The 144,179-nt window shown below is 45.1% G+C and overlaps 1 pseudogene; it reads left to right on the forward strand.

Annotated features, from left to right (window-relative positions):
- The first annotated feature begins 6,912 nt into the window (after positions 1-6,912).
- On the forward strand, positions 6,913-56,543 carry LOC132569040 (proline-rich protein 18-like; annotated as a pseudogene).
- The last annotated feature ends 87,636 nt before the right edge of the window (positions 56,544-144,179 follow it).

The raw sequence follows: 144,179 nt of genomic DNA on the forward strand, positions 1-144,179 counted from the left end.
AAAAACCACCAAATTTCTCTTAACTCTCCATTGCTTTTCAATATAGTCCTGAAACTTCTTCCAATCATCTTTAAATTTTCCTGCATCACTGTCTTTCAAGATTCTAGTAAGTCTATCCATTTCACTCCAATGTAAAGTTTTTAAAATCCAGTGCCATTTATCTGGTATTTCAGCTTGTTTCCACCTTTGTGAAAACAATGTTCTTGCAGCTGACAACATATACCACACCAAAGTCCTGTCTTGCTTTGGAAAACTTTCCATTTGTAATCCTACCAGAAAGTATCTGATGCCCTTTTAACTGCATATCCCAAAATCTTCAACATCTCTTGTTGAATCATTTGCCAAAATTGTCTCGCTTTTTCACATGTCCACCACATATGGCAAAAAGAGCCTATATGCTTTTTACATTTCCAACACCGATCAGATGCCTGCTTGTTCATTTTTGCTAACTTCTTAGGTGTCATATACCACCTGTATTGCATTTTTAAACAGTTTTCTTTTATATTATTACATGTCAATATTTTCATAGAGTTCTTCCATAGGTATTCCCATGTCTCCATTGAAATTTCTTTATTCATATTTATTGCCCATTTAATCATTTGAGATTTTACTACTTCGTCTTCTGTAGACCATTTCAATAACAATTTATACATCTTTGCAGTCAACTTTTCATCTTCCCCTAATAGCACTCTTTCCATTTCTGTCTGATCTTGCCTTATACCTGTAGTCCTGATGTCTTTATCCACTAAACTTTTAATTTGCAGCATCTGGAACCAATTAAATTTGTCTTGCAGTTCTTCCTCTGCTTTTAATTCTACTTTGCCACCCTTAATTTTTAGCAATTGTTTGTATGTAATCCATTTGTCTTCCTGTGAGTCAGAAATCCATTTTATAACTTCTATTGGTACAATCTACAGTGGTTTCCTCTCATCACCATATTTAAAATATCTTTTCCAAGTATTCAACAAACTTCTTCTTATAAAATGATGCCAGAAGAAACCATCCATCTTCTCCTTCCCATAATACAAATATGCATGCCAACCAAATAGATTTCCATGACCTTCTAACGCCAATAACTTCTGGTTGGATAAGGTTATCCAGTCCTTGAGCCATACTAAACATACTGCTTCATGATATAATTTAAGATTCAGCAGTTGAAAACCTCCTCGTTCTTTCGCATCAATTAGTATTTTCCTTTTGATTCTTGGTTTTTTTCCCACCCATACAAATTCAGAAATCTTTTTTTGCCATCTATTGAATTGTTTAACATCTTTCACAACTGGAATTGTTTGGAAGAGGAACAACATTCTTGGTAAGACATTCATTTTCACGGCAGCTATCCTTCCCAAAAGAGACAAGTTCAGTTTATTCCATTTCAATATATCGGCTTCAATTTTATGCCAAAGTTTTATCATAGTTATTTCTAAACAGATCTATATTTTTCATCGTGATCTCTACACCCAAATATCTTACTTTCGAGGTGACTTCACACCCAGTTGTATTTTGAAGTTCTTTCTTTTTGCACAATAATAAATGTTTACTTAAAATTTGCAGTTTTTCTTTATTTATGTAAAACCCAGCAAGGTCACCATATTCTCTGATTTTTTCCAATAACAATGGTGAAGCTTGTATTGGATTTCCAGTAATAAACATCACATCTTCTGCAAAGGCTCTATATTTATAAGTCCCTCCTTTCAATTTTAGCCCCTCTATTTCCTTATTTTCTGTTATTTGCAACAACAAAAGTTCTAGAGTCATTATAAATAGCAATGGGGATAGAGGGCAACCTTGTCTTGTACCTTTGCTGATAACCATATGCTCCGTTAAATCTAAATTAACACATAGCTTAGCTCGCTGTTCAGTATATATCGCCTTCACCATTCTTATAAAGTCTTTTCCCAACTCTACTTTTTCCATCACAGCAAACAGAAACTCCCAATTAAGATTGTCAAAGGCTTTCTCCGCATCAGCAAAAAAGAGTGCCACTTCTTTTTCCGGATGTTTTTCATAATACTCTGCAATGTCCACCACTATTCTGATATTGTCTCTAATTTGCCTTTTCGGGAGAAAGCCTGCTTGCTCCTCACAGATAAACCTATGCAGGTATTGTTTTAGCCTTTCCACCAAAATTTTTGCAAAGATTTTGTAGTCATTGTTAAGCAATGAAATCGGTCCATAATTTTTCACATTTGTAGCATCTCTGTCTTCTTTTGGTAACAATGAAATAACTGCTTCTTTCCAAGTATTTGGCACTTGTCCACCCAAATGGATATTATTCATTAATTTTTGGAGCATTAGAACTAATATATTTATAAGAACTTTGTAAAATTTTATTGAAAAGCCATCCGGTCCCGGTGCTTTCCCTATTTTCATTGAACTGATTGCAGCTTTTATTTCACCTTTTTCAATTGGATCATTCAATGTTTCTTTCATCATTTCTGTTGTTGGATTTACCTTCACATTTTTTAAATAAGCTTCTATTCTTTCTTTATCAACTTGCTGGCCTTTAAATAAGTTAGCATAGTACTTGTAGAATTTCCTTTTGATGCCCTCCTGGTCAACAATGTCTTTGCCACCGGTTTTAATCTTGTTTATGTATTTATTTTCCCTTCTTTTCTTCATTTGCCATGCCAAATACTTTCCAGGTTTGTTTGCCCCTTCAAAATGTTTTTGTTGGAGTCTTTTCAAATTCCATTCCACCTCTTTATTCAGTAAATGACTTAACTGACTCTGTAAAATTGTAATTTCTCACAAAAAAATTGTTTCCCCTGGTCTCTTTCTTAATTCAATTTCTTTTTTACTTATTTCCTTTTGTAATTCCAACAATTGCTTTTTATTTGCCCTTCTGTCATTATTCAATGTAAATAACGTTCCTCTCATCACAGCCTTATAGGCATCCCAAACCGTTTGAAATTGTACCTCTTGGTTATCATTTATTTGGAAAAAAGATTTAGGTTCTTTTTCTAGAGATGCCACTACCTCCATTTTTTGTAATAAGTCATCATTTATCCTCCACCTCTTCTCTTTTTTCCTCCCTTTAGCCAACCACATTATCGGGTTATGATCTGCACCTATTTTCGGAAGAATCTCTACTTTTTTTGTGATCAGCCCCAGCTCTTTTGTAGCCCATAACATATTATTCCTAGAAAAGGTATTATGTCTGGCTGAAAAAAAAGTATAGTCTCATACCCTGAGGTTGAATTTTCTCCACACATCTTCTAAGCTCTCTTGTTTAATTAGTTCAAAAAATGCTTTAGGTACTTTCCCATCTACATTCCCCCCCCCCCCCCAGATCTATCTAAGGAGTTCTGGATAGTTCCATTAAAGTCACCCATAAGCATTTTCTGATCGTATGTTACTTGATCCAGTTGTTTCATAATATCATTAAAAAAGTCACTCTTAGCACCATTAAGAGCATAAAGTCCCAACAACAGAATCTTTTTGCCATACATCTGGGTCAGTAGTTACCCAGATCATCGTTTTTTCCCCCCTTCTTGAAGATGGGGACAACATTCGCCTGCCTCCAATCTTCCAGCATCTCTCCTGTTCTCCAAGAATTCTCAAAAATAATAGCCAGAGGCTCCGAAATTACATCCGCAAATTCTTTTAGAACCCTTGGATACAATTCATCTGGCTCTGAGGACTTAGTTTCCTTTAAAGAAACTAGGTGTTTATGTACTACCCCTATGCTGATCCTAGGTTGGAACTTCATACCCTCCTTATATGTTGTTTTTTGCCATGTTGAGCACCGTTTCCCTCAGAAGAGAAGACTGAGGAAAAGTAGGAATTGAGCAGTTCCGCCCTCTCTGTCAAGTCGGCTGAATTCAATAACGAGTCTTTGGTTGAAACAAAGTTACTAGTTTATTGGAGACAGTACTATAGACCATGATAGAGATTGAAGGACTGGGGTACATAGACATTAACCAAGCATTTAAGGTATAGATCAAAAGGATTACTGAGGGAGGGGCATTCTATGCAGTGTATATTCACATCAGGATGTTACTACTTCGTTCCCAAGCTGAGGCCTTGGCGCCTTCACACTCCCACAGACACCCGGCCTGAGAAGGCTCTACTATCTTGTTCCCATATCACCATTTCAAAGCAGGCTACACAACAAAGGGACGGTGAGGGGGTGAGGGAAGTTAGCTAGCAGCATTCGGTGTTCAGTGTGGTTTACCCAGAACCCTTTACTTCCGAACCAATGTTAGGATGATGCAGCTTGACCAAAATACAGCAGACTTGACACTCTTCATTACCTGTTACAATTTCATTTTCTTGTCCTCGCAATGGGCCTACCATGTCCTTGCTCTTTTTTCTTACTCTGAATATAGGAAAAGAACCCTTTTTTTGTTGTTTTTAGCATCTTTGGCCAGCTTAAGCTCATACTGAGCTTTAGCTTTCCCAACTTTTTCTCTACAAGCACTGGTGATTTGTTTATATTCCTCCTTGGTTATAAGGCCCTCCTTCCAATTCCTAAAGGAATCTTTTTTTTATTTCACAAGTCTTTAGAGAGCTGTTTATTGAGCCACTTCGGCTTCTTTAGGCTTTTTTTTTTGTCCACTGAATAGTAGGTGCAGCTGCATAACAATCCCTGGATGAGCTCCACCACCTATTTCTCTACATTCTACCCATTCAGATAGTTCAGTGGAGGTCCCAGATGCACCAAATATCTACCGATGTAAATGACAAAATTGTGGTCTCGGCATGGTCCGGCCCCTTCCCAGCCGAGCCAGCTCGCTGGCAATAGGCTGGGGGCCGCCTTTGCATCCCCGGAAGGAGGGAGTGGCAGCAAGATCACCCGACATACGGGTGTTTTTTGCTAGGCGCGGAGTTGGGGCTATATAAGCCCCGGCTCCCGCCTTCCCACGCAGTTTGTTTTTGGCTCTCTGGGAGAGAGCCACGTCCGTTGTGGCAGGTTCCAGGCCTGGGCGGCTTGGGTCGGAGCTTCCCGTTGAACAGCTGATCGGCGCGCTTGCGGCGGCTGTATTGGGCAGCGCGGCGGGCCTTTGAAGATCAGCTGTTTGGCGCGGCGAGGCGCGCTTGCGAGGCGGTTTTCGGCGGCAGAGCTCAGGAGGACCAGCTGTTCGGCGGCGGGAAGGCTTCGCGCCGCGAGACGCGCTTGCGGTGGCTGATCAGCGCTGCGAACGGCTCTATTAGTATCTGGGGCTTGAGGGGAGGCCGGGACGGGCCGGGTTGGCACGGGCTTCTCCCCTTTAGGCTCCTCGCCCCTAGTGTCGGGAGCGTGGGTTGCTGGCCAATATTGGGCGGGCCCTTCTCCTGTAGTTTGCTCACTTGGAAGCTGAGCCGGGTTCCCTTGCTGTTGGGGTGGTGAACGATTCCTCCCCGGCTTTCTTTTCCCGAGTGGAGAGCTCGGGGTTCTGGTACTTCAGCTTGTGCATTCAGTAACCCTCCCCTCCCTCCCCCCCCTCCTAATCATACCTTCATTAACCGTTGGGTTGGCAAGTCCCAGGGTGGTAAACGGGGCTCGTGCCTGTAGCAACCCCCTCCCCCCCTTACATCATCATTACCTCTTGCCAGTTTGGGGTTGCCCCATTAACAAAGGAGTATACATCTCCTCTTAGCTTCCTTACCCGTGGGCTACTGGTTACCTGGTTCACCCCCCTGACAAGGGAGTATACTCTTCCTAAGTTTGGGTGGGTAGGACGAGACGGGGCCTTGGGGTCATTTGTAAGTACTTAGCCTATTTTGTTACTGGTAAGGATGGCACCATCAAAGGGGCAAGGCAAGTCTAAGGGCAAGCAGCCCGCTCGCCCACCCCGGGGGCGGGGTCAGCAAGGAGCCCCTGCTGCGGAACAGGGCCAGAGTGAGCGGGTTCGTCTCGCCATTATTAGTCAATTAGATGCCCTGGAACAGGAACGGGTGGCCAGGGGTGCACCCATTTGGGAGGGCCGCCGCCGTGCCACCGGTCGGTCGGCGCGGCTGACTTTCGAATCCGAATTGCTTGCCAGGCTGTCTGCTTTACAGGGTGGGCAGCCGGAGCCCGAAGCGCCGCTGGAACCTGACCAAGACGAAGATCCAGGTGAAGGCCCATCGGGCACGCCATCGGGCGGGGCGTCTGGAAGCGGGGGGATGCAGCCCCCTGGAGGTTTGGGCGTCTTTCCGGGTGACGGCGGTAAGCCCCTTACTCTGTCTGTTCAAGGTTGGCCTTGGGGTCCTGCTCAGCCAACCCCCCATATGCTGGGGGCAAGCGGGGTAGGATGGGGGCCCGGGTGGTTTGGTGCCGGGGAACAGGTGGGCCCAGCTCAACCATGGGCTTGGGGTGCTTATGCACCCAGTTGGCCGTCCAGTGTAGTTTCTTCCCCTCTTGGTCAGCAGGTGGGCGCTGGGGCCCCCCCTGCAGCCCCTTCCCCACTGCCCATGCCGAGCATTTGGCCAGGGGGCGGGCAACAGGGGGCGCAGTTACAGGGGGCACGGTTTGCATCTCAAGGGGGCGGGTGGTTCTATCCACCAAACCCCTATGCAAGTATCCCCTTTCATGCTCTCCCTTATGGCGATACTTCCTTGCCTTTGGGGGAGCATCTGACGGCGGCCACGCGTGAAAAAATCCTCCGTGGGGAGTACGTCGATGTTTTTGGTCTCTTGTTTCGGGAGCTCGAGAAGAAAAGTAAGGATGAGCTCGACGACAGGGACAAGGAAAAGATAAAGCGCAGGAAGGTCGACAGGTCCTGGTCAAATTGGTTGCCCGGCTTCCTGATCTATGCCGGGGTCATCGCAAGGGCACAGCCGGCTAGGGCGGCCGCCCTGTTTCAATATATAGATATAGTCTATAGGGCTTACACGGACTTCGTCGGGGCAGCATGGCTGCAATATGACGAAGCCTTCCGGATGCGGGCCGCCGTCAATCCTGGAATGCCATGGGACCAGATAAATCAGCAGCTGTGGCTGCAGCTGATGGCCCCGGCAAAACCGAATTCCGGGGATAGGTCCGATAGTGGCCACCTGGTGCAGAGGGCACAGCAACAGGAGACTACCCTAGGCGCCCGCGTTTCTGCGGGCCAGCCGGATCATTCACGGTTGTTGTGCTGGGAGTTTGCCTCCAAGGGGGTCTGCCCCAGGGAGCCTTGCAAATTCCGTCACGAATGCCCGCTGTGTAGCGGGCCCCACGCGCTTTCGGCCTGTAGTAGATCAAAGTCTGGAGCGGCCGGTAAGCGCCCCGGAGGTGGCGGCGGCGGTTCGCAGCCACCGGGAAAAGGGGCCCAGCCCCATCCGCCTGCCGGCTCTCAGTAGGTTAATGGCGACATGTCCGCCAGGGCCGACGCTAGCCATTTATGGATCCATAGCTGCTGATAGGGGCTACATGCCCTCTGTCATCCAGCATATTCCCCCTGGTCCCTTTGCAGGCTGTTGGGTGGTTGGTTAATTTGTACTGTTGCTGACTGTGGTTTGTTTTTTCAGGTGCTGTGCTCGGGGTGAGAGAAGGCGGGTTCTCATCTGCGGGCACGGCACGGTTTCTTGGGCTGCCCATTACGCTAGACGGTCTCCTGTGGGTACCCAGCTCTGGCTCAGTGCATGGGCTGCGGTGGAATGGCTGGGTCGTCGGAGGCTGTGCTGGCCTGGGATCATGCCATTTTTGTTCAGGGAGCGAAGGGCGTTGCCTCCTCGCATTCTTGTCGTTCACTTGGGAGGGAACGACTTGGGGTTGCTGCGTGGAAGGCCCTTTCCCAGCAGGCGTTGGCCGACCTCCGCGAAATTCGTCGCAGGTGGCCTGGGGTTACATGGGTGTGCTCGGCAATGTACCAAGCTGGGTGTGGAGGCACGCCATTTCCTGGGTGGAATTGAACGGGCCAGCTGTAAGGCCAATAGGGCCATTCAGAAGGCCATAGAGGGTGGACTTGGAATTTTTCTCCCTCATCCGGCCATACAGGTCAACCAAGTGGACCTGTATCGGCCGGATGGCGCTCATTTATCCAATTTGGGCAGCCGGGCCTTTTTAGATGAAATTCGGCAGGGGGTGCGGCTGGCTCTGGGCCACCCGTTGGGGCGCTAATGCCTAAGCAGAGGCTTGGCATTGGCGGTGGCTGGATGAGGTTTGGCCACGGGTTTTCCAGGGGAGCACCTATGGCCTTGCACCGGTGGTGCGGTGGTCTGCAGGAACCGTAGATGGGCTAAACGGCTCAGTACGGTGATGCAGATCACAAGAAGCCTCACCTGGGTGGATCTTTCCATGGGGATTGATGCCAGCCCGGTTGGTGATGGCTGGAGGCCTGGCCGCTCAGTTACAACCCGATGACGGCGGGTTTGTGCTGGGGGCAGGGTGGCTCGCCCTTTGGACAAGGCGGGGTCCAGGTGTTGACCCCAGGGCTTGTCTGGTCTGGTTTCCCCCCCCTGCCAGTTATATTTGTTAATCCTAATAAAGCGGCCCGGTTTAAAACCCAACAATTGTATCTGCCTCTTCATTCCGACTGGGGGGGCAAAGGGAAGAGGTAAGCTCAGAAAGTGAGGGAGAAGCACACTCCCTTTTCAACTGCAACAAGAAGGAGTTCTCAGTTAATTGAATGGTACTTGCCGATGCCTTGTGGTAAGAGTACAAATATTTATGAAGCTTCTACAATTATACACTGTTCTGCTCCAGAATAGACATGACTAATATTTTCATATTTGACAATAGTTACATTGCTCATGAAACTATGCTTTTAGGATGGATTCTGGAGTCTAAGGAAATATGTCAAGGTCTAGCTGGCTAATCCTAGTTCAGCTGCTGCATTTAAGCAAGAGAGCAGGAGCACTGTTAAATGGCAGCATTAAATGCTATAGAAATGGTGCATTTTCTTCCGTCTCTATTTGCAGCCAGGGAGAGGGAGAAATTAGAGAGCAGAGCAGCAATGAAAACATATTTCCCTCTTAAGAACTGAGTCTTGGAAATGGGATTGGTGATTCCAAGCTCTGGTATTCCAAGGAGGTCTCCCATCCAAGTACTTGCCAGAATCGACTCGGCTTAGTTTCTGAGATCTGATGGGATCAGGTCTGCCTGGGCTATCCAGGCCAAGACTAGCAAAGGTCTTTCTTGACAGGAGAAATGTCTCTAGTAAAGGAGTCCCCAACCTTTTTCAGCCTGAAGACACTTCTTGATTTCAGACACAGGATTGTAGGTGTGTGCAACAACTAAATGGCTTCCACAGGAGGATGTAACTAAGCAGAAAATGGCTGTTTTGAGAGGTAGAACCAATCATAAAATGTTAGGGAGCAAGGTTGTTATGCATAACTCTTAGTAGTAACTCTTCAACGTTTCCAGCAGAAGCTGTGTTTAACAGGATGCCCTTTAATGTCCACAGTCAATCAGATCTAGAGCAGCCAATCGAAAGCCCTTTTGTGCAAAAGCCCTGTCTGGCTTTGCCCACTTAAAAAAAAAAAAAAGAAAATCAACTACACTTGGTCAGCACCAGGAAAGGTGTCAATGGATTCCATGGTGCTCATGGACATCATGTTGGGGATGTCTGCTGTAGTATAGCCATATATGAACACATGTATTTCGAAGACTGCTATCTCATGCTTCTTCTACTCAAACCCCACTCAAGACAGCATACGGCAACATTAAAAACTATACAGAGATTGAAAATATGCTAATATCCAACCATGATGAAACAGCCTAAAAAGTATACACTTCGGGGGGAGGCGGGGGGATCAGTAATTTATCTTCATGAGTGGCATGCATTTAACCTGATGGGCTTTTGCTTAATTTGAGATAAACCTTAAGGTAGCCAGGTAGCATTTCCTCCTCTACAGTTTTCTCTATGGTTGACTGGTAAAGCTCAGGAAGGCTTTTCCCTGAATCATAACGAAGATGTTCTAGCAAGGATCGGCCATTGCGCTTCCATCCAATAAGGCTTTGCTCCCTGGGAAAAGCTCTGCTCACAAATTCTGGTATCCAAATCAGTGTGATTGCAAAGACTATTTAAAGCTCCCCCCTCCTCCCCATTCTCCATTGGGAAAATGTTAAGATGGTGAAGATCATGGCAAAAGTTAACATTTGCCATCACAGATTAAATTCTCTGTGGTATCTTTACAGTAAAATGGCTTTAATTTCTTTTTTCCCTCCAGCTTTGGCGTCTGGATAGCTTAATCCTCATTTCCAAAGCACCTGATGCCACTGAGTAAGAACACTGACTAGAATGACAACAGTTGCTGAAGCAGATAATATAGTAGGGGGAAAAAACTGTATTTGCAGGGATTTGCGGCAATGTTTTTCAGTCACCGGACTGTGAGAGTAATTTGAGTCTTCGCTGAAATGCTGCAAAATGCAAAGCTTAATGCTGAGAAGTACATAAATTTGACACTGCCAGTAAAATGTACACGTATCATGAGATGCACAGAGAGAACAGTGTGGAGATAATGCAAATGAATTTTACACCCAGAATTAAAAGAAATGTTTGCAAAGAGAGTTGCGGTCTTCTTGTTCATGTCTCAGATATGGAGATAACAAAGTATGCAAACATATTTATATCCACATCATCTAAGAAGCACACTAGATGAGCTAGAGATGGGGATTTTTCATAACTAAATGCTGGAGGAGGCAAGTCAACTGAAACTGTGGTTGTATATTTGACCTCTGCCCCTTGCTGTTTTCCCTATTTAAATAATCTCTTGAAGCTGTTATTTCATTCATGTGTATATAGCATGTCAAGCTGGCTGAAAGGGCGGTGGGGGCTTCAAGAGCCACACAATATGTGTAAAAAAATTGCATGTGGCTCCTGAGCCACAGTTTGGCCACCCCTAGTCATATTAGAAGAGAATATATATACCTCGCTCACTGTTGAGTTAATTTCTCTAATGAAGACTGAGGTCAAAACGTTTCATCCCGCAGGTATTCTGCAAAACTAATTCAGTTTGGGGAGCTATTTCATTCACACTTCACCAATGTTTAGAGATTACTTACCGTGGCCTTCCCAGTTCACACAAAGGCTGTTAAAAACTGTTTCCTCAAGAGCAGCCTAGAACTTTGACTCACCCTGACTGGAAGAATTGCAATTGGTTTTCTTCTTGCAATCTTTCAGCCACACCAAAAAGCCTAGCAGAGCTGTAAGAAGGAGTCAAAGGAGGTGGGGGGATTTTATTGGACTTGAATTATTAAAACAAACAGCTCCTGTGGCAACTAGACTTCCCAACCCCCCGCCCTGGCGGGGGACCCCTGAATTTGCAGCCTCCTCCCCCGCTCTCAAAAATCTGGAAGCGGGGGCAGGGGGGGCAGGGGGGGAGAGAGAACATACCTGTAGGCATCATGTTGTTGTAGAGCTTAAAATGTGTCCCTTTAAGGCTGCACAGGAAACAGGAAGGGCTTCATGGGAAAGGGTCAGTAACAGTTTCCATGGAGAACGGCCCCTCCCTTTCTTTTCCTGTGCAGCCTTGCTTTCGTTTTCACAGCAAGCAAAGTTCTGCTGGAAGAAGACCATGTAAGTATTTGTGTGTGTGAGAGAGGGAGGGGGCAGGGAGGGGGGATTCCCTGGTATGGAGGCCCTCCCCCCCTTTAGAAAGCGTGGGGGGGAGGGAAATATCTACTAGGCACTCTATTATTCCCTATGGAGAACGAATCCCATAGGGAATCATAGGGAATTGATCCGTGGGTATTGGGGGCTCTGGGGGGGTATTTTTGAGGTAGAGGCACCAGATTTTTAGTATAGCATCTGGGTGCCTCTCCCCAAAATACCCCCCAAGTTTCAAAACGATTGGACCAGAGCATCGAATTCTATGAGCCCCAAAGATGGTGCTCCTATCCTTAATTATTTCCTATGGAAGAAAGGCATTTAAAAAGGTGTGCTGTCCCTTTAAAAGTGATGGCCAGAACTCCCTTGGAGTTCAATTATGCTTGTCACATCCTTGTTCCTGGCTCCACCCCCAATGTCTCCTGGCTCCACCCCCAAAGTCTCCTGGCTCCGCCCCCAAAGTCCCCAGATTTTTTTTTTTCATTGGACTTGGCAACCCTAGTGGCAACTGTGCTCTCAAAGCATTTCTGGGTCTTAAGAAATGCCCATGTTCTGGATTTCCATGTTCTGGGTTTCCAAGCACCTGTGAGAGGCAAAGGATTTCAGGCCCTTTTGCCTGCTGGAAGTGGTGGCAGGAGAAAAATTTAAAAAGAAAAATAAGTTCTCATCTAGAATTCCAACCACAAAGTTCAGTTTTAATCACAAAATTTGTCACTTCCAGGGTAGCTCAAGGAATTAGGATAAAAAGAAGTACTTCTTCACCCAAAGGGTGATTAACATGTGGAATTCACTGCCACAGGAGGTGGTGGCGGCCACAAGCATAGCCACCTTCAAGAGGGGTTTAGATAAAAATTTGGAGCAGAGGTCCATCAGCCACAGTGTGTATATAAATATATATATTTTTGTCACACAGTGACAAATATATTTTTTTTGTCACACATATATTGCCACTGTGTGACACAGAGTGTTGGACTGGATGGGCCATTGGCCTGATCTAACATGGCTTCTCTTAAGTTCTTATGTTCTTAATTGCCAGGAACGTTACAGTAAGAACTTCCTGTAAATTTTTCTCTTTTTTAAATTTTATCTTCATCTTTAGGTTTTCTTCTGGGACTCCGTCTCTCCCCTCAACCTTCCTGCAACCCTAGTCCATGTTGAACTATGACAGACTTATTAAGCTTGATTCAGCTTGGTGAACCGTGTCCACCTTTTTGAGAATTGACCCCCCCCCCAGTAGAAGCGAGGGTCCCCTGCCTCCAGGCCCTACCCCCAGCCACCAATAGGGTTGCCAGGTCCAACTCAGGAAATACCTGGGGTCTTTGGGATGGAGCCTGGAGACTCTTCCCATTTCCTTATCCCCCAGCAGCTGTATTTCCACTAAATGAAAGTAATTTCCTTCCCAGGCTTTGGTAGTATTTTCAAGCATGACTTTATTAGGGGATGGACACACACACAAAGCAGCCATACAAACAATGAATCCTTTCCCAAACATGAACAGTTTGCAAGCTCACACTTTTGTAATTTCACTGGGGCAATGGTATAAATCACTTTACTCACAGGAATTACTGAAAGTAATGATCTGCTTTATTTCAACCAACTTCTGCAGACTAACACGGGAAAATGTAAGTAAGAGGAGGTGGAGTATTCCTCCATCCCATAATCAGGTTCTAGTTAACTTTTTGCTATCATTTTTTACTATACACATGACTTCTGAAACAAATGCAAAACAAACAGAGTCTGCGTTCTCTTTCTCTCTCAAACACTTCACACATTCATCAGGAAGCACCATGTGGCTCATGCCTGTTCACCTCACCCACCCCTCTGCAGCTTTCATCCTGCTGAGATTTAAAGGCACAAACACATTCCCAAACACAAAGACTTTGACAAGCTTCTTCTAAAATGTCCTGCTAATATTTAAAGGCACATCATGGCTGTTTGGGCGGGGCTCCCCTTGGTTGGACAGCTGGCTAGTGGGTGGGAGGAGCCTGCAAACTCAGAGGATCCCCTGCCCAGACCTGCAGGCTGGCAAACTTAGCCACTGATCATCTCGTGGGGGGGACTTACCACGAGAAAGAAGAAGGCCTAGACCTTATCATTGGTGTAGCATAGAAAGTGACATCATCATGCCAGCAATATCCAGATGATGGTCTGAAATTTGGGCAAAAACTCTGTGGTAGAAGCCAGTTTTACCTTACACGTTTTGCCCAAAGCCCATGGTCCAGATTGTTAAAGCTGCAGTACCGCAGTCCTAAGCTCTGCTCACGATCCTCGGCCAGTTTTCACAATGTTGAGTCCAGACTCAGAACTAAGCAAACTTCCTTTAAGAACATAAGAGAAGCCATGTTGGATCAGGCCAACGGCCCATCCAGTCCAACACTCTGTGTCACACAGTGGCCGAACAAATTATATATATATACACACACTGTGGCTAATAGCCACTGATGGACCTCTGCTCCATATTTTTATCTAACCCCCTCTTGAAGCTGGCTATGCTTGTAGCTGCCACCACCTCCTGTGGCAGTGAATTCCACATGTTAATCACCCTTTGGGTGAAGAAGTACTTCCTTTTATCCGTTTTAACCTGACTGCTCAGCAATTTCATCGAATGCCCACGAGTTCTTGTATTGTGAGAAAGGGAGAAAAGGACTTCTTTCTCTACTTTCTTCATCCGATGTATAATCTTGTAAAACTCTATCATGTCACCCCGCAGTCGACATTTCTCCAAGCTAAAGAGCCCCAAGCGTTTAAACCTTTCTTCATAGGGAAAGTATTCCACCCCTTTAATCATTCTAGTTGCCCTTTTCTGCACTTTTTCCAATGCTATAATATCCTTTTTGAGGTGCGGAATGCTGGAGACTGCATGGAGCTGGCGGGATTGGGGCTCAGCAATGTTCACATTGAAGTATGCCTTCTGAAGGCTGGTACCTCCACATGGGAGGGGAGGGGGGATTGCCTGAGTATTGGGATGTAATTGTAGGTTTCCAGCCTTCAGGCAGTAGCTGGAGGTCTCCTGGGATTACAGCTGAGATCTGGGCAACAGAGATCAGTTCCCCTGAAGAAAATGGCCACCTTGGAAGGTAGACTTTATGGCACTATACTTCATTGAAGTCCCTCCCCTCCCTAAACCCCACCCTCATCAGGTTCCACCCCCAAATCCTTAAGTATTTCCCAACCCAGAGCTGGTATCCCCCACTTTTAACCTCTTCCCACAATATGACCTGCATTTGGCTGCATTAGACTCCCGTGGCGCAGAGTGGTAAAGCTGCAGTCCTGCAGTCCTAAGCTTTGACCACGACCTGAGTTTATTCCCCAGCGGAAGCTGGGTTTTCAAATAGCTGGCTCCAGGTTGACTCAGCCTTCCATCCTTCCAAGGTCGGTAAAATGAGCACCCAGCTTGCTGGGGGAGAGTGTAAAAGACTGGGGAAAGCAATGGCAAACCACCTCGTAAAAAGTCTACCATGAAAACGTTGTGAAATCAACATCACCCCAGACTCGGAAATGACTAGTGCTTGGAAAGGGGACCTTTCCTTTCCTTTCACCCAAATATCAAACCATACATCACCCAGACATTGCAGGCATGATGACATCACTTCCTGTGAAATGCTGGCAATGAGGCCTAGGCCTTTCTCTTTCTCCTCATAAGTCCCCCCATCCCCCACTAGTTGCCAAAAAGGGACCTGGCAACCCTAGTTTGAAGTCAGGATGCCCACTCAAGAGATAACCTTGTTCTGGTGAAATTGTTGATACAAAAGTCTGCCTTGTTGCCAGTCTAATTGTGAACGGAATGTTTTGAGAATATTCACTGACTTTGGCATTCAAAAATGATGGACTGGAGGCTGAGAAAGCCAAGAGCCTAAAATGATGCCAGAGAGACTAGATTGCTTTAGTTAGGATTGAGTCTAGTAGCACCTTCAAGACCGACAGGGGTTTCAGGGGATCAGCTTTCAAGAGTCAAAGCTCCCTTTGCCAGATTCAAATGGGAGCAAAGATTCCTCCTGCAGCATCAACACGAGAAGTACGTCAAGCATCGTGAGATCTCTTTACCAGTGAAAACGAGATTTGGTGGCAAATAAAGCAGGAAGTAGTGGATGAAAAGCCTACTCTAGGACTATAATACCATTGAGAAACATCGGCGGCCATTGCTTGGAGGTCAAAATTAAAATAATGTTTTTAAAGTGTTCGGGACATTACAAATTGTTGGAATGAATTGAGATGATGACAAGAAGATAATTACTATTGGACATATTGTTTGTAATGGACTTTAGAAGCCTTTAAAAGAAAAAGGGAAAAAAGTTGCAGAGAGAAGCAAAAAGTCGCGACCGCCATTTTGAAGGATTTAAAAAAATTAAAAATTAATATCTCGGCCTGGGAAGCTCTGAGGATGGCGGAATTAGGCTTGTTATAAAAACAAGCTCTAATCTTTTGAATCTGATAGTTAAATTTGAAGTTGGCGAGATCAAAATTTTCGGTGTTTTTAAATGTCAGAACACAAGCAAACCCTTACAAGGGCTACTTTATTGGAGAAAATGCAGGATCAATTAGAGGCAATAGAGGCCAGAATGATGAAAGGCATGAGAGAGATGATAGCTGCATCAAAAAAAGAAATTATTGAAGAGATTAAAAAAGATATGGAAGATCTCAGAAAGGAAACAGAGGAAACATCTAAGAAAGTGCAGGAGGTAGAAGGGAGAATGAAAGTACATGATTCCACCTTGTTGAAAATGCAAGAAAAAGTGACAATCCATGACTGCAAATTGATGGAGACTCAGATACGTCTGAGAGGAGTACCTGAAAAGGAAGATGGTGACTTGAAAGAATATATAATAAAAAGAATTGCAGAATTTTTAGAGGAAGATCCTGAAGAGACTAAAAATATATATTACGATATGTATAGAGTGAACTCACTATGCCAAGAAAAATAATTTACCAAGAGATGTTGTCGTAAGATACATGACAAAAGAAATGGTGGGAAAGATCATGAATAAAAACTTTGAAAAGACATTGATAGTGGGAGGCAGCAGAGTAAGAATTATGAAGGAGTTGCCAAGGCAAGTGATAAATGATAGAAGAACATATAAAAAACTGACAGAAAAATTATAGGACAATGAAATGAAGTTTAGGTGGATAATACCTGAAGGTTTGAGCTTTGAACTTCAGGGGAAAAGAATCACAATTACAAATGCACAGGAACTGTGTAGATTTTATGAAGAACATAAAGAATTTGCACCATGATGGATTACAAATTATTGTCTTGGAATGTAAATGGACTAAATTCACCACAAAAAAGAAGGACAACATTTCATTGGATTAAAAAGCAAAATTGTAATATAGTTTGTTTACAAGAAGTGCATATCAAACAAAAGGATTACAAATTTTTATGGAATAAACAATTGGGGTTCGAATTTTTTTCATTGGCTGAACAGAAGAAAAGGGGAGTGATTTTTTATATTAAACAAGAATTGGAGCCAAAATTAGTGTTTAAAGATAAAGATGGAAAATTTGTAGCAGTAGAAATAATATTAAATGCAAAAAAAAAAATAAACACGTTGTTATTGGGACTGTGTGCATCTAATGGTGCAAAGGATGCTTTTTTAAAAAGACATTATACAACAATTTGATGAACTGACTTATGACCAAGTTTTGATAATGGGAGATTTTAATGGAACAATTAAGAACTCTCTGGATAGGTCTGGGGGAAAAAATAATAACAAAGAAGGACAATTGCCAAAGTCTTTTTTTTTAATTGGTCAAACAAGAAAATTTGGAGGACATATGGAGGAGTGTGGGGGACTATACCTTTTTTTCAGCAAGACATAAAACTTTTTCTAGAATTGACATGTTGTGGGGCACTAAAGATTTAGGTCTTATAACAAGGAAAATATAGATTTTACCTAAAATTGGGGCTGACCATAACCCAATAATGTGGATTACAAAATTGTCTAAGAAGTTGAGAAGATGGAGGTTGAATTAAGATTTACTACAGAATAAAGAAATAGCGACATACCTAGAAAATGAAACTAAAACTTTCTTTCAAATAAATGATAAAGAGGATATAGAATTTCAGACAGTCTGGGATGCCTATAAAGCAGTAATGAGAGGAATACTGATTACCTTGAATAATAAAGATAAGAGAGCAAAAGAAAAACAGTTGTTGGACATTCAAAATGAAATAAAGAAAAAAGAAGGGGAGTTGAGAAAAAGGCTAGGGAAAAAGAAAATCATAAGGGAAATTAGAATATTACAAATGCAAATGAGACATTTGTTAAATAAAGAATTGGAATGGAATTTGAAAAGACTGTAGCAGAAATCTTTTGAGGGAGCAAATAAACCTGGAAAGTATTTGGCTTGGCAACTGAAGAAAAAGTGAGAAAATAAAATTATTAATAAAATTGTGGTAGATGGAAAAGAGGTGATTAGTCAAGAGGGAATAAAAAGAGAATTTTTAAGTATTATGCCAAGTTGTTTAAAGGTGTCAAAATAAAGAAAAGATGGATGAGTATCTACAAAAGATAAAAACAGAACCCTTAACAGAAAATATGCGAAAAGTTTTGAATGATCCAATTGAAAAAAATAGACATTGAAGCTGCAATTAATGCAATGAAAAATGGAAAGGCACCTGGGCCAGATGGATATACAGCTAAATATTTTAAAACCTTTAAAGATGAGCTAACACCGAAATTGCAGAAGTTGATGAACATGATAAGAATAAAAGGTAAAATACCAAACACATGGAAGGAAGCTGCTATTTCGTTGATACCAAAGGAAGGTAGAGATGTCACGAATGTAAAAAATTATAGACCAATTTCGCTATTAAATAATGACTATAAAATATATACAAGAATCTTGGCTGAACAGCTTAAACAACATTTGATAAATTTTATAAAGGAAGATCAAGCGGGGTTTCTTCCCAAAAGGCAAATAAGAGACAATATCAGAACTGTTGTAAATATTGTAGAATATTATGAAAGACATCCAGAAAAGAAAGTAGCATTATTCTTTGCGGATGCAGAGAAAGCATTTGACAATTTAAACTGGGACTTTATGTTTGCAATAATGGAGAAAATGTAGTTGGAAGAAAGCTATATAAGAATGATAAAAGCAATATACACTGAACAACGTGCAATGCTATGTATAAACACAGACCTTACAGAAGATAAGATAATTAGCAAAGGTACAAGACAAGGTTGTCCGCTTTCCCCATTGTTGTTTATAATGACTCTTGAAATATTACTGATGCAGATCCAAGAAGATAAAGAAATAGAAGGATTAAAAATAAAAGGATTTACTTACAAATATAGAGCATTTGCAGATGATATAATGTTTATAAATGAAAACCCCATGCAAGTCACACCTTTGTTGTTAGCCAAAATACAAGAATATGGGGAGTTGGTGGGACTTTGTATTAATAGAGAAAAATCAAAAATTCTATGTAAAAATATGCAAATAAATAAGCAACAAGAATTGCAGAGACTAACGGGCTGTGAAGTCACCTCCAATGTAAAATATTTGGATGAGATAACAATGAAGAATATTGATCTATTTAAAAAATAATTATGAGAAGCTATGGCATAAAATGGATGAAGATATGTTAAAATGGAACAAACTTAATTTGTCATTGCTGGGTAGAATAGCTGCAATTAAAATGAATATTCTACCAAAAATAATGTATTTGTTTCAAACTATTCCCATTGTGAAAGAAAGTAAACAATTTGATAAATGGCGAAGAAAAATTTCAGAATTTGTGTGGGCTGGGAAGAAACCAAGGATCAAAATGAAAATTTTGACAGATGCAAAAGAGAGAGGTGGATTTCAACTACCGAATTTAAAATTATATCAGGAAGCAGTTTGATTAGTGTGGATAAAAGAATGGATAACGCTGTTAAACAAAAAACTCTTAGTGCTGGAAGGTCACGGAAATAAATTTGGCTGGCACGCGTATTTGTATTATGGAAAAAAGAAGATGGACGGTTTTTTCTCTCACAAAGAAACAATTTGCTAAATACATGGATGAAATACAAGAAATATGGGGATGAGAGAAAACCGTTATGGATAGTGCCAGCTGAAGTAATAAAAATAACGGCTGAGATAGGTGAAGAAAAGTGGTTGTCATATAATCAATTATTAAAAATACAAAGTGGCAAAATGAAATGAAAACTGCTGAAGAGTTGAATAATAAATATAATTAGTTCCAAATGCAACAAATAAAGAGTTTGGTGGATAATGATATCAAAACTGAAGGAATAAGAAAAGAACAAACAGAAATGGAAAAAGTTCTGCTTGGAGATAATGAAAAATTAATTTCAAAAATATATAAATTACTGTTAAAATGGTCTATGGAGGATGAAGTAGTGAAATCTCAAATGATTAAATAGGCAATTAATGTAAATAAAGAAATACAGATGGAAACTTGGGAACACTTGTGGAAGAATTTTATGAAGCTTTCGACGTGTCATAGTATTAAAGAGAACTGTTTCAAAATGACGTATAGATGGTATATGACTCCTAAAAAATTGGCAAAGATGAACAAGATGCCAGATAGATGTTGGAAATGTAAAAAACATGAAGGTTCTTTCTACCATATGTGGTGGACTTGTGAAAGGGCAAAAAAGTATTGGCAGATGATTCAACAAGAAATTTCTAAGATCTTGGGATATGAATTTAAGAAAGTTGCAGAGACTTTTCTGTTGGGATTACAAATGGAAAAATTTCCAAAAGAAGATAGAACTGTAATTTGGTACTTCATTTCAGCTGCTAGGACATTATATGTGCAGTTGTGGAAGCAAGAAAAAATACCAGAGAAATGGGATTGGATTATAAAAGTTATGACATGGAGTGAAATGGACAAATTAACAAGAATATTAAGAGACTATGATTTAGAAGTTTTTAAGATGGAGTGGAAAAAGTTTAGAAGATATGTAGAAAAAGTGTGGAAAATAAAAAGACATTGGACAATTTTTGATAATGATTAAGTTTTAGAAAGAAGAAGAATATAAGTTTTTGTTTTAATAGTTAAGGGTACCTTTAAATATTAGTAGTTTAAGTAAATAACACTGGCGGGGGGTCAAGTAACGGGGGGAAGGGTGGGTAGAAAGTAATATATGGGGTAGATAAAAGAAGTTATTAAGATGAAAAGAAATAGAAAGAAATATTAAAAGAAATAGATTTGTTACCATATGTTACCAATAAAATTGTTTTAACCAAATGGGAACAAAGATTCCTGAGTTCTCTATCTCAGTCAGAAGGTGGGAGGGATGAAGAAGGAACTCAGGAAACAAAGGTACAATGCACAGTGTTTAATTGCTTAATTAGAGCAGAGGAGACATTCATGGAGGCAATAAATTAGCATTGCTTGTGAGATAAGAGTCCTGTTCCCAGCAAGGGAGGAGGGTGGGTCCTTTGTCCTGAACTTGTGAATGAACTCAGGTTCAGCAATCTCATGTTGTGATCTCCCCTTGAAGTTTCTTTGTTTGAGGACTGCCACCCCGGAAGATTAAAACGCTCTCCCACTTTTTTTTAGGTTTGCAGTTTTTATATGTCCATTGACTCTTTTACACAGGGATTGCCCTGTTTGTTATATTTTTGAATGAGCTCAAGTTTGCTTGCTACCCATTTTTTATATCAAATGTAGACAAAAAATAGAAAAAAAGGATGCCTTTTTTCAAGACCATTCTTATTTTCCATTGGAAAGCCAATTTGTAGCAGAAATCTCCCTCTTTGCAGGTGGGAAAAGACTGGCTTGTTTAAGGGAACTGGGCAATTGCCGTTAGTTGGAAGACCTTCCCTGAATTGCCATGTCTACGAGCAATGTTCAGAGTAAATTGAAAAGGTATTCAAGGAAGCTGGCTTTAAAAAGCAAAAGAAATGTTTCAGAACAGTGAAAAAAGATCTAAAAAAATCAGTCCTTTCTGGAAATATTTGTCTGGTGGCAAAGCTTAAATGCTCCATTGTTTCTGGGAGTGGTAGAACAAGGCTGGAAAGAAGAATTCCTGTTTAAAGTCTGGTGACCTGGGCCAGCTGTGGAAATGCCTTGGCTCCTTGGGAGAATGGAAGTGCCTTAGGGTTGCCAACATCCAGTTAGGTTATTCCTGGAGATTTGGGGGTGGACCTTGGGGGCGGTTGGGAGAGGGGATGGAATGCAGTTCTGGCTGGTTAGGTGTCAGGAAGTGTGGTCTAATATGCAAATGAGTTCCTGTTGGGCTTTTTCTACAAAAAAACACGAGAAGCCATGGTGAGGTCAGGGGTGTGGCCTAATATGCAAATGAGTTCCTGCTGGGCTTTCTTTACAAAAAGCCACGGTGATGTCAGGGGTGTGGCCAAATATGCAAATACGTTCCTGCTGGGCCTTTTCTACTAAGAAGCCATGGTGATGTCATGGGGTGTGGCCTAATATGCAAATGAGTTCCTGCTGGGCTTTTTTTTACAAAAGAGCCATGGTGATGTCAGGGGTGTGGCCTAATATGCAAATACGTTCCTGCTGGGCTTTTTCTACAAGAAAGCTATGAGAAGCCATAGTGATGTCAAGGGTGTGGCCTAATATGCAAATGAGTCCTTGCTGGTCTTTCCCTACAAAAAAAGCCCGGCAGCAGGGTATAATGCCATAGAGTCCATTCTCTAAAGCAGTCATTTCTTCCAGTTTAACTGATATCTGTCATCAGGAGATTAGTTTTAATTCCAGGAAGCTTCCAAGCCCCAGCTGGAGGTCAGCAACCTTATTGGGCCATTCTCCCAGAAAGCTCTGGGGATTATTTAATAACGACTGCATTTCTATCAGCTCCATCTTGTATCTCTTTTGTTACTGGGCTTCTGCCCCTTTTCCCTGTAGAATATGAGCAACCAAAAGCAGTTAAGAACTTAGCATAGCGCAGCAGATTCATTTCTGCCTTGCACTGAGGGAGATCATTTTCTCTCTACACACCAATTGTCTCCCCGCAAACATAAGCACTTTTCAGTATTATTCATGCGTCAGTAAACTAGCATTATGTGCATAAATGACGAATCTCACATGCATAAATTGTGTATAAACTCCCTGCAACATGATTAGTATCCTGCAGGGTATTGTGGGCTGGTCTGAGATTGCTTTTCTTGCTTCCAATAGACCCACTGGTCCTAGTCTGTTGTTAACCCACGGGGGATCCTGATCTCTTCAGCAGCAGGGCAGTTAATGTTTTCCAACTGAGTGAAAATATTAACAAGTGAAGACCAGTTAAGAGAGTTGCCAGGTTGGTTTGCAGTAGAACAGCTCTAGCTGAGACCACTAGCACCAGAGACCACCAAGATTGGGGGTGTGGGGGGGAGGAGGTAGGTGGTATGAGCTTTCAAGAGTTAAAGCTCCCTTCATGTGAAGATAGTGTTATAGGATAGATTATAGTTTTAAATATGTTTTTTTTTTCAATATCCATGTTGTTATCTGCAAACAGTGGGCTTTTAAAAACAAATAAAACATTTTAATTAAAATCATGAATCATTAATTTTAATTTTAATTAATTAACATTTTATTTAATTTTAATTTAAAACAGAGGGGGGGGGGAATGAAGTAGGCTTCCCAATCCCCAGGTCCCAGCGGGGGATCCCCTGTTTTGACAAGCTTCTCCCCGCCCCCAGCCAGCTGGCCGGCGGGGGAAGCCCCACCCCCAGAGTCATTCTGTAGTTTTAGAGCTCCTGCAGGTTTAGAAACCTGCAAACAGTTTTTAAAATGTGTGCCTTTAAGGCTGAGCAGGAAGCAGGAAACAGGAAGGGCTTCATGGGAAAGGATCAGTCACAGTTTCCTCAGAGAACGGCCCCTCCCTTTCTTTTGCTTTCGTTTTCAGAGCAAGCAGGAATATTCTGCAGGAACAAGACCCAGTAAGTATTTGTGTGTGAGAGAGAGGGAGGGACCAGGGGATTCCCTGGTTTGGAGGCCCTCCCCCCCCTTTAGAAAGCGTGTGGGGGGGAGGGAAATGTCTACTGGGCACTCTATTATTCCCTATGGAGAACGATTCCCACAGGGAATAATGAGGAATTGATCCGCGGGTATTGGGGGCTTTGGGGGGGGCTATTTTTTGAGGCAGAGGCACCAAATTTTAGTATAGCATCTAGTTCCTCTCCCCAAAATACCCCCCAAGTTTCAAAATGATTGGACCAGGGGGTCCAATTCTATGAGCCCCAAAATATGGTGCCCCTATCCTTCATTATTTCCTGTGGAAGAAAGGCATTTGAAAAGGTGTGCTGCCCCTTTAAATGTGGTGGCCAGAACTCCCTTGGAGTGCAATTATGCTTGTCACACCCTTGTTCCTGGCTCCACCCCTGAAGTCTCCTGGCTCTGCCCCCAAAGTCCCCAGATATTTCTTGAATTGGACTTGGCAACCCTAGAATGAAGGGAGGTCTGACTCTTGGAAGCTTCTGCCCTGAAAATCTTGTTGGGCTCTGGGGCGCTAAAGGACTCTCTCGAGAAGCGAAAATGACTCGAGGCTATTATAATTTGGTCACATTATGAGAAGACAAGATCCAGGTAGGCAGCCGTGTGGGTCTGAAGCAGCAAAACAAAGCAGGGGTCCAGTAGCACCTTTAAGACCAACAAAGTTTTATTCAGAATGTCAGCTTTCGCATGCTAAAAGCACGCTTCATCAGGCAATAGGATGGAAGGCAAGCAGTCCTTAATATAGAGAAAGTGGGCAGTGCATTAGTATGCAAAATCATGGAAATGTTTATTAGCAAATTAAAAGAATCACAAGTTGGGGTCTGGTGATTGCTAGTTTGGGTTGACCGGGCTAAAACAACAAAAACAAGGCAATACATGTCAGAATAGCAGATTGGTGTCTATGTCATTAGGTATCCTGTGACCTGAAATAAATAAGCGTCTGTTGTAATGTTAGCTCTTAGCCGAAGTGTCCACTGACCCTTCAGAGGGCCGTTTTGTGGACCGACCTCGCTCAACCGGCATATCGGCCTGAATTTGTGATGTATCGTCCGATGTGACCGTCTGGGCCGCGGATTCCCCCATCGGTACCGATGAGCTCGATGCCATCTTTGAAGGACGAAGTGCCGATTCCACCAGAGTGGCCGAAAGTCTCGCTGCACGATTCTTACGAGTCTGCTTTGAAAAGTTCAGGCAGTGCAGACAGGATTAAATGCAGGAGAAAGAGGGAGTGGCCCAAACACAGGAGACAGAGGGAGTGGCCGTCGGGAGGTGCAATCTTTTTTCCACAGGAACGGCACCTCTTTAAAAAAACCCAACGCTTTTCCATAGACGCCAGAAAAAAAACCACACAGAAATAACTCTGAGGGGGAAAAACAGGGAGAAAACGGGGCCCCAAAGGGCAAAGTCCAACAATTTTTTTTTCAAACAACACTAACTATCTTAACAACTAACTATCTAACTACATGAAGAAAACAACAAACAGGCAATATACAATTAGGAGAAATAATCCAAAGATTACTTTACCGACTGGGGACATGAAAGGGGATCCTCTCAGCGCAGCGGTCAGAAAGGAACTGTTGAGATCCTCGCGCTGGCTCCGGCAAGCATACATATTGGGACGCCTGCGCATGCCCGCTGGTGCCGAGCGTGAAAAAAATCCCGGGCTTTTTAGGTACCGATTTGGGGATAGGCATAGGCCCTCTATCCCATGAGTGTGAAGCACAGAGACCACAAAGAAGAACTGCAGCAAAAACCAGAGAACAGAAAGTGTTGACAAAATATGAACAAACAATCAAAAATGGGGAAATATTCACTGTTCCCTTCTGGCATTTTAAAGAGGCCTTAGAAGTAGCTAAAAATTAAGCCACAAATAGTGATTCACAGCCTCATACTGACGACACGTGACAGCACATTTCCCAGAGTGATTGCCACAGCTTCCAAGCTTCAGATGCAACTTGCAATCAATGTTAATTGCTGATACTAATTTGCTTTTTAGAGGTATTGATGGCTGCCATATGCTTTGACCTGTTATCTGCTCCAAGGAGGTGATTAAAATTACCAGGGGATACAGCGAGAATCTTACTACGGCTTCTCCCCTCCATTTTTTAAAAAATATTATAAATTAAATTACATCAGTAGATTGAGGGGAGGGGGGCTGAGTTGCTAGTTTGACCCAAGATTGTGAGGGCAATATATAACTTGGTGTTTAATTCACCTTCTCTTGATCTAAGGAGGAGGAGGAGAAACGATGACAACGGCAACAACTGCAGGAAGGAAATTCTGGAATCAAATCTAAAATAAAGAGAGGCAGTTAAGTGGATATTAGTTGTCAGTGGATATAGAGGCAGCATTGATGAACCCATGGCTTCATTTTAATGACTTCCTGTAGATTTAAATAACACACTTCAATATATACTGTTCAAATATTCTGCTAGGCAAACTAGCTGGGAGACTTTGCTTACCTCTGCATTATAGCCTTTTATTTTGTCGGGTTGGTTAGAGGAAAGTCATTAAAATTCAAGGGATCTTCATGAGGGAAGTCTTGTTTTAAAGTTGTATTACATAGCTCAGGAGTGGCCAAGGGTAGCTCTGCAGATGTTTTTTTGCCTACAACTTCCATCAGCCCCAGCCATTGGCCATGCTGCCTGGGGCTGATGGGAGTTGTAGGCAAAAAACATCTGCAGAGCTACCCTTGGCCACCTCTGACATAGCTGATCCCCCTTTGCCTTTCTCCAGCTCCTCATTGTGTGCTATGGAGTTCCTCCTTGAGATGCTGGCACCAGGGGTGCAGGGGGATTCCACCTAACGATATAATCTGATTTTGACCTAGTCCCTCAGACAAACACTGAAGTGTTCTCCAACGGCCCTCATTGGCTAATATGATTTTACTCATCTAGTATGAACATCAAGAGGAGGTGTCGGGTGGTGGTGATGGAAAGTGCCATCATCACAGATGATTTATGGTGACCTTGTAGGGGTTTCAAGGCAAGCGATGTACAGAGATTGTTTGCCATTGCCTGGCTCTGTGTAGCAACCCTGGACTTCTTGGTTGGGTTGCCAGGTCCTCCCTGGCTACCAGAGGGTGATGGGAGTAGGGTTGCCAGATCCAGGTTGGAAAACTCCTGGATGTTTGGGGACAAAGCCTGGAGAGGACAGTGGGGTACAATTCCATAGAGTCCACCCTCCAAAACATCCATTTTCTCCAGGGGAACTGATCTCTGTAGACTGGAGATGAACTGCAATTCTAGGGATCCCCAGGTCCCACCTGAAGACTGGCATCCGACTTCTTGGTGGTCTCCCATCCAAATACTAATTTGAGTCAACGTTGAAAATCCAGGATCAGTAGGGACAAGGCAGGCAATGGCAATCTCCGTTTGTCCCTTGCCTGGAAACCACATAAGGGGTCACCATAAGTTGGCTGTGACTTGATGGCTCACTTTACCCATAGCTCTTATTGAGATGGCCCAGGCTAGCCCAATTTCACCTGATCTTGGAAGTAAAGCAGGGTCAGCCCTGGTTTGTAGTTGGATGGGAGACCACTAAGGAAATCCAGGGTTGTGACATAGAAGCAGGCAATGGCAAACCACCTCCGAACAACTTTTGTCTATAAAACCCTCTGAAAGATCTGCTGTGAGTTTTTGTCACTCTTGAACCAGCAGAAGTGCCATCCCATTGAAAAGCATTGCGTTGAGTGAAGTCTAATGTGGACCAAACTTTGTGGGTACATTGAGGAGAGTGCATGGTTATAGGATGCGGGAGACCTGTCTTAGTAGTAGTATGTGCAAAAAAGACCTAGGGGTCTTAGTGGATCATACGCTGAGCATGAGTCAACAGTGTGATGTGGTGGCTAAAAAGGCAAATGCAATTTTGGACTATATCAACAGAAGTATAGTGTCCAGATCATGTGAAGTGATGGTATCACTTTACTCTGCTCTGGTAAGACCTCAACTGGAGTATTATGTTCAGTTTTGGGCACCACATTTTAAGAAGGATATAGACAAGCTGGAACGGGTCCAGAGGAGGGCGACGAAGATGGTGAGGAGTCTGGAGACCAAGTCCTATGAAGAAAGGTTGAAGGAGCTGGGGATGTTTAGCCTGGAGAGGAGGCGGCTGAGAAGTGATATGATCACCATCTTCAAGTACTTGAAGGGCTGTCATCTAGAGGATGGTGTGGAATTGTTTTCTGTGACCCCAGAAGGTAGGACTAAAACCAATGGATTGAAATTAAATCAAAAGAGTTTCCGGCTCAACATTAGGAAGAACTTTCTGACCGTTAGAGCAGTTCCTCAGTGGAGCAGGCTTCCTTGGGAGGTGGTGGGCTCTCCTTCCTTGGAGATTTTTAAACAGAGGCTAGATGGCCATCCGATAGCAATGAAGATCCTGTGAATTTAGGAGAAAGTATTTGTGAGTTTCCTGCATTGTGCAGGAGATTGGACTAGATGACCCTTCAGGTCCCTTCCAACTCTATGATTCTATGATCTGGAGACACCCTGCCATTTTGGAGCCTCGAGGCCCAGTGGTGGGCTTTTTAATGAACCGGACCACTTTGCGAACTGGTTCGTGAATCAGGCTGTGGTTTTGTTTGTGAACTGGTCCGGAGACCGGTCTGGTTAGGTTCGCGAACTGAACCGGCATTTTCTGGTCTGTGCCCGTCCCTAATGAGTAATGGCCATGGGATATTCTGCATGCAAGACATTATTCTTGTTTCTAATATTTATTAAACCACAATTTGATATGCCTGTCTGGTCTGTCTGTCCAGTCTGTCTGATCTCTCTCTCTCTCTCTCTCTCTCTCTCAGGGATGGCCAACGGTAGCTCTCCAGATGTTTTTGCCTACAACTCCCAAATGATGGCAGTTGTAGGCAAAAACACCTGGTGAGCTACCGTTGGCCACCCCTGGTCTGTCTGTCTATCTATCTATGGAGTGAGTTAAAAACAGAAGGGTGCCAGCTGCTTAGAACTACAGACTGGGTTTCTGACAGCTTCCCGGGTTGCCAGTCCCCACTTTCCAGAGTCTGGAATCTCCACAGGGCTTGTAATCCTTGGCCCGTCTGCTGTCGAAACATTATCCCATGACATGAATTGTGATCTACCTCTCTTTAGAGCTCACAGATGCTTGGCAGGCAGAGTATATCTATTCTTTCCAACTGAATGGCAGTGTGGGCATTTTAAAACATTTAATACAAATCCAGCCACATTTGTATTTAGATTCCTTATGTTAATGTGGCCAATGTTTCAGCGAGCAGTGCTGGAGCTTAAATGCGTCGTCTTTCCAAGCATCTAAATTCAAATGGCTCGGATTATAAACCAAAAAGGATTTGTCCATCACCACAAATTACATATTTAATAGGATAGACAAAAAAGAATTTTATTCCAATGTATTGATTTTCAAAAGCTGTTTGACCTTTTTTTTTCAGTCTGACATTTTTTTCCCCTCCCTCTGTTTTTGAAATGACGGTAATATGGGATAACAGATGAAGTATTACAATCCTTTCATTCTTGTTAGAATAGGATAGCAAGCTGTAATTGCTTCATGCACATCAGTGCCTTAAGAATTCTACGTTCCGAAAGAGATTTTTCTTTTCTTTTCCAGGAACAAACTACAAACCACCAGATAGGCTTGTCGTGTCTCTTGAGATGCATGCCCCTCTAGACTCAGAGGGTGAAATCTGGAGCTTTAAAAGGAGGGGTCTGCTAGAGCAGGGGTGGCCAATGGTAGCTCGCCAGATGTTTTCTGCCTACAACTCCCATCAGCCCCAGCCAGCAAGGCCAATGGCTGGAGCTGATGGGAGTTGTAGGCAAAAAACATCTGGAGAGCTACCGTTGGCCACCCCTGTGCTAGAGATACAGGGAGGGGCCTTTAGAAATAAGCCAATATCAAGCTGTTTTGTCTAATGTCTCAATTTAGGGTTACTAGTTCCACATCAGGAATTGCCTGGAGATGTTGAGGGTGGGGCCTGAGGAGAGCAGAGTTTGGGGAGGGGCTTCAATGGGGTATAATGCCATAGAGTCTACCTTCCAAAGCGGCCATTTTCTGTGGATGAACTGATCTGTTGTCTGGAGAAGAGCTGTACTCTGAGGAGATCTTCAGCCATCACCTGGAGGTTGGCCACTGTAACCTTCAGCTAGGGCTCTTCAAGAGAGCAATCATGTCCCCCCTTGACCTCTTCTTCTCTGGACTGAACAGTCCCAAGCCTTTCCTCGTAGGGCTTCATCTCCAAGCCCCCAATCGTCCTCATCACTCTCCCCTGAACCCACCCCATTCCAGTCCACATCCTTTTCTGTCCACACCTCCTGGAATTACAACTGCTCAACAGATATCCTTTTCCCTGGAGATAATGTCTGCTTTGGAGGGTGGACTTTGTGTCATTATACCCTGCTGAGCCCCCTCTTCAAACCCAGCTTTCCTCAGCCTTCACCCCTCAAACTCCAGAAACTTCCCAAGACAGAGTTGGCAACCATATGATGCCAGTGCAGGATTATTGACCTATAGAACAGTAAATAGTTAAGTCATCACTTTCACTGTCCAACAGGACTGGATTAGCAGGATTCAAGTTTTGGATCATAGATTCAGGCGACAAGTTGAAACCTCTTGGCCTTGTCCACTTAATCTCATCCACCCACTTAAAGGCTACTTTTCAGACTTCTATTGCATATAGATGTGTAAATTTGGGGCTGGTAAGCAATATTCTGGCAGACAGTTGTCAATTCCAGGTTGAGAAATCAATGGAGATCTGGGGTGGAGGAGTTCTGGGAAGGCAGAAGCTGGGGAGAGACGGGACCTCAGAGGGTATAATGTCAAACTGCCCACCCTCCAAGGCATCCATTGTCTCCAGAAAAAAAATCTCGGTAGTCTGGAGTTCCATTGTAATTCTGAGAGTTCCCCAGGCCCCAGCTGGAGGTTGACAATTCTGGTACCAACAGCTCAACTGCATTATACATTTAGTGCAGTCTCAGTTTTCAAGTTATTTTTATGTGCACATGTGCGTATCTGGTGTATAACTGAATCTATGCAAAGCCACCTAATTGTCATTCACAGGTATCTTGTAGTGCAGTTCCTAGTGATGTGTGGACGTGCCACCATGAAGTCCTGTTGTGCAACATTGCATCACCTGGATCCTGTCCGAGAGTCTTGGGTAGAGTTACCAGTTTCCAGGTGTGACCTGGAGATCTCGTAGAATTACAACAAATCACCAGAAATCAGTTCCCAAGAGAAAATGGCTGCATGTGCTCCCTCCCCTCCCCCAATCTCACCGTCCTAGAGATGCCACCCTCCAGTTGAGACCAGGGGACCCCCCTAAGAATTCCAGCTGATCTCCAGACTACAATTCCCCTGGAGAAAAATGGATGCTTTGGAGGGTACTATGGCACTGTACTCCACTGAGGTCCCTGTCCAGTGCAGGCTCCATCTCCAAATTTCCAGGAGTTTCCCAGTCTGGAGATGGCAACCCTCCAACCCCGGCTGGCCACCCTTCACCCTTGGCAAGCTGTACCCCCAAACCTCCAGGAATCTCCAAGTCAGAGGTGGCCACCCTAGGCACTGAGAACCTGGAGATATAGAAAAAGAAGAAGAATTGCAGATTTATACCCCGCCCATCTCCCTGAATCAGAGACTCAGAGCGGCTTACAATCTCCTATATCTTCTCCCCCCACAACAGACACCCTGTGAGGTGGGTGGGACTGAGAGGGCTCTCACAGCAGCTGCCCTTTCAAGGACACCTCTGCCAGAGCTACGGCTGACCCAATGCCATTTCAGCAGGTGCAAGTGGAGGAGTGGGGAATCAAACCCGGTTCTCCCAGATAAGAGCTACAGCTGACCCAAGGTCATTCCAGCGGGTGCAAGTAGAGGGGTGGGGAATCAAACCCGGTTCTCCCAGATAAGAGAGCTATGGCTGACCCAAGGCCATTCCAACGGGTGCAAGTGGAGGAGTGGGAAATCCAACCTGGTTCTCCCAGATAAGGGAGCTACAGCTGACCCAAGGCCATTCCAACAGCTGCAAGTGGAGGAGGGGGGGATCCAATCCAGTTCTCCCAGATAAGAGAGCTATGGCTGACCCAAGGCCATTTCAGCAGCTGCAAGTGGAGGAGTGGGGAATCTAACCCGGTTCTCCCAGATAAGAGAGCTACGGCTGACCCAATGTCATTCCAGCAGCTGCAAGTGGAGGAGTGGGGAATCCAACCCGGTTCTCCCAGATAAAAGAGCTACGGCTGACCCAAGGTCATTTCAGCAGCTGCAAGTGGAGGAGTGGGGAATCCAACCCGGTTTTCCCAGATAAGAGAGCTACGGCTGACCCAAGGTCATTCCAGCAGCTGCAAGTGGAGGAGTGCAGAATCCAACCCGGTTCTCCCAGATAAGAGAGCTACGGCTGACCCAAGGCCATTCCAACAGCTGCAAGTGGAGGAGTGGGGAATCCAACCCGGTTCTCCCAGATAAGAGAGCTATGGCTGACCCAATGTCATTCCAGCAGCTGCAAGTGGTGGAGTGGGGAATCCAACCCGGTTCTCCCAGATAAGAGTCCGCACACTTAACCACTACACCAAACTGGCTCTCATATAGGAACTCTGAGTTTAGTCCTCCCCTTACCCCAAGTTGTGATTTCATATTGGGGGAGGGGGGTTAATTTTTTTTTCTGCAGCAGCCCTGGGAATTTCCTGCCACTTGCATACAAACAAGCAAGTCCCTTCAATGAGTCTAAAAATAAGAAGAGAAAACTGCTGAGGCCCGCCGTCATCGTTTGTTCTGCTAGTCTTGGTTTTATTTATTTATTTATTTATTTATTTATTTTTGGCTCTCAAAAGCTTGGACATAAAAAAAGAAAGAAAGAGAAAAACTTTCCCAAGGGCATGACCTTCTGTGGTGGGCTCAGTGAACCGATAAAACAAAAAGAAAGCCTGAGGCCTTGTAAACAGTCGCTGGGGAAGATCAGGCGGCCTGCCACAGGGAAAGGAAGATGGAGGGTAATGGAACAGACAGGGGGAACGGAAGCTTTAACGGGATAAAAACTGATAGCTGCCTTGCCTTCTTTGTCAGAGACACCAACTCTGGCAAATCAAGGCCCTCTAGGATTACATCCCCGAAAGCTGGTGAACTCGGCTCTCTTCACACTACTTGTCATGCCGCTGCTGCATGGGAAACAAGCACAAAGCCCAGCGATATTATTTGGAAGTGTTCAGAGGGGATGCTGATTGTTTGCATATTCAGGAGGAGATCTGGTCAGGGAGGGAAGCATAGATAAATACACAATGGGTGATGACAGGCGGGCTTTGGGGGGGCAGATCGGAGGTGTCCCAAATCAGGCCGGCTCAAAAACAATCGAACCTTCATATGCTTCCCAGCAAGGTGACCCCGTCCTGTCTGCGAGGTGACTTGGCATGATCAGACAGGGGGTGTCCCAGAGGCCAGACTGCTCTTTTTCTCCCCCAACGAGTCATGCACTCGAGCACTCTGGGTAGTTTTTTACCTCCCCCCCAAAAAAGGCAGAAGCAGCTTGGGGCGGCTGGGCAGTTTCACACTGTCAAGGCACTTTGCCTGCAGCCTTCTGCTTCCAGACACCGAGGAGGTGACTGGCATGCAGCTAAAAAATTTGCTATCATTTTGGAAGTGGTAGTTTTTTGAGCTGCACTGTGGAGGATGGAGGATAGGGTGAGAACATGACAAGGACAGGAGGCAGATGTTCGTGTGTGGAAGGATTTTTGGGGTCAATTTCTGAGGTGTCTCTGAGTCAGCCCAAAGTGCTGGTCTGTAATCTGTGAGTTCAGCCAGCTCGGAATCATCCAAGAATACTTTACTGCAGGGGGGCATGGGCTCTACCTCAATAGAGGCAGATGCATGATCACTAAGCTCTCCTCCTGATCCCCCCCGTTTAAAGCGATTGGAACCCAGAATTTCATCTTTTATTAGGCACGATATGAGCAAATGCACCGATGCAAGAGCGAAAGCCACAAAACCAGCTTCTTCAACCTTGCTTAATTTTATTCATTCGAAAGGACAATCTAGGCCTACGTCGCCGATCGTGCACCAAGATTCCAACATGGCTGCCAGCACATCTTCTTCACAACAGCTGAAGCCCCTCTTACAGTCAGCAAATTCCGTTCTTCTTTCCGCTCCTTGAAGAAGGACATTTTTGAGCACATTGATGAAGTGTTCCAACCACTAGCTGCTCAACTAGACTCTATTCAATCCACCCCGAAGGATGTCGTTTCAACAGCTACGTCAGCATGGGAGGCAAGTGAAATCAATATTAATGATATTAAAAAACTTCATGCTCACGAGAAATGGGCAAAAGACTGCATACTAATCTTAGATAATAAATCTCGGGAGCGGAATATAAAATGTCGCGGATTTCGTGATCGCGAGGAAGGCACAACACCTCTCCTTTCCTTCCTGTTCACCTGGCTTACCTCCCTACTAAATTTAGAAGGACCGATGGATCCTTTTTTCGCATGAGCATTTAGATCCAATTACCGCCCTTCTACATCACTAAACGTAACTAGAGACATCATTCTGGAACTATCCGATGTTAAACTAAAGAGAAAAATCATGGACTTGGCAAGAGAGAAGGGGGGGTCTCCCCTACAAAGACAAAGTTATTTTAATTTTCCCAGACTTATCAATCGAGACTCCAGTTGCAACCAACTGAAACCGGTCGCTAGGCAACTGGCTGAAGCAAACATGAAGTATAAGTGGTCTCCTACAGGCTCCCTCCTGGTTAGGCACAATAGCAGATCCTAGACTATAGACGATGCTGACACCGGTCTACACCTCCTTCAAGTTCTGGATCCCGATATCGCAATGGAATTGGGCAAAGCTTCTCACAAAATGAAGAGAGACCTGCAATCTCCTCACGAGAACTCAAAATCCAGCCATTCGCAAACGGAAGAAGCAACCTGAAAACTAAATGTATTGTTGTAATCCTTCCTTTTTTTCATAGTTTACTTCTAATTTTAATCCTTTTCTCTCAAATTGTGGTGCTTACGAGTATGTGTGCATCAGGCACAGCAAGCTATTTCTGGGTTCTTAACTACCTTTATTGTTTAGCACATTATTATTTCCCCTCGCTGTTTCTATGCACAGCAGGGGAAAGGGGGTAGGGGTAAAAAAGGAGGGTTTTTTGGCCTTCAAGTCTCCAAGTTAGGTGGGAGGGTATAATGTCTGAGCTGTATAGGCTCTCATCTAGTTAACCTAATGTTTCAGTTGTGGGTTTATCTGTTCTTCATCGTTGTTAAGCTGGGTGTCACTGAAACACACAGGGAGGATTTTTCTTTTCTTTTTCTTGATTTGCCATCTTCCTGGATGGGTATTGGGTGGGACAAGGTGGGGGGGATCCTATGGGTTACATGGTTTTGTTGTTGCTTTTGGTTCAAGCAATATTTGTATCCGAACCATTTTCACCATATATGTATAAGAATGCATAAGGTTCTTGCTATAATGGTACTCAAGGTGGGGGGTGGGTTAGGGTTGTTCTGGGTGTTTAGCAGCATTTCTACAGATATAATCTTGTAGTTTCTTGTTTTTTTTAATGTTGCAAATTTAGCAAAGGCCTGGTTAATTGACCTTGACCCTGTTCAGAAAAACAACTCAAATAAGCCACTTAGATTAGCTAACCTTTTATGGCACAATGTAATTTATTTAAAACTTGCATGGCTCAAAAAGCTACTAAGGTGGCTGTGCTTAACTATTTTAAAGCTGACTCAAAGCTTGTTTATGATTCAGTTGATTTTATTATTTTTTCTCTCAACAAGTGAGATATTCCTTATTCTTTTAATTGCTAAGGAGCTCTCTCTGGTCATCACCATTCTCTTTTTCCTCTTTCTCTCCCCTTCTTTTCACATTTCCGCTTATCGTCCTGGGCATTCACACTTCCTAAGCTATACCTCTTTTCCAAATCTTCGACTCTCTATGAGGCATCGAGACTCAATCCTTGGTTTCGCACCTAGTCCTGTTAAATTGTTCTCAAATCTCCAGGTTACTATCTGCAATGGCTGACCTTCGCTTTTTATCTCTAAATTGTAATGGGGTTAATAGCCCGATCAAAGCAAAAAGGATTTGCGCATACTTAAAAAAACAAAATTCAATTCCCCGTGTACTTCCCATGCTAGAGGGGTAGCTATTTTATTTTCCAAACTCACCCAATTTACGTACCCAATTTAGATGACTAAAAGTGATGTCCACAGTAGGTACCTCTTTCTTAAAGGCTCACTAAATGGATTGAAGGTTACCTTAGCAAATGTATATGCCCCGAATTCAGGGCAACTGAACTTCATTCAGAACTTGCTTCATGACTTAAAGAACTTCCAAGAGGGATCCCTCATTATAGATGCTGACCTTAATTATATTGTTGATTTAAATCTTGACAAAAACCACACTCACTCTAATAGGAGGTGTACAATCAAATCCTCTAACAAATATTCAAGTCTCTATAAGATCTTAACAGACCACGATCTACTTGATGCTTGGAGACTCCAACATCCCAATGAATTAGATTATACTTTTTTTCATATCAATTCCAGACATATTCTAGAGTTCCTTCCAACTCTATGAATTGATTATATTCTCATTTCAAAAAACCTTGCCAACAACTTGCGGTCTACGGAAATCGAACCCATGCAGATCTCAAACCATGCGGCCATTTCTTGCTCACTTCAAGAGACAGTCCCAGTAGAAAAAAGTTTCAACAGAAGTATAGTGTCCAGATCACGTGATGTGATGGTATCACTTTACTCTGCTCTGGTAAGACCTCATCTGGAGTATTGTGTTCAGTTTTGGGCACCACATTTTAAGAAGGATATAGACAAGCTGGAATGGGTCCAGAGGACGGTGATGAAGATGGTAAGGGGTCTGGAGACCAAGTCCTATGAGGAAAGGTTGAAGGAGCTGGGGATGTTTAGCCTGGAGAGGAGGCGACTGAGAGGTGATATGAGCACCATCTTCAAGTACTTGAAGGGTTGTCATCTAGAGGATGGTGTGGAATTGTTTTCTGTGACCCCAGAAAGTAGGACCAGAACCAATGGATTGAAATTAAATCAAAAGAGTTTCCGGCTCAGCATTAGGAAGAACTTCCTGACTGTTAGAGTGATTCCTCAGTGGAACAGGCTTTCTCGGGAGGTGGTGGGCTCTCCTTCCTTGGAGGTTTTTAAACAGAGGCTAGATGGCCATCTGACAGCAATGCAGATCCTGTGAATTTAGGGGGAGGTGTTTATGAGTTTCCTGCATTGTGCAGGGCTTTGGACTAGATGACCCTAAGGTTCCTTCCAACTCTATGATTCTATGATTCATGGCATCTTGACCTCTTGCTCCTCAATGACAATAATTTGTTTAAAAAATTATCTGAGCTCACTCATTAATTTTTCAATCACAACTTGAATAATGAAATCCAACCACACATAGTGTAGGATGCATACAAAGCTTTCATTCATGGTCACATTATTTCCCTTGCCACAGCACGTAAAAAGAAATTAAACATACTGCGGAAGGAAACTGAAGATCAAATTGTTGGAGTCAGAGCATAAGAGGACTTGCAATAAAAAGACTTATAGGAAATTGCTTGCTGAAAGGGATAAACTTGAAGCGTTGGATGTTTCTAAAAAAAGGGAAAACTTACTGTTTACAAAACAATCTTACTGGTACCGGAGTCCACGATCCCTGAGGTTACTTGCTTGGAAAGTAAAAAAAAGGTGCTACAACCTCTAACATTACCCACATTCGAGATGCAACTGGCACTTTATTTATTTCTAAATTAATTACCCAAGCCTTCCATTCTTTTTACTCTACTCTTTACAAATCATCAAATCCGTCAGCGGATTCAATTAAATATTTTCTCCAATCCTCCCCACTAATGAAATCTCTCTCTGATTCACACAGAACCTTTCTTGATCAACCAACTGATGAGCTAGAATTAGATGCAGCTATTAAATCTGCCAAGTGCAATAAGTCTCCAAGGCTAGATGGTCTCCCTGCAGAGTATTACAAATCAATGAATTCCACTATCTCTCCATATTTAATTGAAATTTTTAACTATGCCTGAGAATCAGGCTCTCACCTCATTTTGTGGTCCTTAGCTAAGATAATCTTGCTCCCTAAACCAGATCGGGATCCTTCAGATCCTTAAATCCTATCGTCCCATTTCACTAATAAACCAAGATTATTTATTGTTCCCTAACATATTAACCCAACGTCTTAACAACATCATAGGGGAATATATCTCAATTCAGCAAACTAGACATACCGAGGAGGGATATGACAGATAGCGTCAGAAAGCTTATTAGCACACTATTTTATTGTAAGCATCATCAAATCTCAAATGCATGTCTTCTAGCCATAGACATTGAAAAGGCTTTCGATATGGTCGAGCCAGCCTTTCTACAAACACTCTTGGAAATGATGAATTTTGGGACCAAATTCCAGCGCACTATAGCTGCACTTTACGCTAAACCACAAGCTCTGTTGAGAATTAATGCTATGCAGTCTCTAATATTTTCTTTATCCAGTGGCACCCGTCAAGGGTGTCCTCTATCGTCCTTATTATTTGCTCTTGTAATTGAGCCTTTGGCTGCTAAATTACATTGTGATCCTTCCATTACGGGCATTTATTCGCTGATGACATGATTTTATTTATTTCGAACCCCAAGATCTCCTTACATCATATTCATCAACGAATCAGCTCTTTTAGCAAGGTAGTGGACCTTAAGAATAACACAGTAACTAACCTGTTACATTTCTTTGAGGGGGTGAACAAACATGTGGACAAAGGAGACTCGATAGATGTTGTTTACCTTGACTTCCAGAAAGCTTTTGATAAAGTTCCTCATCAAAGGCTCCTTAGAAAGCTTGAGAGTCATGGAGTAAAGGGACAGGTCCTCTTGTGGATCAAAAACTGGCTGAGTAATAGGAAGCAGAGAGTGAGTATAAATGGGCAGTCTTCGCAGTGGAGGACGGTAAGCAGTGGGGTGCCGCAGGGCTCGGTACTGGGTCTCATGCTCTTTAACTTGTTCATAAATGATTTAGAGTTGGGAGTGAGCAGTGAAGTGGCCAAGTTTGCGGATGACACTAAATTGTTCAGGGTGGTGAGAACCAGAGAGGATTGTGAGGAACTCCAAAGGGATCTGTTGAGGCTGGGTGAGTGGGCGTCAACGTGGCAGATGCGGTTCAATGTGGCCAAGTGCAAAGTAATGCACATTGGGGCCAAGAATCCCAGCTACAAATACAAGTTGATGGGGTGTGAACTGGCAGAGACTGACCAAGAGAGAGATCTTGGGGTCGTGGTAGATAACTCACTGAAAATGTCAAGACAGTGTGCGTTTTCAATAAAAAAGGCCAACGCCATGCTGGGAATTATTAGGAAGGGAATTGAAAACAAATCAGCCAGTATCATAATGCCCCTGTATAAATCGATGGTGCGGTCTCATTTGGAGTACTGTGTGCAGTTCTGGTCGCCGCACCTCAAAAAGGATATTATAGCATTTGAGAAAGTACAGAGAAGGGCAACTAGAATGATTAAAGGGCTGGAGCACTTTCCCTATGAAGAAAGGTTGAAACGCTTGGGACTCTTTAGCTTGGAGAAACGTCGACTGCAGGGTGACATGATAGAGGTTTACAAGATAATGCATGGGATGGAGAAAGTAGAGAAAGAAGTACTTTTCTCCCTTTCTCACAATACAAGAACTCGTGGGCATTCTATGAAATTGCTGAGCAGACAGGTTAAAACGGATAAAAGGAAGTACTTCTTCACCCAAAGGGTAATTAACATGTGGAATTCACTGCCACAGGAGGTGGTGGCAGCCACAAGTATAGCCACCTTCAAGAAGGGTTTAGATAAACATATGGAGCACAGGTCCATCAGTGGCTATTAGCCACAGTGTATGTGTGTATATAAAATTTTTTGCCACTGTGTGACACAGAGTGTTGGACTTGATGGGCCGTTGGCCTGATCCAACATGGCTTCTCTTATCTTCACAGACAAAACGTGCCTTCATCCTATTGGGCTATCTCTAGAAACACAGTTTATTAAAGCTGCATATTCCTACAAATGGGTTTCCTCTAAAAGGAGATATCTAGGAGTACATGTCCCCTTAAATTTGGTTAATCTCATGAATTTGGTTAATCTCATGAATTTGGTTAATCTCATGAAGCTCAATCACCTAGAATGTAACAAAGTTATTAAGGAACTATTTTTTCATTGGTCCTCCAAAATGCTCTCTTTCATAGAAGGAATAAATCTAGTAAAAATGATTTTACTTCCTAATATCATCTTTTTAATTAGAGCACTCCCAATTGATATTCCACATTCACTTCTATACAAGTGGCAGAGAGAGATCCTTAACTTCATCTGGTCAAATAAAAAGCCTAGAGTGAGCTTCCTTACACTCCGTCTCTCCATTAAAAAGGGTGGTTTGGCAGTGCCCGAAGTTCGCCTTTATTATGAGGCAAATATTTTAACAAATCTAACTAAGCATTATAGAAACTCATACTTTGCAGAATGGAAACAAATTGAAGACACAAGCCTCCCTTTGTTCAATTTTAGAAAATATATCTGGCACAGCTGTAAAAAAAAAATTCAAACATCACTTCAATCTCTTTTTACGTATGGAGTATAAAGTTTGACACAAATGGGAGTCAGTCCTGTCCCCCAAAACCTCCCCTCTTACTGACTTTATGGGCTACTCCCCTTTCCTACCGGGCTTCAACAAGCATTCATTTAAGTCCTGGAAACTTGCTTCAGCAACGTGTTTTTACGACATCTTAACTCAAGGCCACTTACAAAATAAGCTTGATTTGGAACAAACTCTCCAAGTTCCCATTCCTTGGTACGAGTACCTTCAGGTACAGCACTTCCTATTGACCCACACTTTCCAACCACCCCTCAGAGTTAAATTTTCATTCATGGAAAGATTATTAGACTCCATTCCAATTAAAGGCCTAATCTCAGTTCTTTATAAGCTCTTGTGTGAGGCATGCTCACCTGATCTCTCCTTATACCAAACGGCTTGGCACTTGGACGTTTATACTTTCAGCTAATCAGTGGCACAAGATCTGGCAATCTCTTTCTCTTCAATCCAGATCTATGAATATTCAGCTCCAGGAATTCAAATCCCTAACTCGCTGACATATTCCACCAACATGCCTTACGCACATTCTTCCATCAGTTTCTCCATTGTGCCTCAAAAATTGTGGTACTCGTGCCACATATTTTCACAATTGGTGGTCGTGTCCGTCAATCAACACTTTTTGGAATACTATATCTTTAAAAATCTTTCACATTCTAGGCCTTCATATATCCCCTTCTCCTCAACAGTTTTTACTGGGTATTTGGGAAGACGAGAACATGCTCAAACCTCATAAAATACTTCTATCTCTCATCCTTACAGCTGCAAAATACGCAATAGCCTCTAAATGTTAGTCTTCAGAGTCTCCTTCTATCCAAAAGTGGTCTCATAAACTTTGGGAGTATTTTCTCCTATAAAAAATTACTTTCTTCAAAAAACAACAGTCAGACCCAGAATTTTCTTCTTCGCTATTCACATGTATCTGGACGCCACACTTAAATTTGGAAATTTAGTACCTCAATCGATCCCTCCTTCACCTCAGTCAAAGACTGTCTTTCTATGCTTGCCCTTCATTAATTCCTTCCCCTTCTTTCCCCTTCCCACCCCTCTTTTTTCTTTCCCACACTTCATTTCTTTCTCTCCTCTTGCTTCTTCTTCTACACTACTTATCTCTTTCTTTCCTCCCTCTCATCTCTCCTTTTTCTCTCCTTTCCCTTTCTCTTTTAACAAATCTTATTTACAAACCTCCTCAATTATATCTCACTCACCTTTCTGATATTTAAAAAAGGAAAAATGAACAAATAATGATTCATAGAGTATATATATATATATATATATATATATATATATATATATATATATATATATATATATATATATATATATATATATATATATATATATATATATATATATATATATATATATTTATTTATTTATTTATTTATTATAAGTGGCTATATGTATCAGTTTCAATCTTGTTTACATCACCTGCAACCTTACATTGTATTATTTTTATTGCCATTTTTATGTAACAAAATATTGTACCTTTATTCTATTTACAATAAAAGTTTTTTTCTTTAAATAAAAAAGAATACTTTATTGTAAGAAGAAACAGTGACAAACAACCCAGGCAGCTCAATATATACACTGTGATTGCGTTAAACACACACCTTTAGTCGGCTGCAATCTCTCCCATTGGTCTCTCCAGGATCCTTCATTTGCATCTCTTTGTTAAAAGTTGTTTCATGGCTAGTATCCTGATTGGCAAGTTCTTACAGGCTTCAGGATCCTGGTTTGCAAGAAGTGCCTGTCTTAAGCTCAGTCAACAAGAACCCCATGGGAAGCAATACGTAACAACCCAGATGATGCTCTAGTATTTGGGCAAAACCTCTATGGTAGAAGCCAAATTTACCATAGAATTTTTTGCCAAATACCCAGAGTGTTGTCCCAATGTTGCTGTAATGGGAAGGGATGGTGGCTCAGTGGTTGCACATCTACTTGGTAAGCAGAAGGTCCCAGGTTCAATCCCTGGCATCTCCAGCTAAAAAGGGTCCAGTCAAATAGGCATGAAAAACCTCAGTTTGAGACCCTGGAGAGCCGCTGCCAGTCTGAGTAGACAATACTGACTTTGATGGACCCAGGGTCTGATTCAGCATAAGGCAGCTTCATATGTGAGATGATGTCACTTTCAGGTCACATCAGAAGAGATGTAGACACTTTGCTGCAGTGTTGGCTGGACCTTCCTCCCCCTCCCAATAAGCCCCACCCCATCCCCCATTGTTGCCAGGAGGGACTTGGCAACCCTAGGTTCCAACCAACCCCATCCCAATCTCTGGATATTTTTCAACTGGAGCTGATGACCCCATTTTTCAAGAATGGTTTCATTAAACACTTTAGATGCAATATAACACATAATGACCTGATTGTGGATGACCCAGGCGAGCCTGATCTCATCAGATCTCCAAAGTTAAGCAGGGTTGGTGACCCTGGTCAGTTGTTGGGACACTGCCAAGGAAGTCCAGAGTTGTGCCACAGAGGCAGGCAATGGCCAACCACCTCTCAAACTTTCTCTTGCCTTGAAAACCCTACAGGTGTCATTCGGTTCTCACCTGTGTTTTTATTATTTCTTTGTTTATGTGGTGCATTTTTTTTATCCTCCCCTTCCTCCAAGGAACTCAAGACAGTGTACTTCTTTGCCCTCCTCTCTATGTTAATAATAATAATAATAATAATAATAATAATAATAATAATAATAATAATAATAATAATAATAATAATAATAATAATAATAATAATATTTTTTTATTTATACCCCATCCTCCCCGCCTAGGCAGGCTCAGAGTGGCTTACAGTATAAACCATGTTATAACAATAGAAACAAGATAATACAATTACAATACAATTCATAAATTAAATGTTAATGGGACTACCTCGGTGGGAACATGTACGGCCTGGGCTGCGGGAGCTACACTGGCTGCCAGTTGTGTATCGAGTTCGTTATAAGGTGCTGGTTATTACCTTTAAAGCCCTTTATAGCCGAGGACCTACCTACCTTAGGGACCGCCTCCCTCCATATGTTCCTCAGAGAGCACTGAGATCCAGTTCCCAAAATCTTTTAAAAATCCCTGGACCAAGGGAGGCTAGATTGAAAACAATGAGGGAGCAAGCCTTCTAAACAATGGCCCCCCGATGGTGGAATCAACTTCCAGAGGAGGTGCGAGCCCTGCGGGACCTGAATCAGTTTCGCAGGGCTTGCAAAACCGCCCTCTTTCAGCTCGCTTTTAAGATGGAACCCGGCTAACTGACATCTAGCCATCCTATACATGTTTCTGAATTGTAGCACCTTAATTAATAATTTATAATGGTTTAACTGTTTTATCTAATTTTTAACTTAATTTATAAATGTAATTCAACTGTATTTTAATCTGTTTTATAGTAATGATTGTATTTTACTGTAATCATGGTTACACCATGCCCTGTGAGCTGCCCTGAGCCTGCCTTTGGCAGGGGAGGGCGGGATATAAAATAATTTTATTATTATTATTATTAAATAAATAATCTAAAACCAGTATAACTTAATTGTGCCACAATCTCAATATGTACAAAGATGGCTTGATGTTACTACCAGGTTCTATTTTAGAAAGCTAGTTGGAAGAGGGCAGTTTTACAAGCCCTATGGAACTGATTGAGATCCCGCAGGGCCCGTACCTCCTCCGATAGCTGGTTCCACCATTGGGGTGCCATTATCGAGAAGGCCTGCTCCCTTGTTGTTTTTAATTTAGCCTCCTTTGGCCCAGGGATTTCCAGAAGATTTTGTGAACTAGATCGCAGTGCTCCCTGGGGAACATATGGGGAGAGGCGGTCCCTAAGGTAGGCAGGTCCTCGGCCATATATGTTATCATCACAGAAAACTTGTGTGGTAGGTGAGGCTAAGAATGAGAATGAGGGACTGGGCCAAAGTCCCCAAGCAAGTGTCATACATAGCAGCAGGGTAGGGATTTGAACTGTGGGGTTTCTGAGCTCCTACTCCAGCACTCTAACCACTTCACTGTGCTGGCTGTCTTTTAATATTCATTGTCTTGGGACCATTATTGCTGCTTGTACTGTAAAAAGGTCAAGGTAAGTCCCCTGTGAAAGCCCAACTGATGAGGTGACATCACATCAGGACATCAGACTTGGCAGACTTTTTACGGGGTGGTTTGCCATTGCCTTCCCCAATCATCTACACTTTCCCCCCAGCAAGCTGGGTACTCATTTGACCGACCTCGGAAGGATGAAAGGCTGAGTCAACCTTTAGCCGGCTGTCTGAACCCAGCTTCAGCCGGGATCGAACTCAGGTCGTACTTCTACGGTTTTCTGCTTCTGTACCATTCTGATTTAAATTTGACATTTAGTGCTTTTATTATTTTTGCAAGCCACCTTCATCAGTAAAATGTACAGAAGAAAAATGCAATAATAGTTATTATTAGTGTATACCAGCCCCAAGGAAATTGCAAATGTTTCAGTGACAAGCGGGAGGGGGACCACAGGATGAGGGATGAGAGTGAGAAAAATAGGAGAGAGGAAAAGGAGATGAGACAGATTCAGTTGCAAGCATAAGAATATAAGAGAAGCCATGTTGGATCAGGCCAATGGCCCATCCAGTCCAACGCTCTGTGTTACATAAGAACATAAGAGAAGCCAGGCTAGATCAGGCCAATGGCCCATCCAGTCCAACACTCTGTGTCATATAAGAACATAAGAGAAGCCATGTTGGATCAGGCCCATGGCCCATCCAGTCCAACACTCTGTGTCACATAAGAACATAAGAGGAGCCATGTTGGATCAGGCCAATGGCCCATCCAGTCCAACACTCTGTGTCATATAAGAACATAAGAGAAGCCATGTTGGATCAGGCCAATGGCCCATCCAGTCCAACACTCTGTGTCACACAAGAACATAAGAGGAGCCATGTTGGATCAGGCCAATGGCCCATCCAGTCCAACACTCTGTGTCATATAAGAACATAAGAGAAGCCATGTTGGATCAGGCCCATGGCCCATCCAGTTCAACACTCTGTGTCACACAGTGGCCAATATATATTTATGTGTGTGCGTATATATACACACGCACATTCATTCATTCATTCAAACATTTATATCTCACTTCCCCTCTTGGTTCAAAATGGCTTACAACAATAGTTAAAACATCCTCAGCTAAATAGAAAAATAACAAGCACCAATTGCCGCCCTTTCCCTCTTTAAAAGATACACATATTCATTGATTGATTTCATTTTTAGCCCATGTTCCTTGCTGAGATTCAAGATTGATTACAATAATTTTTATTAGTCAGACAATGCAGTAGGAATAAGACTAGGACTAGTTTTGGTCAGGAAAAGGTTCTATCAAACTTGGAATAATTACGGGATGGCAGCATACCTATAAAAGCGCTGCTTTTTTCTGATAATCTCTGCAGCCTTTTAAATTTTCCAGATCCTTTTCTGACAGCTTGGGAGAACTCCCATTATATCCCTGAGGTCCGACAGTCACAATCTGTATTAATTTGTTTACTATCGCTTGTCTCCGAGATCCCAGATTTATTTTTGCTAATAGGTACACTGAGACTGTCAGCAGGTTCTCTCTGAATGTTCTCAAAGGAGATGTGCTCAGAAATGCATGGCTGTTTGTGGACTGTCAAGAATCCCTGACAGAACCTGCTATTTAAGAATTATCCAGTCCCCTAAATCTCAGCAAATCAGATCAGATACCCAGAACTGAAACTGATGGAGAATATCTGATTCAAAGTAGGTTTCCTTCGAAGTTTTAACTGCCATGTCTAGTTACATCACTTTATGCCATGTCACATCAGTGCGCACGATGTCACACGAGCTACATAAACTGTGATGGGAAAAATGCAAAGGTAACAGGTGACCTCACGGGAAGATTTATCAACGACTTTAATTCTGATACCTTCCCAGAAAGATACTTTCTTGGACTTCCTAAAAGACATCTGCTTCAGGCTAAAATTAATAGGCTTGTGGAGGAAGACACGTTAGAGTTTCTCTATAACTCTCACGATAGGAGTGTGGATTATTTCATTGAGTGACCCAATGAAATGAAAAACTGGAAGATAGTATGCAAGAATGTACTAAATCTCTACTGCAATACACCAAGGGATTTAGTAGTGGTGAAACGTCTCACGGTGATTGGCTGAGCTACTCTAATGTCAAAGATGCAGTTTAATTAGAAGAGTCTCTGATTACTGTTATGTTTCCTTACTTGGGATCCTACTCATACAGTAAAGGCAGCTAGATTTGAGCCCAGTAACACATTAGAGACCAATGTAATTGTGTCATGAAGGGGGCAAATAAAGTTATGTCCATAAATCAGTTTTGAGTATGTATTCTCTCTCTCACTTTTGGGAGGGTTAGGAAAAATGATGAAATATCCGCCTCTTATATTTCCACAGTTCAGTCAGCTGATTTTATTTCATTGCCCCCTTTTTAGGAGCTGTCTGAAACAGAAATGCGCTCATTGCTTATGCCATCAAAAGGTTTTATTAAGGCAATCTCTTTAGCATTTGCAATATGGATAGTTTGATTGCCATTTTGGATAGAATTCATTAAACATAGATGAAACTCTATTTGTTGCATTTACTGGCTGAGCAATGGAAGGCAGAGCACATAGAGTTGGAAGGGACCTCCAGGGTCATCTAGTCCAACCCCTTGCACAATGCAGGAAACTCACAAATTGGGTTCCTAGCCATATGTTTGCTGAGATTATGGGAGTGGTAGTGACTCACTTGGGTTTAGGATCAGTGGGTGTTTTAAAATGGATAAAAGGAAGTACTTCTTCACCCAAAGGGTGATTAACATGTGGAATTCACTGCCACCGGAGGTGGTGGCGGCCACAAGCATAGCCAACTTCAAGAGGGGGTTAGATAAAAATATGGAGCAGAGGTCCATCAGTGGCTATTAGCCACAGTGTGTGTGTGTGTATATATATATATTTGGCCGCTGTGTGACACAGAATGTTGAACTGGATGGGCCTTTGGCCTGATCTAACATGGCTTCTCTTATGTGTGCTAGAGGGGTTTTTAATCCCACCTGTGCCTGCCATTTAATACCACCGAAGACTGTGTTGCATGACTTGCCCAGGCCCAGCTGCTACTAACCAGTGTGGTGTGGTGGTCAGAGCATCAGGCAAGGATCTAGGAGGCCCAGGTGCAAATCTCTACTTACACTATGGCAGCTCAATGGGTGACCTTGGGCCAGTTGCACATTCATGCTCAATTTGCCTACTAGGGTTATTGTAGGATAAGATGGAGGAGAGGAGACTGTTGTATGCTGCTCTGGGGAAATATAGCTGAAGAGGGGGGCAAAATAAAAGGTGGCTGGGGATTGGGAGAAGGAAGCAGTTCCCTGGATCCCATGGGAGAAATATAAAGAACTCGGAAACTGCAGCTAGTGCAGAATGCGGCAGCCAGGCTCTTAGTGGGACTACCTCGGTGGGAACATGTACGGCCTAGGCTGCGGGAACTGCACTGGCTGCCAATTGTGTACCGAGTTCATTACAAGGTGCTGGTTATTACCTTTAAAGCCCTATATGGCTGAGGACCTGCCTACCTTAGGGACCGCCTCTCTCCATATGTTCCCCTGAGAGCACTGAGATCTAGTTCTCAAAATCTTCTAAAAATCCCTGGACCAAGGGAGGCCGAACTAAAAACAACGAGGGAGCAGGCCTGCTCGATAATGGCTCCCCAATGGTGGAATCAGCTGCTAGAGGAGGTGCGAGCCCTGCGGGACCTCAATCAGTTCCTCAGGGCTTGTAAAACTGTCCTCTTCCAACTTGCTTTTAAAGTGGAATCCTGGTAATGACATCTAGCCATCTTTATATATATATATGTATTGAACTGTAGCACCTTCAATTTATACTGGTTTTTAATTTATTTACTTAATTAAATTTATGAACTTGTAATTTAACTGTATTTTAATTGTATTAACTGTATTTTATCGTAATCATGGTATGCGCCATGTCCTGTGAGCCGCCCTGAGCCTGCCTCAGCGGGGAGGGTGGGATATAAATAAAAAGTTGTTGTTGTTGTTGTTGTTGTTATTATTATTATTATTATTATTATAGAAAGCACCTTTAAAACCAATGAGTGCTAATGTCTTAAGCATGTTTTAAGTTTTTTTTTAAAAGATAGTTGTGTTTTTGTCCTTTATAAAGTTTATATCTGTGCTATCTAATCTTAAATAGGTACACACATGGCCCGGCCCAACATGGCCCAGTCCAACCCAACATGGCTCGGCCCAACCAGGTCTCATTTATGTCAGATCCATAGGGTTGCCAAGTCCAATTCAAGAAATATCTGGGGACTTTGGGGGTGGAGCCAGGAGACAATAGGGGTGGAGCCAAGATCAAGGCTGTGACAAGCATCATTGAACTCCAAAGGGAGTTCTGGCCATCACATTGAAAGGGACGGCACACCTTTTCAATGCCTTCCTTCCATAGGAAATAATGAAGGATAAGGGCACCTTCTTTTGGGGCTCATAGAATTGGACCCCCGGGTCCAATCGTTTTGAAACTTGGGGGGGCATTTTGGGGAGAGGCACTAGATGCTGTATTGAAAATTTGGTGCATCTACCCCAAAAAACAGGCCCCCCCCCAGAGCCCCAGATAACCACGGATCAATTCTCCATGATTTTCTATGGGAATAAATCGTCATAGGGAATAACAGAGTTCCCAGCAGACATTCCCCTCCCCTCCCCCCGCTTTCTGACGACCCTGAAGCGGGGGGAGGGTCTCCAAACCGGGGGATCGCCTGCCCTCACCTGGGGATTGGCAACCCTACAGATCCGGCCCTTATAACAAATGAGTTTGACACCCCTGCACTAGATGGTCTGTATGGCCCCTTCCAACTCTATGATTCTATAAAGATAGGTTCGCTGGTAGGTGGGAAGCGGGAAAATAAGGAGATGTTGCTGGGACTTTAAGGGAAGAGGAAATAGTGGGGGAGGGGAAAATGAGGTACCCCTGCAGCTCCTTGCTGGTTCTCTCCCCGATTCTCTCCCTGTAATTGATTCACTGAAGCACGGATAATGTTGAAAAAATGCATACATTTCAGGGGAACATTTGAAGCAAAGGGAGAGAAAATAGAACACAAACAGAGACACAATGAATTCCATGTACACAAGGGAGAAATCATCCCTAGTGACAAGAAATTACTTTCTACACACCTATTTCATTTACACTTATCAGGTCTCTTCTAATACTGGGGTTCTTCATTTCATTGCCTGTCTGTTTCTCTCTCTCAGCTTTGAAATATTGAGTCAAATGTGTAAAACAAAAGTAGTATGCATTGGAGGGAGAGAGCAAAAAAGCTATTGATTTTTCAAGATTAAAAGGGTGCATTTGCTAACATACATTTGAGATACAAAAAGTTACAATTAGCCCAAGTACACTGAAAAGGCTGAGCGATGGTAGTACATATATATTTTAAAACTCCTCTTCTGCTTCCCTTGGCTATTCTGTTTATGGAGACTCTCTGCATTACCATATCAGGGAGACATGGACCCGCGACCTGTGTCTAAGTGAACTGACCACCCAAATCAATAGAAGAACAACAATACTTTTGACTAAAATGTACCTTCCCAATTAATGGGGCAACAGACTGAACATGGCAAATGTCAGTTTAACAAAAAAATACCAGTATGCCTCTTTCTTTCAGACAGGAATGCCACTTCTAAGATGCATGCGAAGAAACATGTATGTATCCAACAATAACCAACTTTAACGGCATTATACACTAAGATGTATGTATCCTTTATTGCCATTATATGAAAATGTAAGCAGATTAAGAGACTAAAATGCATTCAGCTAAAATGAATAAACTATGCCTTCTTTGATCATGTTGTAGTGAAAAGGAGAGACAACCACGCAAGGGAATGAAGAACAAATTGTACTTTATATACCGGAATTTACAGGCAGGGACATAACTCTGTGCATGCCAGTGGCCAGAATCCCATGCAACAAACTGGACACGATCCCATTCTGTGACCTTGCAGATGTTACCAGGCAAACAGAATGAAGCTGGATGAATCAATGGACTCAGCAGATGGCATCCTCAGAGATAACAGAGGGCATTTTGTCATTCTAGAGAAACAGCGGAGGGGAAAGGAACAGCCTCATCACCCAATCTGCATACGGCAACCTCTCTTGGCCGCTGGTCTATAGTGGGGGGATAAAGGGCCATGGGCAGGGATATGTGGGGCTGCAACATGTGGTGTGGCATCCCGCCACTTCCATGAAGCATTGGCATTGCAGGTTTCTTTTTTATCTTTCTCCTACCACTGCTTGGCACCCCTTGCCTGTGGCTTGGCAACTCTGCATAAGTTTGTACTGCAAGTCTATGTCGGATCGTAGCCCAAACGTGCAGAGTCACTTGAAAGCAGTCATGCAGGAGAAAATGCAGGAAAGGCTTAAAGGGAATCTGGGGGATGTATTCTGTCCTTAGAAAATGTGCCCCAATGAAAGATCCCTTCCCTCTTGCTCCGTCTTACCTTGGCCCCTTATTAGTACATACGCTGCTGAGCTCTGTTCTAGATGATGTTGGTTAAATGTCTGATAATTTTGCTAAACAGAATTTAGATTTTCAAAAATATGAACGGAGGAAACCTGAGTTTGTCTGTCACCGAGCATCGCCATCACTTCTCTGCTGTGCCTTGCTCTAGGCAGTGGGCAAGCTGTTAGCTTGTTACTAATTTTAGTTTGCTTTATTTGGCTCTGTTTGTTTTCTTGGGTCACTTGACTTGAAGGTCTTGCTCTCCGTCTCTGTCTCTTTGTCATAATACCAAACCATGTTGTACTTGGAAACCAGTCTGTTCCCTCTAGTGGGGGGGGGGGCAGTTACTTGGAAAGAAACAATGGAAAGGAATGGTGGTTATTTACACTTTTTTGCAGATGTCTAGAGCTGACTGAGTATTTATTATGAACATGTTATTAAATCCACAGTTCACAAAATTTTCTTAGAACCAAAAGCTTTCAACAGACTTGGTAAATTTACCTTAAGAATTAGGGAGGATGTTCAAATGTTCCCTCCCTCCTGTACTGAACTCCCACCATGTGGGTAGAGGAGTCAGAATTTGTCAGTTGTCACTTCCAGTGTGGGCCTGATTCAACAGCAAATTGTTATCCTTCCTCTTTTCCTGTTATCCTCCTGTTATCCTCAGAGAGCCAGTTTGGTGTAGTGGTTAAGTGTGTGGACTCTTATCTGGGAGAATCAGGTTTGATTCCCCACTCCTCCACTTGCACCCGCTGGCATGGCCTTGGGTCAGCCATTGCTCTGGCAGAGCTTGTCCTTGAAAGGGCAGCTGCTGTAAGAGTCCTCTCAGACCCACTCACCTCACAGGGTGTCTGTTGTGGGGGAGGGAGATAAAGGAGCTTGTGAGCCGCTCTGAGACTCTTGAGTGGAGGGCAGAATATAAATCCAATGTCTTCTTCTTCTTCTCCTCCTTTTTCTTCTCCTCCTCCTCCTTCTTCTCCTCCTCCTCCTCCTTCTCCTCCTCCTCCTCCTTCTTCTCCTCCTCCTCCTCCTTCTCCTCCTTCTTCTTCTTCTCCTTCTTCTTCTCCTCCTTCTCCTCCTCCTCCTCTTTCTCCTCCTCCTCCTTCTCCTCCTCCTCCTTCTTCTCCTCCTCCTCCTCCTTCTTCTTCTCCTTCTCCTCCTCCTCCTTCTCCTTCTCCTCCTCCTCCTCCTTCTCCTCCTCCTCCTCCTTCTTCTTCTCCTTCTCCTCCTCCTCCTCCTCCTTCTTCTTCTCCTTCTCCTCCTCCTCCTTCTCCTCCTCTTCCTTCTCCTCCTCCTCCTTCTTCTTCTCCTTCTCCTCCTCCTTCTTCTTCTCCTTCTCCTCCTCCTCCTCCTTCTTCAATTCGTGGACTTTGTTCCTAGTACTGAGCATGGCATTTCCCCACAGCTTTCTGATTGTGTTGTTCCCCCCCCCACTCCACAGGTACGAGCATGTATGTGTGTGTACACAGGTGTTTTTTTTCTTGTGCTTGTAATGTTTTTCTTGTGCTTGTAATTTTTTTTTCTTGTGCTTGCATTTCCTGCATTGTGCAGGGGGTTGGACTAGATGACCTTGGAGGTCCCTTCCAACTCTATGTTTCTATGATTTCTATAATACAATGCACCAATTAAATCATGCCGCAGAAGCAATTCTGATGTGATATCATTGTTCTTCTTTGTGTGACTTTTTTAGTCAGTGCACAGATGCTGTCCTGCACATTGGTAAGAAAGACAAAAGCCATACATACAGAAATGCAACAAAACGGGAATGCACTCGTTTCAAACTGACTTTCAGAAAAATCCCCGAATAAATCCAGAAGACTGACATGAACAGAATGAAGCACAGTTCCAATCCAAAGGACAATTTAAAAACAACAAACAGAGAAACCTTCCCATCTTTCTTATTTATTTTTGGTTGGATATTGGGGGAAAAGACATTATTTGACCTTTATAAAATGCACTTTTTTAAAAAATAAAAGAACCGAAACATTTGTACAGTATAAAAACCAGCATCCATGCTGAATAATCAAATGTGCCCCTTGACAGTTGGGTCATAGAACTGAAGAAATTAGACATGTCAACTCAGGGCTGGGGAATTCCTAGAGATTTGGGGAGAGGACCTTGAGGAGAATGGAATTTGGGGAGGGACCTAATGCTGTAGACCCCACCCCTCTGAAGCAGCCATTTTCTCCAGGGGTATACAGAAACAAACAGCAACCAGTGTACAAATAGTGCTCTAAATACAAAATAACCACCAGAATAAGACAACACTTGTCACGACTCAGGGGGGTCTTACTACTTGCTGCCACCACTCTGGGTTAAGGGTCTCCCTCAAGAAGGCCCAGAGTCCCCTCCCAAGCCCTTCAGCCCTCCCTTAGCTTAGGCCAAATAAAAGGCATGAGGACCAGGCAGAGTGAACAACAGGGTGGAAAAAGGTTTATTTAAAAGGTCAGTGCAATATAACAAACAAGGTGCATAAAGCAGAAAAAGGGGTGAAGGGAGAAATAAACAAATGCCCTAACGCGTCTAGGCTTCCCAATCCCCAGGTCCCAGAGGGGGATCCCCCGGTTTTACAGGCTTCCCCCCTCCCCCAGCCAGCTGGCCGGCGGAAGAAGCCCCACCCCCACAGCCATCATGCACCTCCATGAACGATTCCCATAGGGAATGATGGGGAATTGAGCCGCGGGTATCGGGGGCTCTGGGGGGACTGTTTTTTGAGATAGAGGCACCAAATTTTCAGTATAGCATCTAGTGCCTCTCCCCAAAATACCTCCAAAGTTTCAAAAGGATTGGACCAGGGGGTCCAATTCTATGAGCCCCAAAAGAAGGTGCCCCTATCCTTCATTATTTTCTATGGAAGGAAGGCATTTTAAAAGGTGTGCTGTCCCTTTAAATGTGATGGCCAGAACTCCCTTGGAGTTCAATTATGCTTGTCACACCCTTGCTCCTGGCTCCGCCTCCATGTCTCCTGGCCCCACCCCCAAAGTCCCCAGATATTTCTTGAATTGGACTTGGCAACCCTAAACGCGTCTGAACGTACTGTCCCTACTGTCTCAGTCAGACTTAGCCTACTCACCCTTACTCTAAGAGCAAGGATCTCTTCCTGGCATCAGCAGCTCCTTCTCAGCTCTGCATCCTAGGAAAAGAACACCCCCCTTCCTGGGCTTGGCCCTTTTATCTTCTCCTCCCAGGCCCCACCCATCTCTGGGCCAGTTTCCCTCCAAAACCCTTGCCACCCAATCAGAGGGACAGAGGGGATCCTGGGAAATGTAGGCTCTTCCCAGTACTCCTAAGCAGGCTTCCCTGGGGCCTGCAGGCCTCGCTAGGCCCAGGATCATGACAACACTTTAGAAAGATAACAAAGTATCTATATTATAAGCAGTCAAAGTCAAACAAATCATATACAAGTAATATACACACAGCTACAAAGAGTCCGTCCACAAACAATAGCTTCCCTTGTTGCACGAGTTTCTGTCTCTTAAAGGGCCAACGGCCCATTTTTAATTCCAAGCTGTGGCTTCTGTAGATAGGAATGTTCATCTTGTTTTGAGTTGTAAGGACGTCAATAAAAATTAATAAATTAATTTTAAATGTAAATTCTAAAAAAGCTTTTGGATAGACATTAGAAAGAATGTCTTGACAGAATGGTTCCCCAGTGGAACAGGCTAAGAATCATAGAGTTGGAAGGAATCTCCAGGGTTGTTACGACTCAAAACTTTTATTGAAGTCCTTACAACTCTCTCTCTCTCTCTAAGTATGCAGCATTTCCCCGGAGCCACAACATAAACATCAATTGAACGAACAAAGCATCATATCCTTCCTTCACTGCCTCTTTTCTCTTAAATTAGGGATTTCTCTCCCTAAGGAAATCAATGCCTCCTTTTGTAACTTCAGTCATAGAATTGGAAGGGACCTTCAGAGTCATCTAGTCTAACCCCCAGCACAATGCAGGAAACTCACAAATACCTCCCCCTAAGCTCACAGAATCAGCATTGCTGTTGAATGTCCATCTAGCCTCTTAGGGGAGGGACGGTGGCTCAGTGGTAGAGCATCTGCTTGGGAAGCAGAAGGTCCCAGGTTCAATCCCTGGCATCTCCAACTAAAAAGGGTGCAGGCAAATAGGTGTGAAAAACCTCAGCTTGAGACCCTGGAGAGCTGCTGCCAGTCTGAGAAGACAATATTGACTTTGATGGACCAAGGGTCTGATTCAGTGTAAGGCAGCTTCATATGTTCATATGTTTCAAAACCTCCAATGGAGAGTCCACCACCTCCCGAGGAAGCCTGTGAATTTAGGGGGGGGGGGGGTATTTGTGAGTTTCCTGCATTGTGCAAGGGGTTGGACTAAATGCCCGTGGAGGTCCCTTCCAACTCTATAATTCTAAGCCTGTTCCACTGGGGAACCATTCTGTCAAGAAATTCTTTCTAATGTCTATCCAAAACCTTTTTAAAATTTAAATTTAAAATTTAAAATTAATTTCAACACATTGGTTCTGGTCTGACATTCTGTGGCCATAGAAAACAATTCTGCACCATTCTCTATACGACAGCCCTTCAAGTACATAAAGATAGTTCTCATATCACCTCTCTGTTGTCTCCTCTCTGGGCTAAACATACCCAGCTCCTTCAGCCTTTCTTTGTAGGACTTGATGTCCTGATCCGTCACCATCTTTGTTGTCCCCCTCTGGACATGTTCCAACTTTACTATAGCCTTCTTAGGTTGTGGTGCCCAAAACTGAACACAGTCCTTGCAGTTGTTTTATGTTACATACCACAGGATAGCATTCTAGCAGGTGGATAGGAAAGCTTAGGGAGACAAGTCTTGGACCATCTGCAGAGTTAATTTTTGAAATTTAGCAGAACCTCCCCCCTCTCCTCTCTTTGAAGGTCTCTTTGAATGAAACGGAATTGATTCGAAACAGACTCTAATTTTTTAAGGAAATGAAAATAAATGGATTGTTGGACTTCTAGGAGAAACTGGGAAGAGAGGAATTAAGAGAATTTATTTTCGTATTCTTGTATTGACTATGGAAATTGTTCCTTCCTTAAAAAAAGGGGGGGCGTCTTTTCTTATATTCAAAGAAAGAATAAGAGCAAGGACATGGTAGGCCCATTGCGAGCTGGGTATGTTGAGCCTGGAGAGGAGAAGACTGAAAGGTGATCTATTTTTCAAGTACATGAAGGGCTGTCATATGGAGTATGTTGCAGAATAGTGTACTGTTTCCTCAAACGTTTGGACCAGAATCATCCGGTTGAAATTAAATTAAAATAGTGTTTAACTAAACATTAGGAGGAACTTCCTGACAGAGTGGTTCCTCAGTGAAATAGTTTTTTCTTGGGAGGTGGTTAGGGTTGCCAAGTCCAATTCAAGAAATATCTGGGGACTTTGGGGGTGGAGCCAGGAGACTTTGGGGGTGGAGCCAGGAGACATTAGGGGTGGGGCCAAGATGAAGGCTGTGACAAGCATAATTGAACTCCAAAGGTCAAATCCTGCGCGACCCTGCACTCGTGACGGGAGTGGGGGGTGGGGGTGGGATGCGGCTTGGCCTCCGCTGGCACCTTCCTGCAAATGGGGCAGGGGCCTCCACTTGCCTCTCTGAGATGGCTCTGCTGGATGTGAACGCCGGCCGACAGCAGCACCGCTCTTGGGACTCCCTCCTCCATCTCCCGCCCGGGGCCGCTCGGGCTTGGCGCTGCCGAGCACACGCTCCTGCGAGAGTCTTGGCGCGGCACAAGGAGGGCGCGGAGAGGCGGCGCTGCGCTTCTCGTTTAGCCTTCCCCCGGAGGCAGTGCGGGTGCTGCAGCGCCGAAGTCTGGAGAAGCAGCAGCGGCAACGAGTGCGGACCCCCAGGCACGCCTCGCCCAACGCGGCAAAGCCTCTCCTGGCGCCAGGCTCCAAACCTGGCGGGGACTTGCGCACCCTGCTCCAGGTCCCCCTCTTGAATGAGCGCCACCGCTACGACGACGTGGAGTACGAGGAAGAGGCGCCCGGCGCCACCGGGGCCTGTAAGCCGCTGGACGAATGGCTGGTGCGGAAGTGCACCAAGTGGCTGTGAGGCGTCGAGAGCGCTGCGGCCCATGACCAAGGCAACAAGCTGGACACCCTGCCCCACTTGAGTACCCTGTGAAGGTCCTGCCGGTTCTTCCCCAGGCAGCAGTGCAGACCCCCAGGCACGCCTCGCCCGATGCGGCAAAGCCTCTCCTGGTGCCAGGCTCCAATATCGGCTTGGGAGCCTCGCAGTGCAGCCATTTCCCCCCTCCCCCTGCTTCCATTTTTGGGGGGAGCGGGGGAAGAGGCTGGAAAACCTGGGGTCCCCCGCCAGGGCGGGAGGGTTGGGAAGCCTAGAGGTGGTGGGCTCTTCATCTTTGGAGTTTTTAAACAGAAGCCAGATGAACACCTGACAGCAATGCTGATTTCGTGAATTAGGCAGATGATAAGAAGGAGACCAAGAAGGGTGTATACTGGCGGGGGGGGGGGGGAGGTATTTGTGCACTTCCTGAATCATGCAAAGGGTTAGACTAGATAACCCTGGAGGCCACTTCCAACTGTATGATTCCTACAATGTCTGTCAAAAACTAGTTTGGCTAACAAACAAACACAAAGTGTGTTTCATAGCTCGTTTTAGCATAGTTTTTCTGGTGTACCATACCTGCGAGACTGGGTGTTGCCTTACTAGGAAAGGCATTTGAACTGTCATGACGACCCATGCATGTTCTTGAGCTGTCTAATGAGAGCTGGAGTTGTCCTCTGGGAAAGAACCTAAGCCATCATCTGACAGTTGTCTTGACACAAAGTGGCACACTGAGGGGGTGGCCTGCAAGTCATTCTGAGCTTCGCAAGGAAGTCACTTTAATGACCCAGACATGAGCCTGGGGATAGACACCACCTTTTCCAGTGGAAATCATTCCCCCCCCCCCCCAAAACTGCTATTAGCCATGGCAAGGACAAAAGACAGACTCAATCATGATACCTGTCTTTCTGCCCCTACTAATAGTTTATCACTCCAGGGGATAATCTGTACTGGTCCACACACAAACACACACCTGAACAGATGTTTTTAAATGTTTCTTTTAAAAAAACCCAAAACCTTGGGAGATGCTATCTCAGACCTCCCACACTATGTGTAGTCCGTGAGCCTGGAAACCGTCAGTCAATGCAACGTGAAGTAATTATCTGTATGAGAGAGAACTTTCCTGTCCTCAACTCTCGTTGCAAAATCAGAGATTTAAACCAGGGTGCATTTACTCAAGGATGCACAAATATGACCCCCTTTTTCATAGGGTGAATGTTTGCGTTCCAATCATATTCAGAGATCTTGCATAGTGTAGCGATTAATTGATTTGAATGTCAGAGTAGGATCCAGGAGACCAAAGTTTGAACCCCCAGTCTTCCATGGAAGCTTACTGGGTGATGTGGCTGCTTTGGGGTAACTGGGGGAAGTCTCTGAGGCTTAAAATCACCAGGATTGGTTCAGAACCCTGGAAGAGAGGTGGGAATTTTAAGACTGATTACTGCACTGACCTTGGGTCAGTCACACACATTTAGCCTAACCTACCTCACAGGGGTGTCCTGAAGATAAAATGGAGGAAAGGAGAGATAGGTAAGGCACTTTGGGTCCCCATCTAGGGAGAAAAGTGGGGTATAAATGGAGCAAATAAAAATAAATTGCTGACATTCCAAATTTATTTCCCACAATTTCTTTATGATAGATGTTGAGAAGGAACAGGGGACGTTGTTGTCATGGACCAGAAAGAGGGAATGGCACAAGTCACACCAGGGAAAAGTAAAACCGAGTTTTAAGTCCAAATGGCTGAAATGAGAAATTTGAGAACAACTATAAGAAGATTGTGCAAAACTCCCCTGAGGATTCTGTTTTGTTTTATCTTCTCTTATCAGCACTCTTGATTTAATGGGAGAGTTCCTTAGAAGAAGGGTGGAGCCCAATGTGGATTGATGGGTGTGGGAGACAACTAGGGTTAGAATATGCAGGCATAAATAACTCCTGCAGAAATGACAAGAACATGCCGCAAAGAAGACAACTACCAATAAAGTGAGATCTATTTTCAAAAGATCTCCTTCCTGAGTCCTGATTGGCTTGATTAGGATTCTTTCCTGTTCCTGCTGAGAAGAGAAAAAAAAAGGTTGTTTACCTGTAGCTGAACCTAGACCCAACTGTTTAAAAGAGTGTAGATCTAGTTTGGCCCTTAAACGTTCTCACCCTGTCCAACTCAACCAGCTGCCAAAGAGCTTTGCACTTAACACAGTATAGGGTTGCCAATCCCCAGGTGGGGGCAGGGGATCCCCCGGTTTGGAGGCCCTCCCCCCGCTTTAAGGTTGTCAGAAAGCGGGAGGAGGGGAGGGAAATGTCTGCTGGGAACTCTGTTATTCCTTATGGAGATTTATTCCCATAGAAAATCATGGAGAATTGATCCGTGGGTGTCTGTGGCTCTGGGGGGGGGTGTTTTTTGGGGTAGAGGCACAGAATTTTCAGTATAGCATCTGGTGCCTCGCCCCAAAATACCCCCCAAGTTTCAAAACGATCGGACCAGGGGGTCCAATTCTATGAGCCCCCAAAGAAGGTGCCCCTATCCTTCATTATTTCCTATGGAAGGAAAGCATTTAAAAGATGTGCGGTCCCTTGAAATGTGATGGCCAGAACTCCCTTTGGAGTTCAATGATGCTTGTCACGCCCTTGATCTTGGCTCCACCCCTAATGTCCCCTGGCTCCACCCCCAAAGTCTCCTGGCTCCACCCCCAAAGTCCCCAGATATTGCTTAAATTGGACTTGGCAACCCTAACACAGTAGCTGTGATGGTTCAGTTTCATCTCCTTGTGGCTGCTTTTCCACCTGTGTGGTTGCTGACATAAATTCTGTCCCAAGGTCAGGACACTTAAGGCAATTAAAAAAACATGCATGCACAAAAACACGCATGTGATAACCTAGATAACATGGCCTTAGGCAGGCACCCACTGGCAAGGCAGTGGGGTGCAGCGGTCAAAGTGTTGGACTAGGGTCTGGGAGACTTGAGTCCCTTTCCTGCCATGGAAAAGGTGACCTGGAGTCAGCCACGTGCGTGCTCTCAGCCTAACCTATCAGTGGGTTGTTGTAAGGATAAAACTGAGGAGCAGAGAGGAGCTTAGTGGTCCCCACTGGTGATAAAAAGATAGGGTTGCCAATCCCCAGGTGGGGGCAGGGGATCCCCCAGTTTGGAGACCCTCCCCCCACTTCAGGGTTGTCAGAAAGCGGGAGGAGGGGAGGGAAATGTCTGCTGGGAAATCTATTATTCCCTATGGAGATTTATTCCCATAGAAAATCATGGAGAATTGATCTGGAGCTCGGGGGGGGGGGCGTGTTTTTGGGGTAGAGGCACCAATTTTTCAGTATAACATCTAGTGCCTCTCCCCAAAATACCCCCCAAGTTTCAATAATATTGAACCAGGGGGTCCAATTCCATGAGCCCCAAAAGAAGGTGCCCCTATCCTTCATTATTTCCTATGGAAGGAAGGCATTGGAAAGGTGTGCCGTCCCTTTAAATGTGATGGCCAGAACTCCCTTTGGAGTTCAATTATGCTTGTCACAGCCTTGATCTTGGCTCCACCCCTAATGCCTCCTGGCTCCACCCCCAAAGTCTCCTGGCTCCACCCACAAAGTCCCCAGATATTTCTTGAATTGGACTTGGCAACCCTATAAAAAGAGGATACAACTAATAAAGAACACAGTGTTTGTTTACTGTGACAGGCTGACTGCTTTGATCCCTATGCATTTATTTTTTAAAAAAATTATACTTCACTCTTTCCATAGTCCAAGGCAGCTTGCAAAAGTGATGGATAATGATGGATGTAAGAACAATACGCCCCATAATAACCCTTCCCTCTGGAGGTACTTGTAGCTTTTTAAAAGTCATAGCAAATAAGGTGGAGATGGAGACCTTCCTGAAATCTTCGAGAGGTGGCACTCCTCCTCTCCTCAAGGACCCAATTCCATAGGCTGGGCAGACTGCATTTGATACGAACTATACTCCCTTGTGGCTGAGTGGGGCAGCAAATAGGTAGAGACCCTAGGATCGTAGCTGACACAGAGAAACCTGTGGGGAGAGATGGTGCTTAGATATGCAGATCCCAGGCCATGATGGGCTTGAAAGGTCTCAGAACCAGCTTCTTGAGCTGAATGTTAAGGATTGGCTAACACCTCTCTCTGCATGTGGCAGGAGAAATAAAACTCCCATCAGTAGGGTTGACAACTCTGGCTTGTGTAATTCATGGAGATTTGAAGAAGATATTGGATTTATATCCCGCCCTCCACTCCAAAGAGTCTCAGAGCGGCTCACAATCTCCTTTACCTTCCTCCCCCACAACAGACACCCTGTGAGGTAGATGAAGATATTGGATTTATATCCCGCCCTCCACTCCGGAGAGTCTCAAAGCGGCTCACAATCTCCTTCCCCTTCCTCCCCCACAACAGACACTCTGTGAGGTAGAAGAAGATATTGGATTTATATCCTGCCCTCCACTCTGAAGAGTCTCAGAGCGGCCCACAATCTCCTTAACTTTCCCCCCCCCCACAACAGACACCCCGTGAGGTGGGTGGGGCTTAGACGGCTCTCACAGCAGCTGCCTTTTCAAGGACAACCTCTGCCAGAGCTATGGCTGACTCAAAGCCATGCTAGCAGGTGCAAGTGGAGGAGTGGGGAATCAAACCTGGTTCTCCCAGATAAGAGTTGGCACACTTAACCACTACACCAAACTGGCTCTCCGTTTGGGGATGGAGTAGATGTCAGGGTTTGGGGAAGAAGGGATTTCAGCAAGGTATTATACCATGCAGTTCACCCTCCAAAGCAGCTGTTCTTTCCTGACAAACTGACCTTGGTTGCCTGGTGATCAGTTGAAATTCCAGGAGACTTCCAGGCCCTACCTGCAGTCTGGCAACCCTATCCCTCAGCGTGAAATGCTGTGGATTGCATTGCCTTGTACTGCACTGAATAGGCAGGCCCAAGTTATTCACAGTCAGCTGAAACGCCTGCCAGAAAAAACCAGCTCATGACCAGCCAGCAAGATGTGTACTGAACTGGTGGGTATTTGAAAGGATGAAAGGAATTAGGACTGGGCATGAACTGAACCGCAAACCACGGCTTGAGCATGAACTGTGCGCAATCGTTGCTTTCTGAACCAGGGGACAATATGCCTCCCATGAAACCTCCCTGAACCTCCATAGAGGTTTGTGAGGTTCAGGGAGGAGTCATACGGGTGGCTCTAAAGACCTTTAAAGGCCTTCAGACCTCACTCTTGGTCTGACTCAACTCAGCTCTCAGCGTGAACTCTGAAGGCTTTTATAGGCCTTCAGAGCCCACCTCCAGGTGGAGTAGGCTTGCCAATCCCCAAGTCCCAGCAGGGGTTCTCCTGCTTTCCCAGGCTCCTTCCCGCCACCAGTCAGCTGGCTGGCAGGGGGAAGCCCCGCCCCCACAGCCCCCATTTGCCTTTCTACCTCCGAAGGCTTCATACTCCACTGGAAAGGCTTCCTCTTGGGATGGTGCATCTGTGTCTTTAAGGCTGAAGGCGGGCAGGGGAGCAGGCAGAATAACATGGCTGTGAAAGCAGCCCAGATTCTCCCTTGGTTGCACAGTCTTTGCAGAGATCATGTGCAGCCCAGACCCATCGTTGATCGCATAATCTTTTCAGAGGTCGGTTGCTCTGTGTTACTTTGAAGAAGTTGGAAGCTCAGCAACTCGCGAGTAGAGGTGCCAATCCCCAGCTGGGAGCAGGCCATCCTCTGCTTCAGAGTCATCACAAACGGGGGGGGGGGGGGAATGTCTGCTTGGCACTTCACTATTCCCTCTGGAAATCGTAATAATGGAGAATTGAGCTGGGGGTATCTGGGGCTCTGGAGGGGCTGTTTTTTTGAAGTAGAGGCACCAAATTTTCAGCATAGAATCTAACGACGCTCCTCAAAGTGCGTACCACGTTTCAAATAGATTAGACCAGGGAGTCCAATTCTCTGAGCCCCCCAAAAAGGTGCCCCTATCCTTCATTATTTCTAATGTAGGGAAGGCATTTAAAAGGTGTGCGGTTCCTTTAAATGTGATGGCCAGAACTCCCTTTGGAGTTCAGTTGTGCTTGTCACAACTTTGCTTATGGCTCCACCCCCAAAGTATCCTGGCTCCACCCCCAAAGTCCCCAGATATTTCTTGAATTAGACTTGGCAACCCTAAGGTGGAACCTTCCCGTATAAGAGCCTATAAGGCCTTTAAATGCCTTTGGAGCTTGCTGTCAGATCTCAGTCAGACTGATTCGACCTGGAGGTGAGCTCCAAAGGCATTTAAATGCGTTCAGACCTCACTCCCAATAGGGCCAAAGTCTGAATCAAATGAACCATAAACTGGTTCATCCAATGGAGGAGTTTGTTGTAGGTTCATGGTTTGGAGTTCATAAAAGCCTGAATCACAAACCTCCAATGAACCTCCATTTTCCCAGTTCATGCCCATGCTTAAAAGGAATTGCTCAGCGACTGCACTCATTGTTGGATTTTACTCTATGATTGTGCTATAGCCAGGGCCTTTTTTTTCCTGGGGGAACATGGCAGAACGGGGTTCCAGAACCTCTTTGTGAGAACAAAATTATCAAAATATGTTTAAAAGTTCATGAGGGGCACCCATGTGTTTCTCCTTCATTTTCCTCTTGAGAGTTCTGGCACCTCTTTTTCTATGGAAAAAAAAAAAGGCCCTGGCTACAGCAATCTTTCACAACCAAAGAAAATCCAATTGTAAATTATTAGTAAAAGGCATCGTTAACACAGTATCTAATAATGGGTATATGCAACCACAGATGCCAAAGCTATTGGGCAGGGAAGTTATAAAGGACTTCTTGCAGTGACAACATAACGAAAAGGCTTTTCCCCTATTAACTATTGGTTAGAACAGATAAAAGGAAGTCCTTCTTCACCCAAAGGAGGTGGTGGCGGCTACAAGCATAGCCAGCTTCAAGAGGGGGTCAGATAAAAATATGGAGCAGAGGTCCATCAGTGGCTATTAGCCACAGTGTGTGTGTGTATATATAAAATTTTTGGCCACTGTGTGACACAGAGTGTTGGACTGGATGGGCCATTGGCCTGATCCAACACGGCTTCTCTTATGTTCTTAACTATTGCTTCAAAATAGATATCAAAACTTAGTATTTGGATAAGAGAAGGCTTATTTCAGGGGTCCCCAAAGTGGTGCCCACCAACACCTTTCCTGGTGCTTTCCATGGACTTTTAGAAAGTGGTGTGGCGTTTAACCACCAGGGCTTCTGATTGGCTGCGCAGATTCAAGAGTCCTGTTAAACAAAGATTCTCCCTGAAATATCAAATTGTTATTTTAGAGTTACTTATACTCTCATTGCCCTGACCTTGATGACCCAAGTTAGCATGATCTCTTCAGCTTGCAGAACCTAGCCAGGGTTGGTCCTGGTTAGTATTGGATGGGAGACCACCAAGGAAGTCTAGGGTTGCAACAGAAGGGCAGGCAATGGGAAACCACCTGTGAACGTCTCTTGCCTTGAAAACCGCATGGCTCACCATAAGTTGTCTGCAGCTTGATAGCGTTTCCCAGCACGTAACCTCACTCCCTGACAGTCCTCCTGTGGCAGCCATTTTGTGATTGTGCTCACCATTGTGCCAGAATTCTGAAGGTGCATGCAAGTTCAAAAAGGCTGGGGGAGCCCTGACTTATTGCATATTAAAACATAAAAGCAACCTTCACTTGACAAGTGTGCTGATAGGGTTGCCAATCCCCAGGTGGGGGTAGGGGATCCCCCGGTTTGGAGGCCCTCCCCCCTCTTCAGGGTCATCAGAAAGCAGGGGGAGGGGAGGGAAATGTCTGATGGGAACTCTTATTCCCTATGGAGATTTATTCCCATAGAAAATAATGGAGAATTGATCTGCGGGTATCTGGGGCTCTGGGGGGGCTGTTTTTTTTTTGTACAGGCACCAAATTTTCAGCATAGCATCTAGTGCCTCTTCCCAAAATACCCCCCACGTTTCAAAAAGATTGGACCAGGGGGTCCAATTCTATGAGCCCCAAAAGAAGGTGCCCCTATCCTTCATGATTTCCTATGGAAGGAAGGCATTGAAAAGGTGTGCCATCCCTTTAAATATGATGGCCAGAACTCCCTTTGGAGTTCAATTATGCTTGTCACAGCCTTGATCTTGGCTCCACCCCTAATGTCTCCTGGCTCCACCCCTAAAGTCTCCTGGCTCCATCCCCAAAGTCCCCAGATATTTCTTAAATTGGACTTGGCAACCCTAGTGCTGAAGGATGGGTCCAAACCGGCCTTTTAAGCCGACACGGGGACAGCTCACATGCGGATTAAAAAATCAAGTCCACACATGCACGTCTGCCTCCTATCCCACTCCCATACTCACACCATCCTTTGGTGTCTCTGAGGCGGCTCAAAAAAAACCTTCCACTTTCAACGTGGTAGCAAATCCCTTTGCCGCACGTCTTCCGTCTCTCCAGGCATCCGAACGTGGGAGCACACGAGCGAGGCGGACCGGTGGTGTGAACCTGCCAATCTGCTCTAGGCGCTCGCCCAAACTGCACCAAGGGGATGGTCATAACAGCTGACCATGCCAAAGCACTTCCTACACGGGAAATGTGTGACTCGTGCGGGAGCGTCTGATCAGGATTTGGCAACTCCATTTTGAACCAGCCCGATTTGAGACGCCTCCTGTGCACCCGAAGCTGCCAGCCTGGACCCAGCCTTATCTGTTCGTTCATTTATTAAGCTGCCACAGCCCGCTGCATCTGTAAACAGTGAAGGGACCAAGGATAAGAAGTAATCCAGTCAGGAAACCTTCCAAACTGGAAGCTGATCAAAATTGCAAATCCCAACGCAGTTCAAACTAAAGTGTAATTGAGGTTTATTTATCCAATATAGATGCCAATAAGTGGATGGATGGTATGATTGTTATGTGCTGTTGGGTAAATCTCTGGAATCCGCAATGAGATGGCTGCTCTGGAAACAAAACAAGCACACCGCCTAATTGATAGCAAAGGTTTAATTCATTTTCATAAAAAAAGAAAAAATCAATGCTATTCTTCAGGGTAATAAAGGTGAAGCGATTCATTTATCCAGATCTTTAAAAACGGATGCTCAGTAAACACAGAACCTCTCTGCAAGGTTAAGGACAGCTTGTCAAGTCCTTCATGTTAGTGTCATCTTTTTGATTTGTTTGATTTTGTAACACCATTAAGATTACTCGAATTATCCGCTGTTATCTCTCTGAATTATGCAGGGCGATCTGCTTATTAATATCCCCATGTATACTCCCTGGGGGCAAGCTTTTTATTCTTTTGTCAGCAACATTATTTCCCTGACTACCAGCATAACAACAGTTCTTGACGGTAGATGTGAGGAAACGCAATTTTGTTTTAGAGGTTTGAAATGAGCAAAACGTTCACTCTGAGTTTTAAAAGTTTTTTCTCTCTCTGGGCAGAGAACAGTCAGGAAGTGAGGAAGTTCGTTCAGTTACTTTTCAGACTTACCACAGCCCACCTTCATATAAACACTAATAGGTCTAGACCAGTGGCTCTTAACCTTTTTGGCACCAGGGACCAGCCCCAGGGCCGACCCACCCACCGTGGTCCCAGGGTCGGCAGGGTGGGGGCACCAAATTTGGCCTCCCCGCCCCCTCCTCCTCCCTCCATAATACACAATGTTAAGGCCTGGTAAGGGGTGGTGAAGCTCCACCTTCCCAGGCTCTTTAAAGGCCAATTCTGCCCCCCCCACCCAGGAAGGAAGTGGGGAGGAGGCAAGCATGGTGCCGCTTTTTCAGTTGGTCGCTCGCCGGTGCAGCCCCTAGCTCTGATTGTGAGCACACCAAAGGAGCTTAGGAACTCAGCCTTTGCTGCAGTTTTTCCCACTAATCAACTGATTGATGGGGCGGTCAGCCTTTAAAGTGCTTCACCGACCCTTCCTGGGCCTTAAAATAATGAATTATGGAGGCACCGCAGGGGGCGCGGCTGGTGCCATTGGGGGGTGGGGCATGGTACCATGGGGGTGGGGTGAGGCAGTGCACAGCCTGGTTGTTAACAGACCACAGACTGGTATCGGTCCACAGACCGAGGGTTGGGGACCCCTGGTCTAAACAATGGAATAGTCAAGCTCCCTGCACCTCCTTCAAGCAGGGAACAGAGGTTTGGAGGTGAAACAGAGGTTTCAGGAAGTAAATTCTGGAGACTTCGTGAAAAGCTTCTCTGACCTGACCTGCCCTGGCCTGGTCAGTGGGTGAGGAAAAGAGAGGTGATAAAACACAGGGGGGCAAAAAGGAAGCTCTCTTTTGTGCTAAGTCCATCCGTGCAGACAGAACTCTTAACTGAGGTCTGGAAGAGGCGACCAATAACCAAGTGTGGGTCTGAAGAGTTGAAGGAAGTTCCAATGTAATTGTGACTCTGTAGAATTCTGTAACTTCTTAAGCTAAGGCACCTCTCTTATAGTTTAACATCTGATAGGGCATGTACAGAGAGAAGGCTAGAGAAGCTGCATTTAGCCATTCCTTCTGAATCCCTTGCTTAGTCTGGTGCTGTGCTAAAAGAATGCTTATGAACATTTTCTCTTAAATAAATATTTTCTAACTTTGGATTGCTGGTAGTGGTTTTCCATACCACAAAGAACTCCATTGTCTCAGTCACGCCATTTTAAAAAGGGGGGGGAACAGACAGTTGGCAAGTGGTTATTCCTCCAGGAGTGCACAAGGCAGCAAATGGACCTCATGGTGACCAGGTGCTGGGCCGTGGAAGACACAGAGGCAAGGCCTCAGAACATGGAAGAGAAGCTGGGAGTCCTGACCAATGTTCTCTCTAAGTTGCAGAGTCGTATGAGCAAAAATTCTACTTTGTGAGCCAGAACATTAAAGTTGTGAGCTACTGCATAAATGAGTGTGCTCTGGGGTCATCCTTTCTGAGCTAAGAAAAATGTGTGAGCTAGAGGCTAAAAATCTGTGATCTAGCTCACGCTAACTCAGCTTAGAGGGAACACTGGTCCTGACCTTCCCAGAGGGCAATTCTTCCAAGGGTCACATGGTGGTGGGGGCAGGTTACCAGAGGGAAGGTTCTCCAGGTGCTGGGATAACCTTGGAGGGCAGGGTGGAGCAGAACCTGAGAACCAGACCAGGCCTGTTCCACCACAGTAGGATACTGAATTATGTGAAATCTCCATTTTGAAGAAGTGAAGAGCCCAATCCAGCTATACTTAGGCAATTCTAAGTCCCCCTTTTTTTTAATATAAGTGACATTTATTTTGTGGTCAACAGGCCTTTAAGATACAACCATTAGAATAGAGCACAGCAATTATTAGAATTAATTAACAGAGCTATTTAGGGTTGCCAGGCCACAGCCAGGGATGAGGTTGCCAGTTCCTCAGCAGTGGGCATGATCCCTTGACCCCACCTCTCCTGGGCAGCAGCAAGAGAAAAAAAAAATAAAATGGCCATCAGGAGGGTGATGTGATGTTAATTCTGGTCCCCTCCCCCATACTTCAAACCTTCCCTGAGAGTATTTAGGGGCAGGGTCTGGTTCACTGGTGTCATGCCAGCTGTCATGTTCTGGGACAAGCCTGGCATTGTTACTCTACCTGGGATTTCTGGGATATACAATCCAATGAAAAGAAACAGAGCAAGATGTAGCAGCAGGGTCTGCAAACCAGTCTGGATTCAGAGATCCAAAGGTTCAGTCCCAGGGTCAGGGAAGGAGGGTCCAGTATGTGGGAACCAGTGCAGGATACAAGGTCTGGGTCTCAATCTGTAGGACCAACCACTTGTTCAATGTATCTTCTTGCAGCAATAGATTGTCATATAATCTCCATCTTATTTTTTTTTAGTTTGATCTCCAAGCCAGGTCAAGAGTAGAGGGTTGTGGTCTGCAAAATTTCTCGGTTGTATTTCAGCCTTTTAAAAATTCATAATGGATATCCAGAACAGGTGTAATTCTTTACTGATTCCCTATCAGCCTGTCAATCCTCGTCCTGTAAAGACTCTGCTCCAGGAATTAACCCGTATCACTGCTGGGTGATGAGGCAGATGCTTTGTCTTTTCTCCAGAGCTGTCAACCACTCTCTACTCCTTTTACACTCCGCTGGGTCAAGAGAAACCAGCAGTGACTGAGGCTCTAGCCTCTATGTTATTTCTTTCTTCTGCTACCAAAATGAGCATCCTGGCTGCAACTGGGAAGATCTCTTGCTTCCCAATGCTAACCTCATTGGATCTGCTTCTCAACCCATCTGCTCAACTTGGTATTTCACTAGAGCACAGCCCAACTCTTCTGAGTCCTCCTACATGGAGGAGGTGACAGCTGGCTTACCCATGGCACCAGCCCACTAACATCACCTCTGCTTAGAAGTCACATAATTGGAATGTTCTGGGATCCATCAGATTTAAGAATAGCAGCCTTCTATAGATTCCATCCTCATCCTTACAACAGGATAGATATTAGGAAAAGACTGGCAAATTGAAGCTAGGTTCATCGATCTGTTTGAAACTATGGAACCTAAGAGTCTTAAAGTAATGAGTTGTTTTTTGTAAGATTGCTGTCACTTTAAGACCTTTGGTAATTGATTCATATCTACTGTAATAGATTTAACTGAGGCACAGTGAAGGCTACTAAGATCGACTAGCCTAAGGATACTGGTGAAGCTCTGTGCTATTGTTGGAGGCAACAGTGTTCCATTGGAAGAGAATTTGTTTGTGACACTGTAAGTTTAATGGCATTTTGTCAGACAGAGGTGAATGTGATTGCATAGACAGCTTTATTTGCTTTATAGAATGAGAAAGAACGGAGATCTTGAGGAAGACACGAAACGGCTTAAGTTCGAATAGCAAGTCGGGTTCAGGGATCCTTTTCTCCTATACAGAAACTTGTCTCTTGTTCTAGAGAACTCCCATTGGCACCTGCGGAAGAAAAGTGTAAAGGACTCTCTATTTCAGTTTCGTATCATCCTGGGACTGCATTTATAGAACACCATGTTGGACTGGAATTGTATTTTACCATACATGGACTGTGGCTGTACTGTTATATCATTTTGTAGTAATATAATATAATATAATATAATATAATATAATATAATATAATATAATATAATATAATATAATATAATATAATATAATATAATATAATATAATATAATATAATATAATATAATATAATATAATATAATATACCTATATGTTCTTTGTACTTGTAAGATGCATGGTTTTATTATTGTTTTGCCCTGCTTAGAGACCTTGGCGCCTTGTGTTTTGTTGACAAACAACGTTGAGACAACATCCTGTAAATCCAGTAGCAACAATTCTGGTTTTATAAAGACTGGTGTAGGAATTATACCATTAATCTGTGTCCTCCAAGATGGCCTGTATTTCCGGACACTTCACCAACAATGCCAATAACTGCCATTGTGGCCATATCGTTTCCAGCATAACCATGGGTTATTTAGTAGAAAAAGAGGTGCCGGAGCTTATTAGCACAACTCATTTGCATAAGACATCACTGGAAGGTGTACTACACTATATCACTTCAACAAACTTCCTTGAAATGCTTCTTGAATTATAATTGTCATAATCAAACCTTACTCCCATCATACTTTTAAAATTACTTTCTCCTTTGTGGCCGCAGTGTCATTGGTGATTTCCATCTGCCTGCCTTATATGTTTTGGTTATTTTCCCATTTCTTGTGGAGGGAAATATTAGAAAGTTCGTCAAATCTTAAGAGTTCAGGAAAATTCTCACAGGGGGTTTGAACAATGGAGTCCAGAAGCAAGTTGTTTATTTGGAGGGGGGGGTGTTTGGGGGGGGAGCATAAGAAAGAAAGAGCACAATAACATTTAGAGGTTCCGGAGCTCCAGTTCTTTTAGCTCCTGCCCAAAATGAAGCCTGAGCATAATAGGCAATAGCCTGAGCTCATCTGATGCAGTCAAGCCAGAGTTAGACACCACTAATAGACAAGTTTTATAAAAACTGTAATATTGAAAACTTTAGAAGCGTTTGCCCCCAAATTCCAAATGCCTGACCACTGAGACAGTGTTAGTTCCTTTTACAGATCCATATGCCACAATCATTGATGATTTAGGATGTCTACATTGTCTTTCCTTTGCAAAACCTTGTATATTTTTGAGAGCAATCCCTTAGCTAGTGATGAGTGGAGATCTTTGCTGTAAAAACAACTCAACAATAAAGGGGAGGTGAAGATGACTTCCCTGATCCATTCTGAGGGTAGACAGTGTGGAAGCACGGCATCTCAACTCAAACTGGACTTTAAATGGTTGTTTTTCTTTAATAAACAAGACAAAAAGACATAGGGGAGGACAGCTAGAAAAATATGATTGTAGGAAATTGATTTTATGCCAGTTTTAAACATATCAACAATAGAAAATATGTGGGTTTGAAAGTGAAGAACTCGAGAATTTGAAAAGCGCTTTTGCCACTAAGGTACAACATTCTAAATTGCTTGAACATGGATGTATTCAAGCATGTGAGTGACGGGCAGCCCAATCCCACGCCACTAGTAGACTTAAGCACGCCGGAGCATGGGGAGGGGAGAGGCGTAGCTTGCTGTGAGGGAGACGGTTGCCGTGGCAACGCCACTGGCGGAGGCTCGGAAGGGAGGCGGAGGCAGCCGGAGAGGAGGGCCAGCCTACCCCGCCCATTAGCCAGTCCTGGCACATGCGTCACAGCTCATGACAGTCAGGGATGGGGAGAGGCAGCCCCAGAGAGGCTGATAGCCATCCCCAACCTGCCTCCAAACAGAGAACGGAGCAATGATGGGCAGACCATCACAGGCAAAGGAGAGACGTCCCACCAACATGGGGAGGAAGCAGGAGGCTGAGCATGCGCACACAAGAAGCCTGGCTTGGTGGTGAGGCGGGGGTGGGGACGAGACAGGGCCGTAGGGGACCATGGACCAATCCCCGCACACCCTCCCACTGTCAGAGACTCTGCCAATGGCAGGCAGACAAGCAGGAAGTGCCAAGTGCAGGAGTTCGCTGTCATAGACAGTGGCTGGAATGTGTGTCTGGGAGTGAGTAGCCCAGCAGCAGACATCCCCCCACCCAGAGACCCCCTGTATTGCCCTGATGCCCCCTGCCATGCGCACAGAACATCTCCTCCAGGGGCCGCGGAACTCAGACTGCGAGTGCATCAGCTGCAGAACTCTGAGTCCACTTCATCAGCCCCGTCTTAGTGCCCTGCGCACAACAGCCCTGTGGGGTCGGGTAGGCTGTCAGCCCGAGCAGGCCAAGGGGTGGCACTCCCCTCCCCTGTCCAGCCATGCAAGGGGCAGCGTGGTGGCTCATAGACTGTTCCCCCTCCCAAAATCAAGTCTGCCCACCCTCCTAGGCATTCCCTCGGAGAGGACACTGGCGGCAGGGGGGGGGGGTTGCCCAGGGAACGTGTAGCAGATGCCAAGTGGGAGAGACAACAGAGGGCACAGCTCAGACTTTATTTTTCCGGAACAGAGTGCAACAGTCTCCCTGGCGCATGCTGGGCAGTCTCGCCTTGGGCGGGGCTCCATTCCAAGTGGCGGGCAGAAACAGCTGAGGGAGTGGGGGGAGCGGTGGAGTAACACACGCAGAAGCCTCTGTGTTGAAGTCCCATCTGCAAAATGGAGATAGAGATCAAGAGCACCTGCAGGAGCGGTGGCTGGAAGAGCAGGCTGCGTTTCAGCCGGGCACTCTCTTAAAGGGACAGTCTCTGACCCACCTTCCCGCAACGGGGCAGTTGCCACACACACACACAGAATGCCCTGCCAGGGGTTGGGAGCACGACAGAAGACAGACCAAGGGAAGGGAGCAAACAGCAGCACAGGGGAGCAAGGTCAGCAAATGTCCCTTGCTGGAGCCCACTGCCTGGTTCAAGTGCCAGAGACATCTGCACACCGAGTGGTCGAGAGTGAGGGGAGGGGGAGGCTGAAGGGGGGACAGTGGAACTTATCCAGCCATGGGCAATAGTCCTCGCATGCAGAGCCTCCAGGAGCCTGGAACCTGTGGAGACGTGGAAACAAAAACAGTTAGCCCAGGGGAGAGATGTCTCTCTCCCCCTCGCAAGTCAAAGATACTGTCAAAGCAACCACAAGGTGCAAAACCTGTCATCAATGTGCCTGCCTGTCCCTCACTCTACGTCTGTATGGCTGGGAGCTCGCCGGCACAACTTCCCGCCATGCGCTCCTCTCCCTAACAACTAAGTTGTGCGAGGCCAGTGCGGAAGTATTTCTAGAAGGGGGGAGACCACGATTCAGTACTGGGGAGGCAGCCCAAGGTGCGAGGGGATTGGTGAGGCAATCACACCATGCCCTAAGGGGTTTGCAAGCTTCCGCAGCGGCAGAGGCAACCTTTATTTTTGGTTTCAATGAGTGCCTATGGGAAACGCCGCTGTTTTTGCAGGCGTAAATTTGCACCTCTCAGGGGGGGCGTGTCATGGGCTAAACTGCTCAGGAAGCCACCTAAGCCTGGCCATGCCCCCAACTCCACCCCCTCCTCCACCTAAACACCGCGCTCCATCTCACTTCCACCCATGCTCGGGCACAGCCCTCAGGCACCACTGCCCTCAGGCAGAGTGGTGCTCGGGCGGCCCCCTGCCCATGTCACTCCCTCCCGCTGTGGCAGCATCAGTCATACATCAGCGCAAACTCTTCCTGCGCCCACGTTGTGGCTCGGCTGCTCCCAAAAGACTTTCTGCCCCCCTTTTCTGGATTGTGCTGTAAGTTAGTTTCCTGTATATATAAAAGGCAAATGGCCAGATGGAGCTCTCCCATTGGCTTAGGGGAACATTCCATACACTCCATAAACCATTGGCCCATTACAGCTCAGACAATGTCTCCGGCTTCCCATTGGCTGACTCCCCTGTTTGGGAATGTTGAACAAACTGCAAAAACAGTCTGGCTTCAGAGACAAACACATCTCTGTCCTCTTTGTCAACTGGCCTCAGAAAGGGTTGCCTCTCTAGTACAGTCTCAGGAAAGCTGTTGTAGCCACTGTCAGCAATAGACCTCTGCTGCATCATCAATGGCCCACACAGACGGCTTCCCAGCACATGCAGTCTTTGAAGACCACCAAAATAGCCAAGGAGACACTGCCCCTGCTGTAATATGGCTAGGCAGGAAGGTCTGGCCCCACCAGGAGTATTTCCTCAGAGGCCGTGGCTGTCACCTCTTTCCTGTTACTCCCTCTTTCCCTCCTCTCCTCAACCTTGCCCCAGGACAGATAAGGATTGGGCCACTGGGGAAGCTGCTAGCCAGAGGCTGTTGCTAGGCAGCTTAGTCACAGACTTTCAGCCTAGCCTACCTCACAGGATTGTGCAGTTTAAAAGGGGGAGAGGAGAATGATGTAAGCTGCTTTAGTCCCCATTGCGGAGAAAGACTGCACTTTTCCTAGGTAGAAGCTGCAGGGATGGGGGATGAGATGGAAAGCTGAAGTCAGATCAATTTCCCTACAGAAAACAGCCGCCTTGAGATGTATACTGTTTGGGTGGCCAGACTTGTTTAATGCAAGAGCCACATAGAAGAAACATCAGATGTTTGAGAGCTCCAAGACATGAATGTCAAATGTTTGAGAGCTGCAAGAAGGAAGGCAAATAGGTGGAAGGCAGGGAGGCAGGGAGGCAGGGAGGCAGGGAGGGAGGGAGGGAGGAAGGAAGGAAGGAAGGAAGGAAGGAAGGAAGGAAGGAAGGAAGGAAGGAAGGGAGGGAGGGAGGGAGGGAGGGAGGGAGGGAGGGAGGGAGGGAGGGAGGAAGGAAGGAAGGAAGGAAGGAAGGAAGGAAGGAAGGAAGGAAGGAAGGAAGGAAGGGAGGGAGGGAGGGAGGGAGGGAGGGAGGGAGGGAGGGAGGGAGGGAGGGAGGGAGGGAGGAAGGAAGGAAGGAAGGAAGGAAGGAAGGAAGGAAGGAAGGAAGGAAGGAAGGAAGGAAGGAAGGAAGGAAGGAAGGAAGGAAGGAAGGAAGGAAGGAAGGAAGGAAGGAAGGAAGGAAGGAAGGAAGGAAGGAAGGAAGGAAGGAAGGAAATAGATTGGGGGGAAGGAGAGATGGTAATAAAGCAACATCAACTTTAAATGTGTTCTCCAAGCTGTCAGCTGGGTTGGTGAAGTGATTTTTAAGAGACAAATGCCTTCTCCAAGCCAGCCATTGGGGTGGGGGGGGGGGGGCTTTGAGAGACATACAATATGTGTGAAAGAGTCACACGTGTCTCCCCAGCTGCATTTTGACCACCCTTGCTCTATGGTATTCCATAATACAACCATGCCACGCCAAAAAACACAGATCATACCACAACCTCACGCTGCTGCTAAACACTGCAAGGCTTAATATGACAGGAAAAGGTAGCAACAATGCACTGCAAACAAAAGGAAATGCTGAGCTTCAGCATCTGTGACCATCCTCCTCCTCCTCCCCATAATTATTCTTTCTTCTCTCCATTCTGGGCCTTTTTTTTAGGGCTTTGAGCCATCATAGACATGGGGACACACACATACACATATGCGGTGGGGGAGTGGGCAGCTGGCATCTGTTTCAGCTGTAGGGTGGGTGGGAAGACAGCAAGGGAAGGGTTGAGTGGAGGCCAAGGGTTGGGGGTGGGTGGGAAGATATCAAGAGTGGGGAGGTGAATGAAGGTCACGGGTGGGGTAAGTAGTGGAGTTAGGGCTGCTAAGCCCTTGGGCCGGGTGGGGGTTCTCCTACCTAAGAGGTTCCCAACCTGCTAGCCCACATTGGGGGAACCTCCCCCAGCATCGCCAGAATGATAACATCACCCACGATGATGTTACCGTGCCGGCAACATCGCATGCTGGCCGCTCTAGGCATTTCTGGGAAAACTCTATGGTTTTCCCGGATGCTGTAGCATTTTGGGAGGGAAAACTCTATGGTACAATAGGTACCATAGAGTTTTTACTTCCCAAAATGTTAGAGCGACTTGGAAAACCATAGTTTTTTCACGGTAACATCTAGAGCAGCCGGCATGATGACATCACTCACGGGTGATGTCATTGTACCATATGTGCAAAGCGCATAATAAAACGGTCCCCCACCGGAGGCTGCAGGGGACTTGGCAACCCTAAGTGGAGTGCCAAGGGTGCAGGGGTAGCTGAGAGGAAGAGGTGGTTGGGGGGGTAGTTGGAGGGGGTGGGGTGGGAGTGGGAAGATACCAAAGGTGGGTGGAGTGAATGCCTTCACTTGGTGGGTGGGAAGACAGCAAGCGTGGGATGGGCATTTGCCCAGAGCCTCTTTCTAGAGCCCATTGTATTTTTCTTCACAACAGGCCTTATTCCTAGTGAAGGCCATATTTTTGTAAAAGAAAATTTTTTTAATGTATGGTAAACTGTATTTGAGTATCATTTCCATACTATCTTAATCCTCCCCCCCCCCCCCCCGAATACCGCAAATAAAGATCTGGTTACCAGCTTACTTCTGAAAGAAACGACTTTTATTCTGACATTTTCAGTAAGTGTGAAAATGTCATTCTTCTCTGTTATGGATTTCTTGCTCCCTGAATGTCCACACACAGAGTATTCTAAACTTCAAGATCTGCTGAAACCAATGGGGGAGGAGGGAAAATTTCTCAGGAACTAAAAGCATTTACTGAAAAGCAGGTAACACAGAGAGTTAACATTTGGTGTCTATCAGATAAAAAAAAAACCAATAGGAACTATCCCTTATTAAGAACCCTTCTTGTGACACTTCTTCTTAATGTACCTTCTATGTTCCTAGTTACATTAGAGTCAGGATTCTCAGGAGGACTGCCAATGCTGGCAAGTACTTGAATGGGAGACCTCCAGAGAATATCAGGGTCAGGAAACAGAAGCAAGCTATCAAGCCACTTCTCTGAATGTCTTCCGTGCCCAAGTAGGAGTTGCCAGAAGTTGCCATGACTTCCAGAAAGGGGCACACACACATACACACACACAAAATGCACACACCTGTGAAAGCTGATTATGTCCTTTGTGATGATTGGAAGTACTTTTGATACTACTGACTGGCTCTTTATCCAACCAAAAGAGTTAAGAGATGTTCCCGCCAAAGCAAATTGCAGTGATAGTTCTGTCTTACAAAGTGTTCTGTCAATTATTACACTGTCTTAAGCAAAGGCTCAGAGTTTATATAAGCTAGCTAGTTTATATAAGCTTTCTGGCCCTGGCCCCTGCCTGGTGGAACTCTGCAAGAGAACATCCATACCCTGCAGGGTTTAGTCTCAGAAGTCAGAGGGTGGTGACGCTTCATTTTCATCATCTGGATTATTTTAAATTAGTAATTGTATGTTAACTGTATTTTAATTGTTAGTTGTTATTACTAATCATTGCTTTGAGTGTTTTAATCTGTTGTAAGCCACCCTGAGCCCTGCATGCAGGGAAGGACAGCCTAAATTTGAATGAATGCAAGAAAGAAAGAAAGAAAGAAAGAAAGAAAGAAAGAAAGAAAGAAAGAAAGAAAGAAAGAAAGAAAGAAAGAAAGAAAGAAAGAAAGAAAGAAAAGAAAGAAAGAAAAGAAAGAAAGAAAGAGAGAGAGAGAGAAAGAAAGAAAGAAAGAAAGAAAGAAAGAAAGAAAGAAAGAAAGAAAGAAAGAAAGAAAGAAAGAAAAGAAAGAAAGAAAGAAAGAAAGAGAGAGAGAAAGAAAGAAAAAACAAAAGAAAGAAAAGAGAGAGAGAAAGAAAGAAAGAAAGAAAGAAAGAAAGAGAGAGAGAAAGAAAGAAAGAAAGAAAGAAAGAAAGAAAGAGAGAAAGAGAGAAAGAGAGAAAGACAGAAAGAAAGAAAGAAAGAAAGAAAGAAAGAAAGAAAGGAAGGAAGGAAGGAAGGAAGGAAGGAAGGAAGGAAGGAAGGAAGAAAGAAAGAAAGAAAGAAAGAAAGAAAGAAAGAAAGAAAGAAAGAAAGAAAGAAAGAAAGAAAGAAAGAAAGAAAAGAAAGAGAAAGAAAGAAAAAACAAAAGAAAGAAAGAGAGAAAGAAAGAAAGAAAAAACAAAAGAGAGAGAAAGAAAGAGAGAAAGAAGAGAAAGAGAGAAAGAAAGAAAGAAAGAAAGAAAGAAAGAAAGAAAGAAAGAAAGAAAAGAAAGAAAGAAAGAAAGAAAGAAAGAAAGAAAGAAAGAAAGAAAGAAAGAAAGAAAGAAAGAAATAGCAGAGCTGAACCATTCTCCTGCCCAGCAAGGACATTTCTCTCACTGAGACCACATGTTTAAAAGTTCCTTCTATATAGCTTGCTTTGCTATTAGTGATTTCTTGCTCTTGTGTTGAGCTGTGAAAGGAAGTGTGATTTCTCCAGAACGTGCTGGAGTCACTATTTAGATAGCATTCCATTAAGTTCCTGATAGCGGCGGCCGTTCTAACATGGGTCACTCACCATACATGCATGTTAATGTGGCTATTTATAGCAGACACAGAGATTAAACTATTGAGTTGCCAAGTGCAAATCTTTGCGCCTTCTTTATACCCTAATTTATGTGCTTGTCTTGGGTTGCTTGCAAAATGCCTCCCAGTGCCTGTTCTGCCAGCCAGAAGACTTTCTTTTACCAGCCTGAAACTTGAAAGGAAAAAAAAAAAATCTGTAGCCCCAACAATTTCATTCTGACTGAATAAGAAACACAAACATGATTTGCATTTAACTGTTTATGAAACAGAGATACCTTCTTCTAGCTTCTTCTGCAGTTTGGGCAGGAGGATCCAATCAGTGATGGACAGGGCTTTTTTTGCGGGGGGGAGCACACCAGAACAGAGTTCAAAAACCTCTTTGTGGAAATAGGTTTATATCTGGGGACTTTGGGGGTGGAGCCAGGAGTTTAGATATATCTGGGGACTTTGGGGGTGGAGCCAGGAGACATTGGGGGTGGAACTAGGAGCAAGGGTGTGACAAGCACGATTAAATTCTGATGGGAGTTCTGAGAATCGCATCTAAAGGAACTGCATGCCTTTTAAATGCCTTCCCTCCATCGGAAATAATGAAGGATATATATATATATATATATATATATATATAATATATATATATATATATATATATATATATGCACTCCACTTTTCTCTACCCAACTGCTTTTCCTTCTTCTCCCCGCAACAGGTGCTTTGTGAGGTAGGTGGAGCTGAGAGAGGTCTGGGAGAACTGTGACTAGCCGAAGGTCACCCAGCAGCTTTCCTGTGGAGAAGGGGGGGAAATCAAACCCAGATCTCCAGATCAGAGTCTGCCACTCTTAACCGCTACATCACCCTGGCAGATTCATGCATGGATTTCACCCCTATATGGGATAGAAAGCAAAATGTTATTGCTTTCTGGAGTTTCTTATTGACATCAAAGGAAAGGTGGTTTTTTTTTTGTTTGTTTTTTAAAAACCCTCCTAAGTGGGATAATACTGAAAAGGAAGGAGCAAAATTAATGGGCAGGGGAGTGAAATTTTGCTTGCAGCCCTCCGGAGCACCAGGTGCTTGCCCTCCCAAATTCCAGAGGCTAGTGTTGTTTCATTTTTTCCCCCCTGATAGACATTCTCAAGGGACATGGCAGGTGTTGAGTTTATATGCATTGCACGGTCCAATGATACCGAATGCTTAAAAGGAGGGATCAGTTCCGCCACGGAGTAGAGATGTGGCTGCAGCTGCATTGAGCCGTTCAGAGCTATTCTCCCAGTGCCTCGGGTGACAGCAGCCCACTTAATGTATAAACGGCAACTTCAGAATCCTTTGAAATACCCTTTAGGGAGATTTTCTTTACAAATGATCTCGGTTGGCATAAATAATTGCCTTCAAAAGAAGGGCGCTCTGAAATCCCACAATCAAAGGAAGGGAAGGTTCATTTAAAAAACAAAAACAAACCACAATTAATTTGGAAGGCTAATCAAAATATGCTGGTTTCGTTTTGCTAACCACCGCTGATATATCTGCTCGGGCCTTATGGGGAAATTTGTCCTCACCTAATAAAAATAAAAAATAACATTTGTTTCAACAGCATGGCAGCAGCCCGTGGTGCTGAACCGTGAGAGTTACACGTTTTTTGCCTGCACATTCGACCATCTGTCTCTTTATTCGGATCGCTGGCTGTTTTCAGTCATGGTAAGAACATAAGAACATAAGAGAAGCCATGTTAGATCAGGCCAATGGCCCATCCAGTCCAACATTCTGTGTCACACAGCAGCCAAATACACACACACACACACACACACACACTGTGGCTAATAGCCACTGATGGACCTCTGCTCCATATTTTTATCTAACCCCCTCTTGAAGGTGGCTATGCTTGTGGCCGCCACCACCTCCTGTGGCAGTGAATTCCACATGTTAATCACCCTTTGGGTGAAGAAGTACTTCCTTTTCTCCGTTTTAACCTGTCTGCTCAGCAATTTCATCGAATGCCCACGAGTAGTTCGTGTTGTGCATCGATATGACTGTTCTGCGTTTCAGACTGAGACTCTCAATTGATAACAGATAGCTTTTATGCCATCAAGTTGCAGCCAATTTATGGTGACCCCCCCCCCACACACACACCAGGTGTGTAATGTTCAGAAGGTGGTTTGCCATTGCCTGCTTCTCTGTGTAGCAACCCTGGACTTCCTTGGTGGTCTCCCATCCAAGTACTAACCAGGGCTGACCCTGCTCAACTGGTGAGATCCAATGAGATTGGACTAGCCTGGGCCATTCTGGTTAAGGCAATATATACACTGAGGGTAGTTTACCATTACTTGGCTCTGCATGGCAACCCTGGGCTTCCTTGGTGATCTCCCACTGAAGGACTAACCAAGGCTGACCCTAGATCCAGGTGGGTAATTACGTTGGTCTGAAGCAGTAGAGCAAAGTTTGATTTCAGTGGCACCTTTAATATCAATCGATTTTTATTCAAGGCACGAGCTTTCATGTGCAATATGTATGACTAAAATAGGAGTCAATTGCACCTTTACGACCAACTTAGGGTGAGGTCAGACGTTCATAAAATCCTGCTACGGGCATGAGTGGAGTCCAGAAGCATGTCGGATTTTAAGCGGTTGTCCAAACATCAGCATCTGCGAATGGTGGTTAGCTCGCTCGAGTCCCGCGTTGAGACGACTGGGGTGCAGACTAATTTGATATGGCTTTAAATCCGGAACAAAATTCTTCTGATGGTTCCTGAGCGGAATTTCTGTGTTTGAACGCTCCATCGTTGGCGACTCGTCGGAAGCGCACCACCACTTCCCTCCCAAAGCCCCCTGCAAGTGATATCATTGTGCCAGTGACTGAGCGAGCGAATGCTGGCTCGATAAATCGTTTACCCAACCCTATGTCCGGAAACAAAACTCACTTTTGAAAATAGATGTGAACTAGATGTGAACTGATTTGAATTCCTGGGTTTTTTTCTGCACGCGTAGTGCTCGTGCTGGAAAAGTAGTGCCAACGGACTAGCAAAACTGTTAGTGATCCGACCCATTTAAAAGTGACGCGCTGCAGATAGCGGGCATCACTGCGCCTGCGCTAATGCAGATTGACGTCTCATGAAACGAGGTCCGGTAGAGCACTCTGATCGACCAGCGACGGGACCCACATGGGATAGAACGGGAGCCTGGCTGTTGTCTGATCGGAAAATTGGTTGTGCGGATTATAATAGAGGTGCGTTGCAGATGGATTTAATGTTGAGTGTGACCGCACCCTTAGTTTTATTCAGAACGTAACCTTTCGTGTGCATGCACACTTCTTCAGACGAGGAATGAGGTACAGTCTCATCTTCCTCATCTGAAGGAGCGTGCATGCACACGAAAGCTTACGTTCTGAATAAAACTATGTTGGTCTTAAAGGTGCAATCAACTCCTATTTTGTTCTACTACTTCAGACTGACACGGCTGCCCACTTGGATCTATCAATGTGTATGACTGTTATTTCTGTTTTCATTCCATTGTATCTGAAGAAGTGTGCTTGAATAAAACTTCGTTGGTCTTAAAAGGTGCCACTGAACTCAAGGCTGACTCTGCTTAGCTTCTGAGATTCGACAAGATTTGGGTAGACTTGGAATCAAGGTCAGGTTTTCTAGGTATTACCTGTAAAATCATGGAATCACAGAGTTGGGAGGAGCCATTTTGTCCAACCACCTGCTCAGTGCAGGATCAGCCTAGGGGTAGGGAACAGTGGCTCTCCAGATGCTTTTTGCCCACAACTCCCATCAGCCCCAACCAGAATGGCCAATGGCTGGGGCTGATGGGAATTGTAGGTAAAAAGCATCCGGAGAGCCATGCATCCATGACCTGTCTAGCAGATGCTTAAAGACCACCTCCCTCGGTATTGAACAACTCTTACTGTAAAAAAATCTTCTCAGTATCCAGCTAGGATCTTCCCACCCTTAATTAAACCCATTATTGTGAGTCTTCTCCTCTGCTGCCAACAGGAACAGCTCCCGGCCCTCCTCTAACCGACAGCCCTTCAAAGACTTCAAGAGAGCAGTCCTCCTCCTCTTCTCCAGTCTGGAGTCTCTCAGTCTTTCCTCACAGGACTTGGTCTCCAGGCCCCTGATCATCATCGTCACTCTCCTCTGGAGTTGCCGGATCTGTCTCAAGAAATATCTGGAGGTGGAGCCAGGAGACATTGGGGGTGGAGCCAGGAGCAAGGGTGTGACAAGCACGATTGAATTCTGAAGGGAGTTCTGGGAATCGCATCGAAAGGAACCGCATACCTTTTAAATGCCTTCCCTCCATTGGAAATAATGAAGGATAGTGGCACCTTCTTTTGGGGCTCATAGAATTGGACCCCTAGTCCAGGGGTGTTGGACTCATTTGTTACGAGAGCTGGAATCCAAAATAAAGTTGAACTTGTTGGGCCAGGCCACGAGTGTCATAAAATGTAACGCCAGGTAGTGAAGATATAAACTTTATAAAGGACACAGACAAACACAAAGATTTTAAAAGCTTGAAATAAAACATGCTTAAAACATTAGCACTTGTTGGTCTTCAAGGTGCTATCTTTGTATCTCTCCTGTGCAATCCAGGAAACTGGCAAAGGAAGCCCAGTTCTTTCCTTCTTTCCTTTTCAGGAGACCCGGTGGGGGAGGGAGCCTCAGCCAATAGATGGAAGAGAGCCTTGGCTTAGTAGCTCTGCTGTGCAATTGAGAGAGCCTGGCAAAGCAAGCTATCCCTGCCCCACTTCCTCCCCAAGGGAGGAGCCTCAGCCAATGGAGAAAACAGAGGTTTTGCTCTGTAGCTCCTATGTGATTGGGGATGTTCTGAGGAGAGGCACTATATGCTACGCTGAAAATTTGGTGTCTCTACCTCAAAAAACAGCCCCTCCAGTGCTCCAGATACCCACGGATCAATTTTCCATTATACCCTATGGGAATTGGCCTCCAAAGGGTATAACGGAGTGCCCAGCAGATATTTTCCTCCTCCCTCCACTTTCTAATAACCCTGAAGTGGGGGGAGGGCCTCCAAACCAGGGATCCCCTGGTCCCACCTGGAGATCGGCAACCCTGCTCTCCTCTATACCTGCTTCATTCTGTCTGTGATAGGGATGGTAGCCGCTGAGGCCACTGGGGGCAGGAGACAACTTCCCTACTTTTCTTTCTTCTGCTGTATGCGTGATTTCCATTGAAGCCTGTGGAGGCAGAGCACCTGTACCCTCTCAGGAAGGCTGGCTCCTGCTCTGACAGTGGACTTTCAGGTGGCTGCAATGTATTTCTTTTCAAAGAGAAAATCCACAAACGTACAGAACCGTCTCCTTCTCCTTGCGCCAGCTATGGTAATCAGGCAGCCATCGCTTGACTGTCCTACCACTTAGGGTGGCCTGTCAGGCATCGGACAGAGAGCCCCCTGCTGGGTCTTTTCCATTGTGGCTCCAGCTCTGTGGGAGGGGCTCCCTGAAGAGGCGAGGGGGGCCGTCCTTCGAGGTCTTCAGGAGGTGGCGCGAGGCCTGCCTGTTTGCCAGGGCTTTTGAAGTGGTTTGAGTGGCAGGCATCTTTTAAGGGAGGGGATTGGGGGGATTAGGGATGCCAGACCCCCTGGTGGGGGCGGGAGTCTTTCGCTGCCAGGCCTTGCCTCTCTTCTGCTGGCCAGCTGGCTGGTAGGGGGAGGAATTACCACCCCCCCCCAAAAAAAGGGAGGAAAGCCAGAAAGTAATCCAAAATGCCAGTTTGATGTAGTGGTTAAGTGCACAGTTCTCTTATCTGGGAGAACCAGGTTTGATTCCCCGCTCCTCCACTTGCACCTGCTGGAATGGCCTTAGGTCTGCCATAGCTTTCATAGGAGTTGTCCTTGAAAGGGCAGCTGCTGTAAGAGCTCTCTTGGCCCACCTACCTCACAGGGTGTCTGTTGTGGGGGGTGGGAGGTAAAGGAGATTGTGACCGCTCTGAGATTCAGAGTGTAGGGTGAGGTATAAATCCAATATCTTCTTCTTTGTGACCCAGAAGTGACATAGGCACATTGGGGACGTCAAGGGTGACGCTGTAGTTCTTGGGCAAAACTCTATGGTAGAAACAAATTTTACTATAGAGTTGTGTCCAAAACCCAGAAAGTCATCCTCCCAATGTTCCTGATGTGCCAACTTCACTTCCAGGTCACATAGGCATGCCAAAATAATTTCCAGCGTTCCTTTCCGCTCTCAGCAAGTGCACCCACTACCCCCTTCTGGCTGCTCTGGGGGACCTGGAAACCCTATGGGAGGTTGCTATTTTATATTTGGTTTTAGGCGGGGATGTTCTAATTATTATTGTAAGCCATCTTGAGCCAAGAGGGAAAGTGGGATATAAGTGTTTTCGTAAACGAACACGCAAATAAAATACAGCATTTGGCACACACACGCACACCCGCAAAGGTTCCTTACAATACAAAACCCACTCTTTGCACACCCCATCTTCCAGGAGGATGAGAATTTGGCAGGTCAACGTGACCTCATAAAAGACCACAACGGAGGGTTTTTCTTCATTTAGTTCCTGCACAAGGTTTGACCACGTAGTATTTTCCTGCATGTCAACCATACGCTGTGGTCTGCCAGTTGTTACGCGTGCTCCCGGTTTGTGAAACGCTCGTTGAGTGGCAAGACTAGAAAATTTATCAGGCCGGTGACAAGCCTACATACATGGTGAACAGGCTTGGCAGGTTACAAGTTGTGTGAGCGTGGGATTTCTTCAATGTCTACATAACGTGTGCATTTTAATAGGCTACTCAGTCCCCTCTGAAACTCTTGTTTCTTGGGAAAATGTTTACCTTTCCAAACAATTAGGAGAGTAAAACCATTTTGTTTCCTTGCTCTTCCCCTTGTTTTGATCAGAACTATTTGGCAGCAGCTAAAATTAATTTCCCTTGACAGAGCTGGGCTTACACAATTTGGTCTGTGCTTCGCCCAGTCTGCTCCAACTATTAGCGGATGAATAGCCTTGGCGTCCGAGATTGATACTGTTCTTTTGACCCTTGACAGGAGATATTATGTGGTCTGAATGGCTGGGCTCAGTGGTAACCTGGTTTTCCACCATACCAAGAATGTTGGTGGGTGGTTGCACAAAAGGAATTCATAAATCCCTTAATAGTCATTGAACTGGGGAAAGCAGAATCTTTTTGTTTACATTAGAGCTGGGAGAAAGAAACCAGGTGAGTACATTGATTTGCTCACTCTGTGTTGGAGAGTAGGGGGATTAGCTTTGCCAGCTCTGGGAACTTTTCCCCAACAAGGTATCTCTTTTTTTTTCCTTCCCAGAGGCCTCGTTTAGTTGGGCTTTAATTTGTTCTCAAAACTTGCAAAACCAGAACAAAGACTAAATTCAAAGAAAATTGAAGCATCCCCCCCCCCCCACTTTCCTTTTTTTAAGTCAGGCTCAGCTCAGCATTCCCTAGATTCAAATTTCAATGAATTTGGGGAGGGACACCGGCCCTCCAGACAGCCTCTCTCTTTTTATTACTATTTGCCAGTTTCAGATAACATCTGGCTCTTTGCTACTGTTTGTGAAGCCATTTCTTCTGTGTTTCACAGGGATCCACAACCTGTGATTTTGTTAGATCTAAGTGGGCAGCCGTGTTGGTCTGAAGCAGTTGAACAAAGCAGGAGTCAAGTTTCACCTTTAAGACTAACCAATTTTTTATTTAGAATGTACGTTTTCGTGGGCTCTTAAGCACACTTCATCAGACGAGGAATCCAGCACAGTGAGCAAAGCCATACATAGCTGAGCAGAGCTGTTATGTCTTGAAACATAAGCTAATGTACCACATGGCGATCGCTACAGAGGCTACCAGGGGAAACCCACGGGTCCCCAGATGTAGCTCGCTAGACGCCCCGCCCATCAAGATCTGTGGTGGGAAGTTTAACTGGCCAGGATTGGACTGGTCAGACTGGGGGCAGTTCCGGGGAATGTATATAAGCGGGACCTGGCCCATGTGTTCTCTCTCTTGTACCACTGAATAAAGCATGTTGCCTTCAACCTGTCTCGTCACTCAGTTCATTACAGTGGCGACGAGGATGGGATTCTAGCCAGGTAACTCCCGAAGAGGGACTTCGCAGAGCTGGCCGGAGACAAAGAAGGCACACCGTCTAGGGAGACGGAAGCACCCGCTGCTGCAGCCACCATGGCTAACCCGGGCGGAATGACGGGTCATCTCAAAGAGTTCAACCCAGTACATTACAAGAGCCATACATAGCTGGTAGGCAGGGGCCCAGAATGCAACATGGTACAGATTTAAGAACCAATGACAGTGAAGTAAAATTGTCTGGTAGGCAGTGGTTTAGAATGTAAAATGGTACAATGACAGAATATTAAAATTAACAAACTGAGCAAACCTTTGATCTGAGTAGCATGAGCATGCGAAAGCAACAAAACAGCAGGATGCAGTAAAATTAACAAATTGAGCAAACCTGAATAGCACGAGCATGCAAAAGCAACAAAACAGTAGTATGCCAAAATGTGAGATTGTCTGTCAATGGCAACGGGAAATGGGTTCAATATGTGTAATGGGATAAGCAACCAAAGTCCCTGTTGGAGTGTGTCAATACAGCTAAAAGAGAAATACATTAAATAGTGATGTTCTTGTCCACCTAATGTACTTTTTAAACATGTAAACATCATTCTAGTTTGCCATAGGAAAAAGGAATACAATAAAATACAGTGAAAATGGGGAAAGTACATGTGATGAGATATACAGCCAAGATACTATTTTGAGTATGGCAATGCAAATAATTATACTGATACACAATTCTAAAAGAGAAACACATTGGAATACTGTGATGTTGTTGTTGTTAATCAGTTCCGTAGGGCTTGTAAAACCGCCCTCTTCCAACTAGCCTTTTAAGATGAACCTGGCATTAACATCAAGCCATCTTGTATATACTGCGACTGTAGTACCATTATACTGCTTTTAGATTAATGATTTTAATGCTAACTTATATATTGTATCATTTATATTGCTCTGTTTATTGATTGTATTACTTTTTTATTGTTATACCATGATATTTTATATCATGCCTTGTAAGCCGCCCTGAGCCTGCTTCGGCGGGGAGGGCGGGGTACAAATAAAAACTTATTATTATTATTATTATTATTATTATTATTATTATTATTATTATTATTATTATTATTATTATTATTATTATTATTATTATTATTAATCGGGGTTAACATTCAAGGCACCTCTTTTCTTCCTTCTCTGTCTTCTTTTGCACAAATCTAAATTCAGATTCTTCTTCGATGCCATTATGGTTTTAGTGTTATACATTTGTTCCTCTCTTTTTTTTTAACTGGGTTTTAAATGTCTCATTTAAAAAAAAAAATGTTCCTCTTTGTAAAGAGGTGCTCTGACCTCTACGGCCCAGGCTAGGCCAATCTCATCAGATCTCAGAAGCTTAGCAGGGTCAACCCTGGTTTGTACAAGGGTTGCCAGGTCCAATTTAAGAAATATCTGGGGACTTTGGGGGTGGAGCCAGGAGCGAGGTTGTGACAAGCATAGTTGAACTCCAAAGGGACACTTAAATGCCTTCCCTCCACTGGGAATTATGAAGGATAGGGGCACCTTCTTTTGGAGCTCATAAAATTGGACCCCCCTGGTCCAATCTTTTTGAAACTTGGAGAGTATTTTGAGGAGAGGCATGGAATGTTATGCTGCAAATGTGGCGCCTCTATCCCCCAAAATAGGGGGGGGGGCACCAGAGCCTCAGATACCCATGGATCAATTCTCTGTTATACCCTATGGGAATCAGACTTCCCTCCCCTTGCTTTCTGATGACCCTGAAGTGGGGGGAGGGCCTCCAAACCAGGAGATCTCCTGCCTTCTCCTGGGGATTGGCAACCCTAGTTTGTACTTGGAGAGGGGTCCATTGAGGAAGTCCAGGATTATCCACAGAGGCAAAGAATGGCAAACCATCTCTGAAAATCACTTACCTTGAAACCAGCCCCATAGCTAGGGGCCACAGGGGAAGGGGGCCATGGGGGTGAGAGCATGAAGCTGGAGAGGCTGGGGGTCACCCCTCTTTCTCCCCCCCTCGGTGTGATTTAGATGATTGGCTCGCCCTTTAAATGGTGCAGAACAATCAGCAGCAGCTGTTGGGTGCCCTTCCCGTGCAATTAAATTGCACAGGAGTGGGAAGGAGAGGAGCAGCCCTGGGATGGGGGGGGGGGTGAGGGGCCCCAAAAGCTGTCAGGGGGGCAAGCCCCAAGGACCCCTGGTTAGCTACAGGCCTCCTTGAAACCCTACAGGGTCACCGTAAGTCAGCCTCAGCTTGATGGAACTTTTCACCATTACACCATGTGAAGAGGTAATAATAAGCCTATCTACACCTCAAAGCTGTGGAGATGCTGGGAGCCCTGACATCTTATAGGGACTGAACGAACAAACCGTGCACGATGCACTTCTGAAATCTGCATCATTGGCATAAACCGGCATCAATAATTTTTTTTTAAAGCTTCTCCATTTGCTCAGATGAGTTAAGGTGCTCTTGGGATGGTGTATATTTTAGTGTGGGACTTATTATTTTGCCATGCACATGTCTTTACAAGTCATCTTGGGTCCTTCCTTGTAGAGAAAAATAGGGTATAAATATTAAAATAGAGAGAACTGCCATTTTCTCCATCTTGGTTCAGTCAAACCAGCTCCAAGGAAATAGAATCCCATCCTGAACACCAGAATTACATACACACACACACCCTTTCCCGTCCCCAAGTAGCGAGAAAGTACTGGATAGTGCTGTCTTCCCCAGGGTGGTGTGTGTGTGTGTGGGGGGGAGAGAATACATACTGGAGAGCTTTTGGTGTTTTCATGATACCCGTATTCATTCATTCATTCATTTTCATTCATTTGTACCTCACCTTTCTCCCCTGTGGGGACGCCAAATGGGATTGTTCTCATCTCCTCCTGCTCCCCCTCCTCACAAATGGTCCAAGGACACCCAGCAAGTTTCCATGGCATGAAGTGGGAATTCAAACCTGGGCCTCCCAGACCTTAGTTTCATACTTTGACCACTACACCATGCCAGCTCTCCAACAGGAAGGTAACCCCGAATATAAGATGCCCCTCCATGTTAAATACAAGGAAGGAAGGAAGGAAGGAAGGAAGGAAGGAAGGAAGGAAGGAAGGAAGGAAGGAAGGAAGGAAGGAAGGAAGGAAGGAAGGAAGGAAGGAAGAAAGAAAGAAAGAAAGGAAGGAAGGAGAGAAAGAAAGAAAGAAAGAAAGAAAGAAAGAAAGAAAGAAAGAAAGAAAGAAAGAAAGAAAGAAAGAAAGAAAGAAAGAAAGAAAGAAAGAACAGGAGAGGGAGGGAGGGAGGGAGGAAGGAAGGAAGGAAGGAAGGAGAGAAGAAAGAAAGAAAGAGAAAGAAAGAAAGAAAGGAAGAAAGGAAGGAAGGAAGGAAGGAAGGAAGGAAGGAAGGAAGGAAGGAAGGAAGGAAGGAAGGAAGGAAGGAAGGAAGGAAGGAAGGAAGGAAGGAATGTTGGTTACTGGACATAACTGTAACTTGTTTGCAAATGTAGGTTGACCCTCTTTTTTATGGTATGCTGAGGGGGGGGGCTCTATTGGAGTACTGTATTCACTATGTTTACTGATAAACAAATAGAGCACACCTACAGAATAGTTGATTCATTACTTTGCATCAGATCCTCGCACACATGCACAGACACAGAAAGGGACAAACAGAGAAAGAGAGATTCTGACTCAAGGTGCTTCAGTAGCCTTTGCCTCCTTCTGTTTCTCGTCTCAAATCTGCCACCTGCTACCTTCTGCTGGGACTGCATCATGTTGCCAAAGCTCTCATGGATACCTAATAGACAGATCCAAGTGGGCAGCTGTGTTGGTCTGAAGCAGTACCATTTTACTGCTTCATAAAATGGTACTGTCATTATACCATTTCACACTCTCAACCCCTGCCTACCAGATAATTTGACTTCACTGTCATTGGTTCTTAAATCTGTACCATGTTGCATTCTGGGCCCCTGCCTACCAGCTCTGTGTGGCTTTGCTCACTGTGCCGGATTTCTCGTCTGATGAAGTGTGCTTAAGAGCACACGAACGCTTATGTTCTAAATACAAATTGGTTGTTCTTAAAGGTGCCACTTGACTCCTGCTTTGTTCAAATGGCTACCTAATGACACTGTGGGGGGAATTCCACCATCCAGTCTGATTCACCAACCAATGACCAGATAGCTGGTGAGGCAATGCAGTTGGTTGGCTTAGCTTGTGATCCCCATTTCTTTCTTCCAAGCAGCATTTTGCTAATATCCTCCTGTCCTCGAATGAAATTAGGGTCTCTTGCATCTGGACTGATGTACTTAGCGCTGTAACATACAGTTTTAAAAGAAACAAAACACAGCCCTTGTACAGTAGATAAAAGCTTGCCCCGCAATTTCAACGTTCCTTCACCCAGACAGCATTCTAATTTCTCTCTGCCGCTGTAAACTCCATTAGGAAAGTCATGCACTTTTGAATGCAAAAGCTAGACTGTCATGTCTTATTTAGTTTGCGCCCTGATAGCTGCCCACTGCAGAGCTTCGTGTTCGGGGAACGGTTTGTGGGAGCAGGGATTGATTGACACATTGAACAGCAGAGTGCAGAAGTGAAAACCATGACGTTGTGGTACTCTTCTGCCCCGTTCCCTTCCTTTAGATTGACACAGTCCTTGGCCCTGGTCCAACTGCAATGCAGACGGCAGCTAGGCAACAACGTATGACTTATGGCTTCTTGTTACAAATCCAGCACTTTATAGATGACACTCTGAGCGTTTTCGCACTGACCTTAATCGGGAGCGACGTCCCTCTTCACCGCGCAGCGTCTGCGCGGTTTTCGCACTAATTGCTCCGCAGAACCCGGAAGAGCCGCAAAGTCTCGCGGCTTTTGCGACTCTTCCGGGTTCTGCGGAGCAATTAGTGCAAAATCCGCGCAGACGCTGCGCGGTGAAGAGGGACGTCGCTCCCGATTAAGGTCAGTGCGAAAACGCTCTATGTTTGTTTCCCGACTAAGTTATATTAATGCCAATTGTTAATATCTATTTCCCTCCTGATGGTCGGAAGCCATCTGTGCTAATAGCTTCAGTATCTATTTCTCCTTCACCTGTTCCTGCCTGTCCCCATTACAGCCAATAGGGGGCGGGACGGTGGCTCAGTGGTTGAGCATCTGCTTGGTAAGCAGAAGGTCCCAGGTTCAATCCCCGACATCTCCAACTCAAAACTGCCCAGGCAAGTAGGCATGGAAAACCTCAGCTTGAGACCCTGGATTGCCAGTCTGAGTAGACAATACTGACTTTGATGGACCCAGGGTCTGATTCAGTATAAGGCAGCTTCATGTGTTCAACAGTTTGTGCTGACCTTGCAGGACTCACATTTTTGGTACAGGAAGGCTACATTTTCTGTTTGGAGAAGGGCCCTGCCGGTACCAGTCCATGGCCCGGGGGTTCGGAACCCCTGATCTAGTCCAACCCCCTGCTCCATGCAGGATCAGTTGAAAGCATCTCCGACAAATAATCATCCAGCTGTGTTTTGAAGGCTACCAATGAAGGGGAGCTCACCACCTTCCTAGGCAGCTGGTGCCATCTCTGACCATAATTCCCGCCCACCCACAATATCCAGCCAGTACTTTTCTGCTTGTAATTTGAGCCCATTGCTTCGGGTCCTATCCTCAGCCGCCAGGTGGAACAGCTCCTTACCCTCCTCTAAAGGACAGCCTCTCAAATATTCCAAGAGAGCAATCGTGTCCTCCCTCGGTCTCCTCTTCTCCACACTGAACATTCCCAAGGCCCTCAGCCTTTCCTCAGAGGGTTCTTCCTCCAGGCCCTTGATCATCCTCGTTGCTCTCCTCTGCACCCGCTCGATTTTGTACACATCTTTTAAAATAAATAAATAAATTCAAGTTCTTTCCTGATGTGATGGCATATTTTCTAGAACAGAGACAAAAGTCCCACACACACCCCCCACACACACTCTCCAATTTTCCACAAATGTTTTCGGTTGTGCCAAACACTGACTGATTTTACACTCACCCTTATGCTGCTCTCAAGTCCATCTTCTCAGCGCGGTGTCCTCCCGGTTTCCCACGATTTGCACCAGGGCTGCGGCAAACATCGTGGTTTTCGTGCAGCAAACGGAAACTGCTAAAAACCCGTTCGCTGTGTGAAAACCGCGATGTTTGCTGCAGCCCTGGTGCAAATCGCAGGAAATCGGAAGGATGCCACACTGGAAAGATCAACGTGAGAACAGCGTAAGGTGTGTATGAAATCGGCCACTGTCTTTCCACCTTTGCATGACTTTCCTCATATCTATGAAACTGTAATAACTCCATAGCACCTGGTACCAAAACAGAACAGAACTCTGAACATAAACTAGGCCTGGTCTGGGCCCTGCTAAGTAACAGCCAACAACCAACGACACAAGTGAAAAGTGAAACAAATGCAAAGGTATGACAGACCCCAGCTGCTTCTTTTTCTGTGAAGCAGATTTCCTTTCAAAAATTCTTTTTCATTCCTGGCTGTTGTCAAGCATCGATATTTCTCAATAATCAAGCTTTTGTTCTTTGAATCAAAAGTTGCTTTATTGTAAAACTCCATAGTTTATCCAAGGACAAACTCCTTGGAAGTAATGACGTACACAGTATTGAGGAGTTACTTATAGGAAAACTTCAAAAGGAAGGCATACAGATAACTTCAAAAGAATAACATACAGATGCAATTTGAGTCATGGGTTCAAAGACTACTAGCTAGCATCTCTTTTATGGCTAAGGAATGTAAGCTAATAAAAACATCTCCCTTTCTCACACTTTCTCTGAGAGCCCATAAGACCTGGCTGTGTGAATCTGGGGGAGAGGCACTCTACACAGTTACTGCAAGGTTAACCTAAATATTCTGGGTCCAGATGTATTTATTATGCACTCTTTTGTTGTATAGGTGGGGAGGGGGGTGGTAGAATAAGCCTTGATGGTGTTCTGCTTTATATCTGGCCTGTCTATTAGGTACATAGAAATAGCATGCTTGACAGCTGTGACTGAGCAGCCCCCAGTAGCTTGTGTTAATAAAGGTTCTTAAATTTCTGGGTGTCCCACTCTTTTAGTCAGAGAAGTTAGTTAGCTTCTGCCTAGCTCAGAGATTTCTTGAGGATCAGTAGGAGCCCTCTTGTTAATCCCTTTACTGAAAATGGCACTTGAGACATTGTAACGCTCAATCTGAAATAACAGTTTTATGTAACAGACACTGCTGGTTTAGGGATATGTGGGGGATAAGAAAGCTGAGGTAAATTTCATTGTATTTGCAGTTTATAATATCTTTAAGAGACTGCGGAGTATTTGTTGATGCTTATTTTCATAAATGCTCAGTTCCTAACAGTGAGAGATTTCTTTGTCCTAGAGATTTCGTCACAGTAAAAATGTGTGTTCAAAAAGATTAATTTAACTGTTTCCAGGAAGCAAATATTTTCTTGTTCTTATCTCCCTTGTAGGGTTACCAATCCACAGATGGGGGCAGGGGATCCCCTGATTTGGAGGCCGTCACCCCACTTCAGGGTTATCAGAAAGCGATAGGGGGAGGACAATGTCTTCTGAGCACTCCATTGTACTCTTTGGAGACCAATTTTCATAAGGTATAATGGAGAATTGATCTGTGGGTATTTGGGGCTCTGGGCGGGGGAGTGTTTTGAGGCAAGGCCCCAAATTTTCAGCACAGCATCCACTGCCTCTCCTCAAAGTTTCAAAAAGATTGGACCAATTCTATGAGCCCAAAAGGTAAACTTACATTTATACAAGTAGATTCAATTCACATTCAGTCAAAAGAAGAGAGAGAAGCCTAATCCAAAGAGTATTTTCCCTGCTGCAAATGGCAGCAACATGTCTGTGGGAATATGAGAGCATTGTATCTACAGGAGAGACCTGCGGAGATATGTGTTTCCATGGAAGGCCATGTGAAACGAGAGTGAGAGGACAAAGGGAGAGAGAGAGCTGGGGTCAGAGGGCAACTCCTAAATTAAGACAAAGAGAGGCACCCCAGTCAAGAAGATAACACCTATACACATGTAGAGTGATGTGGCACCCCCCACCCCAGTGTCCAGGTATGTTGATTTGCTTACTTTAGCAGTTACCTTTCTCTAAGGAATGTGTTCAGGGACCGCAACTACAATCTTGGTTCAGCTTTCATCTTGATCTTTGCTCTACAAGGATATTCAAGTGGGGGAGAGGGTGTATCATTAGAATGGAAATGTATAAGATGGCAGTTAAAAGTTTTGGGTGCGGTAGAAAGATTTCTTCTAATATGTTAATTTTAAGCAATTCGTGATAGAGTTGTTTGAGCCTGAAAAAAAAAGAAAAGAAATGGATGCAGGACTTCAGAAAAGATACTGCTGATTTGTGCAGGAAACAGGTTTAGGAATGCTAAGCATCCAGGTTAGACAAGCCCCGAGGCAGAACTAATTTGCCTGAATGATACTTATGCAGCAGATAATCCAAACTGACAGTAACCTTGCCAGCGACGCAGCGACCAAATTTTCACAACAATAAACTTTTCTTGAAGGATATTTCCAATGCATTTGACAGAGCTATCCTTTCCAAAAACATAAAGAATATAAAGAAGATGCATGCTTCCTGTCTCAACTTGCCTCTTGCCTAAACAATTTGCAGGAAAGAAGAGAGATCCCTTTCAGCTTGTCATGATTTTCAGTTCCTCTTTTCTCCTCTTAAAATATCGGCCATGACACAGGGAAAGGAATAGTTGGAGCTGCCTTGTATATAGGCAGAGTTTCATGTGTCCCTCTAGCCCAGGAATGGCTGCATTGCCTGGCAGCTGCTACCCAAAGTCTTTTCCAGATTTCTTATGTAGAGGTTGGATGTGCTGAATGTGGATTTTAAGATTGCCAGGTCTGCCTGCTTCAGCCGTGGTCTCTGATCCCTATCATCGCTTGATGGGCTGGTGCAAAGGGGAAATAGTGTTTCCACTGAATCCTTGAGTGGTATTACATCACTTCTGGGATCAACTGGAAATAATGTCAGGCTGCCATGTCCCTATGTCCTGTCCCCACCCCAGACTCCCACCACTGTCTGACAATCCACCTGAAGCCAACGCCGTGCTGGGAATTATTAGGAAGGGAATTGAAAACAAATCAGCCAGTATCGTCATGCCCCTGTATAAATCGACGGTGCGGTCTCGTTTGGAATACTGTGTACAATTCTGGTCACCGCACCTAAAAAAGGATATTATAGCATTGGAAAAGTGCAGAAAAGGGCAACTAGAACGATTAAAGGGTTGGAACACTTTCCCTATGAAGAAAGGTTAAAACGCTTGGGGCTCTTTAGCTTGGAGAAACGTCGACTGCGGGGTGACATGATAGAGGTTTACAAGATTATGCATGGGATGGAGAAGGTAGAGAAAGAAGTCCTTTTCTCCCTTTCTCACAACACAAGAACTCGTGGGCATTCGATGAAATTGCTGAGCAGTCGGGCTAGAACGGATAAAATGAGGTACTTCTTCACCCAAAGGGTGATTAACATGTGGAATTCACTGCCACAGGAGGTGGTGGCGGCTACAAGCACAGCCAGCTTCAAGAGGGGGTTAGATAAAAATATGGAGCAGAGGTCCATCAGCGGCTATTAGCCACAGTGTGTGTGTATGTATGTGTGTGTATATATAAATTTTTGGCCACTGTGTGATACCGAGTGTTGGACTGGATGGGCCATTGGCCTGATCCAACATGGCTTCTCTTATGTTCTTATGTGTGCTGTACCTTTTGAGTTTTTTTGTACCTGGGAGCATGCTCAGTACTGAAGGTATGGGCCTCCAGGAATCTTAGGCAGTGGTCCTTCCTAGTACTGCTATATAAAATCCTTTAATAGGAGCTATCACAAACCCAGCCTTGGTCTGTGTGGATTTCAATCACACAGTCTGTTTTCATAAAGGGGTACTAGACAGGGTTGCCCCCTCTCTCTCTTCTTATTTTTAATTTATTTTTGGAACCTCTGGCTTGTGCCAATAGACAAAATAGACAAAATAATAATATTCATGGTTTTATACATAACTCTTTTGAATTTAGTTATTCTTTATGCAGACTTTTTAAAATTTATTTTGGGTCTTCCATTCCTGTAAGAATGAATATAACTAATACCTTTGGAGACTTGTCTGGCTATTCAATTAATTGGGCAAAATCTGATACAATTGAGAGACAATTTATCATGTATTTGACCAAAGACGTTTTTGGTGGTCCCCAAATGTTATTGCTTATCTGGGAATACTGATTTCTAGAGATATTATGCATATGATGTCTTTGCTAAATTTAAACCACCTAATTGCTGATATATCTTTGGAACTGGATACTTTAAACTTGCCACTGTGGGGTAAAGTAAATACAATCGAAATGAATATTATACCGAGGATTATTAATATTTTATGTGCAGTTTCTTTCTATATACCTTGCAGATATATTCAGAAAATTAATATTTTATTTTGGAAATGTATATGGGATTCCTCACCACCTCAGATTTCTTTAAAGTGGATGCAACAACTTCCATTCTGTGAAGGAGGATATGGTTTCCCTGCTCTTAGTTTATACCATCAAGCATACTTGTTCATTTGTACTAATTATTGGGATCACTCCTTACAGTTGGACTGTCCATAGTGAGCCCTTTTGGAGGTCATTTTCCTGTTGTCCCCCTCTAAGTGGATTTCGTTAAGGTCTACTTATGCTAGACCGGATCCCATTGCTGCCCTAATTTTTACAACTAGAAAACAATGGTATACAATAGCACAGCAGCATCATTATCCAGCTCAGTATCCAGTTCTAAAAACTGAGCAGAAATCTCTCACTCTCTTTGGAGGGCATGGAGTGATAAGGGAATTTTCATTTCATTTCATTTTATTCGATTTATATCCCGCCCTCCCCACCGAGGCGGCTCTGGGCGACTCACAACATAAAATTCTAACAATAAAATTAATGAATATTAAAATACATTAAATAGTTTACAGCAGTTTAAACAAGAAAACGATCTATCAATGTGCTATCCTACAACCTTCCTTTGGGGTTTTTCAGGTACCGGTCAGTTATATGCCAACCGGAAGAGGACTGTCTTACAGGCCCTGAGGAACTGCCCAAGGTCCCACAGGGCCCTCACCTCTTCCGGTAGCTGGTTCCACCAGCAAGGGGCTGTAATCGAAAAGGCCCTGTCCCTGGTTGACTTCAGACGGGCCTCCTTCGGCCCGGGGATTGTTAGTAGATTTTGAGAACCAGATCTAAGCACTCTCTGGGGAACATGTGGGGAGAGACGTTCCCTAAGGTAGGCAGGTCCTAGGCCATATAGGGCTTTAAAGGTAATAACCAGTACCTTGTACCAAACCCGGTATATTATTGGCAGCCAGTGCAGTCCCCGGAGCCCCGGCTGAATGTGCTCCCACCTGGGGAGCCCTAATAACAGCTGGGTGGCAGCATTCTGCACTAGCTGCAACTTCCAGGTTCGGCACAGGGGCACCCCCATGTAGAGGGCATTACAGTAGTCCAACCTTGAGGTGACTGTTGCATGGATCACTGTTGCCAGATTGTCATGTTCCAGGAAAGGGGCCAGCTGCCTTGCCTGCCTAAGATGAAAGAATGCGGACTTAGCAGTGGCTGCTATTTGGGCTTCCATTGTCAGGGCAGGCTCCAATAGTACCCCCAAGCTCTTGACCCTGTGTGCCATTGTCAGTGGCACACCGTCAAAGGCTGGTAGGGGAATTTCCCTTCTCGGACCACGTCGACCCAAGCAAAGGACCTCTGTCTTTGATGGGTTTAGTTTCAATCTACTCAGCCTGAGCCATCTTGCCATGGCTTGTAATGCCAGGTCCAAATTTTCTGGGACACAGTCAGGCCAGCCGTCCATGTGTAGATAGAGCTGGGTGTCATCAGCATATTGGTGACAACCCAACCCATACCTCCGGGCAATCTGGGCAAGGGGGTGCATGTAGATGTTGAACAACATCAGGGAAAGCACCACCCCCTGAGGCACCCCGCAATCAAGTGTGTGCCTCCGGGACAGTTCACCCCCAATCACCACCTTTTGTCCCCGACCATCGAGGAAAGCCATTGTAAGGCCAGCCCCTGAATCCCCGCGTCGGTGAGACAGCAAGTCAGCAACTGATGGTCAACTGTATCGAAAGCTGCCAATAGGTCTAACAACATCAGTACTGCCGAGCCGCCTCGGTCCAGATGCCGCTGAAGGTCATCCACCAGAGCAACCAGCACTGTCTCCATCGCGTGACCTGGGCGAAAGCCAGACTGATGGGGATTGAGAACAAAAGCATCCTCCAGAAAACTCTGTAACTGCAACGCCACTGCCCTCTCAATGAGTTTACCCAAAAAAGGTAAATTCGAGACCGGCCGATAGTGTGCCAATTCGGCCGGATCTAGCGTTGATTTTTTCAGGAGAGGGCGAACCACCGCCTCTTTAAGAGGTGCTGGAAAATGCCCTTCCATCAAGGATCTATTCATGATATCCCTGATTTTAACCATGGATCAGTTGATAGATTCCAAGGATGAGTTTCTGCCATTTTCTCAGCTGAAGTCCAAATATATTGTGTTACTTTCTGTAGAATGGCAATATATACAGTTGCTACATTTGTTGGTGTGACATCCCATCTCCTCAGGTGACCCCTCCTCTTGAGCAGCCATTGTCCGGTCTGGCTGTTCTCCTGCCTTGAGAGGCGGCCAGGGGGTCTCAGACTAGGTGGAAGGCCAGGTTACATCACACTCTTCCCCCGCAAGGTTAGACATCACATACTGCATGCTCACTACCCCAGATCCTGTCCTACAACAGTCATTTATCCTTCTTGCTTGGCAAGTAAGTCAAATGGCTAATTTTGAGCTGAGCCCCATTTCTGGTTTTCTCTGACTTTTTGGCACACTTTTTTGGCCTTCCCTGGTGGAAATGATCATTTGCCATGGTCTCAGGGTTCTTTGATGCATTCCAAAGCATCTATATCTTTGAATTCACAACAGGAGATATCAGAACTTAACCTGGATCTTATATGATCTAATCACATGGTTTACCAATCTATAAGGTCTGCCCACTAGTCTCAAACCAAGGGCCATAAGACTCATGTTCTGGGTCTATCCTGAGTTGACTATTGCGATAGCTAGGTAGTAACAAGTCTTTTGTGTGGAGTCTGTTAGGTAAGCGATTTTCCTCCTCTGTGTCTCAAAAAAAAAAATGGTAAGACCTCTGACTTGCTACTCATTTCACTGAGTGCTTCATATAAAATTTGAACTTTCTTTTTTTCTTTTAAAGAAGTCAACCAAGATTACCAAAATCCCACAGAGCCTTTCAAAGAACGCAGAAGTGTCATGCAAAGGAGAATGTGTAACTCCTTTCATTTGATAAAGTCTCTTCCATTAGACATCAAAAACTGCAAGATCGCAGTTGGACTCTAAGAAAAAACTTCCTTTTTTCCATATCAAAAGACTCGTTGTTACTATCCGATATTGACTAAGTTGGCAGGGTAACCATATAACAATTGTCTGCACTTATGTCCTTTTGTCTAAATTCCTTGCCTATGAACAGGATATCTTCCATATAGAATATTGGTAGAAGATTTATCAGGGGCTCAGTCTGTGAGCCTTAATCGCCTGACCATAGAAGTGTCCAGAGCTTTTTTTGTAACAGGAATTCCTTTGCATATTAGGCCACACACCCCTGATGTAGCCAATCCTCCAAGAGCTTTCAGTAGGCCCTGTATTAAGAGCTCTGTAAACTCTTGGAGCATTGACTAAATCAGGGGTGTGTGGCTTAATAGGCAAAGGTGTTCCTGCTACAAAAAAAGCCCTAGTGACTCTAGACTTCCTTAGTGGAAGAACGAGGGCTGACTCAGCTTAGTTTCTGATGAGATCTGGTTGGCCTGGGTGTTGGCACATAAACATAATAATGCAGCACAAATGCAAATTAGCTTTTAAAAGTTCACTAAGATATTGGAGAAGAGCCCTGTGGCACAGAGTGGTGAAGCTGCAGTACTGCAGTCTGAACTCTCTGCTCACGACCTGAGTTCGATCCCGGCGGAAGCTGGTTTCAGGTTGACTCAGCCTTCCATCCCTCCGAGGTTGGTAAAATGAGTACCCAGCTTGCTGATGACTGGGGAAGGCAATGGCAAACCACCCTGTAGAAAGTATGCCGTGAAAACGTGTGAAAGCAACATCACCCCAGAGTCAGAAACGACTGGTGCTTGCACAGGGGACTCCCTTTACCTTTTTAAGCTATTGGAGAGGGTTATATGGAGGCATAAAACAATAAACAGTCTAGCTGACTAAGCTACATCTTTTCAATTAATAGATAATTCAAGATGGAGACTTTGGCTACATACTAAACTCTAAACAAAGGAAGGGAGCAGGAAATCCCAAAAAGACTACGTGTCAAAACTCAGGTAATATCTCACAATTATGAACTGACCAATGATCAGGTTAAAGGTTAGTTCATTATGTATAAGACCTTCCCTTTTTAATGTGGAAACTTCTACTCAATGTCCCATTGGTTCTAACTCACTCACTCATTAGCTAGCTAGCTAACTAAGCATTTGGCACACAGGTTAACTCTTTCATGACATCGGGTAGAGAACTTGTAAACACTCCAACACCCCTTCTCAAATTCATGTACTGAAGTCATGAAGGTTCAGTTTTTTTGTGCAGATATTCAAAATTCCCTCTTGGGAGTGACTTGGTCAGTAAATCCACCACCATCTCTTTTGAAGGACAATACTTTATCTCAGCCAGTCCTTGTTGTTGCATCCCTCTCAAAGAGTGATATTGGACAGCAATATGCTTGCTTCTTGCCTTGATACTCTCACTGTTGGATAAGACTATGAATGTCTGATTGTCCTCAAACAAAAGTTATTGATTTAGGCTCATCCACTCCAAAATCCTTTAATAGACAGATGGTTCATTCTGGTTCACTGCAGGCATTTGTAGCAAATGTGTAGTCGGCTTCAGTTGCTGATTTGGCGATGAATGTTTGCTTTTGACTAGTCCAGCTGACCAGGCTGTCTCCACAGAAGAAGTAGCTGCTTGTTGACTTGTAGCCAGTCTGATCTTCAGCCCAGTCAGTGTCCATGTATCCAACCAGACTCAGATTGTCACAAGGGGAGATCTTTAGTTACATGTCAGCTCTTTTTATGAGGTATCTAGACAGTCTCCTTAGAGCTCTCCAGTCATGATGATCTGGTGAACTGGTCTTTCTGCAGAGAATTCCAACAGCCGCAGAGATATCCAGTCTTGACACTGTACTTAGAGAAATACGCCAATTGCTTCTCTATACTCATGGTTCTCTAACAACACTCCATCTTCAAGTTTGAGTTAAGCTGGTTCAGGTAAAGTATTTAGTCCTTTCACTTTCTTTAGGCCCAGGGATCCATGATCTTGTGTCTGGTTTAAGAGGAAACTTCCATTCTCAGTTCTTTCTATCTGTATTCCAAGTTAGTGGTTCAGTTTAGGGTTGCCAATCCCCAAGTGGGTACAACATACAAAGAGTATCACGGCAGAAAGGAATAAGGAAACAAAAAGCAAAAAAGCCCCACATGAAACCAGCTTCTATATCAAATTACATAAACAAGAAAAACCCTTCATATATAAATAATTGTATTTAACCCACATATATTACTTATCATCAAAACAACCATAATGCTCAGTCCTTAGAACAAAAGGAAGCATTTACCGCCCCCCCCCCAGTCGGAAGAAACGAGACAACACGGTATAATGGGTAATATAACAGGGCAACTTTATTGAACAAGAACAGCATGGGGCAAACTAAACTCCCAGACAGGCGAAGGAAAACACACCAGACCCTTCCCTGTCCGGATAGGGCGAGCCACCCAGCCCCCAGCAGCAGCCAGTTTAAACCGGCTGCTGCCAGGCCGGCGAAGGCCAGGTATATCGCCCAGTGGCAATGCCGCCCATCCAGGAACGGCCTGCCAAAGGAGGGAACCCTGTAGCTGGCAACACAGCAGAGAGCCGTACAGCCCAGCTGCCGTCCCATCCCGCTACTTCCCTTGAAACCTGGGAAACCGAGGGTGCTCACCAGATATCTAAATACCTAATTAAACTCCAGCCAAATAAAGTTACCAAAAACCTAACCCAGCCTCAAGGCAAACAGTACAAGGTAGGCAAAACACATCCCAGCCATGGCCAATCAGTTGAGATGAAAATTTTTTTACCTGGCCCCGTAAAACACGGCGACTGGAGAAGCCTGTACTATTGCAGGGTGGTCCGATGAACAAAACGAGAGAGGGTGGGCCGATGAACAAAACGAGGTGCGTGGCTTCGGGCGTGGCTGGGCTTATAAAGCCCAAATCACGCCCCACGCACATCCCCGTATGCTGGGCCCGTTTGCCTCGGCTCCATCCGGGGAGGCAAACGTGGCCCCCGCCCTATGCCGCCGAAACGTCGGCGCGGGCGGGAAGGGGCTGGATTACACCAAGAGTTCTTTTCCTTTGTATGGTAAAATTGTCCAGCTTTTCCATGTAATCCTGGTGTGATATTCCAAATGATGAATGTCTCTCAATCGATGCAGCCAAATAATTCAATTTTCAAAGAGGAAAGGGTCAAGGTTGTACTAATACAGGAGGCTCCCTTTAAGACTAAATCTACTTTTGTACCACCACACTTTGACAGTTCGATATCGGTCTTTGAGAAATGTGCTATTAAAGAAATAGAGCAGTTAGAGAGTACTTATCAACCTAGATGGTGTAATTTTTCAAGGCTGGATAAACAGGCTTGGATTTGTTAATTTCCAATAAGGATATTGTCATAAAGCCAGCAGACAAAGGGGGTGGCATAGTCATCTTAAATAGGGAGGATTATCTTACGGAAGCATACCGACAACTTTCTGATGAGAGCTATTATAAACCTTTGAGCTCAGATCTCACAAAGAGGATAATGAAAATTATTGAGATCGTGGTAGTGGAAGCAGTAGAATTAGGGTACATTTCTGATAAGGTTGCTAAGTGCCTACGCAACATGTACCCAAGAACTCCATTGTTTTATATGCTTCCTAAGATCCATAAGAACGTTTTCCCCCCTCCGGGCGCCCCATAGTGTCCGCATTGGGTTCAGTGTTGGAACCTTTGAGTCAATATCTTGACTTCTTCCTGAAACCGGAGGTGCTTAAAATTCGTACCTATATTAGGGATACTTCAGACTTTATTGTACAGGTGGAAGGCTTGAAGGTTCCACCCAATGCTGTTTTGGTATCCATGGATGTTACCTCTTTATATACCAACATTCCTCATGATGAGGCAAGAACTTTAATACATAGGATTTTTGATAAGAGACCGATTAAGGAACCTCCCACACATTTCCTCTTGGAATTGGTGGATATCATTTTTGAAAATAATTTTTTTTGATTTGGTGATCAGTTTTTTCTACAAGTTCAGGGGGTCTCTATGGGTAGTCCCTTTTCACCTAGCCTGGCTTGTTTGTTCATGGCTGAGTTGGAAGAACTATTTTTTTGTAATCCGGATATTAATCCGTTTTCTGGTTCCATCATTTGGTTCAAGGGATATATTGATGACATTATGGCAGTTATTGCAGAGGAGCCTGTAGTTGCCCCTTTAATACAGTGGATGAATAATGTACACCCTTCCATTAAATTTACATACATCTGTGATAGACAGACAATTGCGTTTTTAGATACCTGTGTCTTTAAGACAGGGGATGAAACCCTGGCAGTTAAAATCTATAGGAAGCCCACTGATAAGAATGCCCCTTTGCATTTTACTTCTTGTCATCCAGCACATTTAAGAGCCAATTTGCCCTACAATCAATTGGTTAGGGCTAAGTGTAATTCAACTAGGGAACATGATTTTGAACGAGAGAGGGATAGGATTTGTGAACAATTTAAATCTCGTGGCTATCCTGACAGGATTCTGACCAAGGCAGTATCAAGAATTAGCCAAACACAGAGGTCTCTGCTGTTTGACAGCTCCCATCATGCCCTGGGTAAACAGGGGGATGGTAATATTACTTGTGCTATGCAGTTTTCCCCTTTGAGTCAGTCTATTTATAATGTCATTAAAAAATTTTGGTTTCTGGTGCAGGATGTGCCAGGTTGTCAGGAAATACCAAGAATGGGTTTCAGTAGAACTAAAAATTTGAGAGACTGTTTGGTCAGGGCTGATATTGTGCAGCCTGAACGTAATGTGGGAAGAGCAGGGGGGCACTTTAAATGTGGTGCCTGCCTAGCATGCGGTCTATCATTACAGATGTTGGTGTTTGTACATCCGGAAACAGGATACAAAATATATCTAAAGGATATCACCACTTGTGCTACACAGAGATGTATTTATGCGATTCTGTGTCCATGTCAAAAAATTTATTTGGGGTCAATTACTCGTGCCATTCGCACACGTGTGTTAGAACATAAATCTAGATTGAAGCATCGTGTGGTAGATGCTCCTTTGGTGGAGCATTTCATTCAGTATAATCACGAGCCAGATTCATTGCGTTTTTGTGTACTTTTGAAATTTCCCACAAGATTGCAGGGTAGGATGGATTGCATCAAATGGTTACACCAACATGAAATGCGTATGATCTTCAAATTAAGAACCCTATTTCCTCATGGTCTCAATAATGATTGGGACTTGGCATGTTTTTTATAATTATAGTCAGATGTATGTGGTTTGATTCTTTTTGAGACTATATTTTGGATATTGCTGTGGCAGGTGACACTGTATCTTTAAGGAACATTGGGCGTTTTCCCACAGAGCTTACCGCGGAGCGACGTCCCTCTTCACTGCGCAGCATCTGCGCGGATTTCCCACCAACTGCTCTGCAGAACCAGGAAGTGCCGGACCTTTTGCGTCGCAGATGTAAACCGCTAAAACCCAGTTTACGTTAGCGACGCAAAAGCCGCGGCTCTTCCTGGTTATGTGGAGCAGTTGGTGGGAAATCCGCGCAGACGCTGCGCAGTGAAGAGGGACGTCGCTCCGCGATAAGCTCTGTGGGAAAACGGCCATTGTGAATTGTTGCACCTGATGCATATAAGCCATTAAGATGTATTCCTTGCAGCACCTTTGGGTGTTCAGTTAGAAAACATTTGGGCTATGATTGCCTTTGCTTTAAGAATTTGCTAAGAAATATGCTGCTTGTATTCAGTGTTTTAAATGTTTTATGGCTTATGTGCAACAGGTTTATTGCATCATTGAATCTTTGTATGCTGTTTATCATATTATTCAGGTTTATTGCAGCTTGAAGAAGTTCTCTGTTGAAATGTCTATTCCAGCTTGAATAAGCTCTCTACCAAGAGGTGTACTGCAGCTTGAAGAAGTTCTCTGCTAAGAGGTTTTATAGCTTGAAAAAGCTTTTTGCGAAACAAGGGTATTAGTACAACCTTGTCCCTTTCCTCTTTAAACATTGAATTATTTGGCTGCATCCATTGAGAGACATTCATCATTTGGAATGTCACACCAAGATTACATGGAAAAGCTGGACAATTTTACCATATAAAGGAAAAGAACTCTTGGTGTAAATGCTTCCTTTTGTTCTGAGGACTGAGTATTACGGTTGTTTTGATGGTAAGTAATATATGTGGGTTAAATACAATTATTTATATATGAAGGGTTTTTCTTGTTTATGTAATTTGATATAGAAGCTGGTTTCACGTGGGGCTTTTTGCTTTTTGTTTCCTTAATCCCCAGGTGGGGGCAGGGGATCCCCCGGTTTGGAGGCCCTCCCCCCGCTCCAGGGTCATCAGAAAGCAGGGAGAGGGGAGGGGAATGTCTGCTGGGAACTCTGTTATTCCCTATGGAGATTTATTCCCTTAGAAAATCATGGAGAATTGATTTGCGGGTATCTGGGGCTCTGAGGGGGCTGTTTTTTTGTGGTAGAGGCACCAAATTTTCAGTATAGCATCTAGTGCCTCTCCCCAACATACTCCCCCCAAGTTTCAAAAAGATTGGACCAGGGGGTCCAATTCTATGAGCCCCAAAAGAAGGTGCCCCTATCCTTCATGGTTTCCTATGGAAGGAAGGCATTGAAAAGGTGTGCCGTCCCTTTAAATGTGATGGCCAGAACTCCCTTTGGAGTTCAATTATGCTTGATCTTGGCTCCACCCCTAATGTCTCCTGGCTTCACCCCCAAGTCTCCTGGCTCCACCCCCAAGGTCCCCAGATATTTCTTGAATTGGACTTGGCAACCCTAGTTCAGTTGTCCCAACTCTTTGACTTCCACCTTATTGTTAGGTTGCCTGCGATTTCTTAAGCATCTTCTTCAGTTTGGCAGCATACCTGATTGCCATACATGCCTGCCAGCACATACTGTTACAGTCCATTTTTCAGTCTGGCAAACTGGCAAGTATTTGTCTTTCCTCGTTGGGAGCCTTGCTTTTGTAGCAGCAGAGTTCTTCTCCATTCATGCTGTGGCAGTCTGTTCCTCAGATAAATCTCACGATGCTCAGTTCTTTTTCCTGATCGATAAGCAGCCAGCGGCAGGGCCCTCGGCACTATCCCAGTGCCTAAGTGCAGTCGTCCAACGGTTAACGGGGAGCAGGCTGAAGTGGAATCCATCCAAGATGGCGGTCATGTGGCTGTAGGGTTGCCAATCCCCAGGTGGGGGGCAGGGGATCCCCGTGTTGGAGGCCCTACCCCCGCTTCAAGAAAGGGGAGGAGAATGTCTTCTGGGCATTCCATTATTCTCTATGGAGACCGATTTCCATAGGCCCCGGGTATAATGGAAAGTTGATCCATGGGTATCTGGGGCTCTAGGGGAGGCTGTTTTGGGGGGGTAGAAGCACCAAATTTTCAGCATAGCATCCAGTGCCTCTCCTCAAAGCATCCTCCAAGCTTCAAAAAGGTTGGACCAGGGAGTCCAATTCTAGCTGCCCCAGAAGAAGGTGCCCCTATCCTTCATTATTCCGAATGGAGGGAAGGCATTTAAAAGGAGTGTGGTCCATTTAAATGTGATGGCCAGAACTCCCTTTGGAGTTCAACTGTGCTTAAGAACATAAGAGAAGCCATGTTGGATCAGGCCAATGGCCCATCCAGTCCAACACTCTGAGTCACATAAGAACATAAGAGAAGCCATGTTGGATCAGGCCAATGGCCCATCCAGTCCAACACTCTGTGTCACATAAGAACATAAGAGAAGCCATGTTGGATCAGGCCAATGGCCCATCCAGTCCAACACTCTGTGTCACACAGTGGCCAAAAAAAAAATTATATATACACACACCCTGTGGCTAATAGCCACTGATGGACCTCTGCTCCATATTTTTATCTAAACCCCTCTTGAAGTTGGCTATGCTTGTGGCCGCCACCACCTCCTGTGGCAGTGAGTTCCACATGTTAATCACCCTTTGGGTGAAGAAGGACTTCCTTTTATCCGTTTTAACCTGTCTGCTCAGCAATTTCATCGAATGCCCACGAGTTCTTGTATTGTGAGAAAGGGAGAAAAGTACTTCTTTCTCTGCTTTCTCCATCCCATGCATTACCTTGTAAACCTCTATCATGTCACCCCGCAGTCGACGTTTCTCCAAGCTAAAGAGTCCCAAGCGTTTCAACCTTTCTTCATAGGGAAAGTCTTCCAGCCCTTTAATCATTCTAGTTGCCCTTCTCTGGACTTTCTCCAATGCTGTAATATCCTTTAGCATTGGAGAAAGTCCAGAAAAGGGCTTGCTCCTGGCTCCACCCCCAAAGTCTCCAGGTTCAACCCCCAAAGTCCCCAGATATTTCTCGAGTCGGGCTTGGCAACCCTATGTGGCTGGGAAAGACTGAGATGCTAACTGGAGGGTCACTCCCGAGACATAGTGGTGTCCAGCTGACAGCTATAGACTCTCTAAAGAGCTTTAGGGTATGGATGGAGCCTGTGCTGTTAGACTCCGTCCATGGTAGTACGGTCAGCATATTTTTCACCTACTCCAGGCCCACCCACTGGCTCCTTATTTGTCTAGGTCAGATCTTGCTACGTTGATCCATGATTATCTCCAGAATGGACCAAAATGCAGCTGCCAGCTTGCTGACTGTGACTCCAATTCTGCAGCAGCTGTGCTGGCTACCAGCTAGTCTCTGTATCTCATTCAAGAAGATGGGGTCAACCTTTAAAGCTCTTAGTGGTCTGTGATGCCGATAACTACGGGACTGCTTCTCCCATTATGAAACCGTGTGCTCCCTTTGGTCATCCTCTAGGGGTCTCTTGCAGGCGGCCAGCCCCAAGGATGGCTTGATTAGCTGTTTGGCATGGCATTGGGTGCATTGCACAGAGTGGGGGCCATAACTGAGAAGGCCCTGGCCTCAGAGATTAATTGGCTAGTTAGGCCAAGAAAAAGTGACTGACCCAAAAGAATCCAGTGAGGATTATGGGCTAGTGAGGGCCTCAGCCCATCCAAATCCTAGTCCTATATTCTAATCACTACCCACCCTATTGATACAGATCAACACAGCACCGGAGTCTGAAAGTTTACTTGTTTGGTTGCATACAATTAACAGGTGGGGGAGGGAGCAAGAGGCAGGCACATTCCAAGCACCTTCTCATCTTTTGTGAATGGCATAGCTGCTAATGTGACCTTAGTTTTATTCTGGCACAGAAAAACGTGATCCAAATCAGTGTGGAAGAATGCACTAGGTTTCAACATATTCAGCTCAATGAGCAGAAAATCACTTCTTAAATGGTATTCCTTGCAGACGGGGGGGGGGGGGGGGATAAGCCTGCCTATGTCAAATAGATCTGAACTCATAATTAGACTTCCCAGGATGTATAATCTGTAGGGAAGGTCACAGTTCAGTGGGTGCATGCCAGTTCAGTGTAGTGGTTAAGTGCGCAGACTCTTATCTGGGAGAACCGGGTTTGATTCCCCACTCCTCCACTTGCACCTGCTAGCATGGCCTTGGGTCAGCCCTAGCTCTGGCAGAGGTTGTCCTTGAAAGGGCAGCTGCTGTGAGAGCCCTCTCCAGCCCCACCCACCTCACAGGGTGTCTGTTGTGGGGGAGGAAGGGAAAGGAGATTGTGAGCCGCTCTGAGCCTCTGTCCTTGAAAGGGCAGCTGCTGGGAGAGCCCTCTCCAGCCCCACCCACCTCACAGGATGTCTGTTGTGGGGGAGGAAGGGAAAGGAGATTGTGAGCCGCTCTGAAACTCTGATTCAGAGAGAAGGGCAGGGTATACATCTACAGTCTTCTTCTTAGGTTCAGAGACTCTTATCTGAGACAACCGGGTTTGATTCCCCACTCTTCCATTTGCACCTGCTGGAATGGCCTTGGGTCAGCCATAGCTCTGGCAGAGGTTGTCCTTGAAAGGACAGCTGCTGTGAGAGCCCTCTCAGCCCCACCCACCTCACAGGGTGTCTGTTGTGGGGGAGGAAGGTAAAGGAGATTGTGAGCTGCTCTGAGACTCTGTCCTTGAAAGGGCAGCTGCTGTGAGAGCCCTTTCAGCCCCACCCATTTCACAGGGTGTCTGTTGTGGGGGAGGAAGGGAAAGGAGATTGTGAGCCGCTCTGAGACTCTTGAGTGGAGGGCGGGATATACATCCAATGTCTTCTTCTTCTAGAAGCCTGTCTTTGAAGGAATCTCAGATATCCGGCTGGAAAAGACTCTGTTTGAGATTGTGGGCAGCTGCTGCTACGGAGTCTCTGAGAGGACAGGACTGGGTGAGACAGAGGAATAATTGAGAGGATCCACATGTGCAATCTGCCCTTCCTACCCCCAACCCCCCCACTCCCATGACTCTTGGGACTCCTCATCCCCCAGCAGCAGCATTTCTGGGGGTATTTTGGGCTGCTTCAGAAAGCGGAAACAGAGAAATTGCACTTATGTGCATGGAGTTTAAATGGGATGTGATCTTTGTCTGGCTCAATCGAAGACCATTTCATGCAGCCCTGCTTGTGAACTCTCCCAAGTTCGTGTTGAATTCTGCTCAAAAAGGTGATCATTCACTGAACCGTTCGGATGCATCTGAATTCAGATGCGGCTGTTTGAACAGGTTACTCCCCTTCCCCTCCCCCCGCCCTTTCTCATAGCTGTTGCCACACATACCCCATTACCGGCTTGCTGCTGCCACCTGCCACCACGTCCAATTATTCAAAGCTGCATAGGCAAATGAAGAAAATCTGAGCTTTTTGAGTTGGCGCTTACTACTTAGGAGTGCGTGTGCACCTCCAGTGCACCTCCAGTCGTGACAAGTAGATCACTTTAATAACCCGGCCAGGACCCAAGGGAATACTCGTCTCCAGTAAACAAGACCTGCTCAGAATGGTGGGAGTTTGAGGTCACCTCAAAATACATGAAGCTGTCTTAATACCGATCATTTATCAAAGTCAGTGGCATCTTTTCTGACTGGCAGCGGATCTCCAGGGCCTCTGGTTAAGGTCTTCCACATTACCTACTATGTGTTCCGTTGATATGGGGATGTTGGGGATTGAACCTGGGGCCTTTTGCGGGCAAAGCAGATGCTTTGACATTGAATGCCCTTGCCATTCTTGTGACTGAAATACCTTGGGTTGCCAATTCCCAGGTGCGGGCAGGAGATTCCCCCCGGTTTGGAGGCCCTCCCCCCACTTCAGGGTCATGAGAAAGCAGGGCGAGAGGAGGGAAATGTCTGCTGGGAACTCTATTATTCCCTATGGAGACGTAGTCCCATAGAAAATAATGGATAATTGATCCGCAGGTATCTGGGGCTCTGGGGGGGAGGCTGTGCTTTGAGGTAGAGGCACCAAATTTTTAGCAAAGCATCTAGTGCCTCTCCCCAATATACCCTCCAATTTTCAAAAAGATTGGACCAGGGGTCCTATTCTATGAGTCCCAAAGGAAGGTGCCCCTATCCTTCATGATTTCCTATGGAAGGAAGGCATTTAAAAGGTGTGTGATCCCATTAAATGTGATGGCCAGAACTCCCTTTGGAGTTCAATTCTGCTTGTCACAGCCTTGCTTCTGGCTCCACCTTCAAAGTCCCCAGATATTTCTTGAATTGGACTTGGCAACCCAGAAAAGCAACTTGTGAAAAGTCCAAGTGAGATAGATCTGTCTACCCCTCCACACACACATGCATCATAAGTAATTACGACCACTGTAGGATCGCCGGCAGAAGAAAAAAAGTTATGATCCCGCCTATTGACGTGTTGAACAGCACCATGAAATGTATTTTATGTATTTTAATTGTTGTTTTATTGTTTTTAAGTTATATTCTTGAATCCACAACCCATATTAGTGTGTTTCCTGTCTTCGTCATGGGATTTTTTTTAGCACCAAAGAACACATCTGGAGTTCTACATATGGACCTCTAGCATCACATGTAGTGGTTCCGCGGTCCCCAAATATCCTGTACAGCAGGAACAGAATGTACTAGTTTAGCTCATTTCAAGTATTTCCCCCCCTTTCTCTTCCTCCTAGCAGTGAATAGCAGCAAGTACAAAACCTATTCATAAATCCGCAGTGTGGCTACATCTAAAATACTGTGATAATGATCTCAAAAAGGATATCACGTTGCTGAGAAAGAGATGGAACAGCAATAGAAATGATCAAGGGCTTAGAGCACTTACCTTCAAGAAAAGGCTAAAAACGCGGGTTTTTCAGTTGATTGGGGGAGAGGAAGAGACAAATAATGAGAAATAAGATATTTCTAAAATTATGACTGTTTGGACAAATTGGATAGGAAGAAATTTCTCTCCTTATTTCCTAATACTAGAATTCAGGACTACCTACCGTAATTAGGTTGATTGGCAGCAGATCGATGCCTGACAAAAGAACTCATGGACATTAGAACAGCTAGTCCAACATAAAGGCAACAAACCAAGGTCTCCCTCCTCAAATATAGCCCTGCTTCTAATTGTGGCCACCCAGCTCCTTCTGGGAGGCCCACAAGCAGAACATGAACTCCATGGCAGGCCTGTATTGTACGGCCCTCAGAAACTGTTCCCTATCTGAAGTGCTCCTTATAATATGCTTAATTAACCTTCTGGAAGCAAAGAGATGAGACGAGGGTTTAAAAACGGGATTAGAGGAAAGCCTTTGGTTGGCCTGTCTTCTCTGAACAGAATCTCTGTGTCCGGACTCAGCGTAGCTCTGAGGTGGGTGGAAACAAAGCTACAAAAGATTTTGTCAATTTGAATACTGTGTATAATCTGAAGACATCTGGCTTTCTGCCACTTAGAATCATAGAATCATAGGGTTGGAAGGGACCTCAAGGGCCATCTAGTTCAACTTCCTGCACAATGCAGGAAACTCACAAACACCTCCCCCTAAAGTCAGAGGATCTTCGTTGCTGTCAGATGGCCATCTAGCCTCTGTTGAAAAACCTCCAAGGAAGGAGAGCCCACCACCTCCCGAGGTAGCCTGTTCCATTGAGGAATTGCTCTAACGGTCAGGAAGTTCTTCCTAATATTGAGCCGGAAACTCTTTTGATTTAATTTCAACCCATTTGTTCTGGTCCTACCTTCCGGGGCCACAGAAAACAATTCCACATCATCCTCAAGATGACAGCCCTTCAAGTACTTGAAGATAATGATTATATCACTTCTCAGACGCCTCCTCTCCAGGCTAAATATCCCCAGCTCCTTCAACCTTTCCTCATAGGACTTGGTCTCCAGACCCCTCACCATCTTCGTCGGCCTCCTCTGGACCCATTCCACCTTGCCTATATCCTTCTTAAAATGTGGTGCCCAAAACTGAACACAAGACTCCAGGTGAGGTTTTACCAGAACAGAGTAAAGCGATACCATCACATCACGTGATCTGGACACTATACTTCTGTTGATACAACCTCAAATTGCAGTTGCCTTTTTAGCCACCGCATCACACTGTTGACTCATGTTAAGTGCATGATCCACTAACACCTCTAGATCCTTTTCGCACATACTACTGCTAAGACAAGTCTCCTCCATCCTATAACCATGCATTGGATTTTTCCTACCTAAATGCAGAACTTTACATTTATCTCTGTTAAAATTCATTTTATTGATTTTAGCCCAGTTTTCCAGCCTGTCAGGGTCATCCTGTATCCTGTCTTCTTCTGTGTTTGCAACCCCTCCCAATTTCGTATCATCAGCAAATTTAATAAGCATTCCCTCTGTTCCTTCATCCAAATCATTGACAAAGATGTTGAACAAATCAGGTCCTAGGACAGATCCTTGAGGCACTCCACTTGCCACTCCTCTCCAAGAGGATGAGGAACCATTCACAAGCACTCTTTGGGTGTGATCTGTCAACCAGTTTTAGATCCACCTAACGGTAACAGGATCCAAACCACATTTTACCTACTTACCAATTCAAAGCAATAGTTCTGGAAATCCAGTCTGGCTTCCACCCTGGACATGGGATGGAGATGGCTCTGGTCATCCTCACAGATGAGCTCCACGTACAGTTGGATTGAGGTGAGTCAGCATTGCTGCTTTTGCAGCATTTGACACTGTCAAGCATGATCTTTTGGCCCACTGCCTTGCTGATGTAGGAGTGCATGAGGTAGCCTTGAGGTGGCTTACTTCATTTCTCTAGGGTCAGAGGCAGAGGGCGGTGCGTTGAGAGGTTGTCAGTTAGGCACCCAGTATATGGTAGGTGGGGCCAGCTGTGATTGGCTGAACATTCTTTTAGCATGGTACATCAAGGGTATTGCTGGACTGGACTGACACTCTTCCACACCCTACTGCATGTCAAGATGAAGCAGCTGTCTCAGGTGAGAGAGCCGCAGTGCCACTGAGGATGGTAAAATTTACAGCAAGTTGTAAGCCACTAACAGACTACTTCTGAATTTTGGACTTATTCTTCAATGTCCCCTTGAAATACAGATAGCAGCAAGTTCTTGTCTTTGCCTTTGTAGATGGAGTTTATTTAATAACACCTTCCCCCCGCCCCCCTCGAGGCACTGAGTTATTTTCCTTCTTCTTTTTCCTCCAGCATATGTAAGCAGAAACAAATGCAATTACTGCATGGGAATTGAAACACACTCCCTGATAAGTGACAGTGATCATATGCCTGTTTGGCTTGGATACACATAAATCATATATCACTATCCCATGACTTTTATTAATGGCTCCACTGTATCAGTTTGGCCGCTCTAACTGCATCCTCCTCTGGAAACAAATTCTGCTTCACTCCCCCCCTGTGCAATCTGGCTTTTGTTTTATCGTTACTTAAACAGACGTTTTCTTGGCGTCCTCTGCAGACAGGTGTCATAGACTTTGGCGTTCTGCTTCTGCAACGATGACACTTTATTTTTAACTCGCGCCTTTCTATATTCTTTTAGCTGCCTCTCTGTTAAAATAATATTCTAACTTAACACCTTTTCTTCTCCTAACAGCATCTTCTGTGGGACATAGGGAGTGGAGATGTGCTGAGAAATGTTATTCGGTATGGGTTCAACTCATTTAGTTCATTAAATATTTTGTTCAGGTTCTTTAATATTATGAGGACTTGTGTCTGGGGGACCATCTTGCATTCCATTGATGCTGCCTTTGTTTTCAGTGAGAAATGCTTTTTTCCCACCTGGGTCAATTCAGTCCTAACAAGTCCTGAGCGGAATTCTTCCAGGTTTGCCTATGATGGACAAAAATCCTCTCTCTTCCAAAACTGCTGTGAAAGACACTAAGACCACTGTCACGGAGCTGGTGGAAAAAAATCAGGCAAAGATGGCAGCATGGTGATGAAAGACCCATACATAAACTCCAAGTAAAGTGGAAGGCACATGTTTATAGGAAAGGGGAAGATCTGCACACATATTGCAAAATGGAATGGAATGGGGGGGGGGGAGTTTATGATCCTTATTTTTTATATATATAGGAAAGGACAGGAAATAAATTACAGTAGATGAAAAGCACAGAGTTTCTCTCATGACAAAGAGAACAAATGTTCTCTCTCCCAAAATACTAGAAGTTGAGGGCATCCAGTGAAGTTAATGGGCAAAAGGAAATACTTCTTTATACAGAGAGTGATTAAAATGTGGAATTCAGTGCCAGAGGATGCAGTGAGGCATACATGGCTTTAAAAGGGGATTAGACAGATTCATGGAGGAGTGGTCCGTCAGGGACTGGTAGCCATCATGACTAAAGGGAACTTCCATATTCAGAAGCAGTAAAGCTGTGAATACAAGTGCCTGCAAGTACTCTATGCCCTGAAGCTGGACCTTCTAGGGAACTGATTGGCTGCTGTGTGAGAGAGGATGCTGGACTAGATGGACCATTCACCTGATCCATCTCGACACTTCTGGAGAGCCAGTTTGGTGTAGTGGTAAGTATGCAGACTCTTATCTGGGAGAACTGGGTTTGATTCCCCACTCCTCCACTAGCACCTGCTAGCATGGCCTTGGGTCAGCCATAGCTCTGGCAGAGGTTGTTCTTGAAAGGGCAGCTGCTGTGAGAGCCCTCTCAGCCCCACCCACCTCACAGGGTGTCTGTTGTGGGGGAGGAAGGTAAAGGAGATTGTAGGCCACTCTGAGACTCTGTCCTTGAAAGGGCAGCTGCTGGGAGAGCCCTCTCCAGCCCCACCCACCTCACAGGGTGTCTGTTGTGGGGGAGGAAGGTAAAGGAGATTGTGAGCCACTCTGAGACTCTTCGGAGTGGAGGGGGGGATATAAATCCAATATCTTCATCTTCTTCTTATGTTTTTATGTTCTCACAGTTGCTATCAATTGGTTATATACTGAGAAATGTATATTGAGGTATATTGAGGTAAACGGTGGTTTTAGGGAGAATTTTCAGATTATGTGCTGAACTAGTATGGCCCACACTGAAAATATGCTAGGAAACAAACTTTTTTATGTGTCCCTGTTAAAAAATAGCTAGCTCAACACTTTTATTTCATCCTTTTTTTTTTTTTTATAAGGGACCCTATTTTATCACATATTGTACGCATAAATGAGAATCACATTTTCATATTCTGGGTGCCTCTACCCTGTCTGCATGATGGATATGTTATATTTCTTGTCTGTTGACATTTGAGTAATTTTCAGTGTAAGGCTAGAATTAATAAGGTCTAAATTGATATTTATTACTATTGACATTCTATTTTGGAGAAAGAGAAAAAAAATAATAATTTAAGGGCATGTTATTACAACAGTCACATATTTTAGTGAATGGCACAAAATATGAACATATGAACATATGAAGCTGCCTTATACTGAATCAGACCCTTGGTCCATCAAAGTCAGTATTGTCTTCTCAGACTGGCAGCGGCTCTCCAGGGTCTCAAGCTGAGGCTTTTCACACCTATTTGCCTGGACCCTTTTTTTGGGAGATGCCAGGGATTGAACCTGGGACCTTCTGCTTCCCAAGCAGATGCTCTACCACTGAGCCACCGTCCCTCCCCATATGTTAGATTCAAATGGGTAGCCATGTTGGTCTGAAGCACTAGAACAAATGTTGAGTCCATAGCACTTCTAAGACCAGCAAAAGGTCATTCAAGGCATGAGCTCTCGTGTGCAGGCACGCTTCCTTAAATACATAAAATAGCAGCATAGGAATTTTTTTTCTATTTCACCCACAGTATTTTCATTGACGTGGTGAGAGGGCTTGCGTGGTTCAGTGAGGCTGTGGGCTATGCCATGCAGGGCCACCCGAGATGGACGGGCCACAGCTGAGAACCCAGACAAAATGCGATCCACTGGAGAAGGAAATGGCCACCCACTCCAGTATCCTTGCCAAGAAAACCTCATGGACAGTAACAAAAGGCTAAAAGATATGGCGCTGGAAGATGAGCCCCTCAGGTCAGAAGGTGCCCAATATGCTACTGGGGAAGAGCGTTCAAGTAACCACAGAAAAAGTAAAGCGACTGGGCCAAAGCCGAAAGGACGCTCAGCTGTGGATGTGTCTGATGGTGAAAGAACAGTCCGATGCTGCAAAGAACAATACTGCATTGCAACATGGAATGTAAGATCTATGAATCAAGGTAAGCTGGATGTAGTCAAACAAGAGATGGCGAGACTGAACATCAATATCTTGGGAATCAGCAAACTAAAATGGACGGAAATGGGTGAATTTAACTCAGAGGATCATTATATCCATTATTGTGGGCAAGAGTCCCATAGAAGAAATGGTGTGGCATTTATAGTTAACGAGAGTAAGGCAGTAATGGGATACAATCTCAAAAATGACAGAATGATCTCGGTCTGTATCCAAGGCAAACCATTCAGTATCACAGTAATCCAAGTCTATGCCCCAACCACTGATGCAGAAGAGGCTGAAATGGACCAGTTCTATGAAGATCTACAACACCTTCTAGAATTAACACCAAAAAAAGATGTCCTCTCATCACGGGGGATTGGAATGCCAAAGTGGGAAGTCAAAAGGTAACCGGAGCAACTGACAAGTTTGGCCTTGGAGAACAAAATGAAGCCAGACAAAGGCTAATAGAGTTTTGTCAAGAGAACAAGCTGGTCATAGCGAACAAGCTGGTCATAGCTAACACCCTCTTCCAACAATCTAAAAGGCGACTCTACACATGAGTATCACCTGATGGGCAACACAGGTATCAGATTGATTATATACTCTTATAGTCAGCAAAAACAAGACCTGGAGCTGACTGTGGCTCAGATCATGAGCTACTCATTGCAAAATTCAGGCTTAAACTGAAGAAAACTGGGGAAGCCATTAGGTCATTCAGGTTTGACCTTGATCACATCCTTTATGACTATACAGTGGAGGTGAAGAATAGATTTAAGAGACTAGAGTTGATAAACAGAGTGCCTGAAGAACTATGGATGGAGGTTCATGACACTGTATAGAAGGCAGCACCCAGCACCATCCCAAAGAAAAAGAAATGCAAGAAAGCAAAGTGGCTGTCTGATGAGGCTTTACAAAGAGCTGAGGAAAGAAGGAAAGCGAAAGGCAAAGGTGAAAAGGAAAGATTCACCCAACTGAATGCAGATTTCAAGAGAACAGCAAGGAGAGGTAAGGAGGCCTTCCTGAAGGAACAATGCAAAGCAATAGAGGAAATTAATAGAATGGGAAGGACAAGACATCTATTCAAGAAAATTGGAGAAATCAAGGGAACGGTTTGTGCAAAGATGGCCATGATAAAGGACAAAAACGGTAGGGACCTAACAGAAGCAGAAGAGATCAGGAAGAGGTGGCAAGAATACACAGAAGAATTATACAAGAAGGATCTCAATGTCTCGGACAATCATGATAGTGTAATCGCTAATCTTGAGCCAGACTTTCTGGAGTGTGAAGTCAAATGGGCCTTAGAAAGCATTACTAACAACAAAGCGAGCCGAGATGACACTATCCTAGTTGAGCTATTCAAAGTTCTAAAAGATGATGCTGTTAAAGTGATGCACACATTATGTCAACAAATCTGGAAAATGCAACAGTGGCCACGAGATTGGAAAAGGTCAGTTTATATCCCAATCCCAAACAAGGAATGTTCAAACTATCTCACCATTGCATTCATTCCACATGCCAGCAAGGTCATGTTAAAGATCCTACAAGCTAGGCTTCAACAGTATGTCGATCGGGAACTACCAGAAGTTCAAGCTGGGTTTCAGAGAGGTAGAGGAACTAGAGATCAAATTGCCAACATTCGCTGGATTATGGAGAAAGCATGGGAGTATCAGAAAAACATCTATTTCTGCTTCATTGACTATGCTAAAGCCTTTGATTGTGTGGATCACAACAAACTGTGGCAAGTCCTTAAAGAGATGGGAGTACCAGACCACCTCACATGTCTCCTGAGAAACCTGTATAAGGGTCAAGAAGCAACGGTCAGAACAGGATATGGAACAGCTGATTGGTTTAGAATAGGAAAAGGAGTTTGACAAGGATGTATATTGTCACCCTGCTTATTTAATTTATATGCAGAGTACATCATGCGGAATGCTGGCCTGGAGTTCAATTATGCTTGTCACAGCCTTGATCTTGGCTCCACCTTCAAAGTCTCCTGGCTCCACCCCCAAAGTCCCCAGATATTTCTTGAATTGGACTTGGCAACCTTATGGTGCACATTGGCTGAGGCAGGGAAAGAACACAACTAAAGGTGAATGGCTGCTATTACGAAGAGGGTCATCAGAGAAAGAAGGCAGCAAACTCTTTTGGCTCAACCATAGAAAGGCCAGTTTCTGCCGGCTGGATGAGGAGCTCTTTGTTAAGCTCTTTTTACAAAGAAGGGCACCTCAAATTCTTGCAGGCTTCGTTGGCCGTGGAAGTCAGTGGGCCTTCTTGGAGGACACACTTGCATGTTTGGGTCACCCTTTTGCTGGCAAGGCTGCCTCAGCCACCCTCTCTTTCAGTAGAGGATTAGTTGGTTCTTTCCAGGCCCTGGATTCAGCGGGAGCTCACAGGAGTGCAGCTCCTGAACCTTTCTGGGAGTCCCACCTCCTTCTCACCTTGTCCATTGAATAGTAGATGCAGCTGCATAACAATCCCTGGATGAGCTCCACCACCTATTTTTCTACAAAACGACCCCTGGTTCTTTCAAAGCCAACCAAGATGTTTTGTTGGATTGGCTCAAACTTGGCTGGAAGAAAGCCCATCCTTGCTTCATACTGTGAGGGGAAGGGGGCTTGTTCCTGAGTCAGCCTGCTCAGATCAGATTGGGAAGGCTCCAACTAAGGAGGCAGGTTGACTGCCTTGATAGTTGCATTAAGGAAATTATCAAGCGCTAAGGTTGCCAACTCTGGGTTGGGAAATTCCTGGAGATCTGGATGTGTCATCTGTGTGACAAGCCCTGATATTCCAATAATGAGATCCTTTGCTATTTCAAATAGATACATTTATTAGTACAACAGGAGGTGCTTCACTGACACTTGTCAGTGAAAAGACTGAGGATATACAGGTTACACATTCACTATATAGCAGGGGTGGCCAACGGTAGCTCTCCAGATGTTTTTTTGCCTACAACTCCCATCAGCCCCAGTCAGCATGGCCAATGGCTGGGGCTGATGGGAGTTGTAGGCAAAAAACATCTGGAGAGCTACCGTTGGCCAGCCCTGCTATATAGGATAACATAAGCCGTTACCAAATGGCGGCAACATTCAAACCTTAAGGTTACCAGGTTAACATAAACTCCATAACTTTCCACTACAAAGCATTCTAGCAGGGACCTGTGAATAGATAAGGATTCTGAGAACCAGGGAGGGTGACATCTTGCATTCCACCGGAGACACAACAGGAACTATCTTGGGTTATAAACTCCAGCATGCCGGATTTCCAGGCCAGTTAAGCAGTAAATAACAGGAGGCCTTGAGGAACAGTTAAAGAGAAAACAAAGGGGCTGGACTCTGGGGTAGGTGGACTTTGGAGATTGGAGGGACCTCAGCAGGGTACAATTCATGGTTGCCATCCTCCAAGCGGTGGGTGGAGAAAGCTAGTCTCCATTTTGCAGAGATCAGTTCCCCTGGAGAAAATGACTACTTTAGAAATGGAACTCTATGGCATTGTATTCAACTAGGTCTGCTCTCCCAACCCAGCTGTCATGGATTCTGGTCCTGCTTCTGTGTCTCTCGTGGTGGTGGTGGTGGGGCGTTTAGGTAGTGGAGGGGCTGCCTCTAGGACTCCCAGTTGCCAGTTGGTTCCTGGAGATCTCTTGGGATAAAAACTGATTACCAAGTGTGAGAGAAAATGGCTGCTTTGGAAGCTGGAGTCTCCCCAAACCCCACTCTCCCCAGACTCCACCTTCCCCACCCCCAAATCTCTAAGTGTTTCTCAGCCCAGAGCTGGCAGAGTAATCTGTTTCAGAGGGTGAGAGCTGCACCAGGTGAGACGCATGGGGGGGGGGGGCTTTTTTCAGCTCAGGGTGGGTCTAAGCATCAGGAGATGAAGCAAAGTTGCTGTATTGTATACTTTAAAAACAAAAAAAAAGGCTTCCCACCTGGTTTTGAAATGTTACCCGCCATGAACTTTCAGGAGAGACAAATTTAAATAAATGAAATAAATCATCAAGCATCGCGGAAGAGAAACAGGAGTAAGGACGTCTGGCGCTCTGTCTGATTTCTTGCTTCCATTTCTTTTTTTAATCTCTTCTTTAATTAGCAACACTGATTTAAAAGAAGGGAAAGAAATCACAGAACGACATGGATCAGCCGCAATCTGTACCTAGGAAAAAGGCCAGACTGTTCATTCTTTTTTTAAAAAATAAAATAAAAATGTGTGTACTGGAGGCAGGCAAATCTAGATGCCAAAACACACACACACACACTGACCCCGTGAAGATGCTGGTGTCTGGGGGCTGGGGAGGGTGGACAAAGGACAGAGGGGTTATGCTTTGGCTGAATACACTTCATAGGTTGTCTATGGAGCTCTATTGTTTGGTGAGGGGATTTGTTATGTATGTGAATCTATGCTACAGCAATAGCGTTTGCAAGTTCCTGCCCCCTGTTGGTTCAAATGATCAATGGCGTTCTAGCGTGGGAACTAGGTTTGTATATAGCTGGCACCGTTAGCAGTCTTATTTTTCCAGTTGCCATGCTGTGATCGCTAATAAAGAGCTATGATCACGATGCGACGTGCCTCCTCATGTATCAAACCCAGTATTTAACTGGGTGGCATTAACCAATTTGTCCCAGCTGCCATTCATGTTTTTCACGCCAAAACAGTTTCTCAGTTGTTATACGGGATCCCCATTTGGGTTTGCGCCCTCAATTTCCAACTTGAGCAAATTCAGGCAGCATCTTTACGCCGTATTTTAGGGGTCCCCAACTGTGTCAGCTATGCTAGAGACTGGAACCCATTTGATTGAGACCAGGGCATGGCTACTCGACTTCCTGTTTGGCTGGAAGACAGAGCTGCTGCCCTCTAGTAAGGGGGATTTTTTTCCCCTCTGTTCAGGTTATGAAAGACCCTTCTGGGGGGGTCTATGCCTATTAATCTTAGTAAAAGTTTAATCCAAGATGACGTCAAGCACCTTTAGTCATTGATTTGGGTTTTAGAAAGGTGGGTAGCTGCCTTTTTCAAACCTTGAGATCCGGCGATGCTCGAGAGGGAACGTCTAGATATACATCTACAGAGGAGTAAAAAGTCATTAATTTGATTTAAGCCTGTCGGAAACGAGACCAGGACATGGCTACTAACGATAAAGTTTTGGTTACGCCTACAATTTAGGGCAGACCCTGCTAGTTATATCCACTTGGTATAGTCAGATCCAGAAGAAAATACATTCCATAGGTGTACCCTTGGACAACCTCTGTATGCTAAGTGAAACGCAGGCATTCAGAATCCTGAAACAGAGGATCTTAGATATTGAGAAACAGTCCCTTTGTTCTTCTGGACATAAAACTTGTTCCCCTTTAGCATTTGGTATCTTCCCAGATCATGGGCTGCCTGCCGCCTACCTTTCCCAGATTACTTCACCCCAGTTACGCCGCTCTTTTATGTTAGCAAGACTCGATGTTCTACCCTCAACGGTATTGTCTGGGAGGTTTGCCAACACTCCCTTATCAGGATGGAGTCTGCCCATGTAATGGAAGGCACCTTGAAACGGTCGCGCATGTCTTACTTTATTGTGATTTTTATGGGAAAGTGCAGGACTGCATAATCAAACCTATTCTGTCTAATTTTTATGGATTACCTGAAGCGAAGTTAGTTTTTTTTCTACTATCTGACCAATGTTCCCATATCACAAGCCTGGTTGCAAAGTACCTTTTGGCTGCCATAACAATCAGGGAGCAAAAGACTAGCTCCCCTTCTTGATGTTTGACTGGTTTTTATAGTTGAAACTCCATGTAAATTTGCTATGCTGTACTTTTTATTTCTATGCCAATAAAGGGATTTGGGTTGCATTGAAATAAGGAACTCGGGATGCTGTGACTCGGGATGCTGTGATTTTCTCTGTAAACATGCTTGATAGTTGAATTTATATTCCACTGAGTCAGTCAGACATGAGGCGATGGAGAGGTGCCACGGCTCAATCATAGGACATCTGCTGAGGATGCAAAACATCCCAGGTCCAGTCGCAACATCTCCAGTAAGGATCAGATAGCGGCCAACATGAAAAGTGATGTGTCGAGCATCTGTTTGGAATGCAAAAGGCCCCAGGTTCAATTCCTGACATCTCCGGTATGGATTAGCTAGTAAGCGATGTGAAAGATCTCAGCCCGAGACTCTGGAGAGCTGCTGCCAATCTGAGCAGACAATACTGACCTTCATGGACCAACGGTCTGTTCGCTATATAGCAGCAATACAGAGTGTTTGGCACATTATGGCTGACAACAGATGGCCAGCTTGGGCCATCTGTCACCCCAAGTCACCCCAAAGAGAGGTGGTTGGAAAAGGAGTAGCTGGGAGCCTCCAGATGGTACACGGCCTGCCCCCAGAATAAGGACGGGCTGTTTGTGCCCAGAAGGCGCTTCCAGAGCACTCATGCACCTCTCGGCCACTCCCTGGGTGATCCCTGGCCATCCAGATAGCTGGGAAGGTACCTCAAAGCTGCCTCAGAATTTTCTGAGGTGGCTTCAATCCGGCCATATGTGATTTTTTAATCTGCATGCCTCCCGTCCCTGGGCCATCCCTTATCAGCATATCTTTTTCTTTGGGACTGGGGCTATAGCAAAGAGGTCCAGACCTGGGTAGCCCAGGCTAGCTAAATCTCAGAAGATCTTGGAAGTTGAGCTGGGCTGGCCCTGGTTAGCATTTGATGGGAGACCACTAAGTCCAGAGTCACTATGCAGAGGCAGGCAATGGCAAACCAGACATTGGCAATGGCAATGACAAACATTGGGAAAAGTGCAGAAAAGGGCAACTAGAATGATTAAAGGGTTGGAACACTTCCCCTATGAAGAAAGGTTAAAATGCTTGAGGCTCTTTATCTTGGAGAAACGTCAACTGAGGGGTGACATGATAGAGGTTTGCAAGATTATGCATGGGATGGAGAAAGTAGAGAAAGAAGTTCTTTTCTCTCTTTCTCACAATGCAAGAACTTGTGAGAAATTGCTGAGCAGTCGAGTTAGAACTGATAAAAGGAAGTACTTCTTCACCCAAAGGGTGATTAACACATGGAATTCACCACCACAGGAGGTGGTGGCAGCTACATGCAATGACAGCTTCAAGAGAGGATTGGATAAACATATGAAGCAGAGGTCCATCACTGGTTATTAGCCACAGCATATTTATGGAACTCTCTGGGGCAGCGATGCTCTGTATTCTTGGTGCTTGGGGCGGGGCAAAGTGGGAGGGCTTCTTGTGTCCTGGTGGACCTCCTGATGGTGCCTGGTTTTTTGGCCACTGTGTGACACAGAGTGTTGGACAGGATGGGCCATTGGTCTGATCCAACATGGCTTCTTTTAGGTTCTTGTGATCTTAAACCACCTCTGAACATCTCTTGCCTTGAAAACCCTATGGGGTCACCATAAGTCAACTGTGACTTGATGTCACTTTCCTCCACCACCACCACCATGGCAAAAATTCACAAACCTGGCTTGGGCCCAGAGTATACTCTGCAACGCATGCCAAAATCCTCTTTAATATGAGTGTTGTGTCTTGCATTTCAGTCCCGAAATTACAACACAGCGGACGCTACGGAGGTGACCAGTGGAAGTCCACTGGTCCCCGGATGTAGCTCCGCAAATACGCTCCGCCAATCAAGATCTGTGGCGGGAAGTTTAACTGGCCAGGATTAGACCTGGCCAGACTGAGGGTTGTTCCGGGGTATGTATATAATCGGGACCCGGCCCGCGTTGTTTTGCCTTGTGATGTACTCGCTAATAAAGCATGTTGCCTTCAACACGGCTCGTCACTCAGTACTTTACAATGCATAAGGCAAAGCAATCCACAAATTTTCCCAGTAAGTAGAAAGTTTGAAAACTGCTGAATTCATGTTGTGCCTAGAGAAAAGGTCGCCTCGTGATTTTTCATACATTCCACAAGTTCTCTGGAGCAGTTGTTACTATTCAAACCTGATTGTTAGGGTCATGTCCAGGAACTCTGGACGTCTGCAGCTGCCTTACTGATCCAGCTATGATTTATTTTCTTGTTCTAAACATAGAAGGCAGATCATGAGGGGAAATAAGCACAGACAACCTGTGAGTGAAGTATCAAAAGCTGAGGCCAGGTGGAGCCCAGGTCTTCTGGCTGGAGTCAATAAAGACAGGTCTTCTGATTCGACAGGTTTGTTTACAGCTTATACGATTTAACTTGGTTTGAGATAACTGAGACAGCAGTATTGCTTAAAATGAGCAGATTCAGCAGCAGCAAAGGCAAAATGTGAGCAATACACCATTGAGCAATAAATGGAATGGAATGAGATTACAATATCAAATAGAGAATAAAGATATAAGAAGAGGCTCAAATGGATAGAACACATGGCAAGAAGTGGATATATACTATATAAAACAAAGAAGAACCAAGAAAATAAAGTTTAGTGTTGTCTTGTCAGGAACAGGTCCCTGACAAGTATACTACTTGTTTGCTGGTAGGATTATCTTTGTTCATTAACAACTCATCGGTTGGGTACAGACAGGCAGCTTCAGGTGCGTCAGAGGCATCCCAAATTGGGCCAGTTAAAAATGGAGTGGACAATTCCCAATCACATGTTCCCATGAGAGTTGCCTGTATCCCACACGGAGGGCACCTTGGCATGGTCAGACAGCTGTTGTGCACCATCCCCTTGGCGCAGTTTGGGTTTCTTTTCCCTCCAGTCATTTTAGTGGTCATGCACATGTGCGCTCATGTGCTCAGTGGATTTAGGGGGAGGTATTTGTGAGTTTTTTTGCATTGTGCAGGGGGTTGGACTAGATGACCCTGGAGGTCCCTTCCAACTCTATGATAAAAAAAAAGCCAGAAGTGACTTGAAGCAGCCTGGTGGGTTGAATCCACCTCGCTTGCGCACTCCTGGGTTCAGATGCTGGGACAGGCAAATGGCGTGTGGCAGAAGAATTTGCTACCACTTTGTAAATGGTAGCTTTTTGAGCCACCTCGGAAACTCTGGAGGACGGGATGAATACGAGAACCGGACTGGTGGCAGAATTAGGAGGAGCATGTGGAATGTGACCTTGACAGAAGCAACACTGAGGCCTGAGAAAAGTCTTTATAATTATTAATTCAAATGACTTTGGTGGGCAAGGGAAAGAGGGGAGCCATTATTCCAGGGGGTACAATTATTGGGGCTTGACCATCCTTGGTAGTCTGGCAAGACACAGTATTGCGCTTGCATGCTGATAATGGTTGCTATCTGATCTATTTAGAAGAAGACACTGGATTTATATCCCGCCCTCCACTCTGAAGAGCCTCAGAGCGGCTCACAATCTCCTTTACCTTCCTCCCCCACAACAGACACCCTGTGAGGTAGATGACGATATTGGATTTATATCCCGCCCTCCACTCTGAAGAGTCTCAGAGCGGCTCACAATCTCCTTTACCTTCCTCCCCCACAACAGACACCCTGTGAGGTGGGTGGGGCTGGAGAGGACTCTCACAGCAGCTGCCCTTTCAAGGACAACCTCTGCCAGAGCTATGGCTGACCCGAGGCCATTCCAGCAGGTGCAAGTGGAGGAGTGGGGAATCAAACCCAGTTCTCCCAGATAAGAGTCCGCACACTTAAGCACTACACCAAACTGGCTCTCATTTAATTTAATAAGGCTTCTTTTGCATATACTCAAGGAGTCATATGATGTATCTGAGAAAAACCTTGCAGTTTGAAAGCACTGATTAACTATTTGGGAGAGGAGGAAGAGACGCCAGTTCCGTTTTTGTCCAATGTGAAATACAAAGCAAAATTAGAAGTTCTTATTTGATTAGGATTCCGTAACCACCCATTTGATTCAAATTAAATTCAAATGATGTCATTCTCCTAGGGAGGACAATTATCCTGAACACATTATCTAATTCTGGACATGGCTAAATCTGTAGATACTTAAATCCAGAGATGAGAGCCATGAACAGACAAGATAGGTCTATCTCACAGGGTTGTTGTGAAGGGAATGATGCAAACTGCTTTGGGTCCAAAGTGTGTGTCATGATCCTGGACCTAGTGAGGCCTGCAGGCCCCAGGGAAGCCTGCTTAGGAGTTACTGGGAAAAGCCTACATCTCCCAGGATCCCCTCTTTTCCTCTGATTGGGTAGCAAGGGGTTTGGAGGGAAACAGGCCCAGAGAGGGGTGGGGCCTGGGAAGAGAATATAAAGGCCAAGCCCAGGAAGTGGATGTACTTTCCCTGGAAGGCTGAGTTAGAGGTAGGCTGTGCCTGAAGAGCTTGAGCAGGGGAAAGCTCCCTCATCCAAGGGAAGGGGTGAGTGCTGGTTTGTAGTTTAGGGACTGTAAGTTCAGACTTTTGTTAATTTCCCCTTCACCCTTTTACTGTTTCATGTACCTTGGTAATTTATATTGCACTGCAATAAACCTTTTTGTCGTTGTTCACTCTGCCTGTTCCTCACGCCTATTATTTAGCCTAAGCTACAAGAAGCCTGAAGGGCTTGGGAGGGAACTCTGGGCCTTCTCAAGGGGAATCCTTAACCCAGAGTGGTGGCAGCAATTGATAAGACCCCCCTGTGTCGTGACAGTGCGGTATAAAGGTAGCAAATAAATAATGAATATAGCTGAAGATGGGAGTGGATAAATGAAGGACTGCACCAATTGAAGTGAAGAGATGGTCACAGAATCTGCTGAGATCAGAGCTGTACATAAGATAACTTGTTATATTGAACATATATGAACATATGAAGCTGCCTTATACTGAATCAGACCCTTGGTCCATCAAAGTCAGTATTGTCTTCTCAGACTGGCAGCGGCTCTCCAGGGTCTCAAGCTGAGGTTTTTCACACCATTTTGCCTGGACCCTTTTTTGGAGATGCCGGGGATTGAACCTGGGACCTTCTGCTTACCAAGCAGATGCTCTACCACTGAGCCACCGTCCCTCCAAAGCAGTTTGCATCATTCCCTTCATAACAACCCTGTGAGATAGACCTATCCTGTCTGTTCATGGCTCTCATCTCTGGATTTAAGTATTCAGCTGGTAAATTAGCATCTTTCTCCTCTTCAGGTTGGACAGTTGTGAGTGAGGATTCTTTAGTGAGTGAGAGGTTCAGTCTGTGAGAATGTCTTTCCAGTTGGTTGGGAGACCAAAAGGTTAAAGGAGAAAGTGTTGTTTCCACTGAAATCAATGGGAACATCACCTGAATGTAATGGCCTTAAATTTTAAGGAAACTAAATAGAATTTTCGTGTTTTTTTTTTTTTTTTTTTTTAAATGAGCTGAATCCAAGATTTCAAGGCACACTTTCCATTTTAAACATGATTTAAGCAAAACTGAACCTTCAAACTGAAGACTGATGGCAGGGTTTCTTATCCTTTTGGAGACCGAGTTCACCTCAGTTTGGAAGTCTAACATAGGATGGCAGGTGCAATCACAAAATGGCTGCTGCAGGAGGCAGAGACACCCAGAACATGGCTGCCACAAGAGGTGGAGCCACACACTCAAGGGAAGCCCAGACGCTGGGGAAAAGATGGGTAATTTTTAAAATATACTGGGAAAGTGGCGTGAGAGAGAGATCAAATCAGCACTGTGGTTGCTGAAACAATGTCATTTTAACCTGCACAGCCACTCAGATCTCCAATGGACAATCAGAAACCCTGCTGGGCAGAGTGCTCACAGACTTTCTAAAAATTGGCTCACAGACTTTCTAAGAATTGCTTGGTGGGCATGAGGAAACGTGTCCATGGGTGTCATGGTGCCCATGGCCACCTTGGTGGGAACTCCAGACCCATGGCATGTAGTTGCTGTTTGAAGAATGCTATGAAGCTACGAATATTCTTTCTGCTGTGTTCATGCGCAGTTTCCATTTCTGAGAGACTTGCCTTTTACAATTGCTATAAAGGGGGGGGGGGACCACTTAAAACAAGCAATTGTGCGCTCTGAAGCTCAAGGTAAGGCCAGAGAGAACAAGGAAAAAATGGAAAGGAAGCGTGTGCATACTGCTAAGAACTATCCTTAAAACATGACACAACCACTGCTGAGAAATTGCAATTTCACAGTAATTCCTCCTCCCCCCCCCCCCAGCTTGTAATATTTATGTAGCTTTCTGGAGTGTTCAAAGAACTTGACACACATTATCTCAGTTGCTCTTACAACACCTCTTGAAGAAAGGTAGCATTAATAATCCTGCAGAGACTGCAAACGGGGGAGGTGGGGAGACTCAGTCTGAAAGGCAAGAGCTTGCTAGGGTTGCCAATCCCCAGGTGGGGGAGGGGATCCCCCAGTTTGGAGGCCCTCCCCCCCCCACCCCGCTTCAGGGTCATCAGAAAGTGGGGGAGGGAAGGGAAATATCTGCTGGGCACTCTATTATTCCCTAGAGATACCAATTCCCATAGGATATAATAGAAAATTGATCCATGGGTATCTGGGGCTCTGGGGGAGGCTGTTTTTTTGGGGGGTAGGAGCACCAAATTTTCAACATAGCATCCAGGGCCTCTCTCCAAAATACCCTCCAAGTTTCAAAAGGATTGGACCAGGGGATCTGATTCTATGAGCCTGAAAAGAAGGTGCCCCATCCTTCATTATTTCCAAAGGAGGGAAGGCATTTAAAAGATGTGTGGTCCCCTTAAATGTGATGGCCACAACTGCCTTTGGAGTTCAGTTATGCTTGTCACACAACCTTGCTCCACCCCCAAAGTTTCCCGACTCCACCCCCAAAGTCCCCAGACATTTCTTGATTTGGACTCGGCAACCCCAGAGCTTGCAGAGGGGACTTCATGAGCAGATCTCCCACTGTGATGTCCACTGCAGCCACAGATGGTCTCAATTCAGTTCACACCATGGCAAGGAGAACACGAGTCAAGCCCATGATATGAGCCTTGTCTTAACTGCTCACGCTTACTCGCAGGCTGCTCTGTAGTGTGCCTTGTGTATTACCCAAGTAGGGCACAGCTGAAGTTCCAGAAGAGATGAGGGGTGACATTTCCTGTCTTGACTGCTACTTGGGGTTTCTTTGGTCATGTTATGAGAAGGCAGGAGTCCCTGCAAAAGACAATAATGCCAGGAAAAGTTGAAAGCTGCAGGAAAAGAGGGAGACCCAGAATGAGACGCACTGACTTTATTAAGGAGGCCACACCCCTCAGTTTGCAAGACCTGAGCCAAGGGTATTAACAACAGCATATTTTGGAGGTAGGGTTGCCAAGTCCAATTCAAGAAATATCTGGGGACTTTGGGGGTGGAGCCAGGAGATTTTGGGGGTGGAGCCAGGAAACATTCCGGGTGGAACCAAGATCAAGGCTGTGACCAGCATAATTGAACTCCAAAGGGAGTTCTGGCCATCACATTTAAAGGGACAGCACACCTTTTCAATTCCTTCCTTCCATAGGAAGTAATGAAGGATAAGGGCACCTTCTTTTGGGGCTCATAGAATTGGACCCCCTGGTCCAATCTTTTTTGAAACTTGGGGGGTATTTTGGGGAGAGGCACTAGATGCTATACGGAAAATTTGGTGCCACTACCCCCCAAAACAGCCCCCCCCCCCAGAGCCCCAGATACCCGCAGATCAATTCTCCATGATTTTCTATGGGAATAAATCGCCATAGGGAATAACAGAGTTCCCAGCAGACATTTCCCTCCCCTCCCCTTGCTTTCTGACGACCCTCAAGCGGGGGGAGGGTCTCCAAACCGGGGGATCCCCTAACCCAACCTGGGGATTGGCAACCCTATTTGGAGGTCCTTAATTCATAGGGTCACCAAAAGTCAGAAGTGACTTGACGGCACTTCACACACAGAGAGACAAAATATTTGCAGTTTCAAGACATTTATTTGCTTCATTGATACCCTGCCTTTCACCCCATTTGGGTGAGTTGTCCAAGAGGATATTTCTACAAAGGCAATATGGCTAATGGGATGGGCACAAACCACATTTTTTGAGATTTGTGGTTTGTGACTGAACCATGAACGAATAGGTTAGTCAGCAAACTGAACTGGTTTGTGTTGGGAGCCATTTAAAGTTTAAACCTCTGCTTTCTGCTTCCTTCCAAAAGCCATGGGGAACAGAAAGCAGGGGTTTAAGTGGCTCAGAGCCATTTATCCCCCTGCTTTCTGCTCACTGAGGCTTTTTGCAAGCAAAAAGCAGGAAGTGAAATGGCAGGGATTCACTTCACTCCTTGCTTTCTGCTCACCGCCAAAAGCCATGGGAAACAAGAAGCAGGTGTTTCAAGGAAGTCAAGAAAGCTAGATTGGATTACTCCTTATCCCAACCCAATGTTATCAGCTGTTGCTGCTGTGAGCCACCTGACTTTCCAGGAATTTCTCCCACTGGCCATTCTTGAATACATGTTCCTAACATATACCTAACAGGAACTAAAATTCTACATAATCTTGATAACTATGTTGCTTTTGGACCACCAGGTACTGTCTAAGGTTGCCAAGTTTGGGTAGGGAAATTTCTGGAGATTTGGGGACAGAACTTGGGAAGGACATGATTTAGAGAAGGGAAAGACAATAATGTCAGGACTTGGATGAACTTCAGTCGAGTCCAATACTTGTTGCAAGTTAAGATCTTTATTGAAGAACTACAGTACCAGAGTAACGAAATAACAGTAATGGCGACTCCTGGCAGTTGGTTACATTTTATGCTAGCAGCAAAGCACAATAAAACAATTATTCACACGGTCTCAAGCAGTTGTCTGTCTTCCCAGCGTTTGTTATCAGAAGGGAGGATGCTCCCCTGGTGTGAAGGCCAAACGGCCTGTCTTCAAAGGGCACCTGTGGATGTTAAGCAGAGACTATCTGCCGCCTGCCCCGCTGCCCTAAATAGTTGGCATAGCAATGGGGCCAGGGTTAATGACTGTTGTCAAGCACTCTAAATTACAACATGGAGTCAGTTTGGTTAAAGCAAGCAAAGCAAAAGTTACAAGTCCTGACATACTGCCCCCCCCTAAGCTCTTCGCCTTGGGCTTGTGTGGGTACAGTAGGTGAAACTTTTTAAGCAGTTGCGGGGCGGATACATCGCTAGCTTTCACCCACTCGTCACAGCTAGGGGGAAAGTACTTCCACCTGATAAGGTAGTACAGCACCCCCCTCTGGACTTTGGAGTCCAGGATTTCTAGCACCTCATGGTGACTCTGACCCTTCACTAGGATCGGAGGCGGTTCCGGGGGGCGAGGATGAAATTGAGTAGCTCCAGGGTCCTTGCGAAGAAGGCTGCAATGAAAAACAGGGTGGATCTTACTCAATGATTTGGGCAGCTCTAATTCCACAGTCACTTTGTTGATCACCTTTTTTATTTTGAATGGACCCAGATATTTCAGCGCAAGCTTACGACACCCTTGCGGGAGAGGCAGGTTTTGGGTGGATAGGAACACTGTCTCTCCCTCTTTCAGTTCCCACTGGAGGGCATGCTTTTTGTCAAAGTGCCGTTTGTACTCCTTTTTTGCCTCCTCCAGATTTTCCTGAATCACTTTCCACCCCTCCCTTAGTCCCTCCCACCATTGTTGGCATGAAGTGGGCTCTTGAGATCCGGATGGTAAGGGGAGGTTGGGGAAAGGCTTCCCTTCATACCCATTGACGATTTGGAAGGGGGAGGTTTTGGTGGAGCTATGGAGGCTGTTGTTGTACCCATACTCCGCGAAGGGCAAGAGTTCCACCCAATTTGTTTGTTGGTAGTTGATGTAGCACCTCAAATACTGTTCGAGAAGCCCGTTCACCCTCTCCGTCTGTCCGTCCGTTTGCGGGTGGTACGCGGAGCTAAGTCCCTGTTCGATGCCTGCCAATTTGCAAAACTCCCGCCAGAAGTTGGCAACGAACTGTGGCCCGCGGTCACTAATGACCTTTTCGGGGAACGAGTGTAGTCGGACCACGTGATTAAAGAATAACTGGGCCAACTTCTTGGCTGTGGGGAGTTTTTTGCAGGGGATGAAGTGGGCTTGTTTAGAAAAGGTGTCAACCACCACCAGTATCACTGTCTTCCCTTGAGAAGGGGGTAGCTCTACTATAAAGTCCATTGACACCACTGCCCAGGGGCGACTGGCCGTGGGGAGAGGGACGAGGTGGCCCAGTGGCTTCCCCCCCCCCGCCGTTTGGACATAATGCAAGTGGGGCATGTGAGCACGAATTCAGAGACATCTTTCTTTAGTCGGGGCCACCAGAATTGTTGGATGATTAAATTAAGGGTTTTCACATACCCGAAGTGGCCCGCTAGGCGGTTAGAGTGGCATTGTTCCAAGACCTCCTTTCTCAAAGACTTAGGCACGTAGATTTTCCCCTTGTGAAGCCAGACCCCCCCTTCGCCCTTCTCGAGCCCTTCCGGGCGTTCGTCTCCTTCCAATTCTGCTTCCGTGGCGAAACGCTCCTTTTGTACCTCCTCTCTCTGACTTTCGTGCTGAGGCAGGCATGAGAGCGCATCGGCCAAAAAGTTTTTGGTGCCGGGGATATATTTTAACACGAAGTCAAATTTAGCAAAGAACTCCGCCCATCGGATTTGCTTGGCCATCAATTTACGGCGGCCGGTGAGGGCCTCCAGATTTTTGTGGTCGGTCCAGATTTCGAAGGGGACTCGGGCTCCCTCCAGCCAAGATCTCCAGGTTTTTAAGGCAAACATTACTGCAAAGGCCTCCTTGTCCCAGACCGACCAGTTCCTTTGCTCATTGGAAAATTCGTGTGAGATATATGCACAGGGGCGTAGTTCCCCCTCTTCGTTCCTCTGCATCAATATGGCTCCCATGGCGACGTCGGAAGCGTCACATTGCACCACAAAGGGTTTCAATTCATTGGGGTGAGCCAATATTGGTTCAGAGGTGAAGAGTTGTTTGAGCTCTTGGAAGGCGCGGTGGCATTCTGGTGTCCATGTTAGGCGCGCCCCGGGCTTTTTCGCTTCATCCCCTTTTCCCTTCGTTTTGAGAAGCTCCGTAAGGGGAAGCATCACCCGGGCGAACCCCTTAATGAACCCGCGGTAAAAATTTGCGAACCCGAGGAAAGATTGTAGCTGCCGTCGGGTTCTGGGAGGTTCCCAATCTAGAACCGCTTCAATTTTGGCGGGGTCCATGGCTAGCCCTTCCCCCGACACCCGGAAACCCAAGTAGTCTAGTTCCGTCTTGTGGAACTCACATTTAGACAATTTAGCATACAGTTTGTTTTTACATAGGGTAGTCAACACTTTCCTCACCAAGGGTACATGCGATTCGAGATCTTTTGAATAGATAATGATGTCATCAAGGTACACCACCACCCCCTTGTACAGAAACTCCCTCAACACCTCATTTATGAAGTTCATGAAAACCCCTGGCGCCCCTTGAAGCCCGAAGGGCATCACTAAGTATTCAAACTGTCCCATGGGAGTGTTGAATGCTGTTTTCCACTCGTCTCCCTCTTTAATCCTCATGCGGAAGTACGCGTCTCGGAGATCGAGTTTGGTGAAGATCTTTCCCTCGGCCACAGTGTTCAATAGGTCTCTTATCAACGGGATCGGGTAAGCATTGGACATTGAAATCCCATTTATCCCGCGAAAATCTGTGCAAAGTCTAAGCCCCCCATCCTTTTTCTTGCGGAACAGGGGCCGCATGGGGGCCGCATGGGGGGGCCGCATGGGGGGCCGTAGCCGGTCGGATGAACCCTCGCTTCAAGTTTTTGTCAATGAATTTTCTCAGTTCCGCCTTCTCTGCCCACCCCATCGAGTACAACTTTGCCTTTGGTAGCGTCTGCCCTGGGATTAGTTCGATAGCACAGTCCGTTGGGCGGTGCGGGGGGAGCTCGTCTGCCTCCCGTTCGCTAAAGGCTTTCTTCAGGTCCCTGTACTCTTTGGGGATCGACCTGACTTCCTCAAGTGTGAGGCAAAGTCTCTCGTTCTGGGGGGGTGCTTTCGGGCCCCACTCGGTCTTCCAGTGGTGGTGCTCACACTGCCAGTCCGGGAATCGCACAATTTGCTCGGCCCATCGAATGTCCGGTTGATGTCTAGCCAGCCACCCTGCCCCCATCACTACGTCGAATGAGGAGGATGGGGCTATGACAAAAGTTTCTACTCCCCAGTGCTCCTCCGTTCCCATAGGGGTGGCCTGGGTCTCTAGGGTGCAGGGCTCCCCCCTCATAATTGATCCATCCATTTGTTCGAATTGGATGGGGTGGGGAAGGGGGGTTGTGGCCAGCCCCAGCGCCTCCACCAGGCGCGGGGTGATGATGTCTCGGGTGCACCCGGAATCGATCAGGGCCCTGGCGTGCATAAATCTTTTGAGATTGGGGTTCAAGAGGGTGACTGCCATATGATCCAAGGGGTGTCAAACACGCAGCCCAGGGGCCAAATCAGGCCCTTGGAGGACTCCAATCAGGCCCCCAAGCAACTGGCTATCATCTGCTCCCTTCTCCATCTCTCTTCCTTCCTTCTGCATAACAGCTTGCTTTGCAAGGCTTGTTCAATCGCACAAGAGCAACAGAACAAAGTCTCTATTTTCTCCATTGGTTGTGGCTCCTCCCTTGGGGAGGAAAGGGGGAGGGAGAGCTTGCTTTGCCAGGCTCTCTCAATTGCACAACAGAGCTACTGAGCCAAGCCTCTCTTCCTTCTATCGGCTGAGGCTCTTCCGCTCCTGGTCCCTGGGGGAAGGAAGGAGACAGAGCTTCCTTTGCCCAGTTCCCTGGATCCCATGGGAGAGATACAAAAAAGCACCTTTAAGACCAATGAATGTTAATGTTTTAAGTTAAAAAAAAATGCTGTGTTTGTCTGCATCCTTTATAAAGTTTATATCTCTGCTACCTAATCTTAAATAGGTACACGCATGGCCCAGCCAGACATGGCTCGGCCCAACAAGGTCTCATTTATGTCAGATCTGGCCCTCATAAACAAATGAGTTCGACACTTTTACCATAGAGTCTTCCCTCCATGCGAAGCTGTTATTTCTTCCTGGGGAAGTGATCTCTGTCTTCTGGAGATCAGTAGTAGTTCTAGGAGAGCTCCAGGCCACACCTGGAGTTTGGCAACCAATTAATTGTTCCTTCTCACCAGTGCTGTGGGGTGCGGTCTCATTTGGAATACTGTGTACAATTCTGGTCACCGCACCTCAAAAAGGATGTTATAGCATTGGAAAAAATGCAAAAAAGGGCAACTAGAATGATTAAAGGGTTGGAACCCTTTCCCTATGACGAAAGGTTAGACCGCTTGGGGCTCTTTAGCTTGGAGAAACGTCGACTGCGGGGTGACACGATAGAGGTTTACAAGATTATGCATGGGATGGAGAAGGTAGAGAAAAAAGTCCTTTTCTCCCTTTCTCACAATACAAGAACTCGTGGGCATTCGAGGAAATCGCTGAGCAGTCAGGTTAAAACGGATAGAAGGAAGCACTTCTTCACCCAAAGGGTGATTAACATGTGGAATTCACTGCCACAGGAGGTGGCGGCGGCTTCAAGCATAGCCAGCTTCAAGAGGGGGTTAGATAAAAATATGAAGCAGAGGTCCATCAGTGGCTATTAGCCACAGTGTGTGTGTGTGTGTGTGTCTGTCTGTCTGTCTGTCTGTCTGTCTGTCTGTCTGTCTGTCTGTCTGTCTATCTATCTATCTATCTATCTATCTATCTATCTATCTATCTATCTATCTATCTATCATCTATCTATCTATCTATCTATCATCTTGGCCACTGTGTGACACAGAGTGTTGGACTGGATGGCATGGCTGTTCTTATGATATGCCTGAAATGCATAGGGTCACAGACATGCAAACCTGGAGCTAGAGAAAAGAGTACAAGCCTTCCTGTGGCTCTTTCCACTGATGAAGATGAGAAGGAAGGGAAAGCAGAAGCTCCTCCTCCCCCACCCCCGCCCGCCTGCCCGGCATTGCTCCCTCAAAGCACGGAGTGCATGAGCATTTCCGCACATACCTCTGAGTGACAGAGCAGTTGCTCTCCCATAACGCAACGTGTGCCAGGCATACTATGTAGTTTGGCTCCTAGTCATGCAATGCCTGAGACACCCATACATCAGAAATGCATCTCTTAATATCATGTATGCCAGAAACTAACTTTCCTCACTACACGGAGCAGGGAAGCGTAAGAAGAGGAAGGAACGAAGAGGGTACGAAGGCTGTTCTCTCCTCCTGTCTAGCCCGCCCGCCGCCTGAATATTTATGGGGATAGCGAGAAATCTATTGTAGTGCAACATTCTTGATTCCAGAATGTGACCAGTCCTCATTTTTTGTTGTTCTTGTTTAATACTATCTATGAGCAAAGGTGGCAGAAAGCCTACCTGCCAGAAAAGACATTTTCAAAGTCACACAATGCAAACAGTTCATTGTCACGATCCATTATAGAGGAAAAGTAAGTGGCATTTTGGTGAAATTGACACACAGACACACACAGAGATACACACAGTATGCAGGGGTGAAGTGTGTGTTACTAAGTCAGATATAAAATTGGAGCCCACTGGAGTACCTGTCAATCATCAAGACAAAGAGGTAGGTAACCTGTAGGAGATCCTGCCAGCAGGATAGTGTTTTTTTTTTTTTTAAGAGAAAAGCTTCTAAATTTTTGATAACAGCATTGCAAGAAAGATCAGGTTGCATTAGGTTAAACATGTCTTGCAATGTGACATAATATGATATGACCTGACAGAACCAGATGAAAATGTCATGTTGCATCTTGTGTTTAAGAGAAGAAGACGTGCATTTTTGGGGGGGGAAACGTTTTTAATGCAGCTTTGTCGAAAGAGCTCTGGATAGGAGCAGCTGCTGTTGCATGGGAAGGCTACATGCAACTTATGCTTGGGAAGGACCCTTTGCACAGTCACGGAAACTTCGACACAAAAAGCTGGAATGTACCCGAAGGGTCATCTAGTCCACCCTCCTGCACTATGCATGAAATTCACAGCTCCCTCCCCCGCCCCCTCCTGAGAAGGTCTCGCAGGTGGGAAAACACCTGCTCACTCTGCCCACTGGTTGGTAGGAAAGGAATGTAACGGCTGCACTAGCAAGGTCATAAGAACATAAGAGAAACCTTGTTGGATCAGGCCAATGGCCCATCCACTCCAACACTGTGTCACGCAGTGGCCAATATGTGTGTGTGTGTGTGTGTATATATACGCACACATAGACATAGACATAGACATACATACGCACACACACATATATATATATATATACTGTGGCTAATAGCCACTGATGGACCTCTGCTCCATATTTTTGTCCAATCCCCTCTTAAAGCTGGCTATGCTTGTAGCCGCCACCACCTCCTGTGGCAGTGAATTCCACATGTTAATCACCTTTTGGGTGAAGAAGTACTTCCTTTTTATCCGCTCAGCAATTTCATTGAATGCCCACGAGTTCTTGTATTGTGAGGAAGGGAGAAAAGGACTTCTTTCTCTACTTTCTCCATCCCATGCATAATCTTGTAAACCTCTATCCTGTCACCCCGCAGTCGACGTTTCTCCAAGCTAAAGAGCTCCCAAGCTTCATAGGGAAAGTGTTCCAAATCTTTAATCATTCTAGTTGCCCTTTTCTGCACTTTTTCCAATGCTATAATATCCTTTTTGAGGTGCGGTGACCAGAATTGTACACAGTATTCCAAATGAGACCGCACCATCGATTTATACAGGAGCATGATGATACTGGCTGATTTGTTTTCAATTCCCTTCCTAATAGTTCCCAACATGGCGTTGGCCTTTTTTATTGCAATCGCGCACTGTCTTGACATTTTCAGTGAGTCTGGCCATATGGCAGCCTTGTGCATCCCTGTACTCAAGGGGATCAAAACTGGCATACTAAGGGGGCTCCACGAGTACTCCCTGACCATTACCTCCACGAAATCCTCTGCCATTGCAAACCTTGCCCCCCCCCCCAGCACAGCTCCTGACCTCCCGCTGCACAATTGTCAACAAGAAGTGGGGGTTGTGGCTTGCCCATCTCTCATCAGGTCACACACTTTCCTCCTCCTCCATCCTGTCCTCCTCATCCTCACACTTCTTGCCCTCCTTCTCTCTCCAGCTTCCTCTCTGCCTGTTGTAGTTTGGGCCACATCCATGAGTCTGGAACTTTATGGCACACTTCTACTAAATAAGCTGTGTATTACGGAGGGCGATGCTGCAAAGGAGACCTGGGGTAATTATGTAGCTATAAAAGACAGGAAAAGCCCCAGGGTAACAAAAGACCTGAATACTTAACAACATCCGAAAGTGTTTGACGACTGTAATAACAAGCAATATATAAAGTAACAAAGCCCACTCTAACAAGGGAAATTCTACCAACGAGTAATACAACATGCAGTGTAACACCGTGCAGTAATCAGTACAAATGCAAGTTGCTCTTGACAAACAAATAAATATCAAGCCAGCCCAAAAATGTGGCTCAGCCAACAGTATTCTTCTCTGGGCACTTCAGACTTGACCACCTTAAAGAAGCAAAACTGAACCAGTGATGGATAAAATCTGGTTTCTTCAGCTTGCATAAATCTCAGAGCAATGTCCCCATGCCTTAAATACATTCCAAAAGGGGGGGGGGGGGATATATTCTAACTGTCCGGACATCTATCCCCTTCCTTTGGATTGAAATATGATCCTTCTACTCCTAGGCTCAGCATCCTCAGGAATGTATTTTGGAATGTGTTCCAGGAGAACTGACAGATCATCAGCAGATCAGTTGTAAATCCAGGAGATCTCCAGGCCCCACCTGGAGGCTAAACAATACAGGAGAATAACGGACAGGAGAAAAACAGCTTCAGTAGAACTCCATTTCCAAGATCTTTATCAAGGAGGCGTCCAGAAGAAACAATCCTACAAAAAATGGTATAACATCACATTCTACATAATCCGTCATAACGTTAAACATGACCAAAGTTCTTACAACTCACACCAATATGTCTTATATCATTCGCTATTACAAGCACACATTCTTCGGAGATAACCATCTCAACCAAGAGAGAACATCATCCCCCATTTGAACATTGCACTAAATCCTAATCACAGTCAGTCACAAGTTCTCACAGAGATGTTCTGCTTAAGAGCAGTTCTGGAAGAGGTCTCTCAACTCCACCTATCTCACAGGGTGTCTGTTCGGGGGGGGGGCGGGGGGAGGAAAGGAGACTGTAAACCACTAGGAGACTCCTGCGGGTAGTAAAGGGTGTGGTATAAATCCGATCTCCTCCTCCTCTTCTTCATCATCTCTGGGTACGCATACAGATATCTTGTCAACTTGTGCCTGACTGCCATCTAGGAAACGGCATCAGCTGAAGTTTGCATAGGCTTTTTTTTACCTTGTGCAATTATGTTTTGTCTTAAATTTATCATTTATATTTATCATTGTAACCCGCCCTGAGCTAGAAATCTAAATAAATAAATATGTTCTGTTCTTCAGCGTCTTTCAGGTTAGTTGTATATATATATATATTTTAAAAAAATCTGCAAGACTCTGAGGCTTTCCTATGTTCCGAGCTGGTGTATTCACACAACATGCCCGTCAGCTCTGTTTACAGTCATTTGATGCCATTTGAGGACAATTTAAGAAAAGAGCTGCCTACCCAAATTCCTTCAAATTCACAGGTCTTCAGTATGTGGAAAACATTTCCACTCAGCTAGGAAAATATTTATGGAAATATTTTTTTCAAAGATCATACACAAAGTTATGGCAAATGTTTAGCAACCGAAATGAGGTCTGAATTCTTCCACTCTTTTTAGAACTCAGGGGCCAAATTCAAATGAATTAGAGCAATGACCACGTACCTCAGATGAACAGAAGGGGGTTTTGTTGTTGTTGTTGTTGTTAACTCATTTATTTACTTCATTTATACCTCACTTAGCTCCCGAATGAGGGAGTTGAAGAAGCTTACATCATTCCGTACTCTTCCATTTTATCCTTTTGACAGCCTTGTGAGGCAGGCTAATCAGAAAGTGTGTGATTGGACCAAGGTCACCCAGTGAGTTTCCATGAGAGAACAGGGATTTCAACCTGGGACCCCCAGATCCTGGTCTGACCCCCTGACTATGATACAATCTAATTGATTTTATATATGTGTATTTTTTAACGCTGTACATCGCTCGGAGCCTGGCACTAGCTGGGATAGGGCGATTCATCAAATGTAATAAATAATAATAAAAATACCACACGGGCACTATTCTGGTGGCACAGAGGTTAAGCTTTGAGGGCACGTGGCCTCCAGCCTGTAGAGTCAGATATGGACATTAAAAGCACAGACACAGAAAAGTCAGATACGGACACTAAAGAAGATGGTTTTGCTGGCTTGGCGTCAGGGGGTGTGACCTAATATGCAAATGAGTTCCTGCTGGGCTTTTCCCTGTGAAAAACACCCTGCTTAAAACTAAAATAAAAATGCCCCCAAGTGAACCTCTTAAAACTGCAAGAGCAGCAAATTCCTTTGGCCGTTTTCCCACTGACCTTACTCCGGAGCGATGTCCCTCTTCACCGCGCAGCGTCTGCGTGGATTTCCCACCAACTGCTGCGCACAACCAGGAAGAGCCGCGGCTTTTGCGTCGCAGATGTAAACTGGTTTTTAGCGGTTTACATCTGCGATGCAAAAGCCGCGACACTTCCCGATTGTGCACAGCAGTTGGTGGGAAATCCGCGCAGACACTGCGCGGTGAAGAGGGACGTCACTCCGGAGTAAGGTCAGTGGGAAAACGGCCTTTGTCTTCAGAGGCACCGAACAATTAAAAAGCAGCTTCTCTCCTTTTCCCGCCGTTATATTTAAAAAAAGTTCTGATCTACCAATTAGTTAGGAGGGGGAAGGAAATACTGGTCATGCTACTGGACAACTGGCTGGCTGGCTATCATAAAATGGCAGCCCCAAACTTACCTATTGCTGCTTTGTGGACAGAGGGCAAGGGAGATGGGCCGGAAGGGTGGCTGCAGCAGGGAGCCTTGTGGCAGCAATGCGAAGACTGATGGGCCTGTTTGCAGCCTCAGCCAGTAGGACTGCCAGCTCGGGTTTCAAAATATCTGGAGATTTGAGGGTAGAGCCTGGGGTTTAGGGAGAGGAGGGACCTTCAGAGTATAATGTTGTGCAGTGCATCATCCCAAGCAGTCATTTTCGCTAGGGAATAAGCATTGACAATCAATAATAAATAAGTTATTTGTAGTCTGGAGATCAGTTATTTAAATCCGGGAGCTCTCCAGCCCTTCAGATGAGTAAGACGGCCAGTCACTGGCTGCCAAGTTGACTGGACAGCCAATCACAGGCAGCCTGGGTCATTTAGGAGGGTCAGGGCCTTGCAGGACCTGGGAGGTAGGGTTTGCCATGTCAAGTCCCTCCTGGCAACTGAGAGAAGGCGGGGAGTACTTACCAGGAATGGGAGGGAGGCCCAGCTGACATGTCACTTCTGACATGACCCAGCAATGCAGCAACTCTATGGAACATTTGGCTTCTACCAAAGAGTTTTTGCTCCAACACCAGAACATCAACTCTATGCTACCATAGAGTTTTTGCTCCAACACCAGAACATCAACCCAACTGTCACTGCAATGTTGACAGGGCCTCACTCTTTTCCAGAGTCAGTCCCCCCACCTTCTAGCTGATTGGCGGCAGGACAATGGGGCCTGACAGCAGGGGACTCCCCATCTCCATCAGGGGGTCTGGAAACCCTACCGGGAAGAGAAGTCTTCTCTTTAGAACAGAAGAGAAGCCATGTTGGAACATAAGAACATAAGAGAAGCCATGTTAGATCAGGCCAATGGCCCATCCAGTCCAACACTCTATGTCACACAGTGGCAAAAAAAATTATATATATATACACATACACACACACACACACACACACTGTGGCTAATAGCCACTGATGGACCTCTGCTCCATATTTATATCTAAACCCCTCTTGAAGGTGGCTATGCTTGTGGCCACCACCACCTCCTGTGGCAGTGAATTCCACATGTTAATTACCCTTTGGGTGAAGAAGTACTTCCTTTTATCCGTTTTAACCTGTCTGCTCAGCAATTTCATCGAATGCCCACGAGTTCTTGTATTGTGAGAAAGGGAGAAAAGTACTTCTTTCTCTACCTTCTCCATCCCATGCATGATTTTCTAAACCTCTATCATGTCACCCCGCAGTCAACGTTTCTCCAAGCTTCTCCAAGTCCCAAGCGTTTCAACCTTTCTTCATAGGGAAAGTGTTCCAGCCCTTTAATCATTCTAGTTGCCCTTTTCTGGACTTTCTCCAATGCTATAATATCCTTTTTGAGGTGCGGCGACCAGAACTGCACACAGTACTCCGAATGAGACCGCACCATCGATTTATACAGGGGCATTATGATACTGGCTGATTTGTTTTCAATTCCCTTCCTAATAATTCCCAGCATGGCGTTGGCCTTTTTTTATTGCAAACACACACTGTCTTGACATTTTCAGTGAGTTATCTACCACGACCCCAAGATCTCTCTCTTGGTCAGTCTCTGTCAGTTCACACCCCATCAACTTGTATTTGTCGCTGGGATTCTTGGCCCCAATGTGCGTTACTTTGCACTTGGCCACATTGAACCGCATCTGCCACGTTGACGCCCACTCACCCAGCCTCAACAGATCCCTTTGGAGTTCCTCACAATCCTCTCTGGTTCTCACCACCCTGAACAATTTAGTGTCACCTGCAAACTTGGCCACTTCACTGCTCACTCCCAACTCTAAATCATTTATGAACAAGTTAAAGAGTATGGGACCCAGTACCGAGCCCTGCAGCACCCCACTGCTTTGGTTTTCTAAAGACTGGTGGAGTGTTTTATTGCTTCTGGGCCAGGTCTGCATTCTATATATCTGCCCCCCCCCTTTTGTGTGTGTCTCTTTGCATTAAAAATGTCAAAGTTGAAGTGACACCATCATTGCAAAGGTTAATTTTATACACACATCTGTAGGGAGGATTGACACAGCAGGCCTCTTATTCCAATGGAAGCAAAAGCCTCGCTGCTATGGAAACATGATGAAATCTCTTGATGGGGGATAAAATGAGCCTTTGTCACCAAAAGAAATGTCACAATAATAAGAAGGGGGGATAAAACCAATGCTTATTTCAAATAAAATGGGGGAAGATGGGGGGGGGGAAACTGGCTAGTTATTTAAATACTGGTATGGAAACTGAGATAATTAATGGACTGTGTAGGAACAGACAGTGGAATGAGGTTTTTTTTAAATATATGCATATATGTACGTGTGTGTGCACTGTTGTACAGCTCTGGCAACCTGCCATCCTACATCTTGGTAGGTAGTGACAAACTCGCCTAGCTACTGACCCATGCAAAAACACCCAGCATAGTTTACTCTAGGCCACTGGTAACCGCTCCTCAACTGTGTGCGTTCCTTCAGGTGAGCCTGACAGATTTTGACATGCACACGAAATACACCCACAGCAGGCTCACTGTATAAATTTCTGTGACATTCACACAGGCATCCTGAGTTTGGCATCTATTTGGTGCGGAGAGCCTATTATTTTTGTGACATTTACCGAGAAGCTAGGACACTTCCTCAAGGAAGGTGACATCTTCTCATGCCAGATAGAAATGTTAAGCTTCACACAAGAACTTCTTCTGGTGAAAGGTGCCAGTATACGTGGTGTGCTGGCAACATTCTGTAACCTGAAAGAATTCAAGCAGGAATTCCTCTCACCCTCCATTTGTTGTTGTTGCGTAATTTTCCTTGAGATAATCAAACCAACTTTGAGCCCCTAATTTCTGCTTCAGGGAAAGTAGCTCGGCACTACATAT

The sequence above is a fragment of the Heteronotia binoei genome, chromosome 3, assembly GCF_032191835.1.
Source record: "Heteronotia binoei isolate CCM8104 ecotype False Entrance Well chromosome 3, APGP_CSIRO_Hbin_v1, whole genome shotgun sequence".
In the NCBI taxonomy this organism is placed as follows: domain Eukaryota; kingdom Metazoa; phylum Chordata; class Lepidosauria; order Squamata; family Gekkonidae; genus Heteronotia; species Heteronotia binoei.